This window comes from Canis aureus, chromosome 35 (genome assembly GCF_053574225.1).
Source record: "Canis aureus isolate CA01 chromosome 35, VMU_Caureus_v.1.0, whole genome shotgun sequence".
NCBI classification, from domain to species: domain Eukaryota; kingdom Metazoa; phylum Chordata; class Mammalia; order Carnivora; family Canidae; genus Canis; species Canis aureus.
Window position 1 is genome coordinate 29,502,801 of NC_135645.1, and position 103,462 is coordinate 29,606,262.

Here is a 103,462-nt window from a genome sequence, read left to right on the forward strand (position 1 = left end):
CGAGAACGCGCAAGCGCGCCGCCGAGTCACCGCGGGGATGACGTCATCGCACGTCACGCGGCCCCCGGGGGCCGGACGCCCCAGGCGAGGATGCGCGCGCACGGCCGGGGTGCCCGGGTCTCGCCCAGGAGGCGGCTTTGGCCCTGAAGCCCCCGGAGCGTCGCGGGCCGTCGCGGGGGCCACGGGGCGCCCTGAGGGCAGCTGCGCCCAGACCCCGGGCGGCCGCAGTGGGGAGCTTCGCCGCCGGAACCTGGTGACTGTCCCCCGCCTGCAAATTAAAGGGGGGGGTGGGGATCCCTGGGTGGCGCAGCGGTTTAGCGCCTGCCTTTGGCCCAGGGCGTGATCCTGGAGTCCCGAGATCGAGTCCCACGTCGGGCTCCCTGCATGGAGCCTGCTTCTCCCTCTGCCTGCGTCTCTGCCTCTCTCTCTCTCTCTATCATAAATAAATAAATCTAAATAAATAAATAAATAAATAAATAAATAAATAAATAAATAAAGGGGGGGATTAGGGTCAAGGCCAGATAGAAGCCAAACGAGGTCTGCGTGGGCACAGTGAGATAAGAGGGTCCGCTGGTCTTTGCCGCGGCGCCTGGCTCAGAGCCCTACGACCCTCGAATGTGCTCGGTCATGACAGCAATGGGGACACGTTTCGCTTGGGCCTCTTTGGTCCTGAGCCCAGTCCTGGTTCCTGAGCCCAGGGGTTCCCGGGTGCTACGAGGCCGTTTCGGTCCGGCGGGGGCTCCCGTGGGCCCTGGACAGCGTCAGGCCGGGGCCTGCAGCGGAACCGCCGAGCCGTGGGCCGGGGCCTGGGCCGCCCCCCCCCCGCCCCCCGCAGGGAAGAACTACGGACGGCCCAGGGCTCCGTCCGGGCGCACAGCTGCCCCCCTCCCTGCCCGGCCCACAGCCCCTCACCTGCCCCTCACCTGCCGGTCACCGTGCGCGGTGTCACACCCCCCCGCCCTGTACAGTCCGTCCGTCTGTCCGCGGGCGTGTGTCCCCGGGTTCCGCCAGCAGCACATGACCCGAGCCACCGAAGGGGCCATGGGGACCTCAGGGGTGTCGCCACGTCGCACCAAACTGTCCCTGCTCTAAGGGACGCGCCACTCACGACCCGTCTGAGCGGAGGGCAGCGTCGCGGGGCTGAGCCCTGAGCCCCGGAGCTCCGCACCCCCCACCCCCGCAGGGGTGAGGCCGGCCCCACGCTGAGCCCGGAGCTGCAGTGCAGGGGTGAGGCCAGTGCGAGCTGAGCCCCGAGCTGAACCGCAGGGGTGAGGCCGGCCCCGCGCTGAGCCCCGAGCTGAACCGCAGGGGTGAGGCGCCCCCCCCCCCCCCCCCCTGAGCTGAGCCCCGAGCCGAAGTGCGGGCCGCCGCTGGCGTGGGAAGGTGGGCGCGGGCAGCGGGTCGCCCCAGGCCCGAGCTCCCGAGGGATGGCAGCCTGGCCGCGCCGCACCCCGCGAGGGCACCGGGCTCTCTGCACCCACACACGTCCCCTTACCCCGGCGCCGCCACGCAGGCGCCCACTCACTCCCCCTCCTCCCCCCTCCTCCCCCCTCGCTCCTCCGCCTCTTGACCCCACCGGCCTTTTCCGAGGCCTTCCAGATCCCTCCCACCGGAAGAAACGCGGTCAACTGCTGTTAAATGCTCGCTGGCGGATGGGGATATCACGCATTTTATTATTTTAAGCTGAGAGCTTTGCAAAATGGCTTTGGGTTAAAGGAACAAATTTCTATTGATACAAATCCCTTAGGGCGGGGAGCACTGGAAAAGCTCACTTGGCAAGAAATTTTTCCCGGCAAAAAAAAAAAAAAATCGTGCCAGTAGCACCCGCGTTTCTCCTGGGGAGGAGAGCAGCCCCGCCGCAAGGTGCTTTGAGGCCTCCGAACACCCACAAACCCAGCTCGGTGCTGGGCGCACGGAGTCCTCCAGCGTAACGGGCGGTCCACCCGCTCGCCGTCAGTCTTCGTGTACAAACAGGAACATCTGAAGGCTGATGGAATTCCCTCAAGCTATTAAGATGCAATTTACTGTTTTCAATGCCTGAAAATGCACTTTCAGTGCATTTGCAAAGTCAAAGCAATTTCTAAAGGTCCTAAATTCAAAGATTTAGATAAATGGGTCCATTTTTTTCATTCAATTCTTCCTACCTTTCTTCCTTCTATCCACCCCCTCCCCCAGACAAATAGTTATTATGCACCGTCCCAGTTCAGGCCGCTATGGCAAAAATAACGTTGTCTGGGTGGCTCCAACAACAACGCTTTCCCCCAGTTGTGGAGGCTGGAAGTTCAGGTGTCTGGGGAAAACCCACCTCCCCGCTGGCCCATGGACGGCGGTTGGTTCATCATGTCCTTGCAGGGCAGGAAGAGGGAGCAAGCCCTGATCCCATTCACAAGAGTCCCCCCTTCACGACCTAATCTACTCCCAAGGGCCGACTTCCCAACACCATCACCTTGAGGGCGAGAAGAATATGAACACAGGAGTTTGGGGGGGTGCAGCCAGTCCATGAGAGGTGAGTTCACTGACCTGGGTGCTGTGGACTATTATTAATTAAAACAGACTGCCCCCCCCCCACCGGATGCGCTTACTTTCCGTGGCACAGGATCTCAAAAGCATATTAAATCAGTAAGCTAGTGTAGCCCTGAAGCGGTCTTACACCACATTAACTTTTTCAAACTGACACTTTGTTTCCCAGACTCACCATCGCCTAGGACAGGGACTAGGGCTGCCCGAAGGCAAATTCGTGGAAAACTGGGCAGGGGGATGGATATCTCAGAATCCTGCAGAGAAGCAGAATCAACAGGATACACAGAGATAAGAGAGAGAGTCTGTAAGCCGCCTGCAGGGCCCGGAGCCGGGAAGTCCTCGGTCCGCGAGGGCTGTGAGCTGGCCCGAGTCCAAAGGCCCGAGACTTGCTGAACCAAAGGGGTGAGTTCCAGTCCGAGTCCAAAAGCCCCAGAACTTCTCATCCTGCATCTCCGAGGGCGGATATCAGACCCAGTGAAAGCCGCCCCACTGGAGTTAGGGGCTCTTTGTTCTGGGCAGGGCCGGCCTCGGGACACACCTGAACACCCGTGGGCCGCCCCACGTGTCAGCTTCCCCACGCACGCATCACCCGCGGCGGGTTTGGGGCGCAGAGTGACCCTGCTGCTCCCCGGGCGCACCCCGATGCTCCCACGGAGTCCTGGCCAGCACCACGTGCCACTCCACGGGACTCCCTTAGTTTCCGCCTCTGTTTTCAGCAGCAGCCCCTTACCTGTCCCACCTCCCACGTCTGTGCTCCAATCTTCCGGCGGTTTCCTCCTGGCTCTCGAGGTGACACGGGCTCTCCGGGGCAATGGGCCCCCGTCCCCGCTCCCGTCATCGCCCCGTCACACCTCTCCACCGCTGCTTGGCTCCGTGGAGAGCCAACGGGCCAACCTCTCTAACGCCGGGGTCAAGGCCCACGGTCCCCAGAGGGCGCAGAAGGGCATCAAAGTTTTCCTGCAAACGCAGCCCCCGTCCTGGGGGTATCTTACCTGGGAAGTTAGGGGCATGTTGTGATGAGTGTGACATGGGGAGGGGGTCAGGAGAGCTGCATCCAGTCCCATTCCTACGGCATGACGTCACCGTAGCAGTGCTGACGCTGCGGGTCACTGCGGGTTGGGGCGCTGTCCTGTGCATCACGGAGGGGGAGCCACCTCTACCCCCCTCCGCGGCCGCTGGCACCCCCAGCTGTGACAACTAGATCTGCGTGCAGGCATCACCTCAGTGTCCAGCTGCCTCCGATGAAGAGCCACTGCCTTAGGGACGCAGGCCTGCTTTGGGTTTTGCAACCAGAGGAGATCACAGTATCTCTGTCAGTGTTTCTAAGATCATTCGATGAGATTCTGCATTTAGATCACTCCACAGACCTTAGTATTGACAAAGTCCTTCACCAGTCATGGATTTTTCCCCTATTTAAGCACCTGCTTAGGGTGTTTCTAAGTCTTCTAAGCAGAGACCCTGATTAAATCTTTCATCCGATACTTTGCAGTTCTGGTTCCATCTGTCTCCTTCCCAGGTAAGGGGATAATCTCCTCCTGTGCTCTTCCATCAGGAACAGGGTGACATCTGCCGTTGGATTCAAGGGTTATTGGGTCGTAGAAGCGCTCGCTGCGTGGACGGCCTGCACGACATTTGACAGGGCCTGTCGCACCGGGGCAGCTCTCCGCCCTGACTCGCTGCCGCTGCGTGGAGGGTAACCCCCCAAAGGCCTGAGGCCCCAACTTGGGATGAGCGGGAGGTCCAGACAGTGGACCCCAACCTCCGGGCCTCGGGCCTCGGGCCTCGGGCCTGCACGGGCCCCTGAAGGTCTCGGGCGCAGGCTGTTCGGCCCTGGTCCCCTGCCCCACAGGCAGCCCTCACGCCCTCCCCAGCCACCCGGCACCAATCCCGGGACATCATTTGTTGCCTGACAAGCAAGCTTTTCCTCTCCCCCAGTCTCCCTCCCTGTGCCTTGAGAGTCTTGCCGCCAAATCCCAGAAACCCGAGGGGGGCAGCGGGGAGGCGTAGAGACTGCCAGTCTGCACCAAGCTTCGGAAAAAATGAGAGCCCTCAGCCGGCCTCGGCTGTGGTCCACTGAGCTCTTGGGATCCCTCCTCCCGGAAGCCTGAGGGGGTGGGCGTCTTGCCCCCGACCCCAGGCCCTCCGTGCCCACCGACGGCTCCACTCCCCCGGCGCCTCACTCCGCCCGCGGCCCAGCCACCCTGGGAAGCTCCGCAGTTCAACTGAGGCTTAGCCTCTCCTGAGAAGGCAAAGGCTCTGCCCAGAGCAAACGCCACCTTGGACTCCCTGCCTCTCGTGTCGCCCCCACTGCCTCGCTCTGCCTCCCTCTGCGCCGCCCAGGGGCCCACAGGAGCTGCGCCTCTCTCCAGGGTCCCTCCTGACTCAGGCCCTCAGCCACATCCTGACAGCAGGTTCTCACAGCACCTGCTCTGATTCCAGGTTCCAGTCACCTTCCTTCATGACTTTCCCTCACGACAGGCTGGTATCACCAACCGGAGGTGGCGGGGCACGCGGAAAGAGGCGACATGTGACGAGACAACAGAGCTTCTGGACTTTGGGACAATTACAGGCCCAAAGAATGGCACGTGGAAAGAAAAATAATGCCCGATGGACTCAACCCATCCTTTCAAAAGCAAAACTGCTTTACAAGTATTTTCTTTCTGGCCTTTTAACTTGTAACCACTTACTAGAAACCACTAGAAGATGAAGGCTGCAGAGTATGGGAGAAGGTCTAGCTTAATCAGTTGTTACTCGTATTTTTCGTAAAGAATCTACTTCTGGAATAGAGATTTTCCAAAGGGTGCTGATGGATTTGTACTGGTTCATCAATATTCCTCTTGCTCCCCAACTGGAATCCATGCCCTACTTGGAATCGCCAGCTGGGATGTAATCTAGACCTATAAATACAATCAGGCTCAACCTATTACATTATGTTAAATCTGAGTTTAATTACAATAGCACCAAGTAGATGCTTAAAGGACAGAACCAGTTTCTTCCTACAGGACTGTGAGGCTGCTGTGAGAAGCTAACACAATCACGCACGTCAACATCTCCAGAAGAAGCTCTCTGGAGCTCTCTCTATAATATTTGGGTATTTTTGGTTAATAAAGGAGTTTGCCTGAAAAAGAAGTGTAAACGCAGATAATGAAAGAGCTCTTTTGATAATTAGCCAAACAAAAGGATAATGTGGGGGGCAGAAAAACTGTTATTTTCATCTTCTGTCTTCTGGACACCAAAGAAAAATCACCGCACACAGTATAATCTCTGAGGTGGGAATTTGAGACATTCCAGGTGTAGAAATTCAAAAAGAAGAAGAGGATTACCAGGCAACCAGTAGGAAAATGATGAGAGATTGCCTCTGCACTGCCTGGGGGATGAAGTGGGCTGTCTAGTGAGAAGCTCACAGGGTGTCACTCATTAGCTTTGTGGGATAAATTTCTCCCCAGGTTCTAGCCCTCAGCCAGTCCCCTTATTTTGCGAGAACATCAAGGGGAGAGCCATCACTCAGGCACACATTCTTATTCACAGGTTTATGAACAAGAGACATAAAACCAAATGCCAGTGTGTTATTATTCAGTGGAATGGCTTTGAACCTCGGTGACTCAGCTAAGCTGGCACTACATTTCCCATAATTCCCTTCATGTTACCCCAAAAAGGCATTTTGCAAGAGTTTCGGAAGGCCTATTGGATGCAGTGGTCATGCTACTGTCACCTTCAGGTTGACTCAGGGGCCCCAGGTGCTTTTCCATCTCACACCCCTTGATGCTTCAACTGGCCCTCGATAGACATGAGACCCATCTCCCCTCGGCTGCTTGGAGATCCTCTGTCTCCTGCAGTCCAACTACGTGTTTAGTTCTGTGACAAGGGGCATCAGATTCTTCTGCAGATCACCCACACCATCAAAGTTGGAGGCAGTATGAGACCCCGGTTTCAGCCCATTTTCATGGGCTCCAGCTTGTGCTAATGGTTTCTGGGTTTTCCTTGCTCTGCCTCTCTTCACAGCCTTTCTTGGTTCTGTGGCCTGCAGGCTTTAAGCTCCAGAAATGACTCAAAGACAAAAGCACAGAGTCTCTTTAACCATGTGCCGCCAATGCATGAGATAGAATCTCTAGAAAAACATCATGGTGGTTCTGTCTCTCTGACCCTCCTGGCTGACACAAAAAATAATTATAAGTATAATTATAATTACATTATAACCGGTCTTGAGTTCTTGAAGCACCTATGACCAGCACCTTCCTTCTCTGTAGACAGAACTACCCAGCAAAGAAGTAGTAACCGGAAGTTTGCTTAGGAGAAGCTTAGAAACAGACTAGAGTTAGATAATCAAATATTTAGTGTAAATCAGATCTGTTTTAACAAAGGATTTTCTTCCCAGCCTAGAGAGATTCCTAACAATTCAGTTAGGTATCACTCTCTTTTCTGAACTCTGCTAGGATAGGCCTTGCTAAAATGAGCTTCTGTGACTCTCCTTTTCAATACTTTTGAGAGTGACCAATCTCTGATTGAGATTTTTTTCCTTAAATGTGTTAAACATTCAATTGTAGTTCCATCTTTTTTTTTTTTTTTTCCTGGTCAGCTCTTTTCTGATTTATTATCATCCAAATGGTGGGGGGAAAAAACAAAAAAAAAAAACAAAAACAAAAAAAAAACAAATATCCAAGTCTCTTCCCTATGGTTGAAATTCTTCATTTCCTAGGTTCTGCAAATTAAAGATAAATTTAGCTTCTCGAGCAACCTCTTTTACAAAGCAAATACCCCCATGGAGGCTAGCAGACTTTCTCCTCTTAGCGTGAATTAATTCCATCTGTTTGCTTTCCTCTCGCTGTGGTCAGCTGCGCTGAAAGAATTGGTGTTTTAGCCGGAGTCGGGAAGGAAGAAAATTATTTTAGGATATTGGGTCTTTGAGGGAAGAGGAATCCAGTTGAGTCATCACAGGGGGAGCCCACAGACATAGGCTGTATAATCACTCAGGGCTTCTGAGGAAAAGGAGGAGAGACAAAACTATCAAGATCCTTTTTCCGATTCCAAATTCTGCAGTCACAAGTACTTCAGTAGACAATTTAGTCTCAGCAACAGAGTCTTCCCAAATCTCAGACCTTGATTGAGAAAATCAGATGGCGAATTCTGGTTCAAATGCTAAGTGTGTGAGCAGCTCTCTCCCCAGTCAGATATCACTGCCGTCTACATAAATGGTTCTCATCAGCTGACATTTGAAAGGCTTTGGCACACATGTATGGCTGTAAGAGATCTTGAAAATTTCCAAATAATCAAGCTGTGAGCAGCAATAATGGACAACATACAAAAATCACTGCATTTTTCTTGTTCTTAATTCGAACACCACCTCCAAATTACATGCCAAATGGAAAGTTTTTCTACCAGAATTCCAAATATTAGAGTTTATCAGAGTCTTAAAAATAATATTTTCAGCTTGAAAAGAGCCTGGAATTATTGGAGTAAAAATGAGAGAGTGGAGATAACCATGTTTTCCAAAATTCCACTTTCAAGCAAACTTTATGAAGCATTTTATTTTGTATAGAAACTTTGAAATAGCCTAAAGGCTTTCTTTGGCCAGCTGTACATTCTATCTGTTAAATGTCCTCAGAGTGAAAAGATTCCCTCAGCAGAGGCACCTGCAGGATGTGCGACGATTCATTTTTACTCCGCCTATTGGTTCTGTGGAAGCATCCACTCTACTGGCTCATCATTTACATTCACAATGGACATCTGGAGCGAGCAAAAGGGAACATTAGACTTGTTTGTGTTGTCAAATTAAAAAGGGAAAAGAGAATGGTTTAAAGTTCTGAGAGTCTCCGTAACATTTAATTATGCTTTTGACTGCAGTCCAATCAAAAATATGCTTTTGCAGGAAAATGGGCACTAAGAAAAAACCTGCTTTGCTATTCAGGTTGTTGCCAGGTCAACCTCTCCATTCCTAGGCTCGCAGAAGAGCAGCCACGACACGATTATGGGCTCTATCCTCTGAGGAAGCTGAAGAGCTCCACCGCAGCTCTCCACAGAATCCTCATTTCCTCCGCATCCCCACTAGATGCTATTATCCCTCTCTCCAGATTGAGGAACCAGAAGCTGGTAGGCCAACTAAGTAGAAGTTAACTAGCTCTGCAAGGTTGTGCTGCCAATAAGCCTACCATCTCATGGGATGAATTCAAATCCAACACGTGTGACGACCTACACATTTGATGATGGAATGTCACGCAGCTCAACGAATAATGTGTCGGTACCATTCTCGTGGGAAGCTTGTTTTATTTTAGAAAATTTTAATTGGAGAATTTTAGTAATTTTCAAAATCACTTCTCTGAAAGCAAAAGGATTTGCTGTCCCACAAAAAATTAAATAAATAAAAATAAAAATGAGGCAGTACTAACAACTGGCTGCTTCCCAATGACCTTTCTACCGACTGTTGCTGGCGAAACTGTCTCCAATATCAGGCTGTTTCTAGCCCAACCCCGTGTTAACCCAAACATCTGTCGGCCGAATGCCTGACAAGATGGACTTCAATATGCAGACGATGGCATTGGTGAAAAGAGTGTTGGTTTTTAAATGTTTTTCTAGCTGATCCAGTGATTGCATAAACGTTTAATGAGCCTTTATTTATTGCACTGTACTAAATAACATGGAAATGAAAGGTGGAGCTTACAACCCAGCTACAAAGAACATGATAAATAGAAATAACAGAATGACTTCTGAAACACCCATGCTTCACAGAGAAGTTCCCTATGAACTGAATTTTAATCAGCGATATTCCTACCTCGACTACCCCCACACCTGCACATACATACATATGCTAATCATAGACCCACCCAACGGGAAGGGGGGATATAGTTCCTCTGGAAGAAAAAGTCCATTTTAACAATAAAATAAAGCTCTTAAAACTCAGGTTTTTTAAAGAAAATTGAAACATGGTAGTAACCAAGAGGTCATGAATATAAGCATGAAGTTATTAGTACAACCTCGTGGGTATTACCAGTTCTTAATATACTAGAAGAAAACACGAACACCAGGCAAAACTTTGTTGTCTCGCAATTATTTGCCTTGTGTTCCTTATATTTAGTCTTAAAAGTACTGGTGCTTTTCAATAAAGTTTTCATTGTCCTGAATGACGTTCCATCTTCATTTACATTTCATTCTAAATTCTTTTAATATTATCCCAGACCTCATTTTTTAAGGGCTTGGGATTATGTTTTTGTTTTTGACATACTTTATGTCACCTGATAATATCTTTGTGAGGCACCATGTATTTTTATTTTTAACAAATGACATGGATTTGGCACAACGTCCAGGCTTGAAAATCTGTTCATTGCTTATTTGTATTTTTTGACATACTTACTAACAGTGAGTCCTTCTTTTAAAAAAAAAAAAATTCAGAAAAGCATTTAGAGTCTATTCTTAAAGTTGTTTTTTACTTCACTTTTACTCCATGCACAATATGGTACATAATATACAGGAGGACGTCTTTGCCAAACTAGGATGCTGCTGGTGGTGACCCTGTTGACGCCTGAGTGTCACTGGTCATGTGAAGGTGTTCCAAGCACGGAGAGGTGTCCCCGGCCTTCGTGGCTCCAGTTTCAGAAGAGCTGTGCGGCCTGTGCCGCCTGCGCCTGGCCTGGGCCTGCTGCCCGGGAAGCCCAAGCAAATGTCCTAGCAGAAGGGCCGGTGCGTAGCCAAAATGTGTCATAAGACCTTATGGCGCCATCTCCTCATATACCCCCAACTGGCTACGTCATGGGGTGTAGACTGCGTTTCTGCACCTCTTCCTGCATACTGCTAGCAGGGCGACGCACCCGAGTGGGGCTCCCGGAGATCTGACCCGGGCGAGGGGGCTTCCTTGGCTGCCAGCCCTGCCCTCGCTCTCCCTCCACTCACGTCCTCCCCACTTACAAGTCCTCCTCCTGGCTGAGGGCAAGTCGTAGGAAGTGGAAACGTCGAGGGACATAAGGTCAGCCGCCTTCTCCGTGGGCGCTGCCCTGCGGGAGGCCGCCTGTATACCCCAGGCCGACTGCTGCCGGGGCACCTGGGGGGACCCTCGGAGCCCCCATCGCGAACCTGCGTGGCTGCAGTCCCCAAGGCCGGCGGTGCCTCTCTGGCTGGGAGCCCGTCCCAGCACCCAGCCCGCTCCCTCTGCCTGGGAACCGGCTCCCCGTGGGGCCCGCGGCCAGGAGGTGCTCTAACCTCCCAGGCACTGCCCCTGGGAGCACCCCCCCTGCTCCCCCAGGGCCCGGGGAGGTAGGGAGAGCTCGGTTGGCCTCTTTGATGAGGCCCTGTGGAGCCTCCTCCTTGGCAGGCCTCCCGGGAGGGGGGACCCCATCCAGGAGGGTCAGGGAGCGGCCTCAAAGGCCTCAAATCCTAGCAGTCTCCTGTAAGATCCTCTCTGCAGCAAGAACAGCCTCAGCCTCCTTTTCCTCTCTTCCTCCACTTCTTCCTCCCAGTCCCGCCCCATGGCCCACCGCCTTGGCCTGTCACTGTACCCCACTCAGTGCTCAGATCTTTCTCCAGGGTGTCCCCGTCTTGGCTGTCTGGTGCCTCAGCTCAGGCTCTTGGCCTTCACGTCCTGTCAACCACGCGCATCTGCTGGCACCGCAGCGCCAGGACCCGGTGCAAGGACAGGGGAGGGCTGGCTGGGGGCCACCCACCACACCCAAGGGCCTCCCCCAGCTGGTCCGCTAGCAGCTGACTGCGGCTTCTCTTGCCCTCCCTCAGCCCCTGGGCTTCCTCCCGAGAGCACCAAGCCCCTGCAACCCCTGCAAGCCCCTCCAATCCCTGCAAGCCCCTCCAACCCCTCCAACCCCTCCAACCCCTCTAACCCCTCCAACCCCTCCAAGCCCCTTCAACCCCTCCAACCCTTCTAACCCCTCCAACCCCTCCAAACCCCTCCAAGCCCCTCCAACCCCTCCAACCCCTTCAAGCCCCTCCAAGCCCCTCCGCTCTTTGCTATGCGGGGTCATTTGCTGCTTCATCCTCAGGCAGGCGCGGGTCAGGTGGGCCACGGCTCCTTCCTGGCGATCATCTCTCAGTAAAATCAAGTGGGAGCCTCTCTAGGTACCCTAGTGTTGCTCTTTATTACTGTGACTGTTATCATGTTCCACCTCGGGAAAACCCCTGTGAGGGAAATACTAGAAGAGACTATCACAGATGCTGAAACCGGGTTGCAGAGATCATGAGCTGCTGGCCCAGCTTCACAAAGTAGAAGAACGATTGAATTCGTGCGTCTTGAGGGATGTCCCATGCCAGGGCCTTCCCCGTAGCCCTCCTCCCTAGTGTCCTGAGCTTATCCTGACAGGCTGGTGCCAGAAGTAGAAATGGGTGCCAGCGGATCATGTGGCCCAGGAGCACCGGCCCCCCAGCATCAGCGCTGCACAGACAGCACTGCTTGGTGGCCAGTAGCTCCATCATCACCAACGGTATTGGCCCCCGCTCCAAAAGATCCATTTCCAATTGCTCGTATTTCACATTTCCACCAATGAGCTCAGACTGACACAGGTTTCAGCACGTGGAAATGAGCGGAGGCAGCCATCCTCTCCCACGGACAAGCCAGGGATTTGCTCCTGAAGCTGCTATTAGCATCAATGGGGCTGTGGATTTACCTGGTCTCATTTCAGTGGGAGGAGAGACCTAGCTGGATGATGAACGTAGAGAAGATTATTCTATTCAAAGCATCGCTTGCAGTTTCCGTTAGTAGCCGTGAGATAGCCAAGGAGATAAACATCTCCTTGTATGTCTTTATGAACCAAATTTTGCTCTAAAGTCATAACACTTTAGATTATCAGCCGCATCAGGTAATGTCACCGATGATAAGTGCCTGCTGTTAAAATAAATGCTGTGTTCTGTTCTGCATCTCAACTTGTTTTTAATGCAGACTCCTAGGGGCTTGTGCAACGGTGGGAATCCATTTATCGGCACAAAACAGCCTCTTGTTTACACATGATCACTTGGTAATCATGCAGCCTGCGTACAAGAAGTCAAGAAAAATAATAAGCGTGGCTCAATCTGCAAGGCTGGAACAAGGGGGCTGCCTTTTGACAATCAAGCACTATTTATAAGGATTAATGTGGCTTTTGATAAACTGCCAGACAACCACAGAGGCTAGATTTAGAACAAGGCCCACTGCAGACCTTTTGGGCTCTTCATTTTCATGAAGACTCTTCTCAGAGCATGCTGAGCAATTGCTTAATAATTGGAAATCAAATGTATTAAAAGAAAGCATAGCTAAGTGCTCTCCCTGAATACCCAAATAATCACATTTATCCTCTTTTTCATACCAAATAAATCATATTCTACGGTCATAAAAGGTAGAGATATTGTCTCCTTCTCCCCATAAAACCCAGTGTCCCCAAAGCATATGTACACTCTCCCCAAATTAGAATTTATGCTCCTGGTATAAGCATAGCTCCGTAGAGGAGGCAATTGCCTATGTGACATGACTCCAGAAGTGATACAAAGCCCTGCTGACTCCAAAACTCCCCGTTCACCTTCTCACCTGGCTAAAATGGGATTGAAGTAATATATTTAAGGTAAGTGTTAGGAGACAGTCCTTCAGGTATTTCTCAGGCTTCTATACATCTTGCTCACTGTGCCAGGAAGAGGCCACGACTGCTCTTTGCACAGTGCCCTTTATCAGGGTCATGTTTGCAATTAGCAATCTTGAGGGATGCAGCAACATTTGTCCCAAAGGACAGACTTGCTTACTGCTCGCTATGAAAGTGCTGAATTCTCCCAACTTACCGCCTCCCAAGTACGGTGCAAACCCACTACACGAAGGCACCCCGTGCCCCACACCGCACTTACGGGGCAGGGGAAATAGGTGCGGACGGTGCTGCTCCCGCCACCTGGGAACCACAGGTACTAAGGCCCGCGGCCCTGACGAAGGAGCCTCATGGTTTGGCCAGTGGCCATCGAGCAAGAACATAATAATGCATTAGCTCAGAAGTAGGATAAAATCAACCCTCAAGGCTGGAATTAAGATGTGTTCTCTGCCTATGATACAGATATCCAGAAGACTGCTGGTAAAATAAGGGAGGAAGAATCTTTCCATCAACATATTAGCACATTATTTCTTTATTGGACAGTTTCTTCCTCCCTCCTTTCCTTTTTTCCTTCCTTTCTTCCTACCTTCCTTCCTCCTCTTCCTTTCCTTCCTTCATTTCTTTTCTCTTCTCTACTCTCAGTTCATGTGGTACAGGCGAGTCCAACCTCTTTTCTCCTCAACTCCAGAACTGGACACATAGTCCAGCCGGGCGGCTGGAGCGTCCCATGCTCCCGTTTATACCAGTCAGTTCAGGATTACGGTGCAAGCCAAGTAAATGAGGCTCTATTTATTGAGCACCAGTTACAAAACAAGAACTATTCTGGCAGCTGCAAATATATCTGGAAGCAAGACAGAAAATATCCTTCTTTGGAAGAGCTTTCATATAAGTGGAATTTTCCTGGAATTATTAGGAAAGAATGGCTGTCTTTGAGCTGTGGTTGCTAATGTGGTAGATTGTAAGACCAAAGTTGCAGTGGCCATCCTTGTCTCCTCACTGGGAGATCCTATTTGATAATAAACTCATGCCAGAGGAGAGCAGATGAAGAGACTGACTTCTGATGGCTTATGGGAATACCTCTATGTAGCCACGTATTCCTGAAGCCACTCTACCCCTGGGTATTTTAGTCACATGAGCAGATCAATTCCATTTTTAAGGCAAGGCATGTCGAGTTGTGTTTCTGCAACTTAAAATCAAAAGCCTTGATAATACTGGAATTGAGCAGATTTGGGTAACGCTGCATACTACACTGGGGAGCTCTCATGCAGATTAGCATAGTAAAGTCATGAGAAGTCCTGCCATAATAAAAGAAAATGTTTAATTTAATTTGAGATTTCTCACACTATTTTCCACAGACTTTCTCCCACTTTTGTTTTGTTTTTTAGTAACATCTGTTTCTTTTTTTTTTTTTTAACATCTATCGGTTTCTTATAAAACCAATGTTCCATGAGCCTCACTTGGAAATACTAGAGTATTCTTTCCTTTCAAATGCATTATAAACTCATAGATCAGAAAAATCAAACAGAATAAACAGAAAATGTATGCAAATATTAAAGCTTTCATCTACACAATCTTGTACTTATTCTCGCAGCATTTATGAAAACCCACTCTGTGTCAGATAGTGTAGAAGACATTAAAAACATCAACTCAGAAGGGAAATTAGAGGAGAGTATTATACAAAAATCAATCCCTTTTCATCGAACATTTTAAGTGTCCAAAAATATTGGCATGTTTCATTTCAGTAAGGAAATCTGATATCAAAATTTATCATATGAAGGTCATATTAAAACATTGAAAAGTCTCTATTTTCTTGATTTTTGTTAGGAATTATAAAACAAATTTCTCAGCATATATATGGTCATGATCTTTCAGAAGACAACTAGATATGGTTGAAATATCTAACCTATTTAGAACACGAGGACAATGTAATTTTATAATCGGACATCTAATAATATCAGATTTACAACACAATTTATAGTTCAAATGGTTCCAGTCTGGTCAGAAAATGAAACAAAGGCCAATAAACTAATATGTTAAATTTTTAAAAAATGAATGGAAATTGCTTTGCAATGTTATAAGATAGAAAAAATATATATATAAAGGAAAATATCCGTGTAGCAATGTAATCTTAAAACTGGACTTACCAGGAAATGAATTATGTGACTCAATTCAATTCAATAGTTTTCTTTTGCAGTGGTGGTGGTGGGGGAGGGGGTAAGGGGGTTCCTATCATTTGTCTAGTCCTCTGGTAGGCACTTGGAGGATATTTTTTTCTTTTTTTTTTTTTTTAATTTATTTATTTATGATAGTCACAGAGAGAGAGAGAGAGGCAGAGACACAGGCAGAGGGAGAAGCAGGCTCCATGCACCGGGAGCCCGACGCGGGATTCGATCCCGGGTCTCCAGGATCGCGCCCTGGGCCAAAGGCAGGCGCCAAACCGCTGGGCCACCCAGGGATCCCGGATATTTTTTTTCTTTTTAGTTTTTAAAGATTTACTTATTTAAAGAGAGAGTGAGAGACTGCACATGTGAATGGGAGGAGGGGGAGAGAGAGAGACAATCTCAAGCAGACTCCCCACAGAGCATGGTGCCTAATGCGGGGCTCTATCCCAAAATCCAGAGACCATAACCTGAGCCAAAACCAGGAGTCTGACACTCCATCAACTGAACCACCCAGGCGCCCCTGGGGGATATTTTAAAACACAAAAAATACTGTGGCTTTCTACAGTCATCTTATTTAACATGAGTAATCAATTTGGAAGGCAGATATCATTTTTGACTTGCCCCTTAAGTGCCCACAAAAAATCAGAAATACATCTATACAGTTGTAAGTTCTAAATACAAGAGGTTGAGGGGATCCCTGGGTGGCTCAGTGGTTTAGCGCCTGCCTTTGGCCCAGGGCACGATCCTGGAGTCCCGGGATTGAGTCCCATATCGGGCTCCCGGCATGGAGCCTGCTTCTCCCTCTGCCTCTCTCTGTCTATCATGAATAAATAAATAAATCTTTTAAATAAATAAATAAATAAACAAACAAATAAATAAAAGAGGTTGAGGAAGGGAGAATTGAATTAGGTCGGAGAACTTCAAAGAGAATCTCAAGAGAAGAAATTAATATAAGCAAAACCATAACTAGTTTTATTTTGGTTTGGTTTTGGTTTCAGTTTGTTGATTTGTTTTTAGATGACAAAGGGTGCATAGTGTTCCTGCTTTGAATGGGACAGATGGAAAGTATTTACAAGTAGCTAAAATTAAGTTTGGGTAGAAAGTATAGGATCAACGACAGATAATAAAACAAAAAGAGAAATATGCATTTGTTTCAACAGATATTTTTAAAATAACTACCATGGGAAAAAACACTGTGGTAAGCTTCTGAAAATATATAAAAACTAAAAATTTCCAGTCTGTCACCAAGAAGTGTCAATAAATGAGATACAGAGGAAAGTATATTGAAGGAAGCATATAGCAAAGGTCATATGACTGAAATAATTACATGCTATTGGAGGTTTCAAAAGGGATAGATTCCTTCTGGTTGAAAGCTAGGAAAGACTATGTACTCTGAGTCTTACGGAATCAAAGATTTTGACACTTGAAAAAGCTCATGAGGAAGCATAGACAGAACTTGATAATCCATCGCATATGGAGAATGTAGATAGAAGTCTACCTGAAATGACATACTGTTTCTGAAATTATTTTGAATTAGTCAAGCACAACATAACTGTGAAGAATTACACAGCAGCCTTGGTCAACTCACTTAATGTGGTTGAGCCTTGGTTCTCCAAGTCAAGAGTCCTCAGGCTTTTTCATATGACTTTTTCAAAGAGACTTATTAAGAAAATGTGTCAGGAGATCTTCCCGTTCTTCCCATTTGTCACAACATGGGCCTTAAGGACATTATACTAAGTGAAATAAGTCAGACAGAAAGACAAATACCATATGATCTCACTTACATGCAGAATATAAAAAAATAAATAAGAAATAAACAAATAAACTGAACTCATAGATACGGAAAACAGATCGGTGGTTACCAGAGGCAGGTGGTAGGAGAGGTGAAAATGAATGAAGGTGGTCAAAAGGTACAAACCTTTAGTTATTAAATAAATTAGTCCTAGGAGTGTAATGTACAGCAGGGTGATTACAGTTAATAATACTGTTTTGTATATATGAAAGTTGCTAAGAGAGTAATGAGTTGCTACCCCATATTGAGCACCCTGAACCCTAAGATTAGCACTGGAAAGACGAACCATCATCACATCTGTCCTGGAAAACCAATGGGGCTGATGTCCAGGAGCCCCAAAGTGCTATAAGAAACTGAGATTTCCCTCTTGGAGGATTCCCATGTGGTCTCACTTGCCCCAAGACCTAGTGAAAAAAGCAAAAGTGGTTTGAAAGCACCACTTTATATGTGAGGGAGAAGTTTATATATGAAGGAGATTTATTTGTTATTTTGGGGCATCAGCCAGAAGGGTGGGGAATAGTTGCGATTGTCCTCAAAATGGAGGTGCCAGCAGGCACCACTGTAGCACTCTCCACTTACCCTGCTAGCACAGGGAGGTAAGCTTCAGTGTAGAACCCTGCAGCCACCTGTTGAGACCAATGGGGAGTGGGGAGTGTGAGTGGTCATGGGGATTGTTGAGACCAGAGAGCACAGGTTGTTGCAACACTCCTAAGTCCCCTGACTGGGTGGCGTGAGCACACGTGGTCATAGAATCTTCCTACTCTGGAGCTTAGAGTTGGCACTAGTAACCAGACAAGGCTCCTTGTTGCTGCACTGCTGAATCCTGGGCATGTATGCAGACAAGATATTTTTCTAGTTGTCTTTCAGAAGACATCAAGTGGATGACACACACCATCCACACAGGAGATACCCCTCGATTGTTATACCTGGGTGGCCAAGGGAACAGGTCTTCCAGAGCTCGATAGGACTTTAAAATTAGAAAGATAGCTCTTGGCAGGCCATCAATCCTAGGGTGCCACATGGATGGCAAACTGAAACACAACTACAGTCTTCCTGTGAAAAAGTGTATTTACCTGGCCTGGAGCTTCAGCCTGAGAGGTAGGCTTCTAGTTTCTCACACATCTAGATACTAAGGAGGCACCCAGAAGATATAAGCAGGGAGACAACATCCTTGTCCGCCACTCTGGCCTCACTACAGCTCAGCAAGACTTCCCAGAAAGGAGCTTATGCAGTCATTTAGAGCTCCCAGTTTTGCAACTGTCACCTCCAGACCTTCGGGCATGGAGACACACAGAGATTACACTTGCAACCCCACAGGAATACATATATTTGCATACTTTCAAAGATACTGCCTTAGGGTCTGGCTTCCAATCAGCTTGAAACTAAATGCTAAATGAAATTCCTCCCCTTGGATCACTGACAAGTCTGGGTACACCCTTAACAATGAGGGCATATCAAGAATACATTAGAGAGCTTGGACAATCACAAAGGTTCCAAAAACAACCAAGGGCTAGGGAGAGGTTGAATGAGAAGGATCATCACTACATCAGGCCACTGATTCAAGATTGAGAGAAGCAGCTGTTTTGCCTAATGCATAGGAACAACCACAGAGAACCAGGCAAAATGAGGAAACAGAGAAATGCATGCCAAATAAAGAATTAGACAAAATCTCAGAAAAAGGCCATAATTATACAGAGATAAGTAATCTACCTGATAAAGAATTCACATAGTCATAAAGATGCTCATCAAACTCGGGAGCAGAATGGAGGAACACAGTGATGACTTCAACAAAAAGACAGAAAACATAAAAAGAATCACCACAGAAGTCACAGAGCTGAAGAAGATAGTATCTGAACTGACAAATACATTACAGAGGTTTAACAGCATATTGGATGAAGTAGAAGTATGAAGCAGCAAGCTTGGAGATCAAACAATGAAATCCACTCAGAGCAGCAAAAAAAGAAAAGTATTTTTAAAAATGGGGATAGTTTTTAAAAAATGAAGATAACTTGGGGGGCTTTACAACAATATCAACTGTAATAATATTCACATTATAGGTCTCAGAAGGAAAAGAGAGAAAAAGGGGCAGAAAACTTATTTGAAGAAATAATGGCTTAAAGCTTCCCTAACCTAGGGAAGGTAACAGACATCCAGGTTCAAGAAACCCAGAGAGTTCTAAATAAAATGAACTCAAAGAAATGAAGCACACAAAGACACAATATAATTAATATGCCAAAAGTTAAAGAGAGAATCTTAAAAGCAGGAGAAGGGGTGCCTAGGTGGCTCAGTCGATAAGCCTCTGACTTTGGCTCAGGCCATGATCCTAGGATTGAGCCCAGGTTGGGCTCCCCACTCAGCGGGGAGTCTGCTTGTTTCTCTCTCTCTCTCTCTGCCCCTCCCCCTGCTTGCTCTCTCTCTCTCTTTCTCTAATGAATAAATAAAATATTAAAAAAAAACCAAGAGGAAAACGAATTATTATGTGCAAGGGAAACTCCATACAGCTTTCAGCAGATTTCTCAACAGAAACTTTGCAAGCCAAAAAGGACATATTCAAAGACCAAAAGGAAAAATACTTCCGACCAAAAATACTCTACTCAGCAAAGTTATAATCCAGATTTGAAAGACAGATAAAAAATTTTCCAGACAAGCAAAACCCAAAGGAGTTCAACACTACTAAACCAGTCTTACAAGAAATACTAAAGAGATTTCTTTAGGCTCGAAAGAATGACATTAATTAATAATAAGAAAACATATGGAAGTAAAAATCTTACCAGGAAAGGTAAATATATAAGAAAGCCAGTGGATTAGTCATTTACAAAGTAACTAAAAATGGGATCCCTGGGTGGCTTAGTCAGTTAAGAGTCCAACTCTTAATTTCAGCTCAGGTCATGGTCTCAGGGCTGTGAGACCAAGCCCCACATTGAGCCATGTGCTCAGCAGGGAGTCTTCTTGAGCTTCTCTCCCTCTCCTTCTCTTTCCATCCCTCCCCCCACTTGCTCTTTCTGTCTCTCAAATAAAAATCTTAAAAACAAAACAAAACAACAAAGAAGGTTAAGAAGGCAAAAGTAGTAAAATTAACTAGAACTATAATAGTTAAGAAATACATAAAATAAAAAGATTTAAAAAGAAACATCAAAAACATGAAACACAGGTGGGTATAAAAATGTAGAGTTTTGAATGTGTTCAAATTTAGGTTGTTCTCAATTAAAACAGACCATTATATATATACAATGATATATTCATTGTAAATCTCATGATAACTACAAAGCAAAAACTGATACACAAATAGATACATAAAAGAAAAATATAAAGGAATGTAAACATAACACTAAAGAAAGGCACCAAACCACAAGGGACAAATAAGATAGAGCATAGAATGATATATTCAATACGCCAAATGGGAAAAATCTGGAGCCAAGAATACTCTATGAAGCAAGGCTAAAAGCAAGGCTATCATTCACAATAAAGGAGAGATAAAAAGATTCCCAAATAAAAACTAAAGGCGTTTGTTACCACTAAACCAGCCCTGCAAGAAATATTAAAAGGGACTCTGTGAGTGCAAAGAAGAGACCAAAAGTGACAAAGACAAGAAAGAATCAGAGAAAATCTCCAGAAACAATGTTAGATCAAGCAATAAAATGGCAATAAATACATACGGATATATAAATACTTTGAAAGAAATGGACTAAACACTCCAATCAAAGGACATAGGGTATCAGAATGGATTTTAAAAATTCCATCTTGAGGTGCCTACATGGCTCTGTTGGTTAAGCATCTGCTTTCGGCTCAGGTCATGATCTCTGGGTTCTGGGATAGATTCCTGCATTGGGCTCCCTGCTCAGCAGGGAGTTTGCATTTTCCTCTTCCTCCAACCCTCCCCCTGCTCATGCTCTCTCTCTTTCTTGCCTGCTTGCTCATGCTCTCTCTCTCTCAAATAAATAAATAAAATCTTTTTAAAAATCTATATGCTGCCTACAAGAGAATTATTTTAGACCTAAAGACACCTTCAGATTGAAATTGAGGGGTTAGAGAAACATTTATTTTCTAAATGGATGTCCAAAGAAAGCAAGAGAGGCAATACTTACAATAGACAAGTGAGACTTTAAAACAGACTATAAAAAGAAACGAAGAAATGCATTATATAATAATAAAGGGGACAATCCAACAAGAAAATACAATTATAAAAATTTATGCACCCAACATGGGAGCATCCAAATATATAAAACAATTAATAACAAATATAAAGGAACTAACTGATAATAACACAAAATAATAGTAGGGGACTTTAACAACCCACTTATATCAATGGACAGATAATCTAAACAGTTAATACACAAGGAAACAATGGCTCTGAATGACACACCAGATGGACTTAACAGATGAATTCAGAACATTCCATCCTAAAACTGCAGAATGCACATTCTTCTCAAGTGCACATGGAACATTCTTCAGAATAGATCACATACTGGGTCACAGATTGGGTCTCAACAAAAACAAAAAGACTGAAATCATACCATGGACCTTTTCTGACCACAATCTAGAAGTCAACCACAAGAAAACTTGAAAGCCCACAAATATATGAAGGTTAAACAATATGCTACTAAACAATGAAGGATAAACTAGAAAAATCAAATAAATTTTTAAAAATACATAGAAACAATTGAAAATGAAAACACAACAGCCCAAAACCTGTGGGATTCAGCAAAAGCAGCCTTAAGAGGGAAGTATATAGCAATACACAGCTACTTTAAGAAGCAAGAAAAATTTCATATATACAACCTAACCTTACACCTAAAGGAGCTAGAAAAAGAACAATAAGTGCAGCTTAAAACCAGCAGAATGAAGAAAATAATAAAGATTAGAGCAGAATTAAATGATACAGAAACTAAAAAACCAATAGAACAGATCAATGAAACCAGGAGCTGGTTCTTTGAAAAAATTAATGAAATTGATAAACCTCTAGCCAGGCTTATCAAAAAGAAAAGAGAAAGGACCCAAATAAACAAAATCACAAATGAGAGAGCAAAAGTGGCAACCATCAGCACAGAAATACAAACAATTTTAAGAGAACAATATGAAAGACTATATGCCAACAAACTGGACAAATTGGAAGAAATGGATAAACTCCTACAAACATATAAACTATCAAAACTGAAATAGGAAAAAATAGAAAATTTGAAGATAGTGATAACCAGCAAAGAAATTGAATAAGTAATCGAAAACTTCCAAAGAACTAAAGTCCAGGGCCAATGGCTTCACAGGGTAGAAGTAGCAAATTAATAAAATAAAGGATAAGAACCATATGATCATTTCAATAGATGCAAAAAAAAAAAGCATTTGACAAAGTACAACATCCATTCATGATAAAAATCCTCAACAGAGTAGGTTTAAAGGGAACATGAGGCAATACCATAAAGGCCATATATGAGAAAACCACTGCCAACATCATCCTCAAAGGGGAAGAAACTGAGAGTTTTTCCCCTAAGATCAGGAACACAACAAGGATGTCCACTCTCACCACTGTAATTCAACATAGTACTAGAAGTCCTAGCCTCAGCAATCAGACAACAAAAGAAATAAGTCATCCAAATTGGTAAGAAAGAAGTCAAACTTTCACTATTTGCAAATGATGTGATACTCTATACAGAAAACCTCTAAAGTCCCATCAAAAAACTGCTAGAATTGATAAACGAATTCAGAAGTCACAGGATATAAGGATGCCTGGGTGGGTCAGTGGTTGAGTATCTGCCTTTGGTTTAGGAAATGATCCCTGGGTCCTGGAATCGAGTCCCACATCAGGTTCCCTGCAGGGAGCCTGCTTCTCCCTCTGCCTGTGTCTCTGCCTCTCTCTCTCTCTCTCTCTGTGTCTCATGAATAAATAAATAAAATAGTTTTTAAAAAGTCATAGAATACAAAATCAATGTACAGAAATCTGTTGCATTTCTATACACCAACAATGAAGCAGCAGAATGAGAAGTTAAGAACTCAATCCCATTTACAATTGCACTAAAAACAGTAAGATACCAAGAAATAAACCTCATCAAATGTAAAAGATCTATATTCTAAAAACTATAAAACATTGAGGAAAGAAGTTGAAAATTACAGAAGAAAATGAAAAAATATTCCATGTTTAGGGATTAGAAGAACAAATATTGTTAAAATGTTCACAGTAACCAAAGCAATCTACACATCTGATGCAATCCCTATCAAAATACCAATAACATTTTTCATAGAGCTAGAACAATCCTAAAATTTGCATGGAACCACAAAGACTCTGAATAGTCAAATCAACCTTGAAAAAGAAAAGAAAAGCTGAAGGCATCATAATTCTAGACTTCAAATCCTATTACAGAGCTGTAGGGATCAAAACAGTTTGGCACTGGCACAAAAATAGACACATAAATCAATAAAGAAGAATAGAAAACCCAGAAGTGAACCTATAACTATATAATCAATTAATCTTCAACAAACCAGGAATGAATATACAATGGGGAAAAGACAGTCTCTCCAACAAATGATGTTGGGAAAACTCTACAGCCACATGCAGAAGAATGAAACTGGACCACTTTCTTACACCATACACAAAAATAAATTCAAAATGGATGAAAGTTCTAAATTTAACACAATAGGAAATCATGAAAATCCTAGAGGTGAACACCGGTAGTAATTTCTTTGACATCAGCCATAGCAACTTCTTTGTAAATATGTGTCCTAAATCAAGGGAAACAAAACCAAAAATAAACTATTGGGACTTCATCAAAATAAAAGTCCTCTGCACAGCGAAGGAAACAATCAACAAAACTAAAAGGCAACCTACTGAATGGGAAAAGATATTTAATATCCAAAATATATAATGAAATTCTACAAATCAACAACCCAAAACTGAATAATCCAATTAAAACAGGGCAGAAGATATGAATAGATATTTTTCTAAAAGAATAAATACAGATGATTAATGGACACATGAAAAGATGCTCAACATTACTGATTGTCAGGAAAATGCAAATCAAAACTACAACGAGATATCACCTCTCATCTGTCAGAATGCTGAAAATCAGTAACACAAGGAAAAAGAGGTGCTAGTGAGGATGTATATAACAAATATACATTTGTTATATATATAATCATTGTTGTATACCTAAAGCTAATATAATGTTACATATGAACTGTATTTCAATGAAAAAAATAAGTAAAGAAAGGAATAGAGTGAAGCTACAAAAATGACTAGAAAACAATTCACCAAGTAGCAATAAGTAGACACCTATCAATTATTACAATAATATAGACTAAATTCTCTGGTCAGAAGACACATAGTGGCTGACTAGATTTAAAAAAAAAAAAACAAGATTATATATTCCCTTATATACAGTGGAATACTACTCAGCCATCAAAAATGAAATCTTGCCATTTGCAATGACGTGGATGGAGCTAGAGGGTATCATGCTGAGTGACATACATCAATTAGAGAAAGACAATTATATGATCTCACTCATATGTGGAATTTAAGAAACAAAATAGAGGAGCATAGAATAAGGGAGGGAAAAGTAAAATAAGATGAAATCAGAGAGGGAGACAAACCACAAAGATTCTTTTTTTTTTTTTTTAAGGTAAACTTTTTTTAAGGTTTTTATTTATTTATGAGAGACAGAGAGAGAGAGAGAGGCAGAGACACAGGCAGAGGGAGAAGCAGGCTCCCTGCAGGGAGCCCGATGTGGGACTCGTGATCCTCCAGGATCACGCCCTGGGCTGAAGGCGGTGCTAAAGTGCTGAGCCATCGGAGCTGCCCGAGATTCTTTTTTTTTTTTTTTTTTTAATTTTTATTTATTTATGATAGTCACACACAGAGAGAGAGAGAGAGAGAGAGAGAGAGGCAAAGACACAGGCAAAGACACAGGCAGAGGGAGAAGCAGGCTCCATGCACCGGGAGCCCGACGTGGGACTCGATCCCGGGTCTCCAGGATCGCGCCCTGGGCCAAAGGCAGGCGCTAAACCGCTGCGCCACCCAGGGATCCCCCCGAGATTCTTAATCATAGGAAACAAACTGAGGGTTGCTGGAAGGAAGGGAAGAGGAATTGGGTAACTGGGGGATGGGCATAGAGGAGGGCACGTGATGTCATGAGCACTGGGTGTTATAGAAGACATGAATCACCTCTACCTCTGAAGCTAATAATACACTGTATGTTAATTAATTGAATTTAAATTAAATATAAAGAAGTATTCTGAATGCCAAAAAGTGAAAAGCTCCCTCTCTCCAGCACTTTAAAGACATCCCTTTGATTGTCTTCTGCCCTGCACTGTTTCTGGTGGTCATTATTATCTTTGTTCTTCATATACAATGTGTCTTTTATTGCTGGCTGATTTTAAGATTTTCTCTTCATCACAGATTTTTAGTGATTTGAATAAAATGACCTTTACTGAAGAAAAAAGAAAGATTCACTTTAGAAGTAAAGACACACAGAGACTGAAAGAAAAAAGATGGAAAAGATATCCCATGCAAATAAAAATGAAAAGAAAGCTAGAGCAGCTGTACTCATATAAGACAAAACAGACTTTATGACAAAGGATGTAATAAAAGACAAAGAGGTACCATGCAATGGTAGAGGGGTCAACCCAGCAAGAAGATACATTTATAAATATATATGCACTCAACGTAAGAGCATCAAAATATACACAACAAATTGTAACAGACCTAAAAGGAGAAACTGACAGCAATACAGTAACAGTGGGGGGGGGGGGGGATTAACACCCCACCTACATGAATGAATAAATTATACAGACAAAAATCAATAAAGAACATCAGCCTTAAATGAATTCGACCAGGTAGATTTATCAGATATATACAAATATTCCATCCAACAGCAGCAGAACACATATTCTTCTCAAGTCGACATGAAACATTCCGTAAAACAGATCACATAAAAACAAATCTCAATAAGTTTAAGAGGACTGACATCATACCAGGTATCTTTTCTGACTACAGTGGTACATAAAACTAAGACTCAATTATGAGAAGAAAACTAGAAAAAAACTACAAATACATGGAGCTTAAATAGCATGTTACTGAACAAATACTGATTCATAGAAGAAATCAAAAGGAAAATTTTAAAAATCACTAGAGACGAATGAGAACAGAAATACAACATAACAAAATCTATAGAATGCATTAAAAGTGGTTCTAAGAGGGAAGTTTATAGCAATACAAGCCTACCGCAAAAAAAAAAAAAAAGACATCTCAAAATAGCCATTTAAATTTATACCCAAAGGAACTACAAAAAAAGAACAAAAGAAGTCCAAAGTTAGTAAAAAAAAAAAAAAAGAAAGAAAGAAAGAAAGAAAAAAAAGTAATAATAAAGATCAGAGTGGAAATAAATAAAGGCTAAGAAGATAAGAGAAAAAAATCAATGCCACTAAGAGCTGATTCTTTGAAAATATAAGCAAAATTGAGAAACCTTTACCTAGACTCACAAGAGAGAGAGCTCAAATAAAATCAGAAATGAGAAAGAACTTGCAATTGATACCACAGAAAAGAATCATAAGAGACTATTGTAAACAATGATATGCTAACAAATTAAACAAGCTAGAAGAAATGGATAAACTCCTGGAAATGTACTATCTTCCAAGACTGAATCATAAAGAAATAGAAAATCTGAATAGACTGATTGCTAGTAAGGAGATTGAATCAGTAACCAAAAACCTGCCGACAAACAAATGTGCAGAACCAGAAGTCTTCGTGCTGAATTCCACCAAACATTCAAAGATTTAATACCTATCCATCTCAAATACTTTCAAAAACTGAAGAGGAAGGAAAGCTCCCAAACTTATTCTACAAGGCTTAGCAATTTTTTTTTTTTTTTTTTTTTTTTTTTGGTGTCAGATTCCAGAGGCAAGAGCAAAAGGCAAACAAACAGGACTACATCAAACTAAAAAGCTTCTTTTGCATAGCAAAGGAAACCATCAACAAAATGAAAAGTCAATGAAAGGGAGAGGATATTTGCAAATCATATATTCGATAAGGGGCTACTATCTAAAATATATTAAGAACTCATATAACTCAATAGCAAAAAGAAAAGCAATAAATAACCTGATTAGAAAAATGAGCAGAAGACCTAATCAGACATTTTTCCAAAGAATTCAGAAGGCCAACAGACACGTGAAAAGATGCTCAACATTATTAATCAGCACAGAAATGCAAATCAAATCCATAATGAGATATCACCTTATATCTGTCAGAATGGCCATTATCCAAAAGATAAGAAATAAAGTATTGGCAAGGATGCATTGAAAAGAGAAGGCTCATTCCCTGTTGGTCAGACTGCCAGTTGGTGCACTGTGGAAAACAGTTTAGAAGTCCCTCAAAAAACTGACAACAGAGCCACCACGTAATGTAGCAACTCCACACCTGAAGAAAGCAAAAACACTAATTCAAGGAGATGTATGTACCCCCACGTCCACTGCAGTGTCACTTCCAGGGTATGGAAACCTCAGCGTCTACGTCTACCGGTAGACAATGGACAAACAAGGGGTGATACACACATGCACACGATGGGGTGCCACTCAGCCACACAAAAGACTGAAGTCTTACCATTTGCAACAGCTTGCGTGGACCTCGAGGCTACTAAGTTGAGTGAAATGAGTCAATCAGAGAACGACAAATACCGCATGGTTTGGCTTATATGTGGAATCTAAAAATCAAGACAAACAAAACAAAATAAAACCCAGACGCACAGATAGAGCAGGGCAGTGGTCGCCACAAGGGAGGGCAGTTGTGGGGAGAGGCAGCAAAACAGACTGGGGGATTAGGTGTAAACTTGTAGGTATAAAATACGTCGTGAGAGCGTGACAGAGAGCGCGCGGAGTGTGGGCAGTAACACTGCATTAGCTCTGCAGGGGGGCAGACGGCAACTGGACTCGTGGAGACCATCCTGCGCCCTATACAAACGTCAGATCTCCATGTTACACGCCTGGAACTAACACAGCGCTGGATGCCGATGATACTCAACAAATTTTTTTAAAAATTCTCATCACAAGAAAAAACGTAACCATGTGATTGGCCATGAATGTTAATCAAATTCGCTGTAGTGATCCCTTGGCCAATATACACGAACATCAAATCATATCATATGCCTGAAACACATATGATGCTATCTAGCAATCACATCTCAACTTAAAGAAAAAAGGTATCAACAGTTTCCTTACCATTCATATTTCTTTTTTAAACAGCTTTATTGAGCTGTAACTAATATGTAAAAAAAAAAAAAAAAAAAAAAAAGACTAGATGCAGTTACTGTAAACCATTTGATGACCTTGGACATATATACCCACAAACCATCACCACTGTCAAGATAATAAACATATCTATCACCTCCAAAAGCTTTCTCATCCCTCCCCCTTCTTTTGTTTTTTTTTTTTCTTTTTGGGGGTTTTTTATTTTGTTTTGTGGTAAGAACACTCAACATGAAACCTACAGTCTTAACTTTTTAAAGTGTGCAGAACAGTATCGTGGACTGTCGCCCCAACGCTGGACAGCAGAGCTCCGGAACTTAGTCACCTCACATCCTACACGTACACCTAGTCACTCACCTACGTCCGACTTCCCATTTCCCCTTCTTTTTTTTTTTTTTTAATTTTTTTTTCAATTTTCATTTATTTATGATAGAGAGAGAGAGAGAGAGAGGCAGAGACATAGGCAGAGGGATAAGCAGGCTCCATGCACCGGGATGCCCGATGTGGGATTCGATCCCGGGTCTCCAGGATCGCGCCCTGGGCCAAAGGCAGGCGCCAAACCACTGCGCCACCCAGGGATCCCCCATTTCCCCTTCTCCTCAGTCCCAGGCACCCCCGTGCTTCTCTCCACCTCCAGAAGTTTGCGTATTTTAGATACTTCATATACGTGGACTCGCGTGATATTTTCCCCACCAATGTATTTTTTTTTTAATTATAAACACTTAAAAATTGAAGTTTATGAGTCCTAAACCAAAACCTGGGCACTTAGGTGAGTCGGTCAACTTTCAACGATGTTAAAATTAACATGGAGGCATCATTTCCAGGGAAAATCCACAAGGCCAACACAAAAATCTTCAGGCTAAGGATGCAAATAAGAAAACCAAAAAGTAGTGAAAAAAAAAAAAAAGAAAAGAAAACCAAAAAGCAGTGGCCTGGACGGAGCAAGAATGCAGTCGGCTCCCACGCGGCAGCCCACGCACAGCACAGGTTTCTGCTGCAGCCCTGGGGAAATTCTAGTGTTTTGACATATTTATCTGTGGGCGGCTCTGCTGCTGCGCTAGCCTTCTTCACGTTCGTTTTACATTTAAATTTATTTCAATTACGTGGACATTTCCAAACATTAATATTCATTTGAGGTATTTCTGCTGTCTTCTCCGCGTGCTACACTGTTTCTGGCACCGGCCCCTAATTACCCCTCCACCGGTTCACGATTCAGCCTCAGCAGGTTGTGTCTGCTGAGGAACAACCCTCTGAAATTCTGATTAGTGCGAGAGCCTTTTTGCATATGCTCCACGTTCCTGAATCCTCGACATCCCACTGACCAGGACTTCACACCTACAAACCATGTCACCAAGATTTCACTTTCCGAGTCCCCTCTCCCATTGCTTGAGAGTGACTCGGGGGAGAGAAACCTCAAGCAATGAACACTTTCATTCAGTTACTATGAGAAGAAAGGAGGGATCTGATGGGTCCTTAGGGGACTTGGGGGACAGAAATGATGTGCCAGAGCGGGGACAAAAGATAGTAAAATGACCCCTTCCTGCAGATCCTAAAAGACTCAGTGCGAACAGAATGGGTGTCCTGTGGGGACGTGATAGAAACACTAAAGCGACTTGTGCAAACAGAGGCAGCCCGACTGTTTCAGGGGCTGTGGGCACAGGGAACCGTGGGCATCTGACACGGAGGAACCAACAGAAAGTGGGGGTTGGAGCCGCCGAATCTCTACTGTTTGAGACAATGGCACCTAAATCCCACTGGGCAGAGGAACCCACATGTTACCTGGGCTACGTGAGAGCTAAACGAAATAATATATAAAATACGTGGCACTTAGAAGGCATCGAAGAAGCAGTATTTGCAACTAGGACATTATCTCACCAGGCTTGCAATCCGTCCAAACCAGAGGTGAACAGATGAGGGGCCGCAGCCCCCCAGGGGAGGAGGCTGCAACGAGCAAGATTAGGTGCCGGCCCCTCGTGACTTGCTGGCGCCCAGAAAGCTCGACAGGGCAGCCCCAGACACCAACCTAAGGCCGCATCCCTGCAGTTGGGTTGAGGCCTGTGATCCCGCCGGAAGGTGCACTTGTATTGCAGTCGGGAGGAGATCTTGTTTGAGAGCCTGGAAGTTTCCCTAACATTGTAGTAGACTGGAGACGACTCTTGAAAGCAGAGAACAGCCCACGGAGGTAAGGATGGTTCAGATGGAGGAGCAGCCAGAGCCATTTGAGAAGGCCTGCAGCTCCCGGACAGGGGCTAAGCAGGCGTCCCCGCCTGGCCTGCGGGAGCTCTGTCCCCGGGAAGGAGAAGGTGCAACGTCGCAAAGAGTCGGGCCACCGCCACCGCCACCGGGACGTGACAGCCTCAGAGCTGAAAGTGGCCTTGGGAGGTGACCTCCCGGCGGGCCGAAAAGATGAGTAAGTCCGTGGGGCGAAGGAGGCGGACAGGTGCACGGACAGGCTCTGGGAGGCGCGGGGGTCAGCACGTCGGATGGTCTCTGCACGGGCACAGGCCGGCACTAAGGCTGCTCCAGCTGCTCCAGCTGCTCCAGCAGGACGGGAGGAGAGGGCCGGGCGCCCGGGTGGCTCAGCCAGCTGACTGGCTGACTCCACCGCAGGTCCTGGGTCCTGCTTCCTGGATCTTGGGATGGAGCCCCACATCGGGCTCCCTGCTCAGCGTGGAGCCTGCTTCTCTCTCTCTCCCTTCACCCCTCCCCCTCGTGCTCTCTCTCTCTCTCTCTCTCTAATAAATAAAATATTTTTTAAAAATAGGAAGCGAGAGTTGGCTGCTCTGCAGGTAGTATTTTTCAGAATGGTCTCCGTTCATCCTGAGCCAGGGATCCTAGAGGAAACGCCAAGGAGCTCTAAAGGAGAAGGAGTCCTTCATTAAGGCTTTGTCACTGAACGCATCCACCGGCCAGGTCACAGTGCATGCCCATTTCACAGAAGTGGGTACTGAGATTCAGAAACTTGATCAACGTCACACTAGCACAAAGATGAGGACATGGATCATGGATGGATGTGATACTAATTTATCTTTTATCTATGCCAACCTGCCTCCTTTTTTAAAAAAGATCTTGGGTACCAAGGGACATGGATTTCTCTGCTCTTTCCAATTTTAGACTTTCCTTATTTTACTCACACTTGATTACACACACCTTTTTCATTTTCTGGAGTAGGCAGGGTACCAAATATTATATAAACAAAATAAATTATATGTTGATAGGAAAATGTGTCACAAGTTTGGGACAACTGGCCTATGTACTGCAACATTTTCGTGATTTGAGATCAGAATATACTGTGGTCAATCAGAGTATCCTTTTATAATCTACCAAGAGGTCCCATTAAAATAATCATAAATCAGTAATACTCTATACTTCAAACTACTTTGAAAAGACTATTCAGAAAAGTTCTATTATCTGACCTATTATCTTCCAATGCACAGTGAATTTAAACATTTATATATATATTTTAAAGAAATCTGATGTGACAAGGTTATACTCCTAGAATTACATACTACCTTCTTTCAGAGATTTTTGGTCTAAACTTCCAGTGAGACAGAAATAAGCAGAATTGAAAATAATGGTTCAGTCACTAATTGTTAATATACTTAAGGTAAAAGAGAATTTTTCATAACAAAATAAAAAGTCTAATAATTAAGGTTCTTTAGGGGAAAGGGGGCCAACAAATGTCTTCTAGTTTTTCCATAGGATGACAGCAGGGGCAATAATAGATTTAAATTAGACAGGTGGAGACTCACTGAATTATAGCTCTGGATGCTGTACTATTTACACATTACCTGCCAGTATGAGTTTGATTTCTGGATAAAATATGAAAGTTTTCATTTAATTCTTTACTCAATTTTTTCTCCAAAAAAGAATTTTTTCTCCAACCTTTGGAACATAAAGGCCATCCTCTAATAATTTACATTTGACTCCTGAATCTCCCTCACACGTGGACTCACGTGCCTGGTTCAGGGGAGCTTGACCTCCAGCCCATAGGCCACATCCCATGAAGGAGCTTCCACTTGATAGTTACTGTGCTCCTCTCAGTGTAGACAAGAGGCACTCAAAGCCCCGGGGAAAAAAATATAGAATGGAAGAGGATGGGTACAAGAGCGGTCACGACCTTGTCATTCTAGTATTTTAAGCAGAAAGAGAATCACTACGAGGAGTTTGGTGCTCACCGAAACGTCAGACATGCCAGAGGAATGGAGAGTCAGGGAATTTGGCCACTGGCACTCAGGGCTTACCATTACCTGTCGGAGATTTGGAAGTTTGCAGGACCCTTGACAGTGCTGCAGTGATCAGAGATGCCTCCAGCACTGAAGCCACGGGGCCTGGGATAATACGAGCGGCCCCGACCTCACATCCGCTGAAGCCCGCGTCCCTGCCACGACTGCCTAGAGGAGTAGTGATGCTTTCCGGGTTCTCTCGCCTTCCACGTCACATACAAATGCTGCTAAGCAGAAAAATCAGTGCTTTCCCTGTGAGGGCCTGGAAGTCCTCAGGCAGCGTCCAGACTTACAGTCACTCGGATGGTGTCGGCACAACAAAAGGCCCTGGGGTCCTCTAAGAACCACTTACGGTTCGGAAAAGGAATCTGAACTGGTGAGCCGGGCTCCTTCAGTGGGCTGGGCTCTGGCACAACGTGTAGCTGAAGCTGCACGTTCATCTTAGCCCATCAGGGCCGCACTCTGGAAACAAGAGCTGAGTGTGTGACCACGAACTAAAAAGAAGCAGCTTGAAGAGACGGCCCGGAGCACCGTGGGCTGGAGGAGTGACGTTAGCGTCCATCGGAGAACCCACGCGAGGAACTGGACCCACAAAGCAGAAGCAGCGAGCTCCACCACGCCAGTTTCCGAGGGCAACACAGAACACCAGCTACAGACACAGACGGTAACAGCAGACGGAGTCCTGATAGCGGACGGCCAGTGCTCCAATGCTTTCTTGGTGAAGCAATGATAAGCAAGACCTGCCCCTTCGAGTCATCTCCTGGAGTCACCGAGCAATTCAGACGAGAGGGAAAGAGAGGTCTAGATGTCCTGATACTTTGGAAATTATGAAATTCAGTTGGTTCTAGTTTTAAATGTCTTTAAGTTTCCAGAAAAACATGGTAAATCAATGCATTTATAGAACCCTGCTGTTTTCTAAAAGCCCAACGAGCTGTATTATTTTTTTAATAAAGGCATAAAATTGCATAAGCAAAGAGTTTTTGGAAAGGAGACAAAGACCACACAGTCTTGGAAGCTGGAAAGCAACTGGATTAGTGGTAAATTACTTGGCAAATCTGAGAAAGCTGAATTCCAAGCCAGCAGTGGGCAGAGCTGAGAAGCAACTCAATATACGTGCCACAATCCCCCACAGACCGAGATTTAATGGACCAAGAACCTCTAGAAGACCCAGGGGTAAAAGTGATCATAAAAACTGCAGAATTGTTTGAAAGTCACTTTCTGAGAAACCTAGAACTCTTAGACGCTCATCAACCTTGTGAAGGTGCACAGCCATTCCTCGCCCCTCAGGCAGACTCGAGATTACTCTGCAGAGAGGGAAACTGAGGCTGTGCCTACTACAGGGCCGCCAGGCAGAGGTGTAGGAAGAGGTGCCACAGTACAAGTGGGGGACTTCCAGTCGGAGAAGGACAATCATCATGTGGTCTCACTCATACGGGGAATATAATAGTGAAAGAGGTTATAAGGGAAAAGAGTGGAACTGAGTGGGAAAAATTAGAGAGGGAGACGAACCATGAGCAACCCCTAACTCTGGGAAACAAACAAAGGCTCGTGGAAGGGGAGGTGGGCAGGGGGTTGGGATGACTGGGTGACAGGCACTGAGGAGGGCACTTAATGGGATGAGCACTGGGTGCTATACTAGATGTTGGCAAATTGAATTTAAATAATTTTTAAAAGAATAAAAAAAGGGATCCCTGGGTGGCACAGTGGTTTGGCGCCTGCCTTTGGCCCAGGGCACGATCCTGGAGATCCGGGATCGAATCCCGCATTGGGGTCCCGGTGCATGGAGCCTGCTTCTCCCTCTGCCTGTGTCTCTGCCTCTCTCTCTCTCTCTCTCTCTGACTATCATAAACTAAAAAAAAAAAAAAAAAAAAAATTTTAAAAAGAATTTAAAAATAAGTAAAAAAAAAAAGTAAAAAAAAAATAAGTAAATAATAAAAATGGAGTACTTAAATGCACGTTTTCATACCGAATGCTGAGATGTCCGCATTCTCCTGTACCCTGATCTCCCCCTGGGCCTGGCTCTCAGAATGCCAGCTGTAAAGACGACACATCCAGGCAGGGGGTTAAAAGCATATTCCCTGGAAAGCCCAAGAGAAAGCCCTAAAAACACTCTCATAAAGGATTCCCCGAGGAAACAGTCTAGTCAGATTACTCTACTCTGAAGCCTGTCGTCCATGCCCCCCACACATGTACTCAGTTTCCAAAGAGGACTTTGTTTTGTTGCCCTCGTCTCACATATGAATGGCCAATAAAGATGTTTGATGCAAGCATCTCAATGACAGAACGCGGTCAGACCAAACACCCCTGGAAGCAACCTGAGGAAGAACAAGAGCACGCCGGAGAAAGAAAAATCAAATTAAAAATAGAAGTAATGTTCTCAGAGGAAAAAAAACAGAAGTTATTACGTGAACCAATAAAAAAAAAAATGCTACCTTAATCAAGGTAACACTAACTGCTATGATAGAGACAAGCCCTTGGCATCTCAAGAGCTTAACGTGATAGATACTTATTAGTCACCTCTGGAGTTGGACTAGTAACGCGATGGGGAGGGCTCTGATGCACATGGTTATTCCGGCTCCCTCCCCATTTGTGCTTCTCCAGCCCTTTTGTCCTCGAGCTCTATCCCTTCATGGGACGCAGGATGACAGAAATGGCAAAGGCAACACACTGACTTCCCAACCGTTTGTCTTAGGAAGCCGTACGCTACTGTTCACTCCCCAACACACGACGCCCAGGGAGATGCAAACCGCAGTCCCTGACCCGGCAGGCACTTTCCAGGGGCAGCTGCATCCTAAGGAAGGAACACAAGTGTATCCGGGATGGGGGCCTGCGCCGCACCCTGGGGGAAGGGAGGGAGAAACCCTTCAGAAAACAACAACAACAACAAAATAGCTCCCAGAAGGTAAAAGTGGAACAGCAGTTACTAAGCATACAGTGTAGGAGTTGGGAGATAGTGGAAAGAACAAGAAGAAAAAAAAAATTGAGACAACCTGGCAGAAAGTACAGCAAAAGGGGAAAAGAGTGGAAAATAGGACAGGAAAAAAAAATAATAGGAGTCAATCCAGAGAGTAAGATCCAAAGGGATGCCAGAAAGGAAAATACAAGGAAAAGAAGGGGGAAGGTGATAATCAAATAAACAACTCAGGACAAATTCACACCACTGTAAAAAATGAATCAATAGATTGAAAAATGTTATCAAAGGCTGACACAATTGATAAAATAGACTCACACCAAGATGTTTCAGATCACCAGGGACAACAAAAAGATTTCAAGTGTTTTAAGAGCAAAAAAAAAAAGTCATAGTTCACACAATGATAAAAAATTAGAGTGGCATGGACTTCCCAACACGAAAATGGAAGCGGGGAGAGAGGGGAGCACTGAGTTCCAAAGACACACTCAGCCTTGAACTCTTTTTTTTTTTTTTTTAATTTTACTTATTTATTCATGAGACACAGAGAGAGAAGCAGAGACACAGGCAGAGGGAGAAGCAGACTCTCTGTGGGGAGCCCGATGTGGGACTCGATGCCAGGACCCTGGGGTCACACCCTGAGCCCAAGGCAGATGCTCAACCACTGAGCCACCCAGGCGTCCCCACCGTTGAATTCTACACCCAGCAAACCAGCAACAAAGTGTGATGGCATCATAGTAAAGACAGTTTCACACACGCAAGGCCTCAGAAAGTTTACCTGTCACGCCACCTTCTTTCAAAGAGGATGTTACTAGAACTTATGTTCCACTGAAACAAGGACTGAACTGAGCAAAGAAATGATGGAGAGTGGGATCCCTGGGTGGCGCAGCGGTTTGGCGCCTGCCTTTGGCCCAGGGCGCGATCCTGGAGACCCGGGATCGAATCCCACATCGGGCTCCCGGTGCATGGAGCCTGCTTCTCCCTCTGCCTGTGTCTCTGCCTCTCTCTCTCTCACTGTGTGCCTATCATGAATAAATAAAAATTAAAAAAAAAAAAAAAGAAATGATGGAGAGTAAGGAGGATAGGATCCACCCAGAGAGAAAAATAAAGAAAATCCCCAGGATGATGGAGAACAGATTTCAGTACAGTTCCTGCATCCAGCCTGGATTTTAGCCGGTCTGCACAGGTGCAAGGAGATGGGTCGTTTAGAAAACGGCATTCGGAGCACACCTGCAAGATGGACAGGGTGCGGTGGGATGTTCCATAGGGGCAGGAAAAGCTGGAGATGCAGTAGCAGTGCTGGTGCCACAGAAGAAACGAATTTTTAAAAAGATTTTATTTGTTTGAGAGAGAGAAGGAGAGAGAGGGAGCATGAGTGAGGGGAGGGCAGCAGGAGAGGGAAGAGCAGGGAGCCTGACGTGGGGCTCAGGCCGGGATTCCAGGATCATGAGCCCAACCGGCTGAGCAACCCTGGCGCCCCAAAAACATTAATTTGACTTAAACCCGGCTGAAGGAACAGAATAAACTGATGGCCATGAGAGCACCAACAAGGTACAGGTCACATACGATCGAGGAGGTGGGTAAAACTGCGGGTTTATAAAATGTCTAGTTCTGCCTTAAAGGCCGCAGGTGGACTGTTCTCAGTTTTCATGTTCTGAGCCGCTCATTCCTCAGGGACACAGCTCTGGGGGCCGACGGGGGCCCACGGAGCCGCGATGGACCCACACACCTGCTTGCTTTCTGGGGGGGGCCTAGTTTCACCTTCCTGCAAAGGTTGCATTTAATAAGCACCATTGGTTGACATCATCTGGTTGCTTTTGTAAAAACATTAGCAACAATTTCGGACTTTTATTGAAATTCTGATCTTTTAAAGTTTAAATTATAGTCCTTTGAGGAAAGGTATTGGCAATTCTCTGTGACTGTTCTGCAAAATAAAATTAATCTTTAATAATTAAGAACACGGAAGGCACCTTGGAACTCTGCAAAAGTAGGAGACTCGACGATCCATCTGGTACGGTCTGTGCCAGCCATGGCAATTAGTACAGATTTAACACTTACCAGAAAATTTCTATCAGCAAAAAAAATAAGCCATATTACCCTGACCCAGGTCACTAAATTTTAGGAATCACCTCTGATATTCATACCACCGCAGGACTTATGTGAGTGGAAAAAAAAAAATCCTATCTGGTTTAAGCCAGGTTGTTTTTTTCTTATATATGAAGCCAGGTGTTTTGTTTTTGTTTTTGTTTTTGTTTTTGTTTTCTTACATATGCATCTCCACTGCACCTCTATTAAAGACACCAAAATACACTCGCATTCACCTCTGGACCAAAATGCCAAGTTAAGATGAGGTAACCGTGAGACACTGGTGGGAGGAAGGTTCCAGCCGGATCTCTCTCAGGGGAACTTGTGAGTCATACACCTAAGAGCCTCCTGGAGTATTTGCTAAAAATGCAAATTCCTGGGCCCCATCACAGAATAAATGATTCAAAATTTCTACAGTAGATCTGAGAATCTGATTTAAAAAAAAAAAAAAAAGCCTGATTAATAGGCCGGGTGACTCTCAGGCAGCTGAACGTCGCGGCAGCCCTGGGATGCGGGGCGCGGGGGGGGGGGGGGGGGGGGGGGGCGGGGCACTGCACCAGGCCAGAGCCCAAGCAGAGGGTGTGTCACCGCGGCTGCAGGGTCAGAGTCGGGGTCCTCCGGGGCAGCCGCTACACCCCGAGCACAAGAAGCCAGCCTTGAAGCTAGAGCCGTCAGGGGCTGAGATGAAGGAGATGGAGCAGGTCGACACCGGCGGGGTCCTTCCTGGATCTCCCCGCAGGTGGAGGCCTGTGACTGCGACGTCCTTGTGGCCGCCTCGCTGTCTGACCGCGGCCCGGCGCTCCTTCGCTCAGTTGCCTTGGTGAAGGAGGAGCTGCGAGAAAGCACGGGCCGCGTGCTGGAGGCCCTGCCTGGCGGCCCTGTGTGCGGCCCTACCTGGCGGCCCTGTGTGCGGCCCTACCTGGCGGCCCTGCCTGGCGGCCCTGTGTGCGGCCCTGCCTGGCGGCCCTGTGTGCGGCCCTACCTGGCGGCCCTGCCTGGCGGCCCTGTGTGCGGCCCTACCTGGCGGCCCTGTGTGCGGCCTGCCTGGCGGCCCTACCTGGCGGCCCTGCCTGGCTGCCCTGTGTGCGGCCCTACCTGGCGGCCCTGCCTGGCTGCCCTGTGTTCGGCCCTGCCTGGCGGCCCTGCCTGGCGGCCCTGTGTGCAGCCCTACCTGGCGGCCCTACCTGGCGGCCCTGCATGCCGCCGTACCTGGCGGCCCTACGTGTGGCCACCTGCAGAGGCAACCACCGCGGCTTGGGCCAGTCTGGTGCCCCTCGTCCGGCCGCCCAGTAAGAGCCCACGGGGGACGACCTCCTGGGGCGGCCCTGCTCCCTGCCTCGGCTCCATGTGCTGGTCCGGCTGGGCGGGGCGCGGGCCTACGCGGGACAGGGTGGGGGGGACGCTTGGGGCACCAGGTCCCGCCCGGCAGCAACGTGCACGGCAAGGTCAGCCTCCCGCCGGGCCCTCCGACGTATGGGGGCAGGTCCTCAGCCAGGGCGGGGGGCGGGGGGGCCCTACAGGGCCGCAGGGACGGAGGAGGGCGGGGCAGGGGGGAGGCTGGGCGGCTAACTCTCCTGGACTCAGACGCCGCTCCCTGAAAGTCACCCGTCTCCCCAGGCGTCGGCCTTCTCATTTATGAAACAGAAACTGACACTTTTCATGGTTGGTGTAAAAAAAAAAAAAAGGCTCTAACTTCTAAAATATATTTCTGTGCTGATCGACCACTGTTGTTGAAAGGCTAATTATCCAATCACGAGCAACGCCTTCAAGTACTGGACCTACATCACGCGGCCTTGCCAGGGCAGCTCACTCACCAGGCTCTACCTCGTTTCACCTGTTGTTTTTTTTTTTTAATATTTTTTTTTAAATTTTTATTTATTTATGATAGTCACAGAGAGAGAAAGAGAGGCAGAGACACAGGCAGAGAGAAGCAGGCTCCATGTACCGGGAGCCCGACGTGGGAATCGATCCTGGGTCTCCAGGATCGTGCCCTAGGCCAAAGGCAGGCGCCAAACCGCTGCGCCACCCAGGGATCCCGTTTCACCTGTTTCATTACCTCTCGCGCCCTCTGGAGAAGTACATATTAGGAGTTAACACCCTCTTACAAGGTTAGTCAACTGCTAAAGAAAACTAAGCACCTAGGAATAATGAAGGCTAATAATAAAGAAATCCACACAGAATGTGTGATGTACAGTCCACATCCTTGGAGTCCTTTACTCCCCACCCAAGCAGTGGCCTCAGTAGCGCCACAGACAGGGCATCCCACAGACCCACCATGGTCCATTTTTAAAAACTGCCAATCCAGGCTTCACCAGTAATGTCTGTATAAGGAGACTACAGGATCTAAGTGTTTCTTCTCTACTGCTGTTCACTCCCCTACATTCTCTTTTGTAGATAAAAAATACGGCCAAGCCTTCCCATCTCAGGATGCAATGTGATGTATGACTATTGCATCAAGGCCTAGAGCCTACCTCTCTACCTCTTGAATCTAGGCTGGTCTTGGACTTGCTCTGACCAACAGCAGGTGGCATGACCTGACACAATGCGACCTACAAGACTAGGAGGTCTTTCGAGGCATACAGCTCGCTTCACCCACATAGAGCACTGCTCCGGGGCTGCCACATAGTAAGAAAGCGGGTCTGGCGAGTGTGGAGGCGGGCATGGGTGCCCCGGGAGACGGCCAGCACCCACCCATCACCAGACATGTGAGCTAGCCCAGGCTGAGGGCAACTACATGAGCGAGCGAGCCCAGAAGAAGTCAGCGGAGGAACCACCGGGCCCACGGATCAGATGGTGGGTGAGCTGTAATAACCGGTTGTTAGTGTAAAGGCCATTAGGCTCCGAAGGAGTTTGTTACACAGCAAGATAAACTGAAACATTACCAGCTTGTGGAGAAAGTCACTGAAACTTTAATTCCCTTTACAGTGCTCTCACCCTGGGAAAGGAAACCTAACACAGTCCTAGCGCGTGGTGGGGGCTCAATGACTCCTTGGAAGACGAACAAATGAGTGAGTGATGGCAAACTTCCGTGAACTCGATGAAGAGCTACAGCCTGTATACTGTCTGCTCATCCCTGAATCTCCCCAGAATCAAGATCGGAGCACCATCTATTGGTCAACAGGTAATTGTGAAGAGGCAAAGCATGGACGAGTTCACACTCCCTTCATTTTAATGTGAGATTCAGTAATTTAGTAACACTTCTGAGGGAGCCAGAGGCTTGTTTTAGAGAAGAAAGCCATTATATAGATGCACAGGGTGGGGGTTTTTTTCCCCTTCTTCTCTCTCTTTTATAGTAGGAGCAACTTCAACAAACAATTGTTTCCACTGTTTTATTGTCATTTTAAAAGCTACCCCCCAAACCAAACTCACTCTTTAGGAACTCAGACTATAGTATCAGATGAGATTATTTGTAACTTTTCCTCTTTTTACATCTAATTAATATTAGAAATCCCCAGGAATTTACACGGCTCAAAAGTAAATGTGTCAGGAATATCTTATTGGGAATGGTTTTTAACTGTCACCAGGGAAGATCAGGAAATGACCCCTTGAAATCTTTGCAGCCTAAAAGCACCGTGCCTGGGCCTGTGTTCCGTGGTGTACGACTTCCAGTATAAGGAGCCCATCTGCGTGTTGGAGTAAACCCAGATGGTCTTGCAGGAAAATCTTGGCCTTTTGCACAAAATCTCATGAGGCACACATCTGTTGAAGATGGTGTGGCCTTTGGATCAGACACATGTGACGTTGGACGAGAAGATTCTCCGTTTACCACTAACCTTGACGCAGCAGGTCAGCAGGAGCGGGGCACCCAGCCACACCTCACCTCCACGAGCCCTTGATCCCTTTCAACTGGTATTTCATACATCGAATTCCCAGCTGGAACAAGAGTCGGGGATCCCTTTATGAGAACTGACTTCCTCCACGGTCAGGCATCTCCTTTTCTGGGCTTCTTGTGACAGGGGAACCCTTGTGGGACGGGCGCTGCTTGTAACACGAGGAAGGTCGTGGTTAGGGTCCAGCAGGACTCTGGACAGACATTACTTGTTACAAAGAGGGCTTTGGGCCAGAGCTGCCGACACTCTCGGAGAACGGAGGTGATGCGGGCCTCACCAGTGCTTGATGTCAGAGGAGGTGTCAGCTGACTTTGAAGTGTATACGGAATTAGTGCACTTAAAATTATCGCCAGGAAATAGAAACCAAACTCCCTTTTCTTTCTTATCCAAAAGTGTTGGGGGGACAGGTACTGAGAAAAAGCAAGAGAGCCAGAGAGACTACTACTGTCCTATTCCAGGAGACTTGCCTGAAGGCCATGCATACTTCCATTCCTCTAAATATTTTAGGATGTATTCCCAGACCAGCCAGACCGGAAGAGAAAAGGAAAGAGTGTATTGCATTATTTTAACCATCACGTGATGGTTAAATTTCAAAGATTCCTTTCATTCGAACACCCATCATCTTTGGCTAGGACTTTCTGCAACGCCCTCTTGCCCGGCCTTCCTGCATGTGTTTTCACACCTCAGTCAGGCTGTTCTTTGAAAATGGCAAATCCTTTCTTGTCACTGGAGTGCTTAAAACCTTGGGGACTAAAAAAAAATAAAAAATAAAAAAAATAACCTTGGGGACTTCCTATTGGACTTTACATTAAAGACAAAATCTTTAACATTTCCCATAGGGCTATGCATCACCTCATCCCTACCTACCTCTCGAGTTTCTTTCTAGATCGTTTGGCCCCTTTCAGTAGCCTGATGGAATTATAAAGGAAGGGGTTCCCTATATAAGTTTCAAACCAACTGCTTAGACAAAAGAACAAGATAAGTGAGAAACTTAAAAATCAAAGACTTTATCAGATACTACATTGCTATTGGAGAAGATAGCCTTTAAATGAGGGGAATTTCTGAAATTCCCCAAAATTAGGTTTATCCACCCAGATACAGGTAGTACTGAATGACTTTCCAGTTCTGTCTCTGGGACCCAGAGGGAAGGAACAACCACTCTCTCAGACTCCGTTGACTGCCACTGAAGAAAGAAAAGACACAGCTCTGAAAGTTTCTCTTTCTGGCAGTCATGGATTTTGATCCAACAGTGAATCACATCACTTACAATTTCAACGCTGTGGTCAGAACCAATAAAATGGCCCCACCAGGAAATTTAGCCCAGAGAAGAATAGACGTTGGTGAGCAAAAACTTTGCCTATTTCCACGGCCAAGAGCTAGTGTGGACAAGTGCTCTCCACGGCCTCCTAAGAGACACAGAGGTGGAAGGGCTCGGCTCCACATTTCATGGAGATGGATAAGATTCTTTAGGTAATCTCTTCCTCATGGAAACCAGATAAAGAGGGAAGAGGTACTCCCCCTTACAAGACCCATTGTGAAAATCTGAGGTCTGAGCTCAACTGGGATTAAAAATTAAGCACGATTTGAGTTAGACATTCTTCTAAGAATGTGGGCAGTCTCACATGGAGAAACACATTATATAGAGCATGCCAATTATGTAGGAGGCTCCCAACAAATGGTACAACCAAAGTAGATTCCAAAAATTACAATGTAGAATCGTTACTCCTCAAGGAACAAAGAAAGAATGTTGTTTTTGCAGCCCAAGTTTTACAAGATTTTCCCCATAATTTCCCAAAAAGGAGGCTCTGGGACAACTAACAGTTTGGTGTCATGGTGTTTTCCCTGACATGCTTTTAACTGAAATATTACACACATACAGAAAAGTATCCAAATCATAATGGCCTGATATATTTTCATGAAATGAACACATCTGGGTAACTAAGCGCCCAGATCATGAACCAGAACATTATATTACGTCAGAGGGCGCCCCACTCCTTATGTTTCCTATCAGTCACCAAAATAGACCGCCTCCACATGCTACACTACAGAGAACAGTTATGTTGTTGGGAAGGACAGAGGAAGGGGAAGGGTCGGTAAGGAAGAGATTTCACAAGTGCCATGTGCTTTTTTAATTTTGCATGTCAAGAACTATAACTATGTATTACCTTTGAAACAAAACAATGGACACCCCCTGTCTTGACCTGGCGATTCCCCTTGATGATCCTGGATTGTCATGTTCCAGTCAGGTGCAGTGATTATGAGCACAGATTCTGGAGCAATATAGAAATGAGTTGAAGTCATGTCTTACTAATCAGGAGCAGCTTCTGGGCCTTGGGCAAGTCGCTCAAATTCCCGAAGCCTGAGTTCCATCTAAAAAAATTATGATAATAATAACTAATTCATAAGCGATTAAATGAGCTGGCGTTTGTAATCACTGTAGTACCTGAAACATGCTAAGCGTTCTCTACATTGTACCTATTTTATTCTATGAAGTAAAAACATCAGGTAACTGGCCTTTGGAAGTTAAAGAATATACTCCATTTAAATCATTACATTAAAAACACAGTTATTCTCTTTCTACTTGGAATTGTCGAGGACATAAGCAGTAAGTGTCTGAACAACCCAGAGCTAGCTGGGTGTCTTAGAAATCGTCAGATTCATTTATTTGCTTGTTTACACAAATGAATAAACTGAAACCAAAACAGTCAATGATTTATTTTTACTCACGCCATTGGATCCCCTAAAAGTCAAGAAACTGATTTCAATTTCTCTGACTTCCAGTCCAGTGCTTCCCCGACTACTCCAGGATCCACTCACTCAGCCATACCCTAATAGAGCTAACAGTTATTGAGTGTCTCTTAAGTACATGCCAGTAAAATCCAGCCTAAAATGGCTATCCCAGGAAAAGGTGGAAAAACACATTCTATGAGACAGTCTGACTCCCATTTATTCCGTCAGCAGCATCTGTGCTTACTGGAAGGAGATTACCTATGTATTAGGAGATTGCTAATATGTGGTATTAAAAATTAATTCCATTTCTGAATATATTGAACAAGAGGGGATCTTATCAGCCATCTGCTGCTGAGTCCTCTGTTGTCCTGGTTGCTTATATTTATGCTAATGAAAAACCAACCCACAGGGCGGCAGAGACCTTTCATTCTTCTCTCTTCCTCATAGGCATCCTATCTAGGGAAAGGGATGGAACCTGAAATTAGAGAGCTGCGAATTCAACTTGAGTGGAAAAGTATAAGGAGGCAATCTGGGGCTTGAGGAAGACGGGAGCAGGTGTCACAGAAGAATTTCCTCAAATACTGATGGCTTTGGTTTCAGGGATAGGAGTTTGTGATCCGGTTGAGAAAAGAGCTTCAAAGTTGTGTTTGAATCTTGACTTCATGTTGTGGAATCTTACTGTTAATTCTGTGGCCTTGCCTTAGTCTCTCCTTTGGCTTGGCATTCATTTCCTCGCCCTAGAGCATCTGATCTCTGAAACTATAATATAATTTTCGGCAGCTTTAAGGTGAAAGGATCTCAAATTGTTTAAAATATGAAAAAAGGGCAGCCCTGATGGCCCAGCGGTTTAGCGCTGCCTTCAGCCCAGGGCCTGATCCTGGAAACCTGGGATCAAGTCGCACGTCAGGCTCCTTGCATGGAGACTGGAGACTGCTTCTCGCTCCGCCTGTGCCTGTGCCTCTCTCTCTCTCTATCTTGAATAAATAAAAATCTTTTAAAAAATTATGAAAAAAGCTCTAATGTTTCAGCCACTCAACATACTATACAGCTAAATCAGTCTCATAATTATTACCTCTATCATTCTTTTTTAAACCTTATTCACAGATCAGGAAAAACTTAGAACTTTTTTTTCCTTCAAAAATATCTAAAGGGGGCCTGGGGTGGCTCAGTCAGTTGAGTGTCCGACTCCTGATTTCAGCTTCAAAATCCCTGGGTCAGAGTCCCTGCTCAGAGTGGAGTCTGCTGGAGATCCTCTCTCTGCTCCTTCCCTGGCTTGCTTGCTCTTTCCTTCTCTCTCCCTCTCAAACAAACAAATAAAATCTTTAAAAATATCTAAGATTAGAAATAGTACATGTCCTGTATTTTTTTTTAATAAATAGGAGGGGATCCCTGGGTGGCTCAGCGGTTTAGCGCCTGCCTTTGGCTCAGGGCATGATCCTGGAGCCCCGGGATCGAGTCCCACGTCGGGCTCCCAGCATGGAGCCTGCTTCTTCCTCCTCCTGTGTCTCTGCCTCTCTCTCTCCTCTCTGTCTATCATGAATAAATAAATAAATAAATAAATAAATAAATAAATAGGAATACTTTGATCAGCAGAGAGGATGTCTTAGACATGCATACATTGGCAGATCAAAGAAAGATTAATATTTAATACATAGAAATGAACATAAAGGAGTAGAAAGACAAAATTTTTCTTAACCACTACATGTATTTTATGGAATGATCATATATTTTATCTTCTTTCAAAAGCATAACACACAGATATAGCATCAATAATTCCAAGTACCTATTTTGTTAATGGTATATTCTTGAAAATAAATAATAACACCCTATTGCCTTCTACAAAGCACTTCAAAAAGATGTGTTCCTTATGTACGTGTTCATAGTACTCACTCTCAAAAGTGAGGCACACAAGAATCAACCTCAAAACAAACTTTGATTCCTATTTTAACAGTCTGGCATATTTGTAGGAGTAACGTTTTCGGGACAGAGTCTCAGCCTCGCCGCTGCCGCCCAGAGACTGCTGAGCGCCCGTCCGTCCGCCGCCACCCACTCCGGACACAGAGCATCCAGTCATGGATAAAAATGAGCTGGTGCAGAAGGCCAAACTGGCCGAGCAGGCTGAGCGATATGATGACATGGCAGCCTGCATGAAGTCCGTAACTGAGCAAGGAGCTGAATTATCCAATGAGGAGAGGAATCTTCTCTCAGTTGCTTATAAAAATGTTGTAGGAGCCCGTAGGTCATCTTGGAGGGTCGTCTCAAGTATTGAGCAAAAGACGGAAGGTGCTGAGAAAAAACAGCAGATGGCTCGAGAATACAGAGAGAAAATTGAGACCGAGCTAAGAGATATCTGCAATGATGTACTGTCTCTTTTGGAAAAGTTTTTGATCCCCAATGCTTCACAAGCAGAGAGCAAAGTCTTCTATTTGAAAATGAAGGGAGACTACTACCGTTACTTGGCCGAAGTTGCTGCTGGTGATGACAAGAAAGGGATTGTGGATCAGTCACAACAAGCATACCAAGAAGCTTTTGAAATCAGCAAAAAGGAAATGCAACCAACACATCCTATCAGATTGGGTCTGGCCCTTAACTTCTCTGTGTTCTATTACGAAATTCTCAACTCCCCGGAGAAAGCCTGCTCTCTTGCAAAGACAGCTTTTGATGAAGCCATTGCTGAACTTGATACATTAAGTGAAGAGTCATACAAAGACAGCACGCTAATAATGCAATTACTGAGAGACAACTTGACATTGTGGACATCGGATACCCAAGGAGATGAAGCTGAAGCAGGAGAAGGAGGGGAAAATTAACCGGCCTTCCAACTTTTGTCTGCCTCATTCTAAAATTTACACAGTAGACCATTTGTCATTCATGCTGTCCCACAAATAGTTTTTTTTGTTTACGATTTATGACAGGTTTATGTTACTTCTATTTGAATTTCTATATTTCCCATGTGGTTTTTATGTTGAATATTAGGGGAGTAGAGCCAGTTAACATTTAGGGAGTTATCTGTTTTCATCTTGAGGTGGCCAATATGGGGATGTGGAATTTTTATACTAGTTATAAATGTTTGGCATAGTACTTTTGGTACATTGTGGCTTCACAAGGGCCAGTGTTAAAACTGCTTCCATGTCTAAGCAAAGAAAACTGCCTACATATTGGTTTGTCCTGGTGGGGAGTAAAAGGGATAATTGGTTCCAGATACAGGTGTAGTTATTGTGGATACTTTAAGGTTTAGAGCACTTACAAGGCTGTAGTAGAAATGGGTATCCCATAGATACTACATGTGAACCACAAGTATCTGTGGAATACTCATTCTCAATGTGCACACCTTTGACTACAGTTTCAGAAGTGTTCCTTTAGTTGTGACCCAATTTACTCTGGATAAGGGCAGAAACGGTTCACATTCCATTATTTGTAAAGTTACCTGCTGTTTGCTTTCATTATTTTTGCTACACTCCTTTTATTTGTATTTAAATGTTTTAGACAACCTAAGAACAAATGTACAAGTAAAGATGCAGTAAAAATGAATTGCTTGATATCCATTACTTTATGTATATCAAGCATAGCAGCAAAACAAAAATCCCATGTATTTAACTTTTTTTTTTTTAGGGTTTTTTTTTGTTTGTTTTGTTTTGGTTTTTTGCTTTTGTGATTTTTTTTTTTTTTGATACTTGCCTAACATGCATGTGCTGTAAAAATAGTTAACAGGGAAATAACTTGAGATGATGTCTAGCTTTGTTTAATGTCTTATGAAATTTTCATGAACAATCCAAGCATAATTGTTAAGAACACGTGTATTAAGTTCATGTAAGTGGAATAAAAGTTTTATGAATGGACTTTTCAACAAAAAAAAAAAAAAAAGGAGTAACGTTTTCAAGGAGCCTTATTCAACAAAGCATTAAAGACTTGGTGGGTGGAATTGTGAAAAAAAAAAAAAGAAAAGAAAAAAAAGACTTGGTGGTTATTAACTATAAGGCTTAATTAATCTTTAATATAAAGTTCACCTTTTTCCCTGTTTATATTCTTTACAGTGAACAGTTACATTAGGTCATATTATCCAAAGAATATTAGACGAAGGAATTGTTTATAAAGTGATTTTAACTACTCTGACTGTGAAATACCATGCTCACAAAAAGTATACTCAACACAAATACACAGTATGATTAACAAATCTAAAGTAAATGCCCATGTACCTACTGATGTGGGAAACAAAGGCAAAGAAAAAATTATTAAATTTCCTCACTACCTACAGCCCTTTGACAAGTCCTTGAAAAAGGCAGAGTGACCTTCCCCTGGGAGCTCAGCTGCCACCACGTTGATACCTTGCTGAGGGCAAGAGGCCATCTTAGGCCAAACCCCTACTTTAACATATAAAAATTCCTTGGGAACTTCCTTTATCTCTATCCCCCCCCACACACACACCCTGCAGGATATATGCTGGCGATCACCCCCCTAGCCCATAGCCCACCGATCTCCGTCTGAAGGGCCTCATGACTCAGGCTTCATTAGGCAGTAATAAATGACCCTTTCTCAACAACAGCTGGCCCCCTCCAGGTCCTGGAAACTTTGCTTCCAAAATTCCTTAGAGGCTTACGCTCTCCCTAACCCCCTCCCACTTTGAAAGTATATAATGGGTCCCTCCTCATGCCCCCAGAGCAGCTCATTCTGTCCACCGGTCCTGTCCTCAGGCTCTAACAAAACCACCTGTTGGCATCAAGACGTCTCAAGAATTCTTCCTTGGCCGTCAGCTTTGAACCCTGATGTCTTTTCCTACATCATCTAATACAGGTCAGACGTAGAGTGCTGACAGCCCTGAGGATGTCCCCCCCACGAGTTTCTTCTTTAACACACCTGTCTTTCTCCATTTGGGATAACCACTGCCATGACTTTCTGTATAATATCTCTTCATTTTCTTTATACCATTTCCACCAATGTTTTTGCCTCTAAAAATATAGTTTATGTGTGTCTTTTTTGATCAGTTGTATTATTTTGTGACTGGCTTCTTTTTTTCAACATTATGCTTATATAATTAATCCACATTGCTGCATAAAGTTATAGTTTGTTCACCTGTGTATACACTAAAATCATATACATATGATTTCATCATATAAATGCATAAAATATATTTATCTATTCCAATGTTAACAAACATTTGGGTTTATTTCCAGGTTTTGGATATTACAAGCAATTCTATTCTGAATATTCTTATAATGTACCCTGGTGAAGCGGGAGGGCATGGTTCTTGTCTCACAGAGTCGAAGAATGAATCTTGTGGACAAAAGAGAGTGAGTAAAGGGATAGAAGTTTATTAAGCAAGGACCAGAGAGAGCTCTCAGGAGTGAGAGGGACCTGACAGGTTGCCACTGAGGGCTTGTAGGGTGGGTCTTTTATTGAAAGCCAACCAAGGAATCTAAATCCTTTTAACACCTCTAGTGACATCACCATTGTGAGGATTAGTGATACCACCTTCAAGGGCTTACTTCCTTTTTAGTGTTATAGGTCATTCTTTGTTGGTTACAAGTAGCTGTTATAACAAGACCCACCTCTGGCACCTAGGACAGGATGGTCTGGTTTGTTTATCTCTGGTTTACTTTCATCTCCACATTTTTGGGATTTTTGTGAGCCTAATTCCATGGCCCCCTACCTACCTATCTCTCTCTATTTAGCCCTGCCTGTTCCTTACTCACTGGTACAAAAGTGCACAAGTTTCTCTAGATGTCAAAAACTGGAGAGCTTATACCCTGCTTGCAAGCCCACAAGTCAATCTGCCACAGTTTCATGTAGACTGGTAGCAGATTGAGATTTCTGAGTCAAAGGACAATTTCTCACAGCAACAGTAATAAGCAGAGAGTCAGCATCTCCACCAGTTCCCTGAGCCTTAATTATTCCCAAAAGATGACACAAAGAGGGCCAGATGGATGCCTATAAACACAGTGGGCTACACTACCGAAGAGGAACCCTAAGCTCAGGCAACTCAAACTTTTTATAATAGACAGTAAGCCTGACCAATTTTTGTTCCAGTAGGGACACTATCTCTATCTTCCAAGTCTATTTTCTGCACAAATATTCTGGAAAAGTAGGAAGAAAGACAGTTAGTAGCTCTGCCCAAAAGATGTATAGAAATGTAAGAAAGCCATGGAGAATTATCTCCCAATATTAGGAAAAGATTGTTTTTATGAGAAAATTAACCTTCCTATTTTCTTTCTACATTAATTTTTTAAAGAAACATGAGTTTGTAAAAATATTAAGGTTTCCACTTACACATATATTTTAAAACATGAAATGAATTATTAGAGGTTAAGAGTTTAATTTTCTTTTAATTCTAAATTTCATGGCTTAAAGATAGCTTAGAAGAGGATTTTTGTTTTATTTTCTTACTTAAAGCTAGTGAAATACAGTTCTCCACAAACTGTTCTTTATTTCCTCAAATTCTTAAGAAAAATTCAATTCTCTAATCCATTTTAGGCAACATTTCATCACTGTAAATGCAACTGTAAATGGACTAATCATTTGCACAGGGGACAAAAGCGAGTCATCACACATAAGAGAGGAAAATACTAGATTGATCATAACTGAAATTCATTCCCAGCAGCAAGGTGAGCTTTAGGTGCCATCATGACACCCCCCCCCCCATCACGTCATTTTTAGCTCGAATTTCTCCCCTATCAAAGCTCTCCTGCACTGCCATGTTTTTCAGAGAAGTTGGCCTTAAAAACAGATTACATTAAGTAATAGCCTTGTTCAAGCAACCATGGAATTTGGCAAATGCTACAAATCAGGTTGTGTTTTGTTGCTGTTGTTTTTTAAACATCACCAGCTGTATTGAACATGTCTTTTTACTCTGATGCTTTGACATCTTGCATAACAATAGAAAAGACCGTCCTTTCCAAGGTTAGCCAACTTCCTAGAGATAGCAAACAGCTTGCCTGGGAGCATGCTTTTCATATGCAAACCAACCAATGCAAAGCTGAAACCCACAACTACCTTCTTTATCTAGGTAGCTCTTTTCTCAGGGACATTATCCATCCACCCTAGGGCCAGGTACCAGACAACTAGAGACAGCCCCTATTTCCCAGAGCCCACCAAAATTATTCGAACTAGCCAATCCTAAACCTGTTTACCTTTACCTCACTTATTCTCTATCAGTCTTCCAGAAATCTTAGTCAATGTAACAAAGCAAGACATTTCAAGAAAGAAAAACAATATCTAGCTCTCAGATTTTAGTTTCTAAATACCCTCCTCCAGTGAAAGGAACCAGGGCTCTTGGAGGAACGGTTCTTGTCCATATTGCCTTCTGCTCCTTCTGCTTTTGACCAGTCCTGGTTTTTCCTCATGTGGCCCAGTATGGCATGCCATGCTTCCTGTTTCTAAAAATTGATGAGTTGGGATCCCTGGGTGGCGCAGCGGTTTGGCGCCTGCCTTTGGCCCAGGGTGCGATCCTGGAGACCCAGGATCGAATCCCACATCGGGCTCCCGGTGCATGGAGCCTGCTTCTCCCTCTGCCTGTGTCTCTGCCTCTCTCTCTCTCTCTCTGTGTGACTATCATAAATAAATAAAAATTAAAAAAAATAAATAAAATAAATAAAAATAAAAATTGATGAGTATAAAAATTTCTTCCTTCATGACATTCATTTCTGTGTCTATGTGTCTTGCTCTACCTGATTAAAACAAATTTCAGGGACATTTTAAAACACCAGCACACCTCTTAGTGCCATCAGCTCTAACTACACCCTATCCACACAAACATTTTTATAGTCATCCAGAGGTCCCTCTGTTCCTGCTTATTTTCTCAGAAATAATGAAGGTAGAGAGATAGAAATAATGGTTTAGAAATAATGAAGGTAGAGAGAGCACACACTTTTGATTATATCTTAAATATAAGAAAAGTAGACAATAAAGGGTGAAGCTCAGCATAAACTTCGGCCAAACCAATTTACAGCTAGGCTATACCTAAGGAAGAATTCCTGTAAAATTACCTAGTTTTCAGAAGTTTTTTAAATGGGTTGCTGAGGACAACAAAATTGGTTGTTCACACACCCCTTTCTGCTAATCCCTATATGTTCCATTGTATTTCTCTCTGTGACACACAGAAATGGAGATCATGGGTCTTTCCAAAGTTGGGACTCTCCTGTAATTAGTTTCTCAGAGATTTTGCAATTGGTTTTCTGGGTAAGAGTTCTTGAGGGGTGAGTAAGACCATAGGCTATTTTGCCATGAGCCTTGTAGGGGTGATTCAGGTTTCATATCTAGGGAACATTTCCCTAGCTGCAGTGAGCTAGAACTGGCAAGCCCCAGTTAGAACAAAAGAACCTGCTATAGGTAGCATATAGGTAAAATCTAGAAGACCCCTGGAGAATCTTAAGAGAATGTTGAGTTGAATAGACTTATCACTTATGATGAAATTTAAGAAGATATCGATTCAGATTTATTATAGAGCCAGATTCGGTATTGAGAGCTTGAGAGGAAATCCAGCAAGAATTTGATAAGCAATTATTACTCAAGGAAAAGATGAAAGAGAGGAACACAGACACCTAGGAAAGAGTGCTGCATATGGTTATGGCTGGGCTACTAAAGGAATTAAAATGCACAGAGAAGAAAGAGAAATGCTCATGAATGAAAAGAAGGACAGAAGATCCTCTCAGTTTCTCACTATGCTTAATAAGAAAGGCAGACCACTGATCTGAAAAGATCACAGGCAGGAAGATCAAGAGGGAAAGAGACAGAATGACTCTGCATAGGCCAGTGATTTGGATAGTATCTAGACAAGGAAGCAAAGTCTGTCTTCCTATGGTGGCTCCACACTTTTACAAAAGCCTGTCCGTATAAATGAGATTAGGACATCTATTTATCCAGAAATGTTCCAGAAGCAAAGAAAGAACTGCACAGGTCATATAGAAAAGCACATTAACCATTTAACCAAATCCAAGAGTAAATTTGGGAATCCTATCTAGGAACAAAACAAGACAAGTAGGAGACCAGCAAAAGAGCAGTCAGTCACTTGCTGAATCACATGGGAAATGACTAAAGACACTGCAGAGACAACAATGACAGTCTCCCTAGCGTAATATCTCAAACTTCAAGGTAATAAACTGAGCATGCCCCAGCCTCCCCATTCCACAAAGTTTCAAAAATAATAGTTCTCAAGCCTGTCTCCCAGATAGTCTCCAGTACTTTCATTTGCCAGACACCATCAAAAGATCAAGGAGCAAAGAGAGAATAATGGATGCTGTGAGTAGCTGAGTGACTATAAGCATGACAAAATAAAAATGGAAACACTGCATTTAATTTGACTTTCCTTAAGAAAGGTAATGGACCACAAAGTAGACTTAGGGAACTCAACTACTTATTAAAATGTAATAACATTTTTTAAGGAGCCCCAGAGATGAAGAGAGAGATAAAGGGGCAGAAGGTTTATTCAAACAAATTATATTGAAAACTTCCCTAATCTGTGGAAGGACACAGACATCAAAATGCAGGAAGCACAGAGAACTCCCATTAAATTCACCAAAAGCTGACCATCGCCAAGGCATATCATAGTCAAATTCACAAAATATACGGACAAGGAAAGAATCCTGAAAGCAGCAAGGGAAAAAATGTCCTTAACCTAAATGAGAAGACAGATCAGATTCACAGTGGATCTGCCCACAGAGAGTTGGCAGGCCAGAAAGAAGGAGAAGGAAATACTCAATGTACTAAATGAGAAAAATATGCAGCCAAGAAATCTTATCCAGCAAGGTTGTCATTCAGAAGGAGAGATAAAGAGTTTTCCAGACAAATAAAAACTAAAGGAGTTGGTGACCATTAAAGCAGCCCTGCAAGAAATTTTAAGGAGTACTCTTTTAAAATTGATTTATTTATTTATCTATTTATTTATTTATTTGAGAGAGAGAGAGCACAAGCAGAAGGAGTGGCAAAGGGATAAGCAGACTCCCTGCTGAACACTGAACCTGATGTGAGGCTTGATCCTAGGACCCTGGGATCACAACTTGAGCCAAAGGCAGATGCTTAACTGACTGAGCCTCCCAGGCACCCGTAAGGGGGACTCTTTGAGTGGAGAACAAAAGATCAAGAGCAACAAAGACTAGAAATGACCAGAGAACATCACCAGAGACACCAACTCTACAGGTAACACAATGATCTTTCATCACTCTGAATGTAAATGGACTAAATAGGTCCAATCAGAAGACATAAGGTATCAGAAAGGATAAAAAAAAAAAAAAAAAAAAAACAAGACACATCGACATGCTGCCTACCTGAGATTCATTTTAGACCTAAAGACACATGAAGACTGAAAGTGAGAGTATGGAGAACCATCTAGAATGGTAACGGACATCAAAAGAAAACCAGAGTAGCCATATTTACATAAGACAAATTAGATTTTGAAACAAAGACTGTCATAAAGGATGAAGAAGGGGGATCCCTGGTTGGCGCAGCAGTTTGGCGCCTGCCTTTAGCCCAGGGCGCGATCCTGGAGACCAGGGATCGAATCCCATGTCGGGCTCCCGGTGCATGGAGCCTGCTTCTCCCTCCTCCTGTGTCTCTGCCTCTCTCTCTCTCTCTCTGTGTGACTATCATAAATAAATTTTAAAAATTTTTTAAAAAATAATAAAAAGAAAAAGAAAAACATGTGTTAATTTAAAAAAAAAAAAGGATGAAGAAGGGCATAATATCATAATTAAGGGGTCTATCCATCAAGAAGATCCAACAGTTACAAATTTTTATGCCCTCAACTTGGGAGCACCCAAATATATACATCAATTAATAATAAACATAAAGAAACTCATTGATAATAATACAATAATAGTAGAGGGCTTTAATACCCCACTTACAGCAATGGACAGATCATCTAAGCAGAAAATCAATAAGGATATAATGACTTTGAATGACACACTGGACCAGATGGACTTACCAGATATATTCAGAACATTTCATCCTAAAGCAGCAGAATACACATTCTTCTCAAGTGTACATGGAACATTCTCCAGGATAGATCACATACTGGGTCACAGATCAGGCCTCAACAAGTACAAAAAGATCGTGATCATACCACACATATTTTCAGACCACAACACTGTGCTAGAAGTCAACCACAAGCAAAAATTTGGAAAGACCACAAATACATGGAGGTTAAAGAACATCCTACTAAAGAATGAATAGGGTAACCAGGAAATTAAAGAAAAATGTAAAAAGAAACATGGAAGCAAAAGAAAATGAAAGCATGACAGCTCAAAACCTTTGGGATGCAGCAAAGATGGTCCTAAGAGAGAAGTGTATTGTAATACAGACCTACCTCAAGAAGCATGAATAGTCTCAAATACACAACCTAACCTCACACCTAAAGGAGCTAGAAAAGGAACAGCACACAAAGCCTAAAGCCAGCAGAAGGAGGGAAATGGTAAAGACAAAGCAGAAATAAATGCTATAGAAACAAAGAAAACCAGTAGAATGGATTAGGGAACTAAGAGTGGGTTCTTCAAAAGGAATAATAAAATTGATAAACCCTAGTCAGACTTATCAAAAAAGCAAAGAAAAAGGACACAAATAGATAAAATCATGAAGGAAAGAGGAGAGATCACAACCAGCACCACAGAAATACAATTATAAGAGAATACTATGATAAAATATATGCCAACAAACTGGCAACCAAGAAGAAATGGACAAATTCCTAGAAACTTACAAGCTACCAAAACTGAAACAGAAATAAATAGAAAATCTGAACAGATCCATAACCAGCAAAGACACTGAGTCAGCAATCAAAACTCTCTCAGCAAATGGAAGTCCTGGCTGCTTGGCCTCTGAGCAGTTCTACCAGACATTTAATGAACAGTTAATACCTATTCTTCTCAAACTCTTCCGAGAAATAGAAATGGAAGGAAAACCTCCAAACTCATTCTACGAGCTTGATTCGAAAACCAAGGACTCCACCAAAAAAGGGAATTACAGGCCAATATCCCCAATGAACATGGATGCAAGAATCCTCAATAAAAATACCAGCAAATCAAATCCAATAGTACATTAAAATAATCACTCACCACGATCAAGTGGGATTTATTCCTGGGCTTCAGAGGTGGTTCGATATTCACAAATCAATCAATGGGATACACCATATCAACAAAAGAAAGGATAAGAACCATATGATCCTCTCAATAGATGCAGATAAGGTATTTGACAAAATACAACATCCTTTCCTCATAAAAACTCAATGGATGAGGATGGATGAAACATACTTCAATATCATAAAGGTCATATATGGAAGGCACACAAGTAATATCATCCTCAATGAGGAAAATTTGAGACCCTTTCCCCTAAGATCAGGAACACATGACAAGGATGTCCACTCTCCAATCACTACTTAACATAGTACTTGAAGTCCTAGCCTCAGCAATCAGGCAACGAAAAGAAATAAAAGGCCTCCAAATTGGTAAGAAAGAAATCAAACTTTCACTCTCTGCAGATGACATGATACTCTGTAGAGAATCTGAAAGAGTCCAGCAAGAAATTTCTAGACTCATACATGAATTTAGGAAAGTTGAGGGATATAAAATCACCGTGCAGAAATCTGTTGCATTTTTATGCAATAACAAGGAAGCAGCAGAAAAAAGAAATCAAGGAATCAATCCCATCTGTAAATATAATAAAAATAATAAGATACCTAGGAATAAATATAACTAAAGAAGTAAAAGTTCTATACCCTGAAAACTATAGAACACTGATGAAAGTAACTGAAGAGGACACAAAGAAATGGAAAAACATTCTTCACTCATGGATTAGCAGAACAAATATTATTAAAATGTCTATGCTACCCAAAGCAATCTACATATTTATGCAAGCCCTATCAAAACACCAAAAGCATTTCTCACAGAGGTAGAACAAACGATCCTAACATTCGTGTGGAACCACAAAGGACCATGAATAGCCAAAGGAATCCTGGAAAGGAAAACGAAACTGGAGGCATCACAATTTCAAATTTCAAGCTACACTACAAAGCTGTAACCATCAAGACAGTGTGGTCCTGGCACAAAAACAGACACACACATCAATGGAATGGAATAGAGAACCCAGAAATGGACCCACAACTATATGGTCAACTAGTCTTTGACAAAGCAGGAAAGAATATCTGCTGGAAAAACAATCTCTTCAACAAATGGTGCTGGGAAAACTGGGCAGCTACACGCAGAAGAATTAAACTGGACCAATCTCTTACACCATACACAAAGGTAAACTCAAAATGGATGAAAGACCTAAATGTGAGACAAGAAACCATCAAAATCCTAGAGAAGAACACAGGCAGCAATCTCTGTGACTTCAGCGATAGCAATTTCTTATTAGACATGTAATTAGAGGCAAGGACAAGAGCAAAAAATGAACTAATGGACTTACTCAAGACAAAAAGCTTCTGCACAGCCAAGGAAACAATCAACAAAATTAAAAGGTGGTCTACAGAATGGAAGAAGATGTTTGGAAATGATGTAGCTGATAAAGGGTTAGTATCCAAAATCTATAAAGACCTTAGTGAACTCAACCCACTCAAAACAAATAATCCAGTTAATAAATGGGCAGAAGACATGAATGGACACTTTTCCAAAGAAGACATCCAGATGGCCAACAGACACATGAAAAGATGCTCAACATCTCTCATCTCTGGGAAATACAGATCAAAACCACAATGAGATATCATTTCACCCACATCAGAATGGCTAAAATTGTCAGCAAAGGAAACAATAGATGTTAGCGAGGATGTAGATAAAGAGGGACCCTCTTACACTATGGGTGGGGTGCAAACTGGTGCAGCCACTCTGGAGAACAGTATGGAGGTTCCTCACAAAGTTAAAAATAGAGCTACCCTATGACCCAGCAATTGGACTACTACTCAAAGGATACAAAAAATACAGATATGAAGGGGGTACATGCACCCAATGTTTATAGCAGGATTGTCAACAATAGCCAAACCATGGAGAGACACCAAGTGTCCACTGACTGATGAATGGATAAAAAAGATGTGGTGTATGTACAACCGCATATCACTCGGCCATCAGAAAGAATGAAATCTTGCCATTTGCAACAATGTAGATGGAGCTAGAGTGCATTATGCTAAGTGAAATAAGTCACAGAAAGACAAGTACCAAATGATCTCACCCATATGTGGAATCTAAGAAAGAAAACAGATGAACATATAGGAACAGGGAAAAGGACAAAAGGAGAGAGGGAAATAAGCCATGTGTAACTCCTAACAATAGAGAACAAAGGGAAGGTTGATGGAGGGAAGTGGTTGAGAGGCCTAGATGGGTGATAGGTGTCAAGGAGGGCACTTGTGATGGGCACTGGGTGCTGTATGTATGTGATGGATCACTGAATTCTCCTCCAAAACCAATATTGTGCTATATGTTAACTAACAAAATTGAAATTTTAAAAAAAATTGACTTTCCTTGTCCACAAGACAATTGTTTCTTCTGAATAAAATAAGTCATGACCTTGAAGTCCTAGAAGTTGTACAAACAATGTTTAGAGTTGATGGGATTAAAACTCTGTGTTTAGTCATTTCAGAGCCTCAGCAGTGGGTCTCCAAATAGATCATGTTCATTTTCTGTCTCAGCACTTCCACTCACCATTTTTGTCCTCTTCACTGCATCCTCTAAACTCCGCTCTCCAAAAACAACCTTCAGGTTTCCACTCCAACTCCTTTGAAGTGATTACTTTCCCCCCCTTTACTTAAAGATAACCTCCTAATTTTTAAATTCTGTCAGTTACTGCCACAGAGATTACCAGCTACTCGTGTTCTGACTGGTCCATGTGCGCTAAGTGCCATTTCTCAACTAGCTCACCAGATCTTAGAGGAGAGGTACCGCATCTCCCTCTACCCCCTTGGAGTTCCGAGGCCATTTGGAGTAGCATGAAGGCAGAAAATAAACCCTCCACAAAGAACGGTGGGTAGAGGGGCACCTGGCTGGCTCAGTCGGGGAAGCATCTGCCTTCAGCTCAGGTCATGATCCCAGTGTCCTGGGATGGAGCCCCACATCAGACTCCTCACTCAGTGGGGAGTCTGCTTGTCCCTTTGCTCATGCTGTCTCTCTCAAATAAATCCACAAAAATCTTAAAGAAGAAAAAAGATTTGTTTTTAGAGGCTCCTCTATGATGTCTTAGCCCACAACATTTTTTTCACTTTAAAATGGGATAGTACAACAGGCTGAAGGTAAAACTTCACTAATTAAAAGAAGCATTATTAAGAGACTGGCTCAGAAGAGTTCAGTTTAATATTCAGAATTTTCCTGACCCGGTATGGGCAAACACCAAAAATGTGACCTGGTCCTGCCACTACAGAGCTGTTCTTATGTGGAGCGAAGGCACAAGCGGTTGAGGTGAGTGTTCTGGAATCAGAATACCTTGGAGCCACCCCACCATTTAACCACCAGAGGCAATTTTTGCATTTGCAAGATGAGCTTATTAATGGTACCCTGACTCGGAAAGATGATACTGGGACTTAAGGAGAAAATACATATAAGAATCTTAACAGAGTGCTTGGCACATAGTATTTGCTACATGTTAGCTAGTTGGAACCCTTCCTCATCTATTGGACGTCCCAGCTCTTTCTGAGGGGCACTTAGTTCTAATCAATATTAAAGACATTTGCTAAGCTAAAGTTACATGATTATTACATAGAGTTGTACATTCACCTTGATTTATGTTTTGAATAAATGTAAAAACAAGAAACGCTTAATGACTCTTTATTGTCACGTAAAAGTCAGTCTTTGTGTAACACTCACCATGAGCATGAGGAGGTTATTCAAATAAAAAAGTTTTGGGTACATATGATAACTGAGACACCATACTAGGCACTGGATAGATAGAAAGCAAAAAAAAACACTAACCAGACATATCTTCTGAATTTGTAAAAAGCAACAATATTCAGAGGCAGAGAAATCAAGAAGAGTTGTGTACACTGACGCCTCCATTTTCTTTCAGTAAGTACTTTCCTTCAGGCTGAGGATACACAAGAAAATATGGGACTTGGTCAACGAACTTCAGGAAACAATCAGGTTGGAAAGTCAGGCTATAAACAATTATTTAAAACTTCATGAACAAGGGTCCAAGTGAGTGATACAAAAAGTAAGTCAGTGTGAACAACCGAAGATTTAGTGGTAGTGGCTGTGAAGGGGTTACCCTGGTTTAAAAACTGGTTCTGCTGGGGTAGATTTTTACTGTTCAGCCCATTGCTATTGTGCAAATCTTCCTACCACAGCTGATTCCAAACTACTAATGAGATGTCACCGGACACAGAGTCGAGAAGAGATGCATACACTTGGTTCAGGCCCCAGCACACCCACGTTGGGATTTGAAGAGCACCTTGAGGACGGACCGCATGAGGAAAAATAGCACAGGGTAGAAAATGTTCCACTTTGTGAGGAGCAGCTGCAATCTAGCCCTGGAGTGAGGAGGAGGAGGAAGCCTGGGGTATTTGGGAGTTGGTGGGAGGTCAGTTTGATTTGAGCATAAGTGGTGAGTTTGGATAAGCATTTAGCAATTTCAAGTAGGGTGGACTACAGGGTCTGAACTTTGTTCAGGTGCAGAAGAGATGCACCAAATTCTTATGAAGAGACAGTTGGCCTTGTGACAGTAATCACGTGAGAGGAGTGATGGGTCTGTCACACTCTGAGACCTGCAGAACGGGCACAAAATGAGAGCGGCGGGACTCCGGGATGGCCCTGCGTGAAAAGGCAGACAATTCTTTTTTTAAGATTTCGATTTTATTTATTTTATTTTACTTGAGTGAGAGAAAGTGCAGGGGAACGGGGTGAGGGAGAGGGAGCAAATCCCAAGCAGACTCTGTGCGGAGCATGGAGCCCTGGGGCTCTGTTTCACAACCGTGAGATCATGACCTGAGCCCAAACCAAGAGTCCCATGCTCGACCACCTGAGCCACCCAGGCGCCCCGTGAGGAAAACACTTCTGATGGCATCTGAAGGCTTCTCAGACATGGAAGATGAGGAAAGAGAAAAGAGGGTAGTGGCTAAAACTTTCCGTTCCAGGTTTAGAGGAAAATTGTCATCTCACTGACCCACTGAGGAGACACAGTGGAGCAGAAGCTGTTTTATGGGGTCAGAGCCAGTAACTTCAGCCTTCGATGCACCCACTTCAGGTACAGGAGTGTCAGCTTGACACCCGGCCCTTGAGGATTCCACAGGCCACCGAGATGCTGGGCCCGCTCCCCATGACTGGGGCCTGTCTTCCTCCAACCCCAAACCCAACATTGGAACTCTCTCCAATTAAATGATAACAGCAGGAGCTTAAATTCTTTTTCTTGCTGAAATAATCTTACCGTCTCCTGCCCCCTTATCCTTTTTTACCCCTCCCCTCTCCGATTCTGAAGACCTTTCTTTTACAATAAATCTTCTCACTTAAAAAAAAAAATCCTTTCCATAATATACTCTGGTACTAAAACAGCATTATAGTGTTATAATTTGTATTTTGAATATCTCGCTTTAGACATCCTGGTATATTTATTATTCTGTCCATTCTCCTAAAAATATCCTGTGGGATATAAGGGAGGGCAGCTATAATTAACCTCGTCCTGTAAATGGAGAACCAAGGCATAACAGATAATTAATATAATCAAGAAACTGATTCAGAGGCGATCTCTGATTTACAAATTCTTTTTCAATATCCTACCGAATAAACAAAATGACGCTTCCAACCGCTTACTTTCCTTAAAAGAAAGAAGCTACCTAAATCTAGTTTCGCCATGTACGGTCATTCTAATTGCATCTCAAAGCAATATAAGGTAAAAATCTAAAACAAGAATTAGGAATAAATGCCTCCTAATCAAAATCCCATTGCCTTTTTCCAAACTTCACTTGTTTTCTAGGATTATCTACGACAGCCAGAGGGGAAGACTACTAAACAGAATTCTAGAAGATGATGATACTAATGCTTTTTGAGTTTGTGTGCCATAATTTACTACCCAAATAGGATAACCCAGAAAAAATAAAAATAAAAAAAGCACTTAGTTCCCCTTACTGTCTTTAGCTTGGGCATAAAAACCTTATAATTTCTAGTATATGTTTATTAGCAGTAGAGTGTGTTTCAATATAAACCATAAGATATAAAGCCAGAAACTCTGCAAGGCAGTTTCGGGTCCAAAAGGTGCTTACTCCATAAGTATCTCAAACTGCAGTCTCCTCACGTCTCAGATCCTCAGCGAAAGGCGTGCAATCAAGCCTCCACCCCGCGCAGAACGCTTCTAACTTATTAATTCTAACAGAGAAGATAAGGGGAGAGAAACCCTCTGAAGCATGTAAATTCCATTGTTTTAATGTCTAAGTGGTTTTAACCCTACAGGGTAGCTCCCCCACCACTGAGGAGCCCTGGAATGCTCAATGAGGGTCTTCGGTTCTTTGTTTTCAGTCCAACGTAATTATTCTGTGTATGAGCGACTGTTCCTGAAAACAATGGCTCGAAGACCTACACCAACTGTTCTCAACTCCGGGAGGCGGACCTCCGAGCAGCGACCGGGTGACAGGGTCTGAAGCAGTAGGGATGGAAGCACATGGAATACAGACTGGAGTGAGTCACACTCTGCGGGTACAGAATGACGTCAATTAGAGCCACCCTCACTTACCTCGCAGGATTTTTTTTAGTATAATGGATAGAATAAAAAATATTCCTGCCTAATTCAGTAAGTTTTCTAATGTATTTTCCAGTCAACAGACCTAAAATGCAAATTCTATCTTTCTGGCATATTCCTATTTTGCTACTGTGCAAGAATGTTCATACTAAAAAAACAAAAAGCTGGGATCCATTATTTGAATCTTGGTGTGTGCAATGTACTGCACTCTGGTAGCGTTATTACGATTTAATCTCTTGTGATATTTTCATTTTATACATCTTGTAAAATATTCTTTAATCAGCAGACATCAGAACCATATATAATAAAACATGCAAAATCCAGAGAGGAAAGGAAAGGGGATTAGCGAAGATCCTCAGGTTTGGCTGTTCCTGTGGACTCTCTCAAGAGTACGTCCCACCTGCAAAATGCAAATATCGTTCCTTTGTAACTTCCATATTCACGGAAATTTTTTTTGTCAACGTTTAGAATGTTTCGATTAATGGCGAGGTCGTACCTAGGAGCACCTCCAAGTCCTCGGAGAGAGGGCCTCCTAAATGCAAAGCCTCCGTGCTCTCCCTCTGCAGTCAGTCCCAGCTCCCAGGGGGTAATTAAGGGAGGGAGGCGGGGGGTGATGAGGGTCCCTGAGGCCTGGGTGTCCCTGCAGGCCGCTGCTCTGCACCTGCTCGGCACCTGCCTCGGTGCCTTCAGAGTGTGGCAAGCACAAAAAATAAGTAAGCGACTCCCAGATGAAAGGAACGTGTGGAGGCCCTCTATGCAACAGGGGCACCCTGAGACGGCACCAGGCACCCGAGGGGCGCTCGGGAACCACGCAGCCCGCTGCTGACAGACAAAGGAAGGTCCCACACAGTAGGCTCCCACGGTGCGCGAGGGTCTTCGGGCCTCTCCCGGGGGGGTGACTGCAGAGCACCGGCAGGGAACACACACGTTCTCTGATTTCTTGCCCTTAAGGAGCAAGTTGCTTAGTGCTCAAAACCGCACATTGCTGGGCTCCTGGTTGGCTCAGTCAGGGGAGCACGTGACTGTTGATCTCAGGGTTGTGAGTTCGAGTCCCATGTTGGGCTGTAGAAATTAATTAAAAATGAAATCACAGTTTTAAATAAAATCTCCCATGGGAAACTACCTGGTGTTTAAACTTTGACCAAGCTGAGACCATCCCCGGGGCATGAAGTTGTTCTTGTCCCATCCGAGTGTGGCCAGGTCATTTTTGTCTCCTCGCTGGGTGTGGTGGGTCGTTCAGGGCCTACTCTCCCACGATTCCATTTGTCAGACCGAATGCAGACGTGTCTTCCTCCGGATCATATTCAGGACTTTTAGCTCTAGAACCTTAGTGACTCCTAGTGATGTGGCCACACGGTCACAGTCTACACACGTGGGAGGTATGTCGACCAAGGTTGCGGCTCGCTTCCTGAAGTGGGGACCCAAAGGGACATCTGAAAGTCTTCGCGTGGTTTCTCGGGCTGTTGAAGCGCCCGCGCCCCCGCGACCCCTGAACCGTGCGGAGGCTCGGCGGCGTGGGGCCAGGTCGGTCCTCCGACGATGACCCTCGGGTTTCCGGGCCCCCCCGACGGCGTCCTGCCCCAGGTGCCCCCACTGCCGCTGCCACCGCGTCCTCGCATCGCTGCCCCCCCGACGTCGGCCTCCCCAGGTGCCCCCACCGCCCGCCGCTGCCACCGCCTCCTCGCATCACCGCCCCCTCGACGTCGGCCTCCCCAGGTGCCCCCACCGCCCGCCGCTGCCACCGCGCCCTCGCATCGCTGCCCCCCGACGGCGTCCTGCCCCGCCAGCCGGCAGAGGGGCCGAGAGGGTCCAGGAGCCGGGGGCGGGGTCCCCGCGGACACGGGGCGGCGGGGGGGGGGGTACGGAGCGGGGAGAGGCTGCGCCTGCGGGAGGCGGGCGCCGGGCATCGGTGGGCGCGCTCGGGCCTCCCAGCCACCTGGCTGCCCACCTGGCGACTGGAAACGGCGACTTCTCCCGAGGTCACGTTACTTCAGGGCTGGGATCGCGGCTCGGGCCTGGGCCACGTCGGCCTGGCGTCCCGGAGGCCCGTCGGGGCAGCGCGGCGAGGGCCGGAGGAGCCGGCGGGGCTGGCCCGCCCCCAGGGGAGCCCGAGCTGCGGACCGCGCGGCGTCCGGACACCGTGGGGCGCTGAATCTGCCCCCGCCCCGCCCCGGGAGCCTGGGACCAAAACATACAAGAAGAAAATAAAATAAAAGGGATTTCCTCCCAGACGTGAATGGAAAGCGCAAGACAAAGGCCCGCGCGAGGCTCCAGCGCCAGGACCGCGTCCTCCAAGTGGCCGGCGGCTGCGACACACGGGCTCCGCCCCCCCCGCCCGCGCCCCGCGCCCCGCGCCCCGCGCCGCACGCTCCGACCCCCCCCGTCCCCGCCCCCGCGGCTTCTGCGTCCCGCGCGGTGTCGGGGCTCCCGGTGGGAAGCAACGTGCGCAGCCGCGGGCTCCAGAGCGCAGCACGCGGCGCCGCAGCAGTCGGCCGTGGGCGGCGCGGCCCCGCGTGGGGTCCTCGCACGTGCTCCGCCCTGGGCCCACGGGGACGCGCAGCGAGGCAGGGGCTGGCGGGGCGCGGGAGGCTGCGGACCCGGCCGGAGGGATGCGGTAACCCGCAGCCTCCGCAGCTCTGTGACGTCAACCCGCGGGCTGTCTGTGACGTCAACCAAGTCCGCTCGGGCGACCTCCGCCCAGGGTCCCGGAGGCGCCGGCGCTCCCGGAGCCGGGCTCGTGGCGCGACGGCCCCTGGGCTCCGCGCACCTGCCTGAGGCCACGGTCCGGCGCGGTCGCCGCTGGGGAAACGGCCGCCGTCCTCCGCGCAGGGCCCGCCCAGGGAGTAAGTGAGCAAGACCGTGGCGACGGCTTGGTCGAGCGGATGGTCCGTGGGGACGCGAGGGCACCTCCCGCGCGTGCCACGGGCTCCGACCTGGGAGCGGGCGGCCGGCGGCGGGTGCGGGGCCTCGCCGCGCCCCCACGGCCCAGACACCGCGCGGCGAACCGGGCAGGATGCGGATCGCGGGGGCACGCGTGGACGCAGGAGGCCTTCCGCGCAGCGCCCCGGGGAGGAACCGGCCTCCGCAGGGTCCCCGCCGCGCCCGCCGTCGGTTAGCCGCGGGACGCCAGTGCAGACCAGACGGCGGGAAACCACCGCAGGTCAACGTGCCGAGTGCGGGACGCAGCTTCCTAGAAACCGCTGGGCGGGAGAAGGCGGGATCCTGTCCCCGCTCAGAGACCTGAGGATTTTCGGGAAGGTTCGTCTGGAGTCGGAGTTTGGGCGGGACGGCGGGCTGGGAACTCAGGTGGGGGGAAGGCGTGTGCAAAAAGGAGGAGGGTTTTTTTTTAAAAGATTTATTTATTCATGAGAGACAGAGAGAGAGAGAGAGAGAGAGAGGCAGAGACGCAGGCAGAGGGAGGAGCAGGCTCCACGCAGGGAGCCCGACGCGGGATTCGATCCCAGGTCTCCAGGATCACGCGCTGGACCCAAAGGCAGGCGCCAAACTGCTGAGTCACCCGGGATCCCCAGGAGAAGGGTTTTTATAGATGATAAGGACATCAGCGATGAGGAGGACGGCGGGGCCTGTCTCGGGGCCTGCTTAGAAGAGGGTTCTGGAATGACCGACAGGGCTACCGAGGCGGTGGGTCCAGCCCACAGACTTTGCACCGGGCTGACCTCAGGCAGGCTGTGACGTGGCCAGATTTCATTAATTTTTAGGTTTTATTTATTTATTCATGAGAGATACAGAGAGAGGCAGAGACGCAGGCAGAGGGAGGAGCAGGCTCCATGCACCGGGAGCCCGACGTGGGCCTCGATCCTGCGTCTCCAGGGTCAGGCCCCGGGCCGAAGGCAGGGACCAAATCCGCTGAGCCACTCAGGGATCCCCAGATTTTCATTTTTAAATGGTTAAGTTGTTAGTGTGAATCACGAGTCGTGATGGCGGCGAGAGCTGGGAGACAAACCACCGAGTAGATCCTGGAGTCGAGGCGGCGAGACGGACACAGACGGACGGAGGCGGCGAGAGGCGAGCCCCCGGCTGGACGGGTGGGACGCGGGGCTGGCGGAGAGGAGACCGGAGGTAAGATTACTCCGCGGGAGGGACGAGGCGGGGCTCGGCGGGGCTCCCGACCAGGGCGGGGTATACAGCTCGAAGGCCGACGTCCCGGGGCCCTCCGGCCGGCGGCAAAGTCTCATTGTTCCGAGGCACGCACGCGCCCGGGCCTCAGGCGGCCAGAACCCCACGTGCACGCGCGTCCTTCCCCGCTGGGCCCCACCGCCCCGCGTCTGCTGCCTCCACACCCACTCGGGGCGGCGTCTGCACCTGCCCCGGCAGCAGGCCCATCAGGCGCGCCCAGCCGCCGAGCCTCCCTCTGCAGGAGGCCCGCGGCACCCCGCGGCACCCCCGGCCGCGCACTGCGCCCCCCGCGTTAGAGCGAACGCTGGGAGGTGACGGGCGCGTAGCTCTCCGTGCGTGTCTCCAGCGGCGCCTGGAACATAGCGGGGCCTCCGCGGTTGGTTCGCTTGTTTTGAACCTAAGAACACTGTAGCCTCATGTGCAAGCCGAAGAACTAAGACGGGGAGACCCAAGTACCCTTAGTAATCTCCCCCAGTAGCAACGTCTGGAAAAACTCTAATAACACAACGAGGGTGCCGACATTACAGCAGTCAAGACACAAAACATTTCTGTCACCACAGAGATTCTTCATGGCCTCTGATAGTGGCTCACACTCCCTCCTCAGGAAAGTTGCCCCGGGCCCTGGGGCGCTCAGCGGTTGAGCCTGTGTCCTCGGCTCAGGTCGTGATCCTGGGGTCGCAGGATCGAGTCCCACACCGAGCTCCCTGCGAGGAGCCTGCTTCGCCCTCTGCCTGTGTCTGTGCCTCTCTCTGTGTCTCTCACGTATAGATAAATAAAGTTAAAAAAAAAAAAGACCAACAAAGGAAAGTTGCTCCAAATATCACTATCAAACGAGGCCCATGAGAAGTAACTTTGAAAGACTGGAGAAGATCTAGAAGAATTCTATACTCAAATTGTCTCACAATTAATATAATTTTTTACATCAATTTAAAGAAACTTAAATGTGACAAATGGAAGCTGTGCTTTAAAGAAAAATGAGACAAAAATTGCTAATCAGCACAGCTAATTAGATATGGGCCGGAATCAAAAGATTGGCAAATCATTTCTACTTAAAGTGTATTTATTTAGGTTAAAAGAGAATTTAAGATGTACACACTTCTGTTAAGATTATTATTATTCCACAAAATCTTGCCATTTGCAACAACACGGATGGAGCTAAAGGGTATCATGCAGAGGGAAAGAAGTCAGTCAGGGGAAGACAAATACCGTATGATCTCACCTGTATGTGGCATTTAAGAAACAAAACAGATGAACATGGGGAAGGAACAAAAAATAAAAAGATGAAAATTAAGAGGGAGGCAAACCATAAGAGACGCTGAACTCAAGGGAACAAATGGAGAGGAGGGGGAGTGGGGGGGTGAGGGGAGGGATATCGGGGTAACAGGCACGAGGGAGGGCACTTGGTGTCATGAGTTCTGGGTGTTGTATGCAACTGATGCATCACTGACTTCTACCTCTGAAACTAATTGTTTAAAAAAGAGGATTTATTCCATATTTTATAAAACTTTCTTATTAAGCCACTACTGATCCCAACCATCCTGAATAAAAGACCTTCTGCCCAAGTCCATCAGTGTGGTCAAGTCTTTCAACTCTCAAAATGGGGCTCAAACTTAGTTCAAGGGAACCGCTGGGCACAATCACCCTCTTCTCCTGCTTTGCTTTTCTTCGGTTCAGGCTTTCCTCTCTTCCCAAGTTTTGGTCTCCTCTTCCAATTGCAAGACAAAGATGTCCATGAATATGATTTAAGATACTGAGATGAGATGCTGAGGAGGAGGAGGGAAGGTCCACATCCTTAACCAGCAGCAACCCACAGACGCTTACGTAAAAAGAACAAAAATGAAGCAAGGGGATGTGTAGGGGAAGGTGGCGATCAGAAAATGGGTTCAGGATGGAAGATACTACGTTTTAAGGCTTGTCCGCCTTCTATCCATCCTACCGGGAGCCAAACTTGGTCATGTGACTCCCTGCTGGGCTCCCCATTACCTAAAGACAATGCTTGAAGCCTTCATGTGACCTCTTGACACTCTGTTCCCATCCCTGGTCGTTTCTCTAGTTATATCACCTGAGACTACCTGATATCTCCTGCCATGTACTCCTCTCTCCAGAAACCCCACCTGACACCTTCCTACATACTCACTAAGCTGTGTTTTGGTGCTATTTCTTCTACCTGACTGCCTCCTCGTACGGCACTCAGTCCCCTTACTTCCTCTGGCTAGAGCCTGATTCTTTTTTTTTTTTTTTTTTTTTTTAGAATTTTATTTATTTATTCATGAGAGACACAGAGAGAGAGAGGCAGAGACCCAGGCAGAGGGAGAAGCAGGCTCCATTCAGGGAGCCCGAGGTGGGACTCGATCCCGGGACTCCAGGATCACACCCTGGGCCAAAGGCAGGCTCTAAACCGCTGAGCCACCCAGGGATCCCCTAGAGCCTGATTCTTACTCACTTAATAATTACTCACTTCGCTCATGACTTCTTCCACTAAGCTTTCCTGGGAGTCTCCTCTGACAATTCTGAGTTAGATGACTTGAGCCTATTAATCCATATTCTTTTTATCCAACCCACAGAAACCCAATTCAAGGGAGCTTTGGAGAACAAAGAAAATCTGTGCCACTCAAAAAGAAATTATAGGAAGAGCATCCCACAGAAAGAGATTTTACTGTGTCCATTTCACTGTGAAAAATCTGCACTGCTACTCTTAATACACGCTGTTAAAATCTGCTTATGTTTCTCCCTTCTGTATGCCTGAGGATACTTAGCTCAGGTTCCCCCAATGCCAAATGTAATGTCCGGTGTGGTCAGTTCAATACATGTTGGCATGCTGGTTTAATAACGGCAATCATTACATTTTGGTGGAAAATTCAGAAAAGTGATATCTGGAGGGAATATTCTATATACAGGCGATCTTGTTTATCAATATAGATAAAGGACTTTATGGGGGCACCTGACTGGCTCAGTCGGTAGAGCACATGACTCTTGATCTCAGGCTTGTGAGTTCAAGTCCCATGCTGGGTGTAGAGATTACATAAAAAAAAAAAAAAAGAATCTTTTTTTTCAAAAAGAACTTGATGGATAATTTCAGAGTGAAGGAAAAAAGTATTAAAAATATCTTTGAGGACAGATGGCGATTCTAGGGTTACATTTGAACCTGAGAGAAAAACACAGACACCTTTCCATTGGGATGGGAGGAAAGGTGGTAAAGTCAGTGATGATGAAAGTGAGATCACAACTGGGGAGAGGAGCTGGAAGGGCTCAAGCCTGCTGGCTACTCCTTTCCCTCACAGGTAGTAGCTGACGCCATATGCTTCAGAGAGAGAAGACAGCGGTATTTGGAACTGGGGAAGGAGAACTGACAGAAGTAGTAACTTCCTGGAAAAACTTCTCAGGAAAATGGGAAAAGTTTCTTTCGAGGGAGGAGGAAAAGTAAAGTGAGGGATAATTTAATACCTCCTTTACCACAGGCCCCAGGCCTCACACAACAACCTGGAAATTCCATGAGTGTCCATGTGTCACTTTACCTGCTGAGTTGGCTCTTCCTAAAAGCAGTCTCTTCTATTCACCTCTATGCTTATTCCTATATTTTCAGCTACCTTTAACCTCCTTTCCCTCTTCCTGGGAATATGCTCAAGTCTTACCCTAAAAAGAACTTTTTAGGGGCACCTGTGTGGTTCAGTGGTTGAGCGTCTGCCTTCGGTTCAGGGCGTGATCCTCGGGTCCTGGGATTGAGTCCTGCATCGGGCTCCCTGCATGGAGCCTGCTTCTCCCTCTGCCTGTGTCTCTGCCTCTCTGTCTCTCATGAACAAATAAGATCTTTAAAAAAAAAATCAAAACTTTTTTGTTTCCATGTAACTACAATCTTTTCTCCTTCTCATCCCCAGAACTTCTGAAGAGTAGTAATTATTCCTTCTCTCCTTTTACTTACTTTCCATTCACTCTCTCCCCCACTGCTCTCTGGTTTTGGCTGCGGTATTACTGAAACAGCTTTGACAAGGGTCACTATCATCTGGTTACAAGGAACCGTAGTCTTTTTTTTTTTTTTTTTTAAGAACCGTAGCCTTTTTTAATCTTCCTTCTTTCTGGCATTTCTGAAAGCTTTTGAGCGCACTGACAATCCCCCTCCTTTGAAACATTCTCATCTTCTGGCTCTGGGCATAGCAATCAGAATCTCCATACAAAATAAAACATGATAGCGACACAATTCAAAAACCGTGGCCTGCATCCAGGCCATGCGCTTTCCTCCCCGTGTGGTGTTGGAGACGTTATTCGGCTTTTCCATGTCTCGGTTTCTGCAGCTATGAAACAGATATACTCACTTAGCAGCGATGTCTTCAGAACTGAGTCATGTAACACTTGAGAACTATCAAATGCCAGCTACATACCAGGTACTCTCTTGAGTGCCGGGGGTACACGAGCGGAAAAGGAAAAAGACAAAAACCCCTGCATTATCCAGCTGGGAAGGGAAACAATACATAATAAATATAGTAAATACGTATATGGCATAGTACGTTAGAGGATGATGGCGATGATACAGGAAATTTAAAATTAGGGACGGGGATTAGAAGAGTCTCAATGGTGAAATGGACCGCAATTTTAAACAGCAAGGCCAAGATAAGCCTTATTGAGGAAATGACATCAGGGACGCCTGGGTGGCTCAGCGGTTGAGTGTCTGCCTTTGGCTCAGGTCGTGACCCCGGGGTCCCGGGATCGAGTCCCACATCGGGCTCCCCGCAGGAGAGCCCTTCCTGTATCTCTGCTCTCTCTGTGTCTCTCATGAATAAATAAATAAAATAATTTTTTAAAAGAGAGAGAGAAAATGACATCTGAACACAAATTTGGAGGCAAGAGAATTTATCATGTAGAAATTTGAGAAATAAGTGTTCAAGGCAGAAGAAATAGACTGTGTAAAATCAGCCAGAGATGAGTTCAGAGAGGTAAGGAAGAATGGAGTGTGCTCTGGGAGGTCATTACGAGGAGGCTGGCCTTTACTGTGAGTGAAATGAAAGCCTGTGCGGGGTGCCGAGTGAGAGGCGACATCCCCTGTAAGTGGGAGAACAGGCCCACTGTGGCTGAGGAGCAGAGGACACTACCTGAGCCAGGGTCCAGGGAGCTAATAACTCGATCGTGGTGAAAGACAACGGTTGTACATATCAGAAAGGTGATGGCAAGTTGGGCAACAGTGGTAAGAAATGATTAGACTGCCAGGCAACTCTTGAACGTGGAAGCTCAAGCATTTTCTAGTTTGGTTGGCCGTAAGAGGAACAGGAAAGACATGCATCATCCCAAGGTTGGGGGGGCTGGAGCAACCAAAATTAAAGTTTGCATTTTCTGTAACGGAAAAGAGGGAATAAATGTCATATTGCAGAACTCCTATATCAAAATACTCCACTGGGCTTCTAAGATGATGCACTGATCCCCCTCCTCATCTCATGGGGTTGGAGCATCCTTGAAGTAACTTCATACACAGAATATTATTCGTTTTGATCTTTGGAGTCATTATTTAGAAGAGCAGAGAAGGTACCATCCCCCATGCAACAGACGAGATGACCAAGGCTCAAGAGTCAAGACACTAACCTGAGGCCCCGGTGAGGTTGCACACAAGCCCTGGGGCTTTGTCTCTATCTGCTGACCATTAGGCCGCTTAGGGCTTTCTGAGAATTGGGGCAGTGCAGGATAGCTTCAGGACCGTGCAGCCCAAATCCTTCCACGTCATACCTGAAGAAACAAATTCAAGAATCTAAGCAAGCTACTTGAGTCGCCCTGATTCTACTTTTGAAACCTCCGAGAGATTCCTAAGGACTAGATGGAGACTCCACTTCGGATGCTGAATGACTAATGTCCTACGTCTTTCAATCAGAAAGATGCCCAGTGGTCCAGGAAGGAAACCTGAAGACACTAACGTCCTAGGAGCCAAAGGACGAAAGCGTCTGGTGCAGGACAGTGTACTTCACCAAACGCTGCTAAGCAGAAAGGATGAGGCCTGAGAAGTGGCCACTGGCTTTAGCAACATGACAATCACTGGGGACACCTAGACAAGAGCAGCTTCAGGGTACCGACGGGTTGAAGCAGAAGCCTGACTGGAGAGGCTAAACATGAAGAAAAGAGAAAACTTGAAAGCAGCCAGAAGTCTACTACAAGTTGGAACATTGGAAAATGAAATCAAAAGAAGATATTTTTCCTCTCTTTTGTTTATTTTTTTATTTCATTTAAATTCAATTAGTTAACGTATCATGTATCATTAGTTTCAGATGTAGAGTTCAGCAACTCATCCGTTGCACCTAACCCCCGGCTCTCCTCGCATCACATACCCTCTGAGTGCCTATCACTCAGGTTCCTCACGACGTCCCTCCCCTCCAGCAACTCTTAGGTTGTTTTCTAGCCTTAAGAGTCTCTTATCATTGGTCTCCCTCTCCAAAATCATCTTATTTTATTTTTCCTTCCTTTCCTCTATGATCCTCTGTTTTGTTTCTTAAATTCCACATATCAGATAAAGGGCTGGCATCCAAGATCTATAAAGACCTTCTCAAACTCAACACCCAAGAAAAAAAGTAATCCAGGCAAGAAATGGGCAGAAGGCATGAACAGACATTTCTCCACAGAAGACATACACGTAGCCGACAAGCACATGAGAAAATGCTCCGCATCCCTGGCCATCAGGGAAATACAAATCAAAACCGCCAGGAGATCCCACCTTACGCTGGTGAGAATGGGGAAAATGAACAAGTCGGGAAACAACGTTGAGGAAGATGCAGAGAAAGAACTCTTCACTGTCGGTGGGAGCGAGGCCGGGGCAGCCGCTCTGGAGCACGTTGTGGAGGTTCCTGGGAGAGCAGGGGATTTGTGGGCTAAGGGGAGCAGCTCAGCAGAAAGGGAAAAAATGCCGGGGATGTAGGAGCTACAGGTAAAAACCATGGGGTTAACGCCCTCAAGTCTGCAAAAGAGATGAAATCCTGTGCCCCAGGGGAGAGACTGACGTTAGAAACGGGAAGAACGTGGGGTACAGAGACGGGAGGCTGCTGGGCCGGTAGATGAGAGCGGGGCGAAGCTCCTGGGGTGCTTGCGAGTACCCTGGAGGCAGGAACGGCCCGAGGAAGGTGGGGGGAAGGGAGAGGGGCGGGAGGGGAGGGGAGAGCCCGAGTGGGGAGCAACGAACTAGGCCGAGGCGGCGTGAAGATGCCTTCGCGTGCGGGTCCAGGCCCGAGCGCCCGCAGCCCAGGCGGGGGCCCTGGGGGTCAGCAAGCGGTGGCCGCCCCCGGCGTCATGCACAGGCCCCGACCCCTGCCCGAGGCCTCGGAGGACCTGCGCTGACCTGCAAACTGCTGGACACGGGCTCAGGCGGATCCTCGCGCTCCTCGCCCTCGCCCGGCGCTCCACAGGCGCTCCAGGCCCGCCTCCTGCGCCTGCCCTGGCTGCCTGCGCCCGGGGGCGGGGGCGGGGGCGGGGGCGGGGCCGGGCCGCGGGAGGCCGCTCCCGAGGCCCAGGCTTCTTTCGCGGCCCAGGTCGGGGCGGCCTCCCCTACCGCGCCCGTGGGCCGCTCTCGGCAGCCGCCGCCCCACCAGCCGCTCCCCCAGCCCCGGGGCGACCCACGGCGCGACACAGCCCAGGCCCCTGGGGCCCCGCAGCCCCGCCGCGCCCACACCCCGACTCCCAGCCGAGTGTGGGACCCAGGAAATTCAACAAAAACCCCCTACCCCTGGACGAGCAGGGCAGGACTGATTCCGTTTTGTGCTGCACCCGCCACCTCCCCTATGACCCCCACATGACCTGCTCATTGCTTAAGGCGCTGCCCCCCCCCGCCCCCAGGCGAGCCGCTGGGCACACCCTAATCGGAAATCGGCTCATAACGACGTAACCCTGCCTTGTGCCCGCCAAGCCTGCGCGGATTCTGACCGAAGGAATAGGCCAGCTCAAGGGGATCCTATAGGGAAGGGGTAATTCAATCGGCCGCCTGCGTGTGGACCCACGGGACTGCGCAACTTTCTGCGTATCCCACGGGCCACTGGCCCCTCCAGAGCTGCCACGCCTCGTCGTCTGGGGTCGAGTCCCCGCTCCGCTGGGCCGGTGCACTTGGACCAAGCCCGCGCTTGTAATAGACCCTCGTGCGTCTGCATCGGCGTCGGCTCCTCGGCGGTTTCTCGGATACACCGAGCGCCAGCACCGTCCCCGCCCAGGTCCGCGCCGCCGGGCAGCCGGGCCACGTCGCGCCCCGGGGCCGGTCCTTCTACTCCCTTGCCAGAGGCGCCTCGGGCTCAGCCGCGGTCGCGGAACCTGCAGAACGTTCTCCGGGGCCGCAGGAGGCCGGCGCCTCGGTCACCCCTCGGTCACCCCTCGGTCACCCCTCGGTCACCTCTCGGTCACCGCGCAGCCCGCGGGGCTCCTCCAGGCCGCGGCGGGGCCTCAGCTCCCGGAACACTGCGGTCAGCGGGGCAGCGCGGGGCGCCCGGGGCCGGCCCCAGCCCCCCAAGCCGGGTGCCCCCGTCCCCGAAGCCCGGTGTCCCCCAAGCTCGGTACCGCCCATCCCCCTCCCCCAGCGTGGCGGGCTCTGTCTGCATCCACGCGCCTGGAATCTTCATTCCTGGTTTCCCGGCTTCTTTCTGTGTGTGTGTGTTTGTTCCAGATATTTGCAAACAAAAGGCAGCAGGTAGATGGAAAAAGCTATAGTCCTGTCAACGATAAACACTCACGTCCCCAGGGCGCCCCGGGGGGCTCCGCGGTTGAGCGTCCGCCTTCGCTCAGGGTCGCGGATCGAGTCCCGCGTCGGGCTCCCCGCACCGAGTCTGCTTCTGCTTCTCCCTCTGCCTCTGTCTCTGCTTCTGTGTGTCCCTCAGGAATGAATGAATGAATGAATGAATGAATGAATGAATGAATGAATGAAATCTTTTAAAACAAACATTCGAGTCCTAACTCCGCTTCTTGACCTTGAGCAAAAACTCTAAAATCTCTGTTCCTCAGTTTTCCTGAAGGTATTGAAGAAATAGTATATTCTTTGCCTCACATGGTTGTCATAATAAAATACACACCAAAAAAAAAAAAAAAAGCCACCACCACCTTCGCGGGGCCTACCGCAGCTCCTCCTCCGGGACTGCCCCCCCCCCCCCGCCCACGCCAGAGGGAGCTGCGGGATGCGCCCCCAGCCCGCTCACACCCTCCCTGGGCGTCTTTCCCTGTGGCCGGGTAGAAGCAGAAAGCCCCGTCGGTCCCATTCCACTGCAAATTAGAAGTGTAAGTGGCATTCTTGGCATCTTCAGGCTAGAATGGAACCTTTGGGAGGCTCCTAAGACTAGGTCTCTACATTGAGGTGAGATCACACCCAAACTATCTCGGAAATATAAATTTATCAGCTTATAAAGACCTCGAGAGAACCAACTCTAAATCCTCGCCTTCAAGAGGGTATCTTAGGGCTTAACGGTTAAATTTAAATTCCTCGCTCTCAGTCTCAGGTTCGCTTGTGCACACTTGGGGAGTCAGCAAAAAGCTGGTACGATTTGTTCAACATTTACCCTTTATGTGTTTGATGACAGTTCCTAAGACAATCTTCATGTGAGTATTGAGTCTAAAATTCACACTTGCCATGGCAACTGTTGTTTCTATATTTAAAAAACAAATCATGCAAGATCTCCGACTCACTGATGAGGACTTTCATGAACATAATACAAGTACTTTATTTCTAAAGTTATGGATATTGAGGAATCTATTTATAAGAAAAGAGATTGGGCAACAAATTTGCAAATCAAAACACGCTTTAAAGCTAAAATTACCGTTTCTAAACTAAGTAGCTGAAAAAAATAAGATTATTAGTTAAAATAGGTACATACATTATTCAAATGATAGAGCTAACATTTTAAGCTTAAAATAACTGATAAACAAATGTCTAATTGATATTCATTTATTCTTGTCACTATATAACCAGAACAGTGCAAACTAGTTTTGTATGGCATCATTCACAGAAAGAGTATTCCAACATCCTTTACAAAATTAAAATAATGCATAATATTAATTTTGTTTGTTTTCAGTTTCTGGGACATGTCTGACATATATTACCAGACACATTCAGTCTCCATTTGCTATTTTTATTGTAAATCCTGATGAAGGGTGTTAGCATTGCACTCAACAAAATCCATTCAATGATTGATTTTCTTAAACCAATATGAAATTAGCCTAGTAAAATGCAGTTACTTAAAAACATTAATTAAATGTCTACGTTTGTTTATCATCCCTGCTCCCTTGTGCCCTATTTAACTGCATAACCCGGCAGAACTAGCAGTCTCCATTTGTCTTTATTGACAAATTTCCCTTTATAAGATCTGAAATGCCAAGAAAGTACTTGAAGTTAGAAGTAGGGAAAAGGGGACTAGGAAAACCTATTTTTAGGGGCAACTGGGTGGCTCAGTCGGTTGGGTATCTGATTCTAGATTTTGGCTCAGGTCATGATCTCTCACTGTACATGGAACCTGCTTAAGATTCTCCCTCAATCTCTGCCCCTCCCCCCATTCACACATGCTCACTCTCTCTCTCTCTCTCAAAAAATAAAAAATAAAATAAAATTTAAATTTTAAAAAGTCAATTTTCGTATGTAAAGGTATTGTGAAAACGAGAGTGAGTTTTCTGTTAGAAGAACAGGTTACAAATAAAGAAAGAAGGGTAGAGTGAAATCTCTGGTAGTAAATTAAAAATTAAAGGTATCAGTTTTTAATATAAATATGAATAGATATGAAAATAAATACAGATATGTTTATATGCATGGACTAGTTTACGTACATTTATTGCCCAGGTATACATTTATTTTCTCCAATGAGAAACCCTAAAGAGCAGTACTATTCCAGTAGTAATGAGAATATCTAGCTCCCGAATCTTAGTTTCTAAATACTTTTCTCCAGTGAAAAAAACAACCTTTGGAGGAAGAGTGGATTCCAGGGCCAATGTTAGAAAAATATGAGACAATTCTGGAATGTCTTGTGCTACCAAAAGGAAAGGAAATGCTAGAAAATTATGAGAACATATTAAAGAACAACTTGAAGAATTTTGATGGCCAAGTCTGGGTCAATCTGAACAGTGACACAACTGATATATTGGATTGTAATCCACAGTTCATCATGATATGAATAAACAATTGAATAAACATATAAACGAGAAGGGATGGCTTTTATGACAGTCAAATTCTAATTAATAGGTATAGATGGAATGAAGGAAATAGAAAATCACTATTAGGAAAACACCACAGTAATAGTTCTTGCAGGCAAGAGCCACAGATGGATGCTAAAATGAGTAGGTAAAAATATGATAAGAAACAGGATATTTGCATCATTTCAAAATATCTCTTCATAAGACACTTATTAATTACAAATGAAAAAAATAACCTTAGAGTGGAGAAACACAGCAAAGCCTATCCTAAACAAGCGAGGAAAGTTGGAATTGCATAAGATCTCATGAATTAAGATATGCCTTCATACTACACCTCCTGTTATGATAATAATGAAGAGGTTTCAACATTACTTCTGTGATATTCATGCCAAAAAATGCATAACTTGAATTTAATCATAAGGAAAAATCAGATAAACCCAGGTCCAGTGACATTCCACAAAATAACTGGTTCCTGCTCTTCAAAATGTCAAGGTTATAAAAGACAAAGAAAGACTGAAAAACCATAATAGGTTGGGGAAGGCTAACAAAATATAACAACTTATGGCTAAGTGGGACTCTGTATCAAATCTTGGACCAGAAAAGTGTCATTAGTGGGACAACTGGGAAAATTCGAAGTCTCTAGTCAATGATATTACTGTACAAATGTTTATTTTTTGCTGTTATTAATTTTATCGTGATTTGGCAAGAGGCTAACATTAGGGGGAGTTGATAGTATATATGAGCTCTCTCTTTTTGCAACTTTTAGTAGGTATAAGATGATTTCCAATTAAAAGTTAAAATAAGTCCATCTCAGGGCACCTGGGTGGCTCAGTGGTTCAGTGTCTGCCTTTGGCTCAGGTTGTGATCCTGGGGTCCTGAGATCAAGTCCCCTATCGGGCTCCCTGCAGGGAGGCCGCTTCTCCCTCTGCCGGTGTCTATGCCTTTCTCTCTGTGTCTCTCGTGAATAAATAAAATCTTAAAAAACAAACAAGTCCATCTCCATCCATTCTCATGAGCTTCAGGTGACAATACTTTTTTACCTTTGTATCGTGGTTGTCTACTGGAGTGAAATAAACTACTCCAATCTTAGTGACATAAAGCAATATTTATTATTGTGTCTCATTATCAGGAGTTTTTTTTTTTAAGATTTTATTTATTTATTCATGAGAGACACAGAGAGAGGCAGAGACACAGGCAGAGGGAGAAGCAGGCCCTCTGTGGGGAGCCAGTGTGGGACTCAATCCTGGGACTCTGGGATCATGCCCAGAGCTGAAAGCAGATGCTCAATCATTGAGCCACCCAGGCACCCCTCATTATCAGGAGTTTTAATCTGAAATCATCTTATACTTACTGAAGTTGCAAAAATAGTGCAAAGAACTTTTATTTTTTTATATAAATTTATTTTTTATTGGTGTTCAATTTGCCAACATATAGAATAACACCCAGTGCTCATCCCATCAAGTGCCCCCCTCAGTGCCCATCACCCAGTCACCCCCACCCCCGCCCTCCTCCCCTTCCACTACCCCTAGTTCGTTTCCCAGAGTTACGAGTCCCTCATGTTCTGTCTCCTTTTCTGATATTTCCCACTCATTTTTGAAAGGGGATAAAGGGGAAAGGAGAAAAAATGAGTGGAAAATAGCAAAGAACTTTTATATATCATTCACCAAATTTCTCCTAATGTTAATTTCTTATATAATCATAATATAATTAATGAGCTTAAAAATGAACATTAATACAATACTACTACTATTATTATGTATTATGTGTCTAGGGGCTGACTGGACTGGACTGTGTGGCTCTACCTCAGAGTCCTCCACGTGGTGAAGTTCAGACAATGACCATGACTGAAGTCATCTGGAGGCTACAATTACCATATTTGTGGTATATGTCCTGCATTTTGGGAAACACTGATCTACTTGAACTCTCTCCAACACGAGCCTTCTTGATTGTTTATATTCTCTTGCTAAATCATTGTTCTCTCTCTAATAGTGACATGCTCAGGATTTTATAAAATATCTGCAAAAGACACCTTTAACAAAAGACTGCTATACAAATATGCAAAGAACGTTTAAAACTCAACAATGAGAAAACAACCCAATTAAAAATGGTCAAGAAAACCTGAACCGCCACCTCATCAAAGAGGATATGCAGATGGAGAGTAACCATATGAAAAGATGTTCAATGTCGTATGCCCCTAGATGGTGACAAATCGAAACAACGATAACATACCTACTACACACCTATCAGAATGGTCAGACACAAAACACTGATGATATTGAATGTGTGTGACGTCATGGAGCAACAGTCACTGCTGGGAGGAACGCAAAGGGGCACAGCCACTTTGGGAGACATTCTGGTGGTTTCTGATAAAAGAAAACATCCTCTTATTATATGATCCTGCAAGCACCCTCCTTAGTATTTACCTCAATGAAGTGAAGACTTATACTCACATGACAGGAGCTCCATCCATATTTATGGGTTTGCCAGAACGGAGAAACAACTAAGACATCCTTCGGAACATCCATGCAATGGAACAGAAATCAGTGCTTAAATAAGTGAGTGATCCAGCCAGGAACAGACACTGAGAAAACTTAAAAGCATCTAAGTAAGGGAAAGGCTACGTACTGAATGAGTGTAACTGTATAACCTTCTGGGAAAGATAAAACTATGGGGACCCTGAAAAGATCAGTGGTTGCCAGGATTAGAGCAGAGGGAGGGACGAATAGAGCACAGAGGATTCTTAAGGCAGTGGGCCTACTCTGGTGCTAGCACACTGATGAGTACACGATATTGTACGTTTGTCACCCATAAAATGGACACCACCACGGGAAACTAATGAAAAGAAGAAAGAGTGGACTCTAAGGTAAACTAAGGTCCCTGCGTGGTAACAATGTGTTCATGCAGGTTAGTTGAGTGTAATAACTACAGCACTCTGGTGCAAGATGCTGAAAGTCGGGGAGGTTGGAGGTGTGTGAGGACAAGGGGTATATGTGGGGAATTCTTGTGCTTCCCACTCAGTATTGTTCTGAACCTTAAAACTGCTCTAAAAAATTAAGTTTATTAATTTAAAAATTAAAAAAAGTCAAAGTGGGCAAATATGACACTTTATGGAAATACTTCTTAAGTAAAATACCAAAAGTGCCAACTACAAATGGAAAGACTGATACATCTGATTACATTAAAATAGAAACTTCTGTTAACAAGACACCCTAACAAAATTTTTTTGAATGCTACAATCTGTGAGAAGATATTTGTAACTCGTGTATGTCCAGAACACATGTAGAGAAAAATACAGATTATTCAATAGCAAAGCAGCAGAGAAATGAATAAGGACGCACAAAGCAGGGAACCCAGATGACCCACAGAAGTACAACAGGTGCGTCTCCAAACTAGTAATCGGGAAAACAGAAGCTAAAACCCTCAGTGAGATAGCAATCTTTTACAATCACCAATTCAGTAAAAAAAATTTCAAAAGCCCGATACTGGTGTGGAAGTGGAGAAATCCGACGTTTCCACGCAGTGACAGGAGGCCAGTCGGCCCGTCCACTCCGCAGAGCCACCGGCGGTCCCCGGGACTCCCAGACCCCGTCCCGGACCCGGTCCCCGTCCCCGTCCCCGTCCCGTCCCCGTCCCCGTCCCGTCCCCGTCCCCCGGGAGCTGAAGGGGCGGCGCGGACCGCCCGAGGGCCCCGGGTCCCCGCGGGTCCACCGGAGGCAAAGGGCGAGTAGTGACCCCTCTGGGCAGTGCGGCCCAGCGTGAGCACCGGGTCCAGCTCCGGGCTGAGGCCTACGAGGATGACGGACCGACGGACGGACAGACTTCGCCAAAGGCCCCGTGGCCTCCCGCATCCGCTTAAATAGGTGCACCTGGGGGCGGAGGTTGGCGGCCCTTGGCTCGGGGCTCCGGCGGAGAAGGCGTTAGAGAGAGAGGGAGGGGGAGGGGGAGAGGGAGGGGGAGAGGGGGAGAGGGAGGGGGAGAGGGAGGGGGAGAGGGGGAGTGGGGAAGGGGAGGGGGAGTGGAGAGGGGGAGTGGGGAGTGGGGAAGGGGAGAGGGAGGGGGAGGGGGAGAGGGGGAGGGGAGAGGGGGAGGGGGAGTGGGGGAGGGGGAGAGGGAGAGGATAGAGGGAGGGGGAGGGGAGAGGGGGAGGGGGAGACCGCGGGAAGGCCAGAGGGAGAGAGGATCTGAAGCAGCTCTCTGGCCGCGGGGAGTCCCCCGGGGGCTGTGGGGCGGCACCCTTGGGGGGAGGTGGGGCGGGCCCCCCCCCGCGAGACTGTGCTGGAGCGGAGGGCGCACCCTTAAGGCGCCCACGGGTGTGGGGGGGGCGGGGGCGCTGGGGGGGGGACGGGGGCCAGCCCCGTTCGGTCCCCAGCCCGCAGCCACTGCCCTTGCGGGCGGCCCGAAGCCTGGACCCTCGGGCGGGCGGCGAGCGCGGCGCGGGAGCAGCAGGTGCGCGGATCCTGAATTCCCTCCACGGAGGCTCCGGGCGGCGCCTGCAGGCCCGCGTGGGGGGCCGTGGGGGGCCGTGGGGGGCCGCCGCTCGCCCCTGGGCCCTGGTGCCACGCCTCGCTCTCGTGGCCTTCTGGACAGGAAGAGTCTGATTCTGTGTATTAATGGGCAGAAAAATGTTATGTCTTCTATGGCATACAAATTAAACACATGGGGAGGTGGAATCAACTCCGTTTCTTACTGGATAACATCTTGCACTGTTTGAATTTTCAAATGGCACACACTGTCTTAGTGATTTTATATATTAATGAAATGATTTTTCAAATAATGGACCTTTCCTTAATAAGCAAACACAAGCAATACGTGCTTGTTTTTCAATACACAGACTAAAAATATGCAAAATAGAAAGAAACTGTCATCTCAAGATACCTCCTGGCAGGTACATAGTTATGTAAATTAAGTTGTAAAAATACTTTTAACCTGGTTAGTAGAGTTTTGTTACATGTGTCTTTCTCTTATAGAGTGATCATCTTTCCAGATAAACACAATATTCTGCAACATTATTTTAATAGCTTCAAAATATTCCATTACAGGCATGTCTTAAACACCTTTATAATATACATTTAGTTTGCTTCCAATTCCTCAACATAACCATAAACATTAATGCACTTTTCTGAATAAATCCTTATAAAGAAGTTGAAAGGGTGCAGATCTTAAGGCCCTTACCTATGATGTAGGATTATCACATGAAAGGTGGAACCCACTTGTATTCCAACCCACATATATTGCAGAGCTACCAGCCATTTTTTTTTTTTTTTTTTTACTTATTTATGATAGTCACAGAGACAGAGACAGAGAGGCAGAGACACAGGCAGAGGGAGAAGCAGGCTCCATGCACCGGGAGCCCGATGTGGGATTCGATCCAGGGTCTCCAGGATCGCGCCCCGGGCCAAAGGCAGGCGCCAAACCGCTGCACCACCCAGGGATCCCTACCAGCCATTTATAACGGTTCTCCTATTTCAGCATAAAAACAAAACAAAAATAATTAGATTTAAATTAATGAAAACGGAAGCCAGAGAATCAAAAGTACTGACAGCAGTTAGTGTAGTACTCTTGTCGACTTAGTTTAAGCACCAGCATGGCCTGGTTCAAATTCCTTGCCTTGGGAGGAAGGAAAGAACCACAATCTGTTGAAGACCCGCAGTGGACCGGGGCTGTGCCCCACGCTTGACCCGAGGTACTCCATTCGGTCTTTCGCAACCCCCGGGGCAGCAGGTGCGTATAGGTAAGTAGCTCCAGGTTACAGAGGTTCACGAACGCTAAGCACCTTGTCCACGGCGACTGAGACCGAACGTTTCAGCCCTGATCCACAGCGGACTCGTCTGCCCTTGTGCCCCTTGTCCCTGTGCTCGCGTCCCCCCCCGCCCCCCCCCCCAGATTCCCAGCCCTCCCTAGGCCGTGTCCCGGGGCCTCGTGGGTTCCTCGCAGCGCGACGTGCTTCTGGTCTCAGGTCTGGAAGATGTACCTGCTTCAACCTCTACATCTTCTACAGGAAAACATAAGGCGATTCGATGGGAAATTAGTATGTTATTTTGTAACCTTCTCACATAATTTTCGACTCGGTCGTTCATGCTCCATAAAACTTCTCAAAGTTTCAGACGCAGAACTTTTCAAGTAGATCTTGGGTAAAGATAGTTTCAGCTGCACGTTTGCGCCTTGAGTTTCTTTAAAAAAACAACTTTTAACTTAGGCATGAGGACGCACCTTGGGAAATAAATTGCAGAGAAAAATAAAAAAGCCAAAATGAGAGCTGGGAAGCCAATGCTAGATGCTGGGGAATGTGCACTTAAGAACAATAGTGACAACTACTAATGCATAACGCACATCCCACACGCCCATGTGAAAGGCAGAATCTTAAATAACAGACTTCACTGTCAATTATACTATCTGTTCTCCCGCTTAGTGTTAATGAAACTGGAGCAGCAGGAAAAGGCACATATTTTTGGTGAGAAACAAATGGGTGACTTCATTTGTTCCAACTTTTTGAATTCTTTTTGTTGATCACTCTTTTGGGTTTTTTTAGATGTTGAAATTTAACTGTAAGATCATCAATTCTTAGGAGAAAATTATCCCCTTAAAATACTCAAGGCAGTATCATGCCAAAATGTATGACTTCAATAAAGTTTCCTACAAAAATAATTACTCCTGGGATCCCTGGGTGGCTCAGCAGTTTAGCCCCGCCTTCTGCCCAGGGTGTGATCCTGGAGACCTGGGATCGAGTCCCGTGTTCGGCTCCCTGCATGGAGCCTGCTTCTCCCTCTGCCTGTGTCTCTGCCTCTCTCTCTCTCCCCCTCTCTCTCTCTCTCTCTGTCTCTCATGAATAAATAAATAAAATCTTTAAAAAAAAAAAAAAACAATTACTCCTTAACCTGGCATTTTAATGAAGTCGGCAGAGCAGAGCACCCAGTAGATTTTTTTCAGGCCCCCAACAGTAAGGCAATTACAAATCCTAAATTTTAAAACAGCTGATTATGAAATCTCATATTTCTCTTTAATAATATATTTCCTACTTCTCCAACATTGCAGACTGTAATATATTGCATATATTGAAATATATGCAGTACCCTAATTATTTATAGGAAATTCTGGAAATTCATAAGATGCTAATCTTGCTTTATATTTTATAACTTCAATTTGCAAAGTGGAAAAATTAAAGTCAGAAAGGAAGGAAACTAGGAAAATCCTAGCTGATTTATACTTGGGAGAGAAAAAAAAATTTTTTTTTCTGCTTGCACATATAAGCCTAAAGAGAACAATTTAGGAGCAGAGTGATGCTGGCCTCCAGCTGGAGCCCCCTGGCCTTCACAGCACGCGGCGGTCCGGTGGCTCGGGGAAGCCAAGGCCCTCGGAAGCTGGCTCCGCTGGGCGAACCGTGGTCACCTCTGGCCAGGGACAAGCACTGGAAATATTTTCAAGTGTACATTCAGTGTTCTACACACTTCAGCAAACACCCTTTCAAGCTGTCTATGCTTTCCGTGCACTCATGAGCCGCGAGCGCGCACAGGTGACAGAACTGAAGGTGAGGTCACTTACCCCAGGTCACGCAGCTCGTGAGCTAAGGGACAGCTGGGCTCCTGCCCAGCCATTCTGGCCTCAGAGTTCCCTCCATTTACCGCCACGTTACACAACCTCTTCCAGTTTTCAGAAAATTTTGCTTTTGAGGTATTTTTAGAATCATATTCCCCTTTTAAAAGCATCATACAGAGATACTAACTTGATCCGTTCTCAGCTATCCAATCCCTCTCTCCACGTCCGAGGCCCCTGACCAGGTTTACCCTGGAGGTAGGCATGAGGAGGTTTTCATTGTCTCGGAGATGATCTTGATAATAGCATGAAGTTCTTTGAAACTTCCAAATAAATGCAAATAAAGTTATGAACCAATACCTGATGCTCCAGCAAGCTGTGCCAGAGCAATTTTTATCACTATGAAAAGCAGGTTTCAGTGGCCCAATGATTCTTTTATTTATTTATTTATTCAATTATTTATTTATAACATGTAGAGCATATGATCTTTCGGGTTAATCTTCCAGGTGAAAAATCTCAGAGAGAGTGGAGAAACGAGCAGATGGCATCATTCCAGGAAAGGCCGGGAAACTTAGTAGTTTCTGCACCGTGACGTAAAATCCGCATCAAAACTGAAGCACAGGACTAGTTAAAGCAGGCAATCTGTTGTCTGGGTTAGAGTTTACGGGAAGAGGAGAAGCACCACCCACGCGCATATCGTCTCCGACTCCAGAGATGTTTCCAGACCCTCTAATTGGTGCCATTCTGTACTAATTAATACCGTACAAGCACCTATCAGGCACCGCTGCGCATCCTGGCACAACTCACACCACCGAAGGCACCGCAGCCCTGAATATTCATACCGAAGTGCAAATGTTAATTCATGCGGCGCTTGCGTTACACTGATCTAATTATCTACTGGAGGAATCTGTGCAGGGCGCGCTGTCAGTCCTACAGACTGGGTCCGGCAAAGTGCAACTGCACTGGGTGCCTTCTCGGCTACTTACAGAAATCCGCCTGCCGAGCTTTAAGAACGGTCAGAAGAAGTACACGTGGCCAACATGCGGCTCCTCGACACACTCAGCCTCTCCTCTTGTCGGTCAAGGAACTACAGGCCCCAACATTACCAAGAGAAGCACGGCCTGGGAGCCCCCGTGTCCCTGCAGCAGACCTCGGAGAGCGGCCCTAAGGGAAGCGGCCTGCCACAAACAACCAAATTTGTAAAAAAATCTCACGCTGTCCATAAGTGGTTTTTCATTACGTAGTTGTAGCCAGGAAGCAATGACTTCTAAACACCTAGAGACATCCCTCAACGGCTACTCTATACATCTAGCTTAAAAAAAAAAATCTGTTTATTGAATTCTTTTTTCCTTTTGCCTCTAGAATCTAAAAATGAAAAAGTATGATTCTTCCCTTTCAGCCTCCCTACTCACTCCAGGTCTTCGGTTTCACGAGGTCTCGAGTCCCTACCACTCATCCCACACTCACGCAGCACTGAGCAGACCTCCGAAGGAGGCAGTTTACAGCACAGCATCGAGACTGTTCTGAAATACTTGGTGCCCTGGAGCCGACGGACCATCAGACAGTCTTGTCCTCTTCCCGGAAATGTTCCTTGTTGCCCAACCCGCCCAGATCTCCCGAACCCCTTCTCCTGACATACCCACACCTTAGGTTTTATGCCATCCACGCCTCTACTAAAAAGCACCTATATACAAACGGAAGATCACACTATAACCCTGAGCCATCTAATCGGCTGATTGGGCATCAGCACGTGTTTAGAGAAGACGCGCAGCATTTGAGGAGGTCTTACAAGGATGATCCCCCATGACGGGGAAGGGATTGATGATTAAATCATTTGGATGATTCACCCTATAATTCATGTCCTTTTCCTCTTTCTGTCACCTAACGCATCCAAAATATCAGCAAATCTCCCAGGCGTTACCTTAAAAATCTACCCAGCGTCTATCTACCTCCACTCTTTCAGCCCATGTTCAACGCACCATCATCTATTGCCTATAGGACAAAAACAGCTTCAAAACTTGTATCTCTGCTTCCTCCTTTGCCCTTCCCTTCGTCTACATTCCCTCCACATCGAAGCTACAGCATTAGAGCTGACATCGTAATTAAGTCAAAAATATAAAAGTCACATCAGAGTGAAATCAACCTGTCACAAAATGACCAGTACTGGATGATTCCATTTAGAAGGGGGCATCTAAAATAGTCAAACTCACAGAAAAATAACGTAGAACACTGGTTGCCAAGGGCTAGGGGAGGGGGCAAATGGGAGTCGCTGTTCAATGAGTATAAAGTTTCAATCTTGCAAGGTGACAAACAGCCAGAGATCTGCTGTACAAGGATACGGACATAGCCACACTACTGAGCACTTACAAGTGGTGTTTTCTTGCACATAGTACAGCTGAGTTTTCCTCTACTCCAAATCCTCCATGACTTCACATGTTCTTCAGCAAGACCCTTAACCTTTCCCTTGGCCCAGAGGGCAAGGCACGATTGGCCCCCGCTACTCTGCAGGGTCTGCGCCAAGTCCCGCGCCCACTTGCCCCATCTCACCCCCACGTTCCCTCCCTCACTCTCTGCAGCCAACCTGGCCCTCTCCCCTCGCCTTTACACACCAAGCCCACACCTTTGTGAAGCAAACAGTCCCCCCTTCAGAGCTCGCGCTATTCATTTGTTTATTTCACTTAGCGCCGCTTGCAGCTCCAGCTCGGGTCACAATCCTCCTGCGGCGAGGATGCGACCGAAATACCTAAAATACCTAAAAGCCAGGTACCTTTCTCCGGCTTACTTTTCCTCCTAGCGTTTACTAGCACCTGGTCAACTTTCTATTTCCTTCCTGCCTCTCCCACTAAAAACATAAACCCCAAGAGTTCAAAACATAAGCTTTGTTCACTGCTGGATCAGTCCGTTCAATAAATATTGATTGAATGACTGAAGAAATAAATGGCATGAGTTAATGTGATTGTGGATAATTGCACAATAAAAAGAAACAAATTCCTTTCCTTTCCTTTCCTTTCCTTTCCTTTCCCTCTTTCTTCTTCCTTCCTTCCTTCCTTCCTTTTCTTTCTTTGTCTTTACCCCAATTCCTGACCTCATTTCCTAAGAATACCCAGCTTAACTCAGTATATTTTATGCCAGTCGAAAAATTATTTATAGAGATTAAGAAACATGCTAATATATGAAGACAAAAGCTGTTTTGTCTGCTTTTTGATGTTGTATGCCCTTCTTCATTCTTCTGAGATCACATTATACCCAAAAGAGGCCACGTGATAAGAGCAGCAGTGCTTATCAAAGCTACGCTGTAGAGCAAGTGTGCAGTGGTCTCATTTCTGAGAAGTGGTCATAAATTACAGGCTCTCTCTCTCACACACACACACAATCTGTGTGTTGTCCAAAGCTAAGCTTATTAGCTTAGATCTGCAATCCTGACTGTGGATATGAACTGGTGCCAAGAGACCTGTAAGGATGAAGGAAAAAAAAGTAGGAAGGTAAATAAAGAGGACAAGTGGTTAAGAAAATTAGAGCAAAATGTAGAGACAAAAATAAACAGTAGATCTATAGCAGGGAGGTAAATCAGAACATCTTTAAATTATTATGAAAAAATTCAGAAATGCAATATCAGGAGTTAAATAGGTCATTTATAAGAGAGTATCTGTAGCATATTTCCAACCTACTGTGGAAGTAAAATTCATGAATAATATTAAAGGTATTTACATGATCCACTGTTCTCCTGAATAGTGTTTGCCTAATGTAATAAGATCGAGATTGCTTGAGCAAAATACAAACTTGGGGGCTGTAAGGCTAAAACCTGACTTCCTGTGTTGTTCAAAAAAGATGAACTTTCTCTTAATATAATAGCTTGCATCCATATTATCATTTTATTCCATTTATGTTACAGGTTGTTGTGATTAAATTATTACTCTGTAGTAATTATACTATACACCCCTTAACAGAGATGTTATTCTCCTTCTTGAGTTAGTTTCATATCAAAGTCTTCAAATTTAAATCAAGAGATTCCAATTTTCCTTTGTAAAGCAAATAGCAGATGAGAAAATCGAGACTATCCTAAAGACAACCGAACAGGGCAGCCTGGGTGGCTCAGTGGTTTAGCGTCGCCTTCGGCCCAGGGCATGATCCTGGAGACCTGGGATCGAGTCCTGCGTTGGGCTCCCTGCATGGAGCCTGCTTCTCCCCCTGCCTGTGTCTGTTCCTCTCTGTATGTGACTTTCATGAATAAATAAATAAAATCTTAAAAAAAAAAAAGACAACAGAACATTCTTTAATAAACAAAAAATCGGACTAAAAATTACTCCTCTGTCCAATTTTTCTGCTCAGTTTTTTTAAAAAAAACGTATCTATCTCGTTTCCTTCCAACTCTTGAAAGTTGATAGAATTATATTTACAAATGCAAAAAGCAAATTCGTAAAGTTAAGGAACTGCCCCCCCACCTTCTCTCAGCATATATTTCTATAAAACATCCTCAGGGAAAAATGAAAAAAAAAACTGTTATTAATATGAGAGTATTTTTTAGCAATCACATGTCTCTCAAACTCTACCAATGAGGATAGCTTGCCTTTATAACTTACCTTTCTGATTATGTCTTTTCACCTGGATCTTATGGCCAGCTAGTTAGGGTCTCCTGGGGGTAATTTCACCGTTTTCCCTGGAAGGCTTGTTTCCCTCTTTGTTAAGCTCATTAGCCCAGCTCGACTAAGGCAAGTGTTCAGTGCATGTGCTTTAGCCCAGCCTCCTACTTCCCCTAAACCCAGGCTTTAGCTCTACCTATTGTAACTTCGCCGTGGCATACGGCAGGAGCTCTGGCCTCTGTGCTTCCTTCCCTTCCTGAGTGTTTTGTTGTTGTTCTAGAACTAGCATTTTAAGTCTCTGAAGACATCAATCCTTGACTCTTAGAATCACCAGATGACTGTTAGCCAGTCAAATGTAACGGATGATAGGAAAGCCTATCAGCTATCCAAATAATATTGGGGAAGCACTTTAGTGTTTTCATGTTCCTCTTAAGTAGATGTGAAAGGACATCTCACTATGACACGTTCCTGTTCTTTATTGCTGATTCATATAATTAGGTTAGTGAATGATGGATCCAGCCAATATTTGGAGTCTGCTCTGTGCAATGTGCTTGCTGTGCTACGTCCCATGGAAGGTGAGGAGATGAATTAGCTAGGTTCCTTGACCTCAGGAAGCCCACAAGAACTTAGGGGTTTACATTTTAGTTGTATGTATCACAGGAAGTTATGAAATATACACAGAAATAAGATAATTGAGCACAATGACTGGCAGGCAAAAGCCTCTAAGCTTTCCATCAGATACGCAATCTGCAAAGAAGGAAACTGTGGCAGATTGCTTGCCAAAATATCCTCGATTCCTCACCCTCTCCATGGCCTTTGCAATGTGACCATCTGCTCCCATCCAAAGCTAGAATCATTTCACTACCCCTGCAATCTGGGCTAGCATTACAACCTGCTGTGGCCAGTAGGGGGTACCCGAAGAGTCCGTGGGCCAGTTCTGAGTGAGGCTCCAGAGGCTTCATCTCTTCCGTTCTCTCTCCCCGAATCTTGTCACCAGAATATGAACAAACCCAGGCTGGACGGCTAGATGCTGAGACATACCTGGCCTGGTAACCTCCATCACCCCAACCAGCACACAGCCACGCATGAGTAAGGCAATTTTAGGTGAGGCAGCCTTTACCTCATCTGCCAGATTTCCACAGATGTGTGAGCTAACCCAGCTGGGATCAGCTGAGCCTGGTCCCGATCAGCAGAACTGTCAAGCTGACTCACAGATTCGTGAGAAATAGCAAAAGTGTATTCTTCTGAGCCACTCAGATGGAGATGGTTTACTCCACAGTAATACATGTTGGTGGTGATACATAACCCATACAAGGTAGTGGATGTAGCATTTGCAAATGCACAAGGAGCCTGGTTTGCTCTACTTGCAGTGTGCAACTACATCTATGTAATTTGAGCTATATTTACATTTCAGTGTTTAAAATAAATGAGGGGCACCTGGGTGGCTCAGTTGGTTAAGCAGGTCATGATCCCTTCCAGCCCAGGTCACGATCCCAGGGTCATGGGATCAAGCCCTGCATTGGGCTCCCTCCTTGGTGAGGAGCCTGCTTCTCCCCCTCCCTCTGCTGCTCCCCCTGCCTGTGTACACGCTCTCTCTCTCTGTAAATAAATAACAATCTTTAAAAAATAAAATAATAATATAAAATAATTGAAGTGTCCTCAACAAAAATGTAATTCAAAAAACCACAAGTTCCCAAGACTATGTTTTGTTTTGCTTTGTTTCCATTTTGTTTACTGATGTGGCTTAAGCAGCAGGAAGAGTGACTGGCACAGAGCAGGTGCTGAAAAAATTTTTTGTTTGAAAAACTAAATGCTTTTAAGCAAGCATTTATTTGATCATCTCTGAATGCAGTATTAAAGCCTGAGAAAAGGCATTTAAATGGATTCCCAGAAAGCAAGTAGAGTTCAGAAACTAGAAGACTGCAGTGACACTCCAGATATGCTACGATGAGATCTTAAGCTGGACTGGTGACAGCAAGACCTGAAGAAGGGTAGATCAGTTTGGCTTCATTAAATGGGCTGAACTTACCTCCAAAATGTGTGTCATGACCCATTCTCTAGAATACTTTCATAGATCCATTTCAAGATATCAATGAAAATATGATAAAATTTCTTAATTCAAACATCCATAGTCTAATGATGGAAGTATTCCAGCCATCTCCTTTCTGTGTTACAACCAAATTTGCCAGTGCCACACAAGGGTAGACACAGACAGGGCTGGGGATGCAGTGTACAGAAGTTTTCCTGGAAAAAAGACCCAATCCTGAGGCCAGAAGGAGTACCCAAATAAAGGATCATGTGAAAGATGTGTCAGGGAAAAGATTCAGCCAACACCAAAAACCAAGGCAAGAGAGGGCATGGCACATCCTAGGAATTGCAAATGATTCAATATGGATGGAATAAGGCTTCAGAAAGGAAGTGAGGCAAGAGAAGAAGTAATCAGAAATGAGTGAATTAAAAAAAAATTGACCTTGATAAGATTTCAGGTTTATTGGTAAGCAATGAAGAACCCTGAGGGGTCTTAGGCAAAACAGTAACATATTGAGGAATAAAGTCTAGAAAGGTCCTCTTGAATCTACTGTGGCAGTTGAATGGAGGGGAGCAAGACTGATGTCAAGGAGAGCATGCAGTAAACAGCCCCCTTGGCCCCAGTGGGGAAGGCTGGGTGCCTGAACAAATGCAGTAGCCCTGCAGGTGTACATAAGGGAGAGATTTGATATTTTGGAAGGAAAATATGAGGGAGCAAAGTGTGGATAAGTAAAGTTCTAACCTTGGCAACCTGTGGATGGACGTGGCAAACACAAAGCTAGAAGACATAGTAGGGATAGCAGGCAAGAGGCAAGACTGTACGTTCACTCCTTGAAGGTCATGCACACTGTGTTTGAGATCGTCTGAATCCCAAAAAGATGTGCAAAGAGAAGCCATTAGTTTATCTAGCATTTTGTCTAGTTCTGCATGGTGTCTGACCAACAATAAGTGCTCAGTGATTCATCTGTGAATAAATGAATAAATAATCTTGGAAAAAAGATCTAGACTTGGGTCTAGAAAAGGGAATTAATACATAGCTGGGCGAATTTATGCTGTGGGAGTGTATTAAATCAGTTCTGCTCAAAGTTTGGACTTCACACAATGCTGGTCCTCAAGCTGTCATGTGTCCTTAACATAAAAACAGACATTAAAAATAAGCATTTGGAAGCTTTTATAGCAATTTGACAGAGTGATTTTTATGTCTGTTTTATTAAGATAAAAATTTGACTCATTTTATATGTTTTTATTTTTTAATTTCATTTTTTTAGTAATATATTTTTTTTTATTTTTACAAAAATTTCAGTGTGTAATAGGTTGGGAATGTTACAAACAAACACACAAATAAAAATCCTAGTCCATTATCACAGGTAGTTTAAGCACTGAATTAGACCATGTGAGGAAAATATTTATGGCAGCTCCTCTTTGACCTGTTCTCTCCTCCTACTCTTTCTTACCTGTTTTCTAAAACCAATGTGATTCCCTCCCTAGCATCTCAGTAATAAACTGTGCATTTTGTATGCTTATCCAATTCGGCTACAAAATTGTCCCAATAGCAAGGATAAAAGGCACTTATTCCCCTTGCTTGAGAGCTGTAGAAACAACAGCATGGTAGGCAAAATTCTAAGATGGTCCCTGGGTGTTCTATCCTGTATAATCCGTATCCTTTGAGTGTAAGCAGGCCCTGGGACTTGCCTCAAGCCAAAACAAAAAACAGAAAAACAAAACACAAAACAAAATAAAACAAAACACCATGGTAAGAGTGATTGAGTATCATGCTCTTGTTTCACATAGCTAGGTAGGCAACAGGCCTCCCATCAGTTTCGGTCTCACCATGGCGCTGAAGAAGCCAGCCACCATTTGTTCTAAAGCTACACACGTCCTCCCCGCCAAAAAAGAGGAAAATAATTCTACCAACAACTTGTGGGCATGTAGCAGTGGATCATTTCCCAGTTGAGACTTCAGATGAGACCTCATTCTCAGCCAGTGTCTCTACTATATAGCCTTAAAGACCCTCAGCAGAGGACCCAGCTACGCTGTGCTTAGAATCCTGAACCAGAGAAAATGCTAGATAATAACTGTATACTATTTAAGCTGCTAAACGTGTGGTCATTTATTATGCAGCCCAGAAAACTAATACAATTAGACAGTGGTAATTGCCTGGATTCGAGTGAAGAGAAAATTGGGTGAAGGGGGCATTGGCAGTACTATTTCTATCATTCCAAACATAAGGAAAGAAAAAAAAATATGGGAGGAATAAAACTTATTTTAGAGCACTAAAATTAATAGAATATCTAAATACCTTATGATTAAAACTTAGATACAAGTTTGTTGTCAAGTACTTCAGTGACTCATCATGAAACAAAACATCACGCAACTAAAGAACACAGAAAAACTGGAAAAAAGGAGCAGTGGAGGAGCTGGGAAGAGACATGAAAAGGTCTTGAAAATGAGGGGGGGAAATAATGACAAAGAGAATTAAAAACCAAGCCAAGTACTTAAGAGATGTTAAAAAGAAGAACTATAAAAAAAAGTCATTGTATTTCACAAGAAAATGGAAGATGGGCACAGGAGCCTTCAGAGAGAGTAGTTTTGCTAGACTATGGAGCTTCGGAATAAATATTTTGAGGAACTGAAGAGGGGATGGATGGTGCCAATTTGAGGATACTAAATATAGATAAATACAGCAATTTTGGAAATTAAAGGAAGATGTCTAATGAAAGTTGGGTGATACCGAGTGCAGGGTTAAGGAATGTATATCTCAACACGGTGGAAGTAAGAGAAGAAAAGATTAATGATGCTGGAGTGAGAGGTGATTAAGGCACGACACCTGGGACTCAAGTGGAAGCTTTAGCTCTAAAGGAAAACACTTCTTACTCTCAGAATGTAAAAAAAGTAATAATAAAAAATAAAATACATTTAAAAACCATGTAAAAAAAAGAGGCTTAAAAAAAAAAAGGCTCCCATAGGATAGTGTTGGACTTCCTGATAAAGAAGGGAAGTTGTCCACTTCGAAGTGAGGGGGGAAGGATGGGACCCCAAATTGGAAGCGAGTAAAAGTTTGGAACAGCTCTCGCGCAGACTGTGTTACAGGATCAACAAGAGATTAATGAAAGGATTAAGAAGCAATTAAATCAGGCAGCATGAGTTGGTTGTAAGCCAAGTCTGCAGAGTCTTGCGTGAAACCTGTCACCGACGCCGAGTAGCAGCGAGGAGAGAGGCTGGGCTGACGGCGGTTGGGTGGCTCACAGAAAGCACAGCCTCCACCACCAAGGAGGAGATGTGCACACACTACTTGATTGGAAAAGGACAGCCAGGAGATTGGAGATTTTAGCAACAGATGGCCAATGTACTTTGAGCCAGCTATGACATTGGTAAATTTTAAAATTCAGCCACTAGACAACAGAAAATGCCCTGAAGCATTTTAATCACAGCCAATTTTAATTTTAGCATTGTCCCTAACAGGCCGGCTAACTTCCTTAGACCGAATCCTTTTTCTTCCCCAACTCCTTGTACATTGAAATATTTCACACAGACACAGCGTGGTCTTCTAGGAATTTGTATGTAGAGCTTCTTAGCACATCCTGATTCCAGAACGGAACTGGCTGCGTTGGGAAACTTATTTCACCTCTCTGTCCCTTAGGTTGCTCATCATCAGCGGGGATGATGAACTCTCAGTGCAGATGTAATGACTCAGTGGGGTAACTTCTGTGCTGGTATCGTGACATGTATGAGATATATTTAAATGACGTCATTTGATTTGTTTAGAAACAACATCATTGCCCATATAATTTTCATTTTCTGGAAGAAGCCAGTAAAGAAAATACTGAGAAAAATGGAAACGACAGAAAACTAGAAGAGAAAGGTAAGTGTGATCACAAATCTGTCATCTAAGCATTAAAACTTGTATTCTTTGAGTTCCAAGTATAAATCCGTATAACCGGAGAGACAGTTTCGAGGCCGTAAAGCTCAATCTCCACATTTTAGCCATGAGAAGACAAAGGCCCGGAGAATACAGCTGGCTTTTTCTACGGACATTAAACTTATTAGCTCAAGGGCCAGGACTAGAAACGAGGTCATCAGTCTCCACTACCTTCCCACTCGCTGTGAGGACAGGTGAAATGCTGCACGGTCAGCAACCAACTGTGCTGGATCCACACCTACTTCGGGCACTCCCCACTCCGGGTGTATAATCGTTATTAGTTATGATTTCACCCCTCCTGTTAGGAAACTGATGGAAAGCGTACATGTAGATCAGCGAAAAGACAATCCTTCCAAATAAAATAGGGGGAAAAAAGCACCTTATACCTAAGCCTGCAGCATAAAGTGTATAAAAATCATTTCCTCCAATGTCATGGTTTGCAAAAAGTCTACTTTTGCAAGAGAAAAACATCAATTTTTCAACTACCCTTGATATCAAGAGAAGCATGATGGCAGCACGTCATCCACTCGGGAAGCTCTTAAAACTCAGTCCCGAGGGCTCTCGGGCCTTATCAACAGGCCTACATGATGCAATTCAGTCACTGAAAGTTCACAAAGAAATATTTCCCCAGATTGTTGGAGGCCTCAGGCCTAGTCCATGCAGCCCACGCTTCGCCTGCAATATGGGAAGATTCAGACTAGCTTTTGTGGGCGTGCAAGGAAAACGACACCAGGGGACAGGCACCAACCTCACGACGATGTGTCCTGAAGGTTCACCGTTGACCTCAATCTGCAGATGATAATTCAGCAAAGGGGGGATCCTCTTGCTGTGATCTGGACGTTAGTCCTCAGGGTCTTGCTCCCACGATCTAAAAGACATATTTGTAAAAACATCTCTGTGGGCCCCTGTAAGGCAGGAAGTAGCTAAGGATGAGTGAGCGGACGGTGACGAGGGTGAGCCAGGCCACCAGCCCCGGGCCTCCGGCTCAGACTAGGTCTGTGGTAGACGCCAACAGCAAACTGTGGTCAGCGCAAGCCCCTGTGGCTGCGGCTTATTAGACCCTAACGGTCTGCCTACCACGTGTGGTATGTGGACACGGCAACACACAGACTAAGCGAGCGCCGGCCGCCTAGAAACCCATGCTCTCCTGCTAGAGCCCCGCGGGCAGAGGGTGTGCACCTGCTAAGTTAGAGCTACGAGGGGGGTGCTGCGGGGCACGAGGTGGGGTGCGGCTGCTGCGGGGCAGGGCTCCTGAAGGCCAGGATGGCTCCCGCCCTGCAGGGGACAGCTGCGGTCCCAGGGGCTGAAAGGTGACAGGGACATGCCGGCATGAACGGAGACCTGAGGCACCACCCGCGAGGTTCTGGGAAGCCCAGGTGCTTGCATGTCGCTCAGTAATGCAGCGGCGGGCAGGGCCCGGAGGGGACAAGGGTTAGGAGGGACCAGCGCCAGGTGTGGGATGCCCAGGTCTACACTGCCTGCCCCCGGAGCCCTCCGGAGCGCCTGCGGCGGCGGAGTGTGCTAGAAGGTTCACCCTGGCCGCGTGGAGGGAGCTGAGCAGGCGGGGGCAGCCACAGGGGTCCAGGGACCTTGTGACCATCTGGTGCTGCAGGGCAAGGACGGTGCCCGGGACAGCGGCCAGCGGGGAAGGGGGCTGAAGAGGGACGCGGGGCGGGCGGGGGAGCGGGGCTGAGGACGGCACCTGCTGTCTCCCCCCCACCCCCGTCCTGGGCGGGTTTACACACGCACTAGCGGCGGGCCACGGAGCACGCCGGCCGCGGGACGTGCTGGGAGCGGCCTCGGTGACACGTCCCGGGGCGTCGGGCGGGCGGGGACGCGACGCTGGAGCCCTGGGCTCTCGGGGCCACCTCCCGCCCTGGCGACCTGGTGACCCGGCACGTCCGGAACGGCCGCCGAGATCCCGGCCCAGGCCTGTCCCCTGCCTGGGCGATGCGGTGTCCTGGGGCGTCCTGCCCGCCCCCCCCCCCCCCCCGTCCTGGGTTAGGGACCCGCACGGGCGCCAGCACCTGGCAGGTAGAGACCCGGGCTCGGGCCGCTCCGCCGGTTCCTGCCCCGCGCCCCCGCTCCCCCTCCCTCTGACAGACCCCCCTGCTCCTCCTCCCTCTGACCGACCCCTCACCCCGACATTCCTCCTGAGCGAGGAAGTGGATGACTCAGAGCACCTTGCAGACACCAGTCCTCCCCCCTCACTCCCACGCACCCCCCCCCATCCTTCGGGGTAGGTGGGAGCCCGCTCACACCCCCGGGGCGGGTCAGGTCCCGCTCACACTCACCCTCCTCCCCCCCCCCCCGCCCCGGGGCAGGGCAGGTCCCACTCACACTCACCCCCATCAACCCAGGGCAGGTCGGGTCCCGCTCACACTCACCCCCCCCCCTCCCCGGGCCGGGAGGGAGCCCGCTGGGAGCCCGGAGCCCCATGACGGCCGCCCGGCCTTCTCCGTGCCCCCCCCAGGCCTCCCGAGGAGAGGCCCTGCCTCCCCAGTTTGCTCCGTCGGGGGAGGCACAGTTAGGGCCGGAAGGGCCCTGTGGGGCTGGGGCTGGGGCAGGGACCCCAACAGGGCGACAGGAGCGCTGTGCGCCTGCCTGCAGGGCAACCCCGGGAGGGCTGCTGGCGGGGCCCTGGCAGGTGTCACTGGGGCCCCGGGACGGTTGGGAGCGTGCCACGCAGGAGACGGGCCAGGGCGTGTCACTCCGGGTAGCTGCTGCACAGGGGACCCGGGAGGCTCCCTGGGGGATACGGCAGTGTGGCCCGACCGGCCCGGGGCGCCCAGCCAGCTGGCTCCGCGCCGGGGGATGGACTAAGGGGTTCACGGGAGGCAGCGCTCGGGCTCGGGAGGCGCCCCTGGCTCCAGCCTCATGGGCGGGGTCCCCGGGGGACGCTACGGGCCACAGCATGAACCTTGATCTGCTTCGGCCTTATACTTCTTACTGAAAATTAATACATCAGGATTTTTATTTATGCACTTCACTATTTTATGGGGTTTTAACAGGACCTAGGTCTTCATTTCCAAGATAAATCAAGGATTGTTTTTAGATCACCTCCTGACCCGAAATACTGTTCGCAAAATGTCATTTATGTGCATTGCTACTCTCACTAGATCTTGTTACTTGAATTAATAAACAAGCACAAATTGCCATTGCCCAATCTGCATATGATTTTATGACTATTTCAACAGAATGTGCTTCATTCGTGATAACGTCACTGGCAAGTGCATGTTATTTTGTGCCTTTAAAAAATTAAAGGTCCGTGGTCTCCATTCTACTGCAAAAGGAAAAAGGGCTTTAAAAGGTGAGTTGTAAGGAATCAGGAGGAGCCAGCCTCACCCAGGACTCCAAGAGAATCGACAGCCCGGACAAGTGTCACTGACGTCGCCCGGCAGCAAGCAGGTCCTAAGCCACCGGATCGCTGGGACCCGCCGCTCTCTGTCTTGCGCCGCCACGTGTTGGCCCATCCTCACCAGTGACCCAAGTGCCAAGGCCGATGTCACTGCAACGCTGTTGGGGGCCGTGGGGGCTCCCCTTGGGCCCAGGGCGTGACCCCAGGCCCCGGGATCGAGTCCCGCATCGGGCCCCGCGGGGAGCCTGCTTGTCCCTCTGCCTGGGTCTCCGCCTCCCTCTCTCTCGGTGTCTCATGAATAAATACATAAAACCTTCTGAAAAATAAAGTGAGGGCGTTGGACGGGGCGATCTTTAAAAGCCACTTCAATCTAAAAATGTACAGCTCTGTAAGTGAATGCCCCACGTCAAGCCCTGGACACAATCTCTCCCTAATTAGACGGAGACCCCCCCCTTCGGTGTCCGAGTGACACGCTCAGCGGCCCCGGCCTGGGCACCGACTGTCCCTGGTCCCGCCTGCGAGTTAAGAGCGTGTCCTGCGCTTTTACCGGTTGAAACAGTGACACTGCGTATTACGTGAGATTCAGGTCGGGCGCCGCCGAGCGCCAGCAGGTGGGTTCCTGCGCTCGGGAGCGGTCCGCGGGGCGTCCCGGCCGGGGCGCGGGGGGGGGGGGGGCGCAGGCCTGCGGGGCCCACGCACCTGCTCCCCGGCGTCCCGCGCACGTGGGTCCGCACCGGGAAAATCCTCCGTCTGCCCCCCCACGCCTCGTGCTCTCAGCCCAGCTTCCCCCCACGACCCAGACCTAGATGCTGGCTCTGCGGCCTGCCTGCGCGCTGCGTGGACGGGATTCGGGGTGTGCGCCTCGGGCCAGCCTCGTGCGGCTCCCAGCGTCGAGGGGGAAGGGAGGCGCCGTGGCCTCGGGGTGGGGCGGGCGGCCTGAGCCCCAGGGGGCGCGGGCCCGGGCACCTGGCGTGGTCCGCCTTCACCCAGCAGCCCCCCCCCCGGGGTCGGGGTGCCCGCCGCGCCGTCCGCCTTCACCCAGCAGCCCCCCCCCGGGGTCGGGGTGCCCGCCGCGCCGTCCTCCCAGGCACCCAGCAGCCCCCCCCGGGGTCGGGGTGCCCGCCGCGCCGTCCGCCTTCACCCAGCAGCCCCCCCCGGGGTCGGGGTGCCCGCCGCGCCGTCCTCCCAGGCACCCAGCAGCCCCCCCCGGGGTCGGGGTGCCCGCCGCGCCGTCCGCCTTCACCCAGCAGCCCCCCCCGGGGTCGGGGTGCCCGCCGCGCCGTCCGCCTTCACTCAGCAGCCCCCCCCGGGGTCGGGGTGCCCGCCGCGCCGTCCGCCTTCACCCAGCAGCCCCCCCCCGGGGTCGGGGTGCCCGCCGCGCCGTCCTCCCAGGCACCCAGCAGCCCCCCCCGGGGTCGGGGTGCCCGCCGCGCCGTCCGCACAGGCTAGCTGGGTGCACGCGCACCGCCCCGGCCTCCTGCCGCCGCCTCCGGGAAGCCTTCCTCTCCGGGAACTGATCCCCCCTCCGAGGTGTGTTTCGCCGGCCTGAGAAGCGGTTGGGCAGCAGCGCCCGGAGCGCGACGCGGGGGGTGGCCTGCAGCCGTCGGGGCGCCACGGTCCCCCGCCTGCAAGTGAAACAGGAGGCCCGAAGTGGGCAGTCGTCGCGGGGTTTTAGCTGGGACGCCCCAGCTCTGTCCTGGGTCCGAGGGCCTGTTGTGAACCCCCCACCCCCCGTCACCTGAGGTCACCCAAGGTCACCCGAGGTCACCCGCTGTCCTGCGGGCTCATCGCACCGGCTCTTCGGCTTGTGGCGCTTACGAAAGAGAGCGCCGTGTCTCAGCAGAGGAGAATCCACGCGACAGCGGTCGTGACAAGGGGTCTGTACCTCTATTTTTGTAACAAAACGCCAAGGGCCGGTGAACGAAAGGAAACGAGCGCCTCTTGAAGCCGGAGTCCGCGCGCCTGCTCCTCCCCTTACAGGTCCTGCCGTTGGGCCTGCGCGCCCGGTGCCAGCGCAAAGGGCTTCGAGGGCCAAGGACCGAAGCTGCACCTGCCCGGGCGGGGGAAAGGCTCACCTGGGCAGAGGCGGGCGGGGGCAGCGAGCGGGGCGGGGCCCACGGCAGCCAGGAGCCCAGCGGGGCCTCGTGCTGCCGCTTAACGCAGAGTCGGCCTGCCTGCTCCGAAACGGTAGCCCTTGGCAGGGAAGCACTTCCAGTGGAAAATAATGAGCTCCCTCATTAAAAAGTAATAGTGTGTAAAGTAAAATTTCAAAGCATAATTAATGAGCTTATGCGAAGCGCCAAGAAAACAGTAGCTTAAATGTCAGCATTGAGAGTTGCACGAGTTCAATATGGCAAAAGATATTTGCTGGCAAGCTTTGAAGGCTTACCAAAAACCTCAAATTATTTTTTTTTCTTTTATAAAAGTATTTTGCTACATTCTTTACAGCCTATTTTTGATTATGCTCCCCTTGGATTTATACTCCAGTACATTATAATTAAAGCTCTTTTAAAAATATGTAGATTGGGACGCCTGGGTGGCTCAGCGGTTGAGTCTCTGCTTTTGGCTCAGGGCGTGATCCCAGGGTCCAGGGATGGAGTCCCACATCGGGCTCCCCGCATGGAGCCTGTTTCTCCTTCTGCCTGTGTCTCTGCCTCTCTCTCTCTCTCTCATGAATAAATAAATTTTTAAAAAAATATATGTAGATCGTCATGTAAAAGCTATAAAAATGTTTGGCTGTGAGAGCCAATCATTGCATGCCTTAGAGCAGAATGATATCATTTCCTAATTCAAAACTTTGAACACATGGTCACTCAATGGGATAGACTATCTGAAATTGGGATTGTTCCAGAAAATCCAGAATGTTTGGCTACCGTAATGAAAAGTTAAATATGGGATACCTGGGTGGCGCAGCGGTTTGGCGCCTGCCTTTGGCCCAGGGCACGATCCTGGAGACCCGGGATCGAATCCCACGTCGGGCTCCCGGTGCATGGAGCCTGCTTCTCCCTCTGCCTGTGTCTCTGCCTCCCTCCCTCTCTCTCTCTCTCTCTCTCTCTCTCTGTGTGTGTGACTATCATAAATAAATAAAAATTTAAAAAAAATTAAGAAAGTTTAAATATAATGCCACAAATGACTTTATTATTAGTCACTGTCATAAACCATTGTGACTATTGTGTCTGTCTACTTGATATGCAAGCTTCCCCTCCTCCTTTTCTGTTGACAAAGACTATCTGGTCCCCCAACCTCTGCTGAAGGAATAACCAAGCATTGACCATAGAGGCCTTACCCTTCTGGCCTCCACACACAATGGATCACGGTACCATCCTGACCTCCATGATTCATCCACTGGTGGGTAAGTGATTAAACATGGCCCAGCAGAGTCTCTTCCTGCGATTGCAATATGCACACTGGGGGAAAAAGCCTGGCTGTCTCATCTTTGAAGATGCTTAGCTGGTATCCTACAGGCCTGAAGGTGCCAGCAAAAGAAAGCTGGAAAGCAACAGGAAGGATTGAGACCAACATGAGAGAGAGAGAGAGAGAGCGAGAGAGAGAGAGCTAAGTAGTAGAGACAAAGAGATCCTGAAAATATCATTTGTGTGCTGGATCTGGCCCTACCTGGTGCCATTTCCTTTTCTTTTTCTACCAGCTGGTGAATCAATAAAGTCGATTGTTTTGCTTAGGCCAATCTGAGTCTATACCTTAAAAGGATATATCTGTTAATAGGAAAGATAATCTCTCATAAAAAGTGCAAGGTCTGGGTATAATGGGAAAGTTAGTGAAACTCTATTTAATCAATTCCACAGCAACTGTACACCAGGAAATGATATAATTTGCCGTCTCCTAGTTAAAATAAAGAGGATCTTGAGCAGAAAGAAAGAGATTAATTATAGCTCTTATCAGACTAGAAGTGCCATAGGTTAGACATACAGACCACCAGAGAGAGTCTACAGAATTCATATAAGGTGAGGAGCTTGAAACTTTAAAAAATTGGCATAATAATTTTTTGTTGGATTTTTAAGAATTTGGGGGCAACTGTCACTTTTCATTGTTTACCGTTTTAGTGCTGCATAGATATTTCTCCTTGTTGATTAAAAGAGAAATTCCCTAAAAGTTCCTTGTCAACATGGGATATGTGAAAACTGAGGATATATACATAAAAG

At 46.1% G+C, this 103,462-nt stretch overlaps 1 protein-coding gene and 3 long non-coding RNA genes across 12 annotated transcripts; 2 read left to right on the forward strand and 2 right to left on the reverse strand.

The window, feature by feature from the left end:
• Positions 1-42,452: 42,452 nt before the first annotated feature.
• On the reverse strand, positions 42,453-64,960 carry LOC144305142 (uncharacterized). 2 transcript variants are annotated; one of them, XR_013372172.1, is made up of 4 exons: positions 64,584-64,960; positions 59,884-59,995; positions 45,432-45,544; positions 42,453-43,654 (listed from the first exon to the last, which is right to left on the reverse strand). It is a non-coding gene; the product is annotated as an uncharacterized LOC144305142 (long non-coding RNA). The 2 variants fall into 2 exon arrangements; XR_013372173.1 differs by lacking the exon at positions 64,584-64,960 and adding an exon at positions 63,759-64,179.
• On the forward strand, positions 46,000-47,853 carry LOC144305522 (14-3-3 protein zeta/delta). Its single transcript, XM_077884431.1, has one exon. It carries the CDS (start codon positions 46,087-46,089, stop codon positions 46,822-46,824), a length of 738 nt encoding a protein of 245 aa, XP_077740557.1. The 5' UTR covers positions 46,000-46,086; the 3' UTR covers positions 46,825-47,853.
• A 349-nt stretch (positions 64,961-65,309) lies between the features above and the next one.
• Positions 65,310-89,663, forward strand: LOC144305575 (uncharacterized). 7 transcript variants are annotated; one of them, XR_013372570.1, is made up of 4 exons: positions 65,310-65,893; positions 66,549-66,715; positions 79,659-79,768; positions 79,877-81,385. It is a non-coding gene; the product is annotated as an uncharacterized LOC144305575 (long non-coding RNA). The 7 variants fall into 7 exon arrangements; XR_013372572.1 differs by lacking the exons at positions 79,659-79,768; positions 79,877-81,385 and adding an exon at positions 86,817-89,663 and having other exon boundaries at positions 65,318-65,893; XR_013372569.1 differs by having other exon boundaries at positions 65,318-65,893; positions 79,659-81,385.
• Positions 84,345-101,345, reverse strand: LOC144305576 (uncharacterized). Of its 2 annotated transcripts, none has more exons than XR_013372574.1 (3): positions 101,188-101,345; positions 96,693-96,812; positions 84,345-88,868 (listed from the first exon to the last, which is right to left on the reverse strand). It is a non-coding gene; the product is annotated as an uncharacterized LOC144305576 (long non-coding RNA). The 2 variants fall into 2 exon arrangements; XR_013372573.1 differs by lacking the exon at positions 101,188-101,345 and adding an exon at positions 100,768-101,050.
• Between the last annotated feature and the right edge of the window lie 2,117 nt (positions 101,346-103,462).

Bases quoted from the DNA above. Each gene is read 5' to 3' on its own strand.
- LOC144305522 (XM_077884431.1), top strand. From the start codon at position 46,087: ATGGATAAAAATGAGCTGGTGCAGAAGGCCAAACTGGCCGAGCAGGCT.